The sequence below is a fragment of the Nelumbo nucifera genome, chromosome 8, assembly GCF_055504915.1.
Source record: "Nelumbo nucifera cultivar China Antique chromosome 8, China Antique-T2T, whole genome shotgun sequence".
Lineage (NCBI taxonomy): Eukaryota > Viridiplantae > Streptophyta > Magnoliopsida > Proteales > Nelumbonaceae > Nelumbo > Nelumbo nucifera.
Genome location: NC_142656.1, coordinates 53,426,164 through 53,564,551, shown reverse-complemented (window position 1 = coordinate 53,564,551; position 138,388 = coordinate 53,426,164). Strand labels below are relative to the sequence as shown.

General features: G+C 39.6%; 3 protein-coding genes and 1 long non-coding RNA gene across 18 annotated transcripts; 2 read left to right on the top strand and 2 right to left on the bottom strand.

Moving 5' to 3' along the window:
* Positions 1-19,963: 19,963 nt before the first annotated feature.
* Positions 19,964-64,319, bottom strand: LOC104601685 (glutamate receptor 2.7-like). 14 transcript variants are annotated; one of them, XM_088892697.1, is made up of 10 exons: positions 63,982-64,319; positions 63,639-63,871; positions 63,400-63,555; positions 63,028-63,294; positions 62,869-62,929; positions 62,237-62,326; positions 59,820-61,135; positions 40,521-40,833; positions 20,492-20,883; positions 19,964-20,407 (listed from the first exon to the last, which is right to left on the bottom strand). In XM_088892697.1, the coding sequence occupies exons 5-10, from the start codon at positions 62,897-62,899 to the stop codon at positions 20,051-20,053; spliced, it is 2,499 nt and encodes an 832-aa protein (XP_088748823.1). In that variant the 5' UTR covers positions 62,900-62,929; positions 63,028-63,294; positions 63,400-63,555; positions 63,639-63,871; positions 63,982-64,319; the 3' UTR covers positions 19,964-20,050. The 14 variants fall into 14 exon arrangements, with proteins under 14 accessions (XP_088748823.1, XP_088748831.1, XP_088748820.1 ...); XM_088892705.1 differs by having other exon boundaries at positions 59,820-60,786; positions 60,945-61,135; positions 63,639-64,222; XM_088892694.1 differs by having other exon boundaries at positions 62,869-63,294.
* A 326-nt stretch (positions 64,320-64,645) lies between these two features.
* LOC104601603 (uncharacterized) lies at positions 64,646-70,040 on the top strand. The gene is made up of 2 exons (XR_016079297.1): positions 64,646-68,753; positions 69,241-70,040. It is a non-coding gene; the product is annotated as an uncharacterized LOC104601603 (long non-coding RNA).
* A 4,183-nt stretch (positions 70,041-74,223) lies between these two features.
* Positions 74,224-89,219, bottom strand: LOC104601601 (kelch repeat-containing protein At3g27220-like). The gene is made up of 7 exons (XM_010264997.3): positions 88,780-89,219; positions 88,381-88,569; positions 84,762-84,991; positions 84,365-84,535; positions 78,336-78,441; positions 76,028-76,234; positions 74,224-74,507 (listed from the first exon to the last, which is right to left on the bottom strand). The coding sequence occupies exons 1-7, from the start codon at positions 88,972-88,974 to the stop codon at positions 74,340-74,342; spliced, it is 1,266 nt and encodes a 421-aa protein (XP_010263299.1). The 5' UTR covers positions 88,975-89,219; the 3' UTR covers positions 74,224-74,339.
* A 16,494-nt stretch (positions 89,220-105,713) lies between these two features.
* Positions 105,714-128,759, top strand: LOC104601600 (translocase of chloroplast 120, chloroplastic-like). Of its 2 annotated transcripts, XM_088892857.1 has the most exons (4): positions 105,714-105,937; positions 106,302-110,655; positions 126,915-127,020; positions 128,503-128,759. In XM_088892857.1, the coding sequence occupies exon 2, from the start codon at positions 106,330-106,332 to the stop codon at positions 110,575-110,577; it is 4,248 nt and encodes a 1,415-aa protein (XP_088748983.1). In that variant the 5' UTR covers positions 105,714-105,937; positions 106,302-106,329; the 3' UTR covers positions 110,578-110,655; positions 126,915-127,020; positions 128,503-128,759. The 2 variants fall into 2 exon arrangements, with proteins under 2 accessions (XP_088748983.1, XP_088748982.1); XM_088892856.1 differs by lacking the exon at positions 126,915-127,020.
* Positions 128,760-138,388: the final 9,629 nt, after the last annotated feature.

Sequence of the window (138,388 nt, the reverse complement as noted above, 5' to 3'; positions counted from 1 at the left end):
TTCCTAACCCAAGGCCTCCATCATCCCTACTCCTAGAAACCACCTCCCACTTCACTAAGTGATCATTCTTAGTATCCCCTGGTTCCCATAAGAAATCCCTCATTATCTTCTCTAACTGGTTAGCTACTTTCATTGGTACTATAAAGGCAGACAGGAAATAAACTGGCAGGTTGGCTAAGGTTGACTTGATTAAGGTTATCCTACCCCCTAAAGAGATGTAATTCCTCTTCCAATTTGCTAACCTCTTTGAGAATCTTTCAATTATAGGGTACCAAAAACTCTCAACCATTGGGTTCCCTCCCAGTGGTAGCCCCAAATATTGTAAAGGCCAGTCCCCCACTTCACACCCCAAAATCCTAGCTAGGGAATCCACCTCCTCTCCCCCTAGATTGAGCCTTGCCACACAACTTTTTCCCCAATTCACTTTAAAATTGGACTTCCTTTCAAATTGAAGCACTAGACTCTTTAAGTTCCGTAATTCCCCTTCCTCCCCGTCACAAAACAAGATGATGTCATCTGCAAATTGTAAGTGTGTGACCACCACCTTCTCCCTACCAATCCTCCAACCTCTTATCAAATTGTTAGCATCGGCCCTCAAAATCATGGCACTCAACACATTAGCTACTAGGGTAAAGAGGAATGGGGACAATGGATCTCCTTGCCTAATACCCCTCTTTACAGGAAAGAAACCCCTAGCTACACCATTCACCAATATTGAGAAATGACATGAAGAAATGCATCCCTTTACCCAACTGCACCATCTCTCCCCAAACCCTCTCCGCTTGAGAACCTCTAGTAAAAATATTCCACACCCCTTGGATGATTGACCCGCATTAACTTTCATTCCTCAGCCCATATTTTTCAGCAATTAGATGCCTCCACCAACAACTAAACCTCCATTGCCATATTCCAAGGCTCTGTTAATAGTTATTATTTTGTTAAGACCAAATCACCCATCATTATTGGTTTGCAAATCTTCTCCCAGTCCACCAAATGGCACCTTTTTTACTCTGTCCAGCCTCTCCATTGGAAGGTTCCTTTGCATTTTCTCAAGGTTTTCACAATCTTACATGGTACTGGGAAAAATAATTGAGCAAAGATTATGGCATCAAAAGCAGAAGAATCTCTTTTTTGAGCATTTACACCAAATGATTTTTGACTTCCCCAACATGAAAAGCACAAAAAGCTTGTTGAAGCACTCCTGAACATGGCATGAGATAGATGAGTGGAGAAACTACAATGGATGGGATCAGAAATGGAGGTGTTTGGCAAGTCTTTATATGTGCTCTTTCTGGCTTTTCAAAGCTTGGAAGACCAAAATGTGGTCTTTCTCTGTTTGGCATGAAAGACAGGAAGCCTGAAAGACCTATTAAGCTCATGGAATCTCAAAACGGCCAAAAATATGGAAGCTTCATTTGAAGCTCCCCGTCTTTTTGCACCTAAAATATATCTTTCATTAACAGCTTACATCATGGTAGACTAGGATACTTACCAAACAGTCTGGATCTTTAAAGACAAGACAGCAATAGCTCATTACATCTTTTGGTCATCTAGGCTGTTGGAAGATCTTCCTAAAAAGACTTACCAAACAGCACTGATGTTGTTCGAAGGAACCCCCAGGGGTAGTTCCAATATGTGATAAAGTGAAAGGAAGTAGACTAAGGTAGTTCGCCACATGCATAGAAGTCATCAAAAACACCTGTTAGAAAGAAGTGATTTGTTGCAAGGGGCTAGAAGAGCTAGGGGTAGACCTAAAAGGACATAGGTAAAAGTAATAAGAAATGGTTTAAGTGCCAATAAATTAGCAATGGGTATGACTTTATTCATGTAACCAACCCCATATAGTTGGGATAAGGCTTGGATGATGATAATAATGACATGGTATTGGGAAAATGGATAAGTAAAATAGGTTGGCAAATTGGCTAGAGTGATTTTGATCAATGTTTTTTTTTCCTCTTTTTGAGAGACACCTGGGTTTCTCTACAAAGAGTATTTTCTGGAATTTTTCCACCACTGACATCCCAGTTGAATTAGAGAAGCATCTAGCTCCCAATGGTAGGCAGTAGAGAACAATCTATATTCACCCATAGTTTTCAAGGCGCCAAGGCTAGGCTAGGCGATGGATTTTTTTTTTTCTGTAGAAAACATAGATTGGGTAGTTCCCTAGGTACCATAGCCATATTTCCTTAATAATTATTCATAATTTTCATAAGAAAAGTATAGAGTTCATGTTAAAGTATAGAAGGTCAACATATTCACGAGAAGAAAAAGAAGGAAAGGAAAATTCAAAAAATATAGGGGCTGAACCCTTATTTTTGTTATAGGAAAAGATAAAAAGAAAAAGAAGTAGTAGTACTAGTAGTAGTAGTAGAAAATGTGTTGATTAGACAAAATTTTAAGTTCTTCCTTACTTATTGGTTCAGGTTTTAGAGTCTTTGGGTGTTCAATACAGCATTTAGCAATGTTTATATTGATTAAACCCTAACAAATAAGAAAAATAATAAAAATAAATTAGTATATAAATACACAAAATGAATATTTTAGTTTAATAGTGTATATTTTATAATTATAATGTCAAAAAATAAAGAATAAAAAAGTATTTTATAATACATAGTACAAAACTGCTTGGTGATTAGGCGAGCGAGTCTCAAAGGGTGCCTTGTCGCCTAGGCGTCACCTTGACAACTTTGCATTCACCATAACTAAATGGTAGAACCTATTAGATCTGTCACTTGTTCAATGGCAGATGAGAGGGGCTCTCAGAGCAGAATCAGACATGTAGGGTATTAAAGTATTTAAGCAAGCTTGGATCAGTTTCCTATAACCAAGGGTTTCTCAGACACGATTGTCTCCATTAAGAAACTTATTAACCATGACTTTAATATATAATTAACATTGTCTTATCAGCTAACCTAATCTATTTCATGTCATGTAGCAGTAAACAGAATAATATAATTGCCAACTTTAAGCATCTGGCCGGACCAAGCACCAAGCCCTAGATCTGGATTCAACCAATATCTGGTTCTTGAATTTGATATTTTTCTTTAAGTGGTATTAATTATATGGATGGTCCATATCTGACATGTTTTACAACATATTCAAAATGAAATATATATTATGCTGGAAAGATTCTTTCGAATGTGTAACTGATCTTGAGTCTACGTAGAAAAAGATTTTGATATGAGACTTTGAGAGGTTTCTCTCCTTTGCCTAATTTATTGATGTATCCAATATATTGTTTTAATCGTTTAGGATTTTTTTTTTTTATGTTTTAAATAGTACATTTATTTCCATAAGTTGTTTTACGTAAAACAAAGGGATATCATAAAAAAATTAAGTGAAACTAAATGTCTAAACCCACTGAATTCCAAAATCTTAGACTCATGGAATCTAACACCATGTAATTTTTCAGATTCTTAAAACTACATCAATTTAGAAGGATACGGATTGGTTTGATAACCATCTGACTTGATCAATTTGCTTTTGACATAGTAGTGATTCTATGGCTGTGAATAAATGTCATTGTTAGCATTGAGATCCCTTCCATGGTGAAGGGCATTCATTTTGGTGTTTACTCACTATCAAGCCGCTGTCTCATGTTGCAGATTGGATATGTTTTATGTTCAAAGTGCAAAGTTTTTAAATGCGTTACCTTTCCAAACTACAGTGATGGTGAGCTCTGATTCTTTGTAACAATTGGCTGTTTACAGTTTCAGTTTTGTATTTTTTTCCCGGTTCTAGTTTGAGTGGAGCCAAGGGCAAGTGTGCACTACTAGTAACTAAGTGGTTATGTGATGCCTTATTCTATTATTTGTGGATGTAATCTGAATTATTAACTTAATACCAAATGAATATTCAAATGTTCATCCTATACAATTAAAGGAAAAGCAGAAGAGCAAAAACAAAAAAAAAAGGAAAAAAAGAGAAAGGAAAGAAGAGAAAAAAGGCTTTTCTGAATAAAGATAATCATGGGTTTTTATTTTGTGAACATGGTATGGTTGATTTTCTTTAACTTAAGGCCTTATTCATTTTTCGAGAAGTAGGGGCAGGTAACTTGGTAGGTCCCATGGAAAAGAAATAAACCCACATTCATTATTTGCTATGAATTGGTCATGGAAAAAGAATTATTTTCAAGCGGCTTATTTGCTTTAGGCAAATTACTTATGCGTGTTGAAAATGGTGGTTAGTACATGATGGGATAATATTGTCTCTTCAATAATGTCATTTATTTGCATAAATTGATTATTATACACTATCTGGAAAGTAAAAGAACACCAGTAAATACATTTATGGGACAAGTATTTTCAGGAAACACTTGCCTGGATAAGTGCATTCACCTAGATAAATGATTAACCAAAAAACGAATGAGACCTAAACATCCTATAAGGTATCCTAACTGCTCCTAGGTTTCTCTGCTACAACTTTTGACTATTATAAAACAATTTGGGTACACCATCTTATGTTCTCTATTTTGGATTTTGTTTGTGGGGAAATAAAATGGCACTCCTGACAAGCCACACACTAAGAACATCTCCATCCTATGAATGGCAAGGGAGATGTTTCCTATTGCAGCTGTGAAGGGTTGTAGGGAGAAAGTCTAGACTCTTCAGCGAAGATCTTGTTAGGGGGTTGTGGCTTAATGTATCTCTTTCCTTTTTTGTTTTCCTTTCATAACCAATTACCCAATTAATATGGGTCAGGTTTTCTTAGAACTTGCTTTTTCGTTTAAAGCCATTTGATCTGGGCAGTTGAACCATTAACCTATTTGACTTGGTCGCTGGGTTGTGGGTTATACATTCAGTATATGTGCAAACTTTCGGAGGTCTTACCTTTGTGCTAGATGTTGATTGGGGTGTTTTTTATTTGAGGTAACAATTTGAGATCTCTGTGTCTCTGGCCCAAAAATCATGGAAGTTAGATGTACATGAGTAAAGAGAAGTGAAAACTCATTGGCAGATGGCTTAGCTAGGCAAGGGGTGAAGAGAAACTTTGTTTTTTGGGCTGTTTTATAGTTGGTTTCAGTTGGGTGTACTTTAATGTACTTTGATGTATTGGGGAGTTAAGTTTTTTTAGCTTCTTATTTATGTGTAGTCTCAATTTTTAATAAAATGCACTGTTATTGATAAAAGAACACTTGAACCCAAAAAAAAAAGGGGAAGCCTGTTTTTGAATTGAATGATTTGTGTCCCTCTACAAATGCCTACAAAGCAGAACGTCAATGGTCAGATTCAAATCCCACTGCCGCCGGGGGTGGGAAGAGGTTATGGTAAATCCTGAGTGAGGTAAATCCTGGCATGCCTTGGCTCGATTTGATTAGAATACTCTTATATATTCAAATTCGAATTTATTCGATCCAACTAAATATTTGATAAATTTGAATTCAACAAAAATTAATATTAATTGAGCTAAACTTACAAGAAGCCAAACGTTTTATTATTTGAATTTGAATTTCAAATTCAAATCCACCCCAATTATTCCATCTAAGCTCAATTCGATTGCACTGTTAGGCATGGTTATGAGGATGAGCTACCCAAATTCAATTCACTATTTACCTGGGCCAAAGTAATTGAGTGTATGGAGGAATTTTACTTCTTTTGGGATTCAGCGATGGAGATAATACTTTTTGAGTGTTATACAAATGTACAGCTTCACCAATTTTTTGTCTTTTTTTATTGCTTCAAATGTCCCTATTTCTAATGGCCCAGCATTTGAAATAGAACCGTAGACAATTTGATCTCGTTGGAAAGTTGGACCCAAGCCCCCAATCACCCAGAAACTTTTTTAGGGATAAATAATTAAAAGTACCGTAATTGGATAAAAACCTACCCTACTTCTGAAAAAATTATTTAAGGATTCTCAAGTTTTCTCACAATGGACAAAATCCTTCCCTACCATTTATGCGTGATAATAATTTGTTCTATATGATGTATTTTCTTTCTTTCTTTTTTTTTTAAAGGAACCATTAGAAACATTAAGAATACATGATTAGTCCCTTGTTGCATGAAGCAAAAAGCCAGTGAAGAGATAAAGGGGGTAAAATGCTGAAACAAAAGACCTACGCAATCTAGCTAGTCTAGCCCTGTTATGGGCTTTAATAACTCCAGCCCGTCCAACATATATAAGTTTTATACTAACAAAATATGAGAGAAGTTGTTTATTAGTGAGGCCAAAGGATATCATCCTCCTCAGTTCTCTTGCAATCGCCCAGAATTCTGCTACTGTTGAGGAAGAGGCCATGCATGATTGCCCTTCAGCAAAAGAGTGATTAAGACTTAAGAGTATGAGATACAAGGAATAGGCCTTTTGAACCATAATTTGTGGACTATCACTATCGTGTCTCGCATAATATCCAGTGCAGTGATATCCATGGGAATTTACTTGCCGACTTTCAGAGTTCAATCCCAGCAACAGCAATTTGTAGTATGATGTTATGTGATTTATATAATTTTTTACGTCGATTTTGTCTTTCATTATTTTATAAATTTTCAAAATATAACTCAACGATTTGAAAAGACTTGTATATACAGAAACACTTAGAGAGTCTGGGTAGTTTCATCAAATGACACGTTTATGTGCTGTAACAATCCGTTTGCATGTGATGTTACATGACTGATAATTTTTCTACAATCGATTTTGCCCTTCATTATTTTTAAAAATTTTAAAATAAAACTCAACAGTACAACGAGACTTGTGTAGGTGTGCCAATTTTTGGCAAAACCGACCACTGAACATTGGTCAGTAGTCAAAAGAATACTCTGGTATCTCAAGGCTATCATTACTCATGGACTTCTCATGCAACGATCTAAGGATCTTACACTTGAAGCCTTTTTCTGGTGCAGATTGGGCTGGATGCCCTGAAGATAGACGTTCACATGGAGGTTTTTGCATATTCTTAGGCCCTAACCTTGTCTCATGGAGCTCTAAGAAATAGTCTACAATCTCCCACTCTAGCACTGAGAGTGAATATCAAAGTATTGCCTCTTCTGTAGCTGACCTCTCATGGATTCACATGCTTCTCATCGAATTGGGTTTCCCTCCTAGCTCCCCCTACCCTATGGTGTGACAACTTAGGGGCAACCTACCTATCTTCTAACCCCATTGCTCATGCAAGAACCAAACACATGCTTCTCATCGACTGTTACACGTCAAGTTCCTTCCTACTTCTCAACAGATTGCAGACTTCTTCACTAAACCACTTCCTGGGCCCAGGTTCACTTCCTTGAGAAACAAGCTCACTGTGTATCCCCCGCGTTTCACTTGAGGGGGGCTGATAGAGACTCCACTAATGTTAAGTCAAGAAAAACGCCAAATCTGGAATTCACGTAACAATTGCTAAATTGATGGCAGATCTCGTGCTCGAGAATATTGGTCTTGCACAGTTGTTCAAAATATTTAAAATTCAAAATCTTTGTATATTTATTACAGTCACCTTTTGTATCTATGTATGTACAGAACCATCCATTTGAAAGTATCAAGGAAAAGAATTTTGCTTTCTTTCACTCTATTCTTTCATTGACTATACCTGGGAGCTTAAGTAAATTTTCTAGTGGTTCTGGTAGTTGATTCGCACTTCTGGCAGATACTTTCTGTGAGACAATAGCCTGAAGTGTAGGAAAAAGTATAATGATGGCATCGGCTTTGGTCGGTGATGATTTAGTGAGGTAAGTGAGAGGTCTATTTCGTATAAATGAATCATACCAACTACTCCACCCATCTGCATGAGACGGGAGTGGACATTTTTCTGATTCATCCCATCACTTGTTTCATTAATTTCACTGTGTTTTCACTTGTTCCTGCTCCCATCCGAGCTAGGTCGAGTTGATTTAGTCATGTCATTGCTTCTCCCAGTTTTCTTTGCCTACGAGCTTCCTTCTCTTTCTTGGTTACCACGTTGAATTGAATCTACTTCTTTATTCTAGTCTAGCCTCTGACTTTTCTCATCAAATAATGAGTCATTATCAGATTTTTTATTCTAGGGGAAACCTCATTGGCCGATTAACCATTCTCCACCCTCAACTAGTCTCCTAGGTAGTCAATCTCTCCTTCATCTTCAAAAGCCAAATTCCAACATACTGCCATTGCCTTCTATTGGGGTTCCCTCCTTATGAGGTGGGAGCCACTAATAAAGGTAGAGAAAAGAAAGAAGAAAATGGCAATTCCTTGGCTAACCAATGAATTGGAGAGAACTTCTCTCTACTCTCTCAACTCTAACAACTCTCTAGAAAATATCAGAGAACAGAAAAGGGGTTTAGAGAAGGTCTTTGAGAGAAAAAGAAGATTTACAAGGACTGAAATGAAGAAGACAAATCCGTTTTCAACATCTCTTGCTTCCATTGTTGTGCTTCTACCTTTGATGAGAGATTTCTTGTTTGCTATCCAAGAGCTTTTTTTATGTTCATCATCTAGTTGTAACTAGATAGAAAAACATTATACCCTATTACTATTGCTGATAGTGGATGGTTTGGACTTTGGTCTCATGGTTTTTACCCTCACATTGAGGGGTTTTTCATGTAAATCTTGGTGTCTATTATTGTTACTTGCTCTGTGTTTGGTTATTTGTTTTATTACTGCTGCATGCTCGATATTTGTGGTTAAGATTTCTGTGATTTTTTACAAGGAAATATATAGGGATTATTCCAACACCTTCCACATGTCGAACACTTCTTTCTTTGAATTCCAATATCTCTCCAGCTTCCTAATTTGGAGGTTTGCATTTTACTAGAGAAATAGTAAAAATCAAGTATTGTATCAATTAATTCTCCACCTCTTTTTGAACTTTTTATCAGTTGAGTTTTATTTTGAAAATTTGAGAAATAATAGAGAGCAAATTCAACATTTACTTTTTTTTGTCAATATCTAATAGCAATGTCCATTGTAGATCTAAATAATTTGGTAAAATATAAAAGCCTCCCTTGAGGTTTCTAACAATCATAAAACCTCCCCTGAAGTTTCATTTTAACAAAAACCTCTCGTGTAGTTGCCTCCCTTCCATCATTATCCCAGAACGTTGACCTAATACATTATTTTTTTAAATATCCATTTTACCCTTATGTCTATCAATTTAGATAGAGATTTACTAAAATACTCCAAAATACACTTTTAATTTTTTAACTAAAAAATTCTCTAAGTCAGATTAAAGTATAAAAAATGGATAAATTATAAAGACCCCCCTGTACTATGGGGTTTGTGACAAAGACCCCCCTATACTTTGTTTTGCAACAAAGACCCCTTGTACTATTACCATGAGACAAAGATCCCCTTCCATTAGCCTTCCATCCAGTTATAATATTTTTTAATTCCGAAATTACCCTTGTAATAACTATTCAAACAATTAAGAAGAAAAACACTGTTCATCTTTCCCGACCTGAGGCAACAATGGTGGTTGATGAAGGGTAATTTGGCCCGACCTCATAACAGGGAGACACATGGGCGTGATTCGACGTAAGTGACAACTCAGCATGATCAGTTTGACACGTGGACGTGACTCAACATAAGTGACAGCTCAGCATGATCAGTTCTCTACAAAGCGACCTCGGGTACCCTATTACCACGAACTAAAATTACTTCGAGCCAAGGTCATCCCGAACTGAGATCACCTCGGTACCAGATCGCGACCAGGATAGCGACATCAGGTCCGCTACAGATCGAGCCCGAACAGCTGGACCACCTCGGAAAGAGTTCACCTCAGGACAAGCCTACCTCGGTGCAAGATCACCACGGTACTAAGGCACTTTAGCATTCACAACAGGTCAGGTCAGAAGAACACGAGCTCAGGTGATGTTCACCAACTGCCGCATGGTAATTCCAAGGATCTCACCATCGTACCCCGCATCTTACGGGATCCTACCTTGTAACGGCTATATTAGCTCACCCACTCCCCGATTCAGACAGAAATGGGCAACCTTACCGGTTGGTGGCAGTATCCCCAGCTAACACGGAAATGGATCCCATTACAGCGGGGATCCAGGAACTACTCCACCAAACCCGCGAGGACTCCAGTATATAAAGACCTCACCCCCAGGGGTGAAGGTATGCGTAATCTTTGCTCTCTAGCTCTCTCATAATCTGATATCATCTTCAAGCTCACAACTAAGTGCTAACTTAACCATCGGAGTGACCTCGCCGGGTTAACCACCCCGGGTTCTTTGATCCATTTCTTGCAGGTTCCTCAGTTCCTGTCGTTGTTGGTAGCCAGATCATCTCCACCAAGGAGCAGCCGGATTACGTTACATCATTTGGTTCCGTATGTGGGAAATCGCTACTAAAAGCCTCTGTCTCCATTTCAAAAATCTCAAACTCAGAATCAAATCCATGGCTTATACCAGCAACGCTGTACAAAGCAACGAAGTGAACGTCTCCGGGGGGCAACCTCAGTTCCCGTCTGTCTGCATAGGTCAGTTCACCGTACCACTCTCTGTGGGTGGGATCCCAGCACTGACTGTGCCTCAAGAAACTGTGCCCGTGAACGCCCCACTTCCCACTGTAGTGGGTGCGACTCTTGCTGAACCAGCTGTGGTTCCCCCTGGAGTCGGACAGAACCAACTGGATGACCTGGTACTCTGTGTGCGGGCTATTCAAGCCCAAATGCAACAGGTCCAACAGTTTCAACATTACTAACAGCAAGTTTTGCACCACATCTACCAGCAGCAGCAGAATCAGCACCCAACCCCGCCTCAGTGCCCGATCACACCGAGCAAGCCTCGCCGTCAGAACAGTTGTCCTCCTCGCCGGGGAGAGACTTCCTAGGTCTCATTCCACAACAGGAGGGAAAGGAAAGTTGCTCCTCCCATCTCGCAGCAAGTGAACAGGTCGGGAGATACTCGACCCACCAGAACTAGTCCACCCCGGCCCTCGTTCGACCTAAGTGATCATGTAGACTCTTTTTAGTCCCAGATGCACCTCACTGGGGCTGATGAAGCTTGCATGTGCGTTGCCTTCTCCACGACCTTCAAAGGGGTAGTACGCACATGGTACAAAAACCTCGCACCTGGGACAGTTAAGAGTTGGGCACAACTCATACAAATGTTCACCACGCAATTCATCACCAGCAAGAAGTGTTCGAGGTCGCAAGAAAGCCTCCTCAGCATAGTCCAGAGGGAGGGAGAGTCGATCCGAAGCTACATCAAGCGCATCAACGACACCTGTTTGCTGATCCCAGACTTAGATCCCGCTGTAAGACTTGCGGCAGCAAAGAAGGGTCACCCACAGGGAATTCAAATGGCACGTGGTGGCAAACAAACCTAAAGACATCATCAAATTCCTCAAGCTCGCCGATCAGTTCATCGGGACCGAAGAGGAGATGAATCAAAAGACTAAAGCCCCAGCGGAGAAAAGAAAGAGGGAAGACAACAACTCGAGCAATGGAGGCAGTAAAAGGAGGAAAAGCAAGTCCCCAACTAGGGGAGGGAACATGTCAGATCTACGCTCTCGAACTCCCCCGGTTGAACGAACGAACTTCACACCCTCAACGCGAAGCGGGGAGAAATTCTTATGGCAATCAAGGACGCCTCTTATGTGAAAGTGGCCACCCCGGTTGAGGGGAGATCCCGCCACTAGAAACAAAAATGTATTTTTTCACTTCCATAGAGATCACGGTCAGAGTACCGAAAATTGTAAAAACCGTCGCGACGAGATTGAAGAACTCATCCGTCATGGATACTTGAAAAATTTTGTACAAAAAAGTAATAAAAACCAGATAGATCGGCAGGGGGAGCAGAGGAGAGATGCTCCCGAGTCCAGCAACAGACAGAATGAATAGAGATAGCCGCCCGAAGAAAGACCAGTTCGCGGAGTAATCAACACGATTACTGGCGGGTCCATTGTCGCAGGCTGCACCTCGGCAACGGGGAAGACCTCGATCCGCGAACTAGAATGAGAAGAACAAAACCCTCTAAAGCAACCAAGGCCCAAAGATCCTATATTCTTCACAGAAGACAACGCGCGTGGGATTCAATACCCTCATGATGACGCGCTAGTCATAAAGATGAGGATCAACGATTTCGAAGTTAAGCGCATCCTAGTGGATTCAGGGAGCTTGACTAATATCTTATTCAAGGACACGCTCGACAAGCTCCAGCTTCGGGAAGGCGATCTTAAGCCAACAAGTACTCCTCTAGTAGGCTTCAACGGAGAAGAAGTCAGGCCCCTAGGACAAATTTCAGTACTTGTGGAGGTTGGAACCTAGCCCAATATCGCAAGGTTTGAGCACACCTTCTTGGTGGCCACGACTCCCTCCCCGTACAATGCCATTATAGGTCAGCCCATCACCCACGCATTTCGTGCGGTGGTGTCCACCTACTACCTGGCTATGAAGTTCCCCACGGACTTCGGAGTAGAGGTAGCGCGAGGTGACCAACTCGAGTCTCGCAAGTGCTATGTCGCTGCCCACAAATGAAAAGCCAAGCTGGTGGACGACGTCGAGCTAGAGCGACCCGTGGGGTATTCCGAGGAGCAAGCTACACCAACCGAAGAGATGGTCCATATCCCGACCTCAAAAGAAGATCCAGGCAGGACCCACTAGATCGGGGCGTCGGTCGAGGAGCCTCTCCGTTCTCAACTGGTAAGCTTTTTACTTAAAAATTTAGATATATTCGCATGGTCCACGGCAGAAATGCCCGTTATAGTTGCAAAGATAAAAACTCATAAGCTAAATACTGATCCTGTAGTCAGGCCAGTTAGACAGAAGAAACACAACCTCACCCCGGAGCGTTGGAGGATAGTCGATGAGGAGGTCGGGAAACTCCTCGCAACTGATTTCATCAGGGAGGTCCATTACTCGAGCTGGGTAGCTAACCCCATTCTGGTAAAAAAGGCCAACGATAAATGGCGCATGTGCGTCGATTATACCGACCTGAATCGAGCTTGCTCGAAGGATTGTTTCCCACTCCCTAAAATCGACCGTCTAGTGGATGCAACCTCAGGGCATGAGTTGCTGATTTTTCTGGATGCGTACTCAGGTTATAACCAGATCAAAATGGACCCTGTCGACCAGGAAAAAACAACATTCATAACCAAACTAGGACTATACTGTTACAAGGTCATGCCCTTTGGGCTAAAAAATGTCGGGGTGACCTTCCAAAGATTTGTAAACAGACTGTTTGAGCCGTTGATCGGCAATAAGGTTGAATGCTATGTAGATGACATGGTCGTCAAAACCCAATTTTCAAATTGTTTGATAAATAATTTACATTGTCTTTTTGAAATTCTACGTAAATATAATATGAAGTTGAACCCTAACAAGTGTGCCTTCGGTGTCACCTCGGGTAAATTCCTGGGTTACATAGTTAACCGATGTGGCATCGAAGCAAACCCCGATAAAATAAAGGCTATCCTGGATATGAAGCCACCTCACAAGTTGAAAGAGGTTCAGAGGTTGAATGGCTGTATAGCCGCTCTGAGCCGCTTCATGTCCAAGTCGGCAGATCGTTGCCTGCCTTTTTTCAAGGCAATAAAGAAAAGTAAGGGCTTTGAATGGACTGAAGAATGCCAGCTCGCCTTCAACGAGCTGAAGAATACCTAGTTATTATCCCAGTTCTGACCCAACCCGAGGAGGGTGATGTTTTGAAGTTGTACCTCTCCGCGAGCGATGAGGTGGTCAGCTCGGTACTGATAAAGGAAGTAGATCGGGTCCAACGACTTATCTACTATGTTAGTAAAGTTTTGCAGGATGCAAAAACAAGGTACCCAGAGATTGAGAAGTTAGCGTACACACTGGTCATAGCAGCTCGGAAGCTTTGTCCGTACTTTCAAGCCCACACAGTCGTCGTTCTCACCAACAAACCTCCGAGGCAAGTCTTACTCATGCCCGAGGTATCTGGCAAACTGACAAAGTGGGTCATCGAACTCAGTGAGTACGACATCTGGTACAAGCCTCGGATGGCGATAAAGGCCCAAGCCTTGGCCGACTTCGTTGCAGAATGCACCCTCGGCACCGTAGTCCCCGAATTGATTGAGCTCGAACACAGAGAAGAGGCTTCGACCAATGCGGCACCGGTCCCAGTTAGAGCAAGGCCAACTTGGGACGAGGAGCCCTAGATCCTCCATGTAGACGGCTCATCCAATCAACATGGAAGCGGGGTGAAGCTGGAGTACGCACTTCGGTTCGAGTTCAGCATTTAATAACGAAGCAGAGTACGAAGCACTGATAGCCGGGCTTACGCTAGCGAACGAGGTACAAGCGAAACACGTCGTCATTTAAAGCGACTCCCAGCTCGTGGTCAACCAGGTCATCAGCGATTACGAAGCTCACGACCCCACCATGGCTGCCTATTTAGCCAAAGCCAGGGAAGTTCTACGCAGCTTCCAGTTGTACTTCATCAAGCAGATTCCGAGGTCCGAGAACGCTAAGGCCGATGCCCTATCCCGATTAGCCAGCACAAGCACCAATACCATGAGGACCGTGTATACAGAGAACCTGCCTCGGCCCAACTTTCTCGGGGGGGGGGGGGCAGAAGAGGTCGCTCCTGTTGCACAAGCAGAGCCGAGCTGGATTGACCCACTCGCGAGCTACCTGCTTCACGGCACCCTCCCTGTAGATCGCAACGCGGCCAGAAGGGTAGAGTGCCAGGCAACCAAGTACGTCCAAATAGACGAACGACTGTATAGGAGATCCTACACGCTCCCCTACTTGCGCTGCTCGCGACCCTTAGAGGCCGAGCTCGTTCTCCGTGACACTCATGAAGTTCTGTGTGGCGGACACTTGGGGGGTAGGGCACTCACCCAGAAAGCGCTACGGCAGGGGTACTATTGGCCCACATGAAGGAAGACGCACTCGAGCTTGTCAAAAAGTGTGATAAATGCCAAAGGCACGCCAATATCCACCACCAACCTGCTGTCGACCTGAAGTACCTCACTAGCCCATGGCCCTTCGCACAGTGGGGAATCGACATTCTTGGACCGTTCCTGCCAGCGACAAGACAGAGGAGATTCTTGGTGGTAGCAGTGGATTACTTCACGAAGTGGGTGGAGGCGGAACCCCTAGCAACGATCAAAACACAAAATGTACAAAACTTCTTTTGGAGGAGTATAGTATGCCGCTTCGGACTACCTCAGGTACTTATCTCTGACAACGGTAAGCAGTTCGAAGATATCAAGTTTCAAAATTGGTGTGCCGAGATGGGGATACAACAGAATTTCACTTTGGTGGCACACCCTCAAGCAAACGGGCAAGCAAAAGTCACAAACAGAGCTATACTCCGTGGACTAAAAGCTTGCTTAGCCCGAGCTAAGGGACTATGGGTAGACGAGTTGCCCAATGTACTATGGGCTTACCGAACCACCGTCAAGACCGTCACACATGAAACCCCCTTCAACCTCACCTATGGCACGGAAGCAGTAATCCCAGCCGAGATCAAGGTGCCTACATTACGTCTAGAGGAATATGACGAAGAGGCAAACGATGACGAGCTCCGTACCAACCTCGACCTGGTGGAAGAAGTACGGGACCTCACATATATCCGGACCGCAGCCTACCAGCAAAGAGTGGCCCGGTACTATAACGCCCGGGTCAAGAAGCGGCACTTCCGTGTCGGGGACCTGGTCCTTCGGAAAGTTATGGTGCCCGAGCCCGGTGTAGGTAAGATCGGACCGAACTGGGAAGGTCCCTACCGAGTAAAGCGGGTACTTGGGGAAGGTACGTACGAGCTCGAAACCTTAGAAGGAAAGGAAGTACCTCGGGCATGGAACGTCGTCAACCTAAGGCGATACTACCTATGATTGCCGAACTAGAGAGAGGACTACGAGTCACTCCCAGAAGTCCAAGGACTAAAATGCCGAGCTGATAACAGACCTCGATACTATAACAAAGTCCCAGTCACCTCTTCGGCATGGGCAAAATCCAAAGGAGAGTGGACTGTTTGTCGCTCCCAGAGCCTAAGGGCTAAAGTGCCGAGCTAACAAAAGACCTTGGAACCACATAAGACCCAACCGCCTCTTCGGCATGGGCGAACTACTTCCAGTCGCCTCCTCGGCATGGACGTATAAGACCTAGTCGCCTCTTTGGCATAGGCAAAGTACTTTTAATGCCTAAGGCGTAAGACAGCTCGGGTATGAACCCTACAATGTCTAATCCACCTCGGCATAAAACAATAGGTCGGGCCCGTTAGGGAACCAACATTTAAAATAAGTAGTCCGTGCGCGAACAGATCGGGTATATACCCTACGATGTCGCTCACCAAAGTCGCCCCTACTAAGCCCTAGCAGACAGCTCGGGGTGACAACCACTTGGAAAAATCTCCAATTCGGTTACCCTTACTCGTTATCTAGCTCGATAGCTTGACAGTTCGGGGTAACCCATACATCCGTTGTTTCAGTTAGAAAAGATAATTGCACAGAAAAGTTAATTGCACAATATTTAGCAAAAAGTATATTTTATTAAGAAAGAGTTCATTAAAAAAGGGGGAGACAAAGAAGAGAAAGATATTGAGCATGCAGGCTCAGAATACAATTTGAAAGAAAGAACTACTCCGGGTGCCCATCGCCCTTGCTTGAAGCCTCGGCGGAAGAACCAACATTGTCATTAGCCTCGGCCTCCTCGATATCGGGTAGCTCTTCGTCGCTCTCCACTTTGGAGTCCAGGTCTCCACCTGCTTCAAGGGCCATCTCTTTTGTAATCCGCGAGGTGGTGATGGCACTCAAATCGAGCTGCAGGAACTCGCGCCTGGTCATCCACCTACTGAGCTTGAAGCCTTTGCGATAGCCCTCCGACCTGGCCTCAATTAGCTCTCCTTCGAACTCCTCCGAGCTCTTATACTCTTCAACGGCCTTGACTTTGGCTTCCTCCATGGCCTTAAGGAGAATCTCAGTTCACTCCTTGACAAAGGCCTCGAGGTCCTCCACTTTGTGCTTCAGCTCCGCCTTCTCCGACATCAGCACCGAAATAAGCTCTTTCTGAGCCCGTGCGTCGTTCTCCAACTGATTGATCTTGTTACGAGCTAAATTTAGCTCGATATGGGCCTCGTGGGACGAGCACTCAGCTGCTAGAGCCCACTTCAAGTGCAGCTCGGACTGCTACGTCAGGGCATGCACGGCGGAGTTCACCTGCCAAAAGAACATAAGTTAGTGCCAGCAAAGTTAGAAGTACAAAACTTAAGAAATAAAACAAGACTTACCACCATGCAGTGGGTAGCCGCCTGAGATCCAAGCTGAGCGATAGATAGATCAGCCCAACTTGTAACCTCCTCCGCGTACACTGCACCTTTTCTCTTGAGGAGGCTATATTTCAAAGTCAGGATACTCCGAACCGCCTCCTCACTGCCCGAAGAACCAGCTGTTGCAGGAGCGGGCTCCGAAGATGCCTCAAGCGCGCGAGGCGGGGTCTTCCCCGATTCCTCCTCGATCAAGTCAATTACTGGAGGCATAGCAGAAGGCTGTTCGAGCTCAGGGATGGCGGGCTGCGGAGACTTAGTGCGAGCTCTTTTTGAAGCTCGCTTCTTCTTCCCCTTCATCCACCTAAGAAGTTTGTCTGCACTAAGCTGCATGGGAGCTGCAACAAAAACGTGGCGTTAGTGACATTATCAAGAGTAAAATGCCAAGACTATCAAAAATGAAGTGCTAACTCTAAACCAAGACGACCTACCAGAACTCAAGCCGGCCTGCACGAGCTTATCTTTGGCGATGTAGTCCGCGAAGTTGAGGCCGAGCTCCGCCCAAGACTAGAGCGTCTCCCTTGTCTTCAGGTCCAGGCTAACACTGGAATCCTGAATGGCCGCCCTCCAATGGGTTGGAAAAGGCCACCCCTCAGGACTGCGGACCACGAAGTAACCCCGCTTCCAGGCCGGGATCCTATTGGGTAGTTCGTGTAAAAGCTTGTAGCCCGGACGAGGAGACAGATAGTAGGTCCGCCTATGCTCGAGAAGGACACAAGAAGCGTTCTTCTTGATGGACAGGATTGAAGAAAAGGTATCGAGGTCAAGGGGCAGACAGTAATCATGGAAAAGTGAAATGGTCCCTACTACGTTACGTATGGAGTTCGGGTGTAGCTGGTCTATGGTAATATTGAAAAACTTCAAGACCTCTATTATTAAAGGGTGCAAAGGTAAACGAAGACCAGCTGTGAGTTGCTCTTCAAAAATCACGATCTCTTTGTGATCGTGCTCCCAAGGGAAGTTGCCTACAGGGAGGCTATAGGAAAGCTCGCTCGGGAGGTTGTATTGATACACTAAAGCCCGGAGCCTGTCCAAGGTCATCGTTGAAGGGCCAAAGTTGTCCGGCACCCGACCTTGATGGGAAGTGGATGCTGGGTTACCCGAGGCCTCATGCGCCTCCCGGGGTGACTGCACCTCAGGAGGGCCATGGACTACCTCTGGACCCGAAGTAGCCTCATTTCGGCTATCGACCTGGGCCAAGGTACCTTCCTCGGCCTCATCTAAAAGACTATCAAAACAAAAGGAAGACATGATAACGAACTGAACCAAATTGAAAAGAAAAGCTAAGGAAGACTCACCAAGAAGAAAGACCGAAGTGGAAGGAAGCGACGAACTAGAAAACCCGAGCTAAAGAAGCTAAGCACGACCTCAGATCGAAGGCTAGTAAGCTTTTGGCGAAGAAAATAAGTCTCGGGTCCCCCCTAGTTATAGCCACTATACCAAAGAAGCAACGATCAAGATCAAGGCAATCTAACGACTCCTAAGAAAACCGGTTGCACGACCTTCGAGGTCGAAATCAGTTTAGCGCATTTTTTGGCGTCTGCGGAATTTATAGACCGCGTGACGTCCGCGCGTAAACCACATACAACCTGGGTTATCTTTGATTGAACCGAGCAGCCGAACTGGTCTGACCGACGATCTATCCGACAGTGTTGCAGTTCCGAAGAGTAGGTGGGACCTCGGAGAAATCCCCTATTATGAAGAACCTACATTTAGTGTTAACAAATGTTCAAATCTGTGAAGCAAGCTCCATATCAACTTCTGAGAAGGATTTGGAACAGAAAGATCCTCCCCTTCCTCCAACTTTAAAGGCAAAGGGAGAAAGTGGACATGAAGAAGTCATCATAAGATGCAAACCCCAAGATGGAAAGGACTCTAGAGATCTTTCTATACACCAAACTTCCAATGGCACAGGAGATAAGGATGCAGTAGAAAGTGATGACAAAGAAAATGATTTATCTTCTGATAATAACAGGTTCAGCCGCTGCAACAAGCTGTGGTGGCTATGGCCGAGTGGAACAGAAAACAGAGGAAAGTGGGAAAGAAAGAGGAAGAGAGAAAGGGGAAGGGGAAGAAGAGAAATCGGGGAAGAGAGAGAAATGTGAAAGAATCCGAGGTAAAGGGGATTACTGCTATTGCTGCGGGGAAGATGAATAGTATTTTTCTTCTTAATTGTCTGAATAATTATTACAAAGGTAATATCGGAATTAAAAAATATTATAGCGGCCTTTTTGGACTGAAGGTTAACCGAAGGGGGTAGTACAGGGGGGTCTTTGTTGCAAAACAAAGTAGAAGGGGGGGTCTTTGTCACAGACCCCAATAGTAAGGGGGAGGGTCTTTGTAATTTACCCTAATTTAATTTTGTAAATTCAATATGATTGAATGATGTCTAAAAGGGCAAATATGACATTTTGATTATATTAAAAGATTTTCTAACAAGTAGTAAGAGCAATTTTGTAACTTCAAAGTCTCTATTATGGAGACAATAATGATTTTTGATAATGAACTGAGACAACGATGGAACTTGAAGGGAGATTTTTATATTTTACCCAACAGTTGATAAATTTTTGTTCATTTGCTAAACCATAGGGATACTAAGTATTTAACCCTATTATTGTTTTTTTTTCGCAAGACAAGAAAACACTGATATTGTTGTGACAAGGGAATTGAAATCTTTTGTACCCATGTGTATGAAAATCTGTTGTAAACGATCAAGATCTAGGGTTTTAGTGCTGCTGGCATTTTCCTTGTACATTCCTGACATACAGCCTCTAGAGATGAAGAAAGAAAAGGATTACCACACTGATCAAACCATGAACTTTTTGAGTAAATGAATAATCCCTCCATTCTTTCATGGAACGTTAACAACTCTGACTCTGATATGATATTTGTAGCCCCTAAGATGTTTATTGGACCCCGTTGTTTGAAGAGGTTCTTTTCTGGTCAAAGTATTTAAACATGTCAACCAGTCTTTGCCATGTAGGAACCTTAGAGCCAGCATTTGTGAACATATGGTAATATTCATGGAGGAAAGAACCTAAGAATATGATGAGAGAAGACGTTGATACAACTCCTGCAAGGAGGAAGAGGCCCCGGAATCTGTCAAGTGTTAGACTATATTGGGTGCTGGGTTCGTCCAGGTATTGGCACGAAATATTTTGCTTGAACCATTTGTTCTTCATATCTGTTATTTGGGAAGCTTCTCTTAGTCGTATAATTGCCGTTGATACATCTTTCACAAGAGGAGAACCTTTCTGGAACACCTGCAAAAGTAAGTTTGTAACAAATAAGAAACCGGAATGAAGCTAATGCCCACGAGAGAGAGAGAGAGAGAGAGAGAGACGAACAAAGCTGAATCCTTCACCATCTGCAGTGGGTCCAACAATGGCAAATTTACTACAGTACTTTGCAAGGAGGATTTTAATGTAAGGCAGCTCATCGAAAATGAAATCAACACCTCCATGTTTACTTCCCCTTGATAAGGCCTCTGCATATTCTTTGCTAGTCTTGTAAGACCTCAAATTTGATTTATTCAGACCGAAGTTGTTCTGCAAAGACTGTCCCAGCGAGGAGCCTTCCTGGTATCCAATCTGTCTTCCATTCAAGTTAGGGACAGGTTGAAGTCGTTGAACGGTCAATGTTGACGACAAACTTGCAGAGTAGCTTTGTGTTAGTATGAGCACCACAAATAACCATGTGATGGTCACAATCTTTGACAAATTGTTCACTAATTTCTCTCCTGTAACCAGCATGAGAATTATGAAAGTTCATGGTTAAGTACATTATTGAACCTGTGACACTTACACGGTAGCAATTAAAGCATAAAACAGTTATGAATAAAATGGACAAGATAAAATCACATGCCAGTTTTCGGCGCTTCAATGTACATAGAAAATTCAGGAGCATACTCTGTAAAGTCCTTATAAGTTGATCACATTTTACAATCATCTAAGTGAATATGTAATTGGATTCAGATGGATCTTAACCAACAATCTATGTTATAACACTTGATGCAGAATTTTCTACTTAAATTTCAGAACTCTAATTCCTCTCCATATAATTTATGGGGTTTATTCATGCATCATAAGCATTAAATGAAACTAACCAGCTATATTGTCTTGGTTGTTATCTCTAGTAAATATTGCTATTCCAACAATCAGGTAGACAAATGTGATGTTGAATTAGTATCATGCAAGCAAAAGAGATGATCCAAGTGAATGATGATCATCTAAGTTTAAAGTAATTAGCTTATCACTTCACTTAAATAACATTAATGCTTGTCAAAGCTATTATTCATTTGTATATGTTAGACAGTTTTGTATGCCCTTAGCTTCAATCAGAATAATGTACTTTATGAGTTTATTGTAAATGAATAAAAGTGCATATTTGATTCATGTTCCCTTGGTATGTTTCTGTGTAATACCCTTAAACTGGACACTTAATGAGACTCGTGTTAGTTTAGAATGTTCACAGCCAGTGGGTCGGTCTGGGGAGACCTATCCTGACAAGGCTGACACTGTGGTGCCACCAAGTCGGTTGGGGTGGCATGTCTCAGCTGCCAGGGTGAGACCCTAGGCACATACAATGTAGGATTAATTGAATCTATGAACTGGACCAGATTTCCAGTATTGCCCTGAACCTTGGAGATTGATGGGCAAAACTGGAAAGTTACACCCGACCCCTAGACTCGATTATGATACTGCATTAGGTGTCGGATTGGGCTGTCTTTGATGTACCAATCAGTGAGATCCTTAGCGGGGGTCAAAACCTGGGTATGTTGGAACAATCCGAGAATTCATCTGAGTGGGTAATCATAGTGACAGGATCAGCCCCTTTGTCGGACAAAGGTAATGATCGGGGATGCACTCTCACTGATGGAAACCAAGATTGCCAGCAACCGATTTCAACCGTTGAGATTTGTTTTGCAAAGTATATTTTATATGAGATATAAAAGTATATATATTATGGTTTCTCAAATGTTTGCAAGAAGGTTTTAATTCCCGGGATCCATATAAGTAGAGAGTGCAACACTGTTCTTTGCAGCCGAGGAAGAGGTCCTCTCTTGTCGGGCAGTGTATGATCATTATGGGCTGAGAGGTTAAGTGTAAGACCATTGAGGATAATACCTGATGGGTTAATCTTGCATCTGCCCACAGTCCCTGGGTGTTACAAGGTGGTTTGGCCCAGGGACCACTTAAGGTAAGTGTTGGGCCCATAGAGCCCATTTGATGGGTTTTCAAGGGGTGCACTGTCCTTAACAGTGTATTCGGCCAGGCCTTGTAATAAAGGCTGGGCCGAACCCATGTGGCTGATGTGTAGATCAATGCTTGGGTCCCACGCCATACAAGGAAGCCCAACTGGGCAGCAGTTAGGAAGGTTAAGTGAGCACATAAGCTTAATGGGCCTAAAGCCCATTTCGAACTGGGCTATTTATTTAGTTAATAATGGGGCAAATTCTGAGATGGATTAGCAGATAGGATAGGGTCAAGACCCTATCCACTCAGAGAGTCCATATCTGAATGTGATTCAGATCTAGAAACCTCCTAATGAGATTAGGAGAAAGCTAATCTAATCTGCAGATAAGATAAGGGTTTATCCTTATCACCTGAAGAGAAGGCTGATCCAAATATGATTTGGATAAGCAGCTCCTAAAGAGATTAGGAACTGATCTTTTTAGGTTAACAAAAGGAGGGGGCGGCAACCTTTAGAATACACACATCAGATTTTCTTCACTGCTGAAATCAAGAAGAAAGAATTCTGCACCCTGCGAATACTCTCTTGCCGCCTCCCTGTTCTTGCCGCCCTGTTTGCCAGTTCAATCTCCAATTGTGGGAGAAGTCAAGATTCGATCTTGGCATCAGTTCTTTGAGAAATGATTGATAGGAAGCTGTGCTCACGTGCCATCCTACTGATTCTTGCGAAGGACAGAGTTCTTGGAGAAGAACACTACTGATTCTACTCCATCCTGCACTGCGCCATCTTCAGTGGGAGCAGTCTTTGGATCCTTCCTTGGGCGTGAACACCTTTGTTGGAAGATACTATTTCTCCGTATCAGGTATAATCCTCTCCTACTCCTTTTGGTTCAGATCTGGTTCAGTTTATGGTTCAAGAATGATCCTTGAAAATATGATTTTCTAAAATAGGGAATGCGATTCCTAGTTGAAGGGAGAGAAAAATTTTTGAAATTCGCCCCCTTATTCCGCAATCTTTGGGCGTCCATACGATGGATCTCTCATCCCTTCAGTGGTATCAGAGCCAGGTTCAAATCTTGAACCAGTTTGTTTCAGATCTGAACCTACGCAAATGGGCAGAAGGTGTTCTACCCGATTTGCGCAGATATGGGTTTTGGGAAATTTGTTCCCAAAATTAATGGGCGAATAATCTGAAATTAATTTTACATAAATCAGATTATTATTTAGAATTGTTCTTTATGATTTTCTTGATTTATGGGATGTTCGTACAAGAGGAGATCGAATTCTTGGTTTGCGTAGGGAACCTGCGATTTTGCAGTTCTTGAATTATTTTTGGTCTATAAATAATTTTTTTTATTTTCTAGACTCAATGTATAGGTATTCGATTTGATGTAATTATTAATAGAAATAGGATTTCTATTTATTTTATTTTGGATCGAAGATGGCGGTGCAGAAAAGGAGATTTCGCAGAGAAGGAGATTTCGCAGATGGGAGAATCGCTATCTGCGATTTGCAGTTTGTGAAACTGCATTCTGTGATCTAACCTCTGTTTTGCAGTATGGATTGTGCGAACAGCCCTGATTGACTGATTCTTGTTTTTCTTTTATCAGTATTTAATTTCAGATTATTTTCTTGAATTAAAGATTTAATTAAAGATCAAACCCTAAACCCATTCGAACCAAGATTGGTTCAAATAGTTTGAACTGAATCTAGGGTTTAATCAAGGCTGAAAGTCAGCCCTAATTTTCCCACTAATGGGCCTAAGGATTGGTGTTTAATTAAATGGTTAATTCGGCCCAACCTGTAAAGGCCCAGTTTTAAAAGGTTAAAACTGCTAAAAGCCCACTTAACATTTAAAGCTATATGGGTTGAACCATTCGGCCCATATACCTAGATAATATTAATGGTTAATATTATGGATTTAAAATGGGCTTCAAATGGGCTTTACAGATGGTTAATTGATTGGATCAATTCATCCCTACATGTGATGTATGCATGTGTGTTGTGCTACGTACATGGGCCATAAGTACTTGGCCCATGCTCAATCGACAATGGCTCTTGCACACACCATGGCTGAATGCACATCATTGCCATGGTGTCCCTTTTGGTCATTGGATGACCTCCCTCAGTGGTAGGCCCCATGCCTCATCAAGAGGTTACGTGCGGAACCCTAGCCGTTTTAGGCCCATCGAAATCTGGCTTTATGAAAGTCAGTGAGAGCCATTTTGGTTTGACCTAAAATAAGAACTAGGGCGTAATTAACTGTTCCCTCCAGCTAATATGAGTGCATGTGATAGGGAGATTCATATGATGAACTCTCTAAAGGCCTTCCATCATTAGCATGAGGATGGGTCCTTCAGTAATGAGGAAACACACCAGAAAATGGGCTATCTATTTGCTGTTGGGCTTGTCTGAGTGTTTCATAAGATGATAGGGGCGTCATAGACCGATGTGGGAGAGGCTTCACCAGAAAATGGGAACTCTCTCACGGTACCTTGGCGTTCACGAATATGGCGGGTAAGCACTCACTGGACAGAAAGGTTTACCTGAAAACGGCTCTGAACCTTGTCTGACAGAGGCCAAAGGGAAAACTCATATGATGAGTGGATATGATCCTTTACAGAAAGGTGGTGAGGTTATGCAGCTGAAACAGTTGGCTCCATGCACCCTATGTGATGGGGGCTGTTCTCAGCCCTATAATTTCCTTCATGGGTCGAGGGATTGATGGTTAATTGCAAGACGCAATTCAGCCCATATCTATAAAACCCAATTTTAATCTGTTAAAACTGCTTTAGCCCAGTTCAGCATAAATGCTATATGGGCCAAACTACTCTTTGTAGTTCAGCCCATATACCTAGATAATATTAATTGATAAAGTAGAAATCACTATTTGCTAATTCAGTCAAGCTTCTTGTGAAAGAAAGAGGGGGAAGGTGAAGATTTCAGTAGTAGAGAAGGAAGGAGAAGAAGAAAAGAGTAGGAGGTCAACTAGGATTGCGAGAAAAGTTAACCTTAGTCGCCTACCTCTCATTATATTTATATTTAACTTAAAGATGAGATATTACAAGGATGCCCTTAGTAGGGCGGCTACTAAAACTGAATAGTCACAACTTTAAAAAATATAAACTAATGGGGCTAGGTCCAACAACTTCCTAACTAAATAAAAAAAAACTAAAACAAAACTGGGCCACTCAACACTCCCCCTCAAGTTGGGAGTAAATGTCACACATTCCCAACTTGCGTAGATCATGCTCCAGCTTGTTCTTTGCAACACCTTTTGTGAGAACATCGGCGAGCTGCAGATCAAAAGCAATGTATGGAAGACAAACTTCTCCAGAAGTTACCATTTCTCTAATAAAATGTCTATCCACTTCAATGTGCTTAGTACGGTCATGTTGGACTGGGTTATGGGCAATATTAATTGTTGCCTGGTTATCACAGTATAGCATCATGGGTTCTTCTGCCCGTACACCAATTTCTTCTAACAGAGAACGGATCTAGAGAAGTTCTGAAACTCCATGTGCCATGGCCTTGTATTCGGCTTCAGCACTTGATCTTGCCACCACTGTTTGTTTTACTCTTCCATGAGACTAGGTTACCCCCAACTATGGTGCACACTCCTGAAGTTGATCTCCTGTCATCAAGGCATCCTTCCCAATCTGCATTTGTATAAGCCTCTAGTTTCAACTGTCCATGATCAGTGAACAATATGCCTCTGCCCGGGTGTCCCTTCAGATAAGCAAGAATCCTGTCAACTGCCTCCCAATGCTAGACTCGTGGAGCATGCATGTATTGACTTACTACACTCACTGCATAGGAGATGTCTGGTGTTGTCATACACAAGTATAGCAGACGACCCACAAGTATCTGATATCTCCCAATGTTCTTTATTGGTTCACCTTCTGATGCATTGATTTTATGGTTCTAATCAATAAGGGTGCTAATTGCCTTTGTTCCAAGCTTCCCTGTCTCTTGAAGAAGGTCCAAGACATACTTCCTTTGAGAGATAAAAATTTCATGTTTCGATCTTGCAACTTCAATGCCTAAGAAGTATCTCAGTTCTCCAAGATCCTTAATTTCAAATTCCTTATGTAGGTTCCTTTTCAGACTATCAATCTCACTCAGGTCATTCCCAGTGACAACAATATCATCCACATAAACAATTAGGACTGACACCAAAGATCCCCTGCACTTCACAAACAAAGTGTGATCAGATTGAGTCTAAGTGTATCCAAAAGCAATCAAGGCCTTTCTGAATCTGTCAAACCATGCTCTGGGAGATTGCTTCAAGCCATAGAGTGACTTCTTAAGCTTGCATACCTTTCCCTTTTCAGTATCATTGTAAAAACCAGCAGGAAGATCCATATACACTTCTTCTTGCAGATCCCCATTTAGGAAAGCATTCTTCACATCCAGTTGAAACAAAGGCCAAGAGTATGAGGCAGCAAGAGAAAGAAGTATCCGAACGGAGGTCATCTTTGCAACTGGCGCAAAGGTCTCTAAGTAATCAATTCCATAGGTCTGTGTGTACCCTTTTGCAACAAGTCTTGCCTTGTACCTTTCTATACTTCCATCTGCCTTATATTTTCTGTGTAAACCTATCTGCATCCAACTGTCTCTTTGCCTTCTGGTAGGTCCATAATGTCCCATGTCTGATTTTTAATCAAAGCTTCCATCTCTTCCTGCATAGTTGTCTTCCACTCAGGTTTGGAGAGAGCCTCACTAACACCCTTGGGTATAGACACTGAATCAAGAGAGGAGAAAAAAACACGGTAGGAAGGAGAAAGTCCACTGTAGGATAAGTACTGTGAAATACAATGAGCAGTGCACTTTCTCTTCCCTTTTTTGAGAGAAATAGGAAGATTAAGATTATCTGTAACAGAGTTAGTAGGATCAATGGAAACTGAAATAGTAGCGGGACCAAGAGGAATACCTGAATCCAGTTCAGCCGAATCTGGAGTCTCCAAGGGATCGACAGGAAGTGGTGTGAGTTCTGTTGTAGTGGAATCAACCGCCTTGTGAAGTCTCTGTCGTGAGTAATGCTGAGAAACAAAATGCAAAGGAGGTGGCAAGGTAGGTGCCATAGGGTGGTGGTCAAGCACAGGAGTAGACACAGGGACTGGAACTGGGAGAGGAATAGATTGCTAACTTACTTCCCTAAAACACTCCCCATGAGAAGGATTCTTTGAGAAGAAGTACGTGGATTCAAAAAAGGTGACATCCATGGTAACATATCGGCTCCCAGAGACTGGATATAGCAGTAGTACCCTTTCTGATTCTCTGCATACCAAGGAAGACACACTTCTTTGCCTTGGGATCAAGCTTCGAGCGGTGAGGACCAAGGATATGTGCAAAGCAGACACACCCAAACACCCTGGGAGGAATATGAAACATATCCCCCTGAGGAAAAAGAAGACTGAATGGAGTGCTGCTGTGAGAAACTGCATCACCCCAAAACCGAACCGGAACTATAGATGTGATCATCATGCTTCTTGCGGTCTCAACAATGTGTCTATTCTTCCTTTCTACAACACCATTCTGCTATGGACTATAGGGGCAACTGCTCTGATGGACAACACCATATTCTAACAGATATGAGGCAAGAGGTCTTTCAAAATATTCTCTGGCATTGTCAGATCTGAACACCTTTATTCTTGTTCCAAACTGTGTTAGTACCATCTGATGAAATTGCCTCACCAAGGATGGTACCTCATCGCGGGATTTCATCAGGTAAATCCAAGAGTATCGAGAGAAATCATCCACAAATAAGAGAAAATAGCGATAGTCTCCCATAGAAGGAACATGGTAAGGGCCCCACACATCCGAATGAATAACATCAAAAGAAGAAGAACATCTTTTATTACTAGGTTTAAATGAATGTATACAATGCTTTCCAAGTTGACAACCTTCACACTCCAGACTTTACAGACTAACAGACTCAAAAAGTTTTGGGAACAAAGAACTCAACGAAGAAAAAGGTAAATGACCCAAACGGTTATGCCAAAGCATAATTTGACTCACTATCCCTGCTGACATGATGACTCTGATGAGGAGGAAGTACATCCAGGAGGTAGATTCCATTCACTTCACGACCACTCCCAATCGTCCTCTTTGAATCTAGATCCTACAAAATACAACGTCCAAGAGAAAAAAAATACTGAGCAGTTCAGGTTCTTAGTCAAACTACTAACAAATAACAAATTAGTACTCAATCTAGGAACATGAAGGACAGGGGGTAGACAAATAGAATCACTAATCTTGACAGATCCCTTCCCAGCAATAGGAACATGGGATCCATCAGCTGTGGAGACCCTGTCTCTGCCAGAACAGAGCTGGTAAGAAGAAAAAATAGTGGAGCTATGGGTCATGTGCTCTGAGGCTCCAGAATCTATAATCCAAGGAGGTCCCTCCTTACCTGAAGTGGAAACATAATTTGCAGTGGCGTGTGAACTACCTGTGTGAGCAAAGGAGGTAGAGTGGACTCCACCAGTGCCACCTGTACCTTGCTGTCCGCTTGCGGCTGAACTGGAACTGGCTGTATCCCGCTGGTTCAGAAGTAGCCCATACCTCTCAAGTTCGGTCCTTACTGCAACAGTTGCAACAGACTCCAAAGCAGTTGTAGTAGGAGGGGCCAGAGTGTCACCAATAACTACCATGTGTGCATTGCCCTTCTTATTTTTCAATCTACTCGGCACAAGATGTGGGTGAAGCTTCCAGCAAGTATCTCTTGTATGTTTAGGCTTCTTATAGTAGTCACAGATCATATCTTTTTTGTCTTCTTTCTTGATTTCACTGCCACTTTGTTTAGGTTTCACAACACTTACCATAGCAGACTGATCAGAAATGAGATTTTTCATCATCACATCCCTCCTGCACTCCTCCCCTGACACAAAGGCATATGCTTGGGAGAGAGTGACACTGTCCCTGGAAAGAAGATGCTGTCGTGCAATATCATACTCAGGATTAAGGCCAACAAGGAATTCAAACACCCTATACTTCTCTAGATGTTTCTGATAGGTAGCTGCATCCTTAGTGGTTTCCCAAGCAAATGTCTCTAAATGGTCAATCTCCAGCCACAGGGTTTTAAGGACAGAAAAATAGGCTGCAACAGATCTATCTCCCTGTCTTGTAGCAATAATTTGATTTCTCAGTTGATAAGCCCTAGCAACATTCTCCCTCTATGAATAGGTTTCTACAACCCCATCTCATATCTCCTTAGCTGTATTTGCCCATAAAAAATTTTTACTTATATGTGGCAACATGGAATTACACAACCAAGTCATCACCATATAATTCTCCTGCACCCACCGGGAGTTGCTAGTTTCGGGTTTCACCTCTTCACCAGTGATATACCCTAATTTCCCACGAGCTCCAATGGCCATCTTTGCAGATTGTGACCATTCCAAGTAATTTGCACCATCCAACCTAACTGTAGTAATGGTCCCAGCCCCAAAGGGGTCTCCAACACCTCCTCCCATTGGTCTCATTTCACTCCCGGGCTTATTTTCAACTCTGTGGCCCTCCATTCTTCTCAAAAAAGGTAAAGAAAATAACTAAAATTTGCAGCAAGATCAAACAAAACACCTTTTGGAACCAACAACACTTTCTTGGTGTCCTGGACTTTCTTCCCACAAAAGATTCCTTTTCTGTGGGATGAGAGAAGAGAGAGAAGAGGCAGCCGCCCTCCCTAGAAGCCTCCAAACTAGGCAGGACTTGAACCGCCCCTTACAAAAAACTCCAAGGAACCCTAAAAAATTAGGGCGCCACTTCCTAGGTAAAAAATGAAGAGTTCAACAAAAATAAGACTCTTCCCCTTTCTCCAGTTTTTCCTGATTCTGATGAGAAACCCTAGACCAACTACAGGGCACACAGATCCATCAAGAAAATCCAAAAACTGGGCTTACCTGAGAGCTTCGATCAGCCTCTTAAATCACCATGCAGTCGTCCGATCTAGGGCTGCATGAGAGAACAACTTCAAGAACCTTCAGCCTGCTCTGATACCAAGTAGAAATCACTATTTGCTGATTCAGTCAAAGCTTCTTGTGAAAGAAAGAGGGGGAAGGTGGAGATTTCAGCAGTAGAGAAGGAAGGAGAAGAAAAGAGTAGGAGGTCAACTAGGATTGTGAGAAAAGTTAACCCTAGCCGCCTACCTCTCATTATATTTATATAACTTAAAGATGAGATATTACAAGGATGCCCTTAGTAGGGCGACTACTAAAACTGAATAGTCACAACTTTAAAAAATATAAACTAATGGGCCTAGGCCCAACAACTTCCTAACTAAATAAAAACAAACTAAAACAAAACCAGGCCACTCAACAAAAAATATTATGGAATTAAAAGGACTCTATTTATGGGTTTTACAGATAATTAATTGATTGGATCAATTATGGATTTCATGCATGTGATGTATGGATATGTGATGTGTTACGAACATGGGCCATAAGCACTTGGACCATGCTGATACGATAGTGGCTCTTTCGCACACCATGGTTGAATGCACATCATTGCCACGGTGTCCTTAAGATCATTGGATGATCTCCCTACGTGGTGGGCCCCACACCAGTTTCTTCTCCAAAAGGAACCGTGTGAAATCCTAGCCGTTTAGGGCCAATCTAAATTTGGCTTTATGAAAGTCAATGGGAGCCACTTTGGTTTGACCTAAATAAATCTAGGGCGTAATTATTCGTTCCCTCTTGAAAATATAAGTGCATGTGATAGGGAGATTCATATGATGAACTCTCTAAAGGCGTTCCATCATTAGTATGAAGGTTGGTTGTATTGGTGGGTGGAGATGCACCATAAAATTAGGCTATCCATCTGCTAATGCAATCAGTTGGATTGCTTCATAAGATGATAGGGGCGTCATAGACCGATGTGGGAGGGGCCTATCCTAAAATGGAAGACTCTCTCACGGTACCTTGGCGTTTACAAATATGGTGGGTAAGCACTTACTGGACAGAAAGGTTTAACCTAAAATGGTAATGAACCTTGTCTGACAGAGGACAAAGGGAAAGCTCATTAGATGAGTGGATATGATCCTTCACAGAAGGTAGTGGGGTTATGCAGCTGAAACAGTTGGTTCCATGCACTGTATGTGATTTCCCACATTTCCAGAGACATATTTCTCAGTCTCCGTCACTGAGATAGGAAGGAAATCTCAGAGATGCCCAAAATAGAAATGGAACATAGATTAAAAGCCATATCTATGAGGTACTCATGAATCAATTTAGGTCGCGGACTAATAATCTGCCTTGCCTTTTATCAGAAATGGCAAACGGACAATTCGCCAAGCTGTTGGACAATAACAAACTTAAGGGCCCAAATTATGCTAACTGGTACCGTAACCTCATGCTGGTATTAACGTCCGAGAAATTGGACAAGGTTGCTAAGAACCCTGCTCCGGATCATCCGAGTGATAGGGCTTCTGAGGAACGTAGGAAAGAGTATCAAGAATGGGAAGATAAGAATTCTCTTGCTCGGTGCTACATTATAGCCTCCCTCGACAATCCGATACAGAGACAATTTGTTCAAATCGAAGTGTCCAAGGATATCTTGGATAGTCTGAGGACAATGTATGAGGAGCAGAATTATTCTACTCGGCAGAAGGTCATGAAGTTGTTCATGACCGCAAAAATGACCAAGAGCCAGATGATTCATGACCATTGTCTCAAGATGATGGGTTACATTAATGAACTGGAGGCACTTGGGTCAGGGGTAGATCATGTCACCAAAGTTGATGCCATCCTAAATTCCTTTCCTCCCTCCTTCAATTTTATCATGAACTACAACATGAATAAGTTAAATGTTAGCCTTCAGGAACTCAACAATATGTTGCAGAGGGCTGAAGAACTAATCAAGAAGGATAAACCGATAGCCGTGCTTGTTGAAGGTGGCAACTCGGGTAAGAAGAAGAGGAGGGCAAAGAAAAAGCCTCAGAAAAATACTAGCAAACCGAAAAAGCAAAAGGACAAAGCATCGGATGCCTATCACTTATGCAAACAGACCGGCCACTAGAAGAGGAACTGTCCTCAATATCTGGAGACTAAGAAACAAGGTAATTTTGAATCTTTTATCATAGAGACCAATTTGTTGGTCACTTCTGCTTCCTGGTGTATTGACTCCGGGGCTTCGACTCATGTATGTAACTCACTGCAGGGGTTCAAGATAAGCAGAAGACTGAGTGACGAAGAAGTGACACTCTACTTGGGGACTTCTGCAACAGTTGCAACTACAACCATAGGAATTGTAGAACTAGTTTTCATAGAAGGAACAATTGTACTTAAAGATTGCCTTTTCGTACTTAATTTAAGAAGAAATTTGATTTCTATCTCAAAATTGTGCATGGGTGGTTATTCTATCTTATTTAGTAATGTGATTACTATTAAACGGAATAACAAATTCCTCACATACGAAGAACTTGAGAACGGTCTCTATGTTCTCCATCCTTCTGCGGAAATAAACATTACCGAAACTATGTCGGATATAATCCCCAAGAAGAGGACTCGTAATACAGTTAATCCCACGCGCCTGTGGCATTACCGACTTGGCCACATTAACATAGATCGTATCACAAGGTTGGTAAATGATGGTCCTTTGGATTTTCTAACCGTAGAAGATCTTCCAACCTGTGAACCTTGCCTTCAGGGTAAGATGACAAAGCGGCCATTTACCGGTAAGCCTGAAAGATCTATAGGCACACTTGACCTTATACATACTGATGTATGTGGTCCCCTAAATGTTAGGACATGTAACCAACACATTTATTTTATAACATTTACCGATGATTACTCACGGTATGGTTACGTGTACCTAATGAGACATAAGTCTGAATCTTTTGAAAAGTTCAAAGATTTCAGACAAGAAGTCGAGAAACAGTTAGGGAGAGAAATTAAGACCCTTCAATCAGATCGAGGTGGCGAGTATCTCTCTGACGAATTCAGGGACTACTTAAAGGACAATGGGATAGTATCACAACTAGCTCCTCCTACACCACAATTAAACGGTGTGTCAGAAAGGAGAAACCGAACTCTATTAGATATGGTCCGATCACTTCTCGTCCACTCAAAGTTACCCACATCCTTTTGGGGTTTCGCATTAGAGACTGCGATTTACGTGCTGAACCGGGTTCCAACCAAATCCGTTCCTAAGACTCCATATGAGCTATGGACCGGTAAAAAACCAAGTGTGAGACACTTGAAGATTTGGGGTTGTTTAGAACATGCTAAAAGAACTAGTGCTGACAAATTGGAATCCAAGACCAATCATTGCCTATTTGTAGATTACCCAAAAGGCTCTGTAGGTTACTTGTTCTATGATCCAAAAGAGCAAAAGGTGTTTTGCAGTCAAAATGCCCACTTCCTAGAGGAAGATTACATCCTAGATAATCTTCATCAAGAAGTTGTTCTTGATGAGGAGAGCCCAGGGGTAGTGGGAGATGTCCCACCAGCTCCAAAAAATAACCAACCTAGAAGATCTACCCGGGTTTCTAGGCCTCCAGTTCGTTACGGCTATGACCAAGAAAGTTACTTGGTAGAAGCCACGACCAGTGAGGAGGATCCCGTGACTTATTCAGAAGCTATGTTGGACATAGATCCCTTGAAGTGGGTAGATGCCATGAGAGCTGAGATGGACTCAATGGAGACCAATGGAGTCTAGACTCTAGTAGATTCGCCCTTAGGGTAAAGGCAATTGATTGCAAATGGATCTATAAGAGGAAGAAGAGCCCCGATGGTAAAGTTTAGGCCTACAAGGCTCGTCATGTGGCAAAAGGGTACACTCAAAAAGAGGGAATCGATTATGAGGAAACCTTTTCGCCTGTGGCCATGCTTAAATCCATTAGGATCCTGCTAGCTGTAGCAACGTACCATGACTACGAGATTTGGCAAATGGATGTCAAAACCGCGAAGCTGAATGGAGATCTTACTGAAGATATCTATATGCAGCAACCGCAAGGTTTCATAGCTGCATGTCAGGAACACATGGTATGTAAACTCAACCGATCCATATATGGACTTAAGCAAGCTTCTAGGAGTTGGAACATCCGGTTTGACTCCACTGTCAAAAAGTTTGACTTTGAGTAAAATCCGAATGAGCCCTGTTTTTACAGGAAGACAGTGGGAGATAAGGTTACATTCTTGGTTCTGTATGTAGATGACATTCTACTCATTGGGAATGATGTAGGAATGTTAACTACGGTGAAAGTGTGGCTTTTACAGCAATTCTCCATGAAAGATCTTGAAGAAGCCTCCTACATATTGGGCCTTCGACTCTATAGAGATAGATCAAAGAGGATAATAGTATTATCCCAGTCTACTTACATTGACAAGATTGTCAAAAGATACAGTATGGAGAACTCCAAGAAAGGAAATGTTTCTTTTAGGCACGGAGTCACTCTCTCCAAAGGTACGTCTCCCAAGACTCCCGAGGAGATTGAGGGCGTGAAAGAGATTCTCTATGCCTCAGCTGTAGGGAGCATCATGTATGCCATGCTGTGCACTCATCCTGACATTTCTCAGGCAATGAGTGTGGTAGCAGATACCAATCCAACCTAGGGTAGGAGCATTGGACCGTTATGAAAAACATACTAAAATACCTTCGAAGAACAAAAGAGTTTTGTCTGGTATTCGATGGTAGTTCACTACAAATCCAGGAGTATATTGATGCCGATTTTCAGTCGGATCCAGATGATAGAAAGTCTACATCTGGTTATATCTTCACGATAGAATCGTGCTGTTAGCTGGAAAAGCAGCAAACAGGGGTCTACGGCAGATTCCACAACCGAGGCCAAGTACATTACCGCAAGTGAAGCTGCCAAGGAAGCCGTATGGATGAAGAAGTTCATTCAGGAATTAGGAGTAGTTTCATCCAACACATCACCCATTCCATTGTTGTGTGACAACATTGGAGCCATTGCTCAGGTTAAGGAGCCACGAGCCCACTCGAATTCAAAGCACATCGAGAGGAAGTACCATGTACTACGGGAGATAGTTGGAAGAGGGGACGTCCTGATTCAGAAGGTAGCATCAGCGGAAAATGTAGCAGACCCATTAACTAAGCCACTGACACAGAAAGTGTTTGAGAAACACGTGGAAAGTATGGGACTCTGGCTTATACCCGATTAGACCTAACTGCAAGTGGGAGCTGTTAAACAGTGTATGCCCTTAGCTCCAATCAGATTGATGTACTTGCTGACATTTATTGTAAATGAATAAAAGTACATAATTGATTCATGTGTTTTGGTGTGTTTTTGTGTAATACCCTTAAACTGGACACTTATGAGACTCATGTTAGTTTAGAATCTTCACAGCCGTTGGATAGATCTGGGGAGATTTATCCTGCCAAGGCTGACACTGATGTGCCGCCAAGTTGGTTGGGGTGGCTTGTCTTAGCTGCCAGGGTGAGACTTGAGGTACATGTAGTGCGGGTTTTCTTGAAACCCTGAACCAGACCAAATTCCAGTATTGCCCTAGCTGGACCTTGGAGATAGAAGGGCAAAACTGGAATGTTACACCTGACCCCTACACTTGATTATGGTACTGCACTAGGTATCGGATTGGGCCGTCTTTGATAAACCAATCAGTGATCCTTAGAGGGGGTCAAAACTTGGGTATGTTGGGACAGTCCAAGAATTCATCTGAGTGGGTGATCATAGTGACAGGATCAACCCCTTTGTCGGACAAAGTAAATGATCGGGGAATGCACTCTCTCTGATGGAAACCTAAACTGCATGCAGTTGATTTCAAACGTTGAGATTTGTTTTGCAAAATATATTTATTAGAGATATACATATATATATATATATATATATATATGTTTGCAAAAAGTTTTAATCCCCGAGATCCATGTGAGTAGAGAGTGCAACACTGTTCCTTGCAGCCGAGGGAGAGGTCCTCTCTTGTCGGGAAGTGTTTGTCTCATTATGGGCTGAGAGGTTAAGTGTAAGACCATTAAGGGTAATACCTGGTGGGCTAATCTTGCATCTGCCCACAGTCCTTGGGTTTTCATAAGGTGGTTGGACCCAATGACCATTTAGTGTAAATGTTGGGCCCATTAAGAGCCCATGGTGATGGACTCAGGGGTTCATTGTCTCCTATAGTGAATTCAGCCAGAACTTGTAACAAAGGCTGGGCTAAACCCATGTGGCTGATGTGTAGATCAATGTTTGGGTCCCACGCCATACAAAGAGAGCCAACTGGGCAGCAGGTTAAGAGGTTAAATGAGCACATAAACTTAATGGGCCTAAAGCCCAATTCGAACTGGGCTTAAGTCAGTTAATTAAAAGGAGCCAAGATAGGATTTATAATCTGATTAGGATTAGCTGAAGGATAAGATAAGTCTTATCCATTCAAGAGTCCAGATCCCAATATCAAATTTGCATCAAGGAACTCTCTCCTAATTAGATTAGGAGGCTGATCCTGAGAAGGCTATAAATAAAGGGGGTGAATTCCTCAGTTATATACATCACATCAATCTGCAGAGTTCTTCCCTGTTCTTGCCACCCCTACCTAGTTCGATCTCCACTTGTGGGAGTGATCAAGATTTGTTCTTTATATTGCTTCTTGGTAGAAGAAGCAATCTGAAGTCGTGCTCACGGCCCTCTACTCCATTCTTGCTGAAGAATTCGGTTCTTGCTGAAGAGCCGTCTTACTGATCCTACTTCTCTACACACTGTGTCATCTTCAGTGGAAACGGGTTCTGATTTTCTCCTTGGGCGTGAACACCTTCATTGGGAGTTACTGTTACTTCGTATCAGGTATATCCCTCTCCTCCCTTTTAGTTTCAGATCTGGTCCAATTTGGTTCAAGATTGATCCTTGAAAATGCAGTTTTCTAAAATAGGGAATGAGATTCCCAGATGGGAGAGAGAAATTTTTGAAATTTTTCCCTACCTTCCTACAGGGTTTGGCCATCCATGTGATGGATCTCTCGTCCCTTCAATCAAAACATAGCCTTTGTGAAGATGTTAGCAATTTGCATGTTGGAGGCTACATGAGGAAGAGAAATAGACCCCGCAAGAAACATGTCTCTAATAAAGTGAGAGGCCACCTCAATATGCTTAGTCCTCTCATGAAACACAGGATTTGATGCAATCTTGATAGCACTAGTATTATCCTCATAGAGATGAATAGGTGTAGGAATGGGGGCACCAAGATCCATAAATAGAGATTGTAGCCAAACTACCTCACTAAACACAAAAGACATTGCCCTATACCCTGTTTTAGTGGAGAACTTAGAGACAGTCTGTTGCATCTTGCATTTCCAAGAGAGGAGAAAATCATCCAGAAGCACACACCACCCAGTTGTAGAGAGAGGAGTATTTAGGCAACCAGCCTAATCAGCATTAGCATATGCTCTCAACTTAATGGGTGAAGAGGAGGAGAAGAAGAGACCTTGAGTAATTGTGCCACAAATATAACGGATGATCCAATGCACCATGGTCAAGTGAGGCTGACAAGGAGCATAGGCAAACTGACTTACAACTTGAGCAATATGAGAGCTATTAAGTTGGGTCATAGTGAGATAAATAAGAGACCCCACAAGTTGTTGATATAGAGGGGCATCAGGAAAATGAGCCTTTTGATTTGGACAACTTAACAACTCTAAAGGAGTGTTAACATGTTTATCATTTGTAATGCTAGTTAGTTTGACAATATCAATGGCACATTTTTGCTAGCACATAAAATATCTCCGAGCATTATGACGAACTTCCAAACCCAAGAAACAAGAGGACCTAAATTCTTCATGTGAAAGGAGTAGTTTAGAAGAGACTTTAGCTCACAAATTTCCTCACCATCATTCCCAATCAACAACATATCATCAACATATAATAAGAGGACAGTAATGCCTTAAGGTCGGAGAAAGAGAGAGTAGTTAGAGGAGCTCTGATTGTATCCCGCCACAACAACAACAACCTAGAACCTTTCAAACCATGCTCAGGGAGCTTGCTTCAACCCAAATAAAGACTTTTTTAGCCTGCAAACAAGAGAAGCATCACTACAATATCTAGGAGGATGCTTCATATAAACAATCTCCTTCAATTGACCCTGAAGAAAGGCATTCTTCACATCTAACTGGTGAACTGACCAAGACTGAACAACAAACAGGGCTAAGAGGACACCGATTGTGGTAATTTTAGAAATTAGAGCAAATGTCTCCTGATAATCAACTCCATGTTCCTACTTGTATCCTTGAGCAACCAATCGAGCCTTATACCGGCACAAGATCCTAGGTGTCATTCTCATGTAAAGCATCAATCTCTGCATCCATGGCCTCTTTCTAGTATGGACTACTAACAGCTTGCTGGTATGAATGCGGAATATCTGTGGAAAATAAGATAGTGGAAAAAAAGCTATGGTTTGAAGGAAAACCATAGCGGTCAGGTGGTCGAGAAATATGAGTGGAACGACAAAGAGAAATGGAAGAACTAGTATCTGAGGAGGGAATATCATTTCTATTCGTGTGATTATGTCACTTGCTGCCCATTTCTCTTGGCCTTTAAATTAGATGGATGTGAAGAATGCCTTTCTTAATGGGGATCTACAAGAAGTGTATATGGATTTACCTCCTAGGGTAAGCTTCCCTAACAATGAAGGGAAAATTTTCCGTTTGAAGAAATCTTTGTATGGCCTCAAGCAATCCCCTAGAACCTGGTTCGACAAATTTAGAAATGTTGTTTTGTAGATTGGATTCTCTCAATCTCAGGCTGATCACACCTTGTTCATAAGGTTGATGGTCAATTGACTATGTTGATAGTATATGTTGATGACATTGTTGTGACTGGGGATGACATCTTAGCTATCTCTCAGTTAAAGTCTTTTCTTGCTTTAGAATTTGAGATTAAGGATCTCGATGATTTCAAGTACTTTCTTGGAATTGAAGTTACAAGATCCAAGAAGGGAATCTTCCTCTCTAAAAGAAAGTATGTTCTTGATTTGCTCCATGAAGTTGGGAAATTGGGATGCAAGCCTGTAGAAACTCCAATTGATCCTTATCACAAGTTGAGTACTACTGAAAGATATGCTCTTCTAGACAAAGGGGTCTTTAGAGAGTGGTTGGGCCACCTACTTTATCTATATTTGACTAAACCTGATATATCATATATAGTTGGGGTGGTTAGCTAAAATATGCATGAGCCCAGAACCTTCCACATGAAGGTTGTTAATAGAATCCTAGTCTATTTGAAGGGATGTTTTGGTAAAGGGGCAATCATGGGCATTTAAAGGTTGAGGCCTACACAAATACAGACTGAGTATGGTTTATTAATGATAGAATATCTACATCCGGTTACTATGCTTTATTGCTCAATCTAGTGTTGAGGCAAAATATAGGGAAAAATGGCCCATGGAGTGTCAAAATTACTCTGGTTGAAGATCTTATTGACTGAGATAGGCATCCAAGCTAATACTCCAATGAGACTTTATTGCAACAATCAAGCAACCATAAACATTGCCCACAATCTGGTGCAACATGACCATACAAAACCTATCGAAGTGGATAGACATTTTATTAGAGAGAGGATAGCAAGTGAAGAGATTTGCCAACTGGCTTATTGTCTCACCAAAGGCCTTCGTCATCCAAAGTTTTCCAAGAACTTAGACAAGCCGGCATAATTGACATATATGCTCAACTTGAGGGGGAGTGTTGAGATTGTTTGGGTGCAAGGGTATTCTTGTCCTTTTTGTTCTTTTGTATTTGGGCGCCAATATGAGGGCTTGTAATTTTTCTCAATAGTATAAAATCCCAAGTTTGAGAGAGTCAATAATAACTCTCTTCTTCATTCGAACCTTTTTCTCTTCTTCTCTTCTCTTCCCTTCTCTTCTCCTCTTCTTCTTCTTGTTCTCTTCCTCAATAAAACCTGGATATTGTAAATTTTTCATTATTCAATGGACATCTGACCTTTATTTATTTCTATACAATATCTATCTAAAGAAATGTTAGTGACACTTTTTTTTCTTCTAGGATGTAAAAGTGCATCTTACACCAAATATTTGAACACTTTGTGGGGATCCATATAAATTGAGACATTGGTTCAAATGTGTGAAATATGTTTAATGCACTTATAATTATTACAGAAACAAGACAATAAAAACAAAAGCCTTGTACTGCTTGCCTTTCATCTATCCTATTCTAAATTCTATTACTTACTGGAAATTGATAACTTAAAAAAGTGAAAGAGCACTTACTATGAGCAAACACAATGGTTGAGAAAGAGAACCATAAAATTGTAGAAAATTGTTGGGAAAGTGTACCCCTAAAATCGTCATTTATTCTATGCTCAAGAACCCAGACCACAAAGCCCGTGAAGACAAAAAAGGCTCCGATAGTCAACCAGAGATCTGCTTTTAATGGTTTCAAGAAGATCCACATTGTCTTTCTTTCATTTTCTCCAATTGGTGCGACCATTGCGACACCGGAATCCATATATGGCAATGTAAAGTCCACATACAAAGATCGATTTGCAGTTATTGTTGTATCCCCTATCATAGCATCATATTCCTATTTTTCGCACATCAAATTGTAAAGGAAATATCATGAACTTGTACAAGGTAAAAGACAGAAAATAAGAAACCTAGGAAAATAAAACAAAAATGCATTTTATGTGCTGAAATGATGTAAACCATTACATTGGAATTCACTTAAAACTTAGATCTGGAATAATTAATGTGGTAGCTATTGTTACCCAAACAGGATATTATGGTCTCAGTACTTCTATCGAGAGAGGAAGTAGAAGAGGATGTTGTAAGTTGTAACTTGTGATGCCTATAATTAACTCCCCCTTTACCTCCATGCGCCAATAAACATATGCTTCCTTAGCAGCCATGCACATTCTGAATGGTTTTAGTTGCAAATTCCCTATGATTGTATCTTGTGGAAAGATCAAGTTAAACTATTCTAGAGTTCATTGGCATGTATGAACATATTTCTTGAATAACTCTCCCTTCAAGAGCTTGTTTCCCCAAGTTTAAACTAAAGAATAATCTTAGTCCCATATCTCACCTCAGTATGTTGTTGTTTCCCTTCAAACAGGCCTTAATCTTCAAATTTTTAATATAAAGAAGACAAGAAAATGTTTGTATCTTCCAAATAGAAAATGCCTACTGAAATGAAATGTCCATCCAAGAAATGGCTGATTTTGGGTATTCAGAATCTTATTTCTCATACACACTCAAGTTTATGTTCTTCCTAATTTCTTTTCTTCTCTTTACTACTTTCTTTTCCTGATTCTGATCTTCTTGCCTTTTATTTCTTTGATGCTTTTGTTATTTGTTGAGGATTTTGCGCAGATTTGTTAGTTGTTTTTTTTCATTAGCCGATTTGTTAGTTGTTTTTGTTTGTTTAGATAGAAGCCAGCACCATAACACACTTGTTGGGATCCTTTGGAGTGATGTTTTATGGTTTTTATGTAGTTTTATGTGTTAGCCGTCCTATAAGGGCATATTAATCATTGTACTCTCTTTTTTAATTAAAATATAAAAACTAATGGAAAGGGTGGCCAGATCTGATTTGTTCTCTCTTTCTTTCTCAACTTCTCTTCTCTTTCTCTTCTTCCACAACAAACACTTATTTTCTTTACAGATTTTTGATTTAGCAGATTTCTACTTGGTATTAGAGCAAGACTAGGGTTTCTTGGAGTTCTTTCATGCAGCCCTAGATCAGCCGATTGCATGAGGAGATAAAGGGCTGATTGATCTACTTTAGACTGCCTAATTCTTGGATTTTTTGGTGGGTTTCAATCATCAAGAAGGTGATCTATGTTTTGACATCAAAATCAGGAAGAACTAGAGTGCGGGGAAGAGCCCTAGTCAAGTTGGACTCTTCATTTTTTACCTGGTATTGGGCACTCACACTTTTCTGGACTTCTTTAGTTTTCTACAAAGAGCAGTTTAGTTTCTAGCAGGTTTTGAGCCTTTTGGAAAGATCGATTCACCTTTCTCTCCTATGAGAGAAGGTGGGAGAAGAGAGATTTCTCTCTTTGTAGGTTTTACTTCCTCTTGAAAGGTCTTCTACCCTTGTGGGTGAGATCAATATGATCTTGGAGGCTTTCTACCTGGTTATTTTTTGTTTTTGAACTGATTGAAATTGAAATGGAGGATTGGAGTATTGAACAGAAGTGGACCGATAACCTTAGTCTGGGTGTAGGAAGTACAATGATCCCTTTGGATTTGGGATTATTACCATAGTAAAATTGATTGGAACAAATTATTTAGAATGGACACAATTAGCCAAGATGACTATTGGTGCTCATAGGAAATTGGGTACATGACAAGGGAAGAAAAGAAACCTAATATAAATTCCTCCTAGTGAGTACAAGAGAATTACATGGTGATATCTTGGTTGTGTAATTCTATGTTACCTCACATTGGTAAAACTTTTTTGTGGGCTAATACTACAAAGGAGATTTGGGATGGAGTGACTGAGACCTATTCCCAGAAGCAGATTGTAGTTAGAGCCTATCAGTTGAGGAATCAAGTGATTAATACAAAACAAGGAGATAGACCCCTTGTTATGTATTTCTCCATGCTAAAAGCACCTTGGCAAGAGATAGATCACTTAGAGACTGTGGATGGGGAGAGTATGAAGGATGAAGAAACCTATCAGAAGTTGGTAAAGAAGTATAGGGTCTTTGAGTTCTTGGCTAGACTAAACCTTGAATTTGATATTGCCAAGAAACACAACCTTTCTAGAGAAAGTGTAACTCTCTCAAATTTATGCCTTTATGTGTGGAGAGGAGAGTAGGAGGAATGTCATGTTGAGACAACCTGAGGTTGACCAATCAGCTATGGTTAGTACAGTCAAACCTAAACCAAATGCAGACAGTGGAAGTAGTGAGATCGAGAGGGAGGATAAGGACTTAGTGTGTGACTACTGCAAGAAGCCTAAGCATATCGGAGACACTTGTTGGAAGCTTCATCCACATCCTATACCAGCTCGGGTCAAGAACAAGAAGGTAAATGCAAATGTGGAAATTACAAGAGACTCTTCGGGACCTCTTACCTATGCCGACTTGGAGTCCATTGCAATGGCAGTAATCAGAACTAAATTTGAGAAGTATGGACAGCTTAAGAGTAGGAAGGACTTGGCTAGTTCTAGTTCTTCAGGTGGGCAGCAGAGTGTAAGAAATCTAGGAGCTAGTCACACTACTTCCTTTGCTCATATAGGTAGTTCATATGTGGTTTTAAATTATGCATCCACCTCAGGTAAGAAGGGACCTTACTGGATTATAGACTTAGGAGCATCTCAACATATGACTGATGTCTACCCTTTTCAGTTCTTATTAGTTGTGCTTTGGAAGAGATAGTCTCCACAACAGATGGTTCCCATATTCTCATTGCTGGGAAAGGAACAATTATGACTGATGGCATTACTTTGTCTTTTGTTTACATGTTCCTAGACTTTATACTAATCTTCTTTCTATGAATAGTCTGACAAAAATTTTGAACTATTTAGTGACTTTCCTTCCTGGTGATTGTGTTTTGCTAGATCTGGAGTCAAAGAGGTCGATTGGGAGTAGTCGTGAGGTGAATGGGGTCTGCCTTGTAGATGAGATTCTGAGACATTAGAGCAACCATGTTCCATGTTAATAGCAGTAGTAGTGGATCAGAGATAGTGAGTAAAATTATGCTCTGGCATAATCGTTTGGGTCATCTTTCTTTGAGTTCATTGAGATGTTTGTTTCCAAAGTTGTTTAAGTTTGTTCAATTATCTAGTCTAGAGTATGAAAATTGCCAGTTGGGAAAGCGTTATAAACATTCTTTTCAACTAACTAATAAAAGTTCTTCTGCTTTTGATATTGTTCACACCGATGTATGGGGATCTTATCATTTTTCTTCCATGAGTGGTTATCGTTATTTTCTTTTGTTTGTGGATGATTACACTCAACATTCTTGGATATATTTGATGAGATCGCATGATGAGGTACCTATTTTGGTGCGACAGTTCTACTAGATGGTTATCATACAATTTGGAGTGAGGAATAAGGTTTTCAAATTAGACAATGCTAGAGAATATTTTGAGAAGGATTTGGCCACATATTTTTTTGGAGCATGGGGTGATTCATCACAGTAGTTGTGTTTGTACACCGCAATAGAATGGGTAGCAGAGAGGAGAAATAGACACGTTGTGGAGGTGGCAAAAAGTCTTACGGTGTGTGCTTCAGTTTATATTCGTTATTGGGGGGGATGCAGTTCTCACGGTTGTGTACTTGATTAACTTTGTACCTTCATGCATCATATGGTTTAAGGTGCCATTCAGTCTTCTTTTTTCAGATAGGGAGATATTTCATATACCTTTGAGAGTTTTTGAGTACGTTTTTTTTGTTCACATTCTTCGTCCTCATCGTAGGAAGTTAGGTCCTAAGGCCAAGAAATGTGGTTTTTTCTTGGGTATGCTCAATACTAGAAGAAGTATTATTGTTATGATCCGAGGAGAAAGTTTGTCATTATGGATGTAGCCTTCTTTGAGTCTACATTATTTTTCCTTAGTGGTTCTTAGGGGGAGTGTTTTGGGGAAGAGAGCTCACAATTTGTTACTCTTTTTGTTCCTTCATCTAGTCCATCAGCTCCACCTGTTGGTCCACCATCAGCTCCAACCTCAGTCCCCGACTCACTATAACCTGCTTCACAATTCTTTTAGCACCAACACAAGAGGGTTGACTCCATGCATGCTCTAGTAGAAGAACTTGCACCACTCTCCATTGGTCCATCCGAGATTCCAAGTTTAGCTGATACAGTTCCAAGTATTTCCCTTGAGCCTATTATTGCCTCTGATCCCATTGGTGATGTTTTTGTACCCAATACTAATGTTGCAGATGGTCTTGATCTTCGGTCTTCCCATTGCAATTCACAAGGAAAAGAGAAAGTGTACAGCCCATTGCATTTCACACCATCTCTCCTACAGTGCTCTATCACCTTCCTATAGTTCATTCCTTTCTTCTCTAGATTTTGTGTCTATACCCAGGAATGTCAATGAGGCTCTCTTCAAAGCTAAGTGGAGAACGGATATGAAAGCAGAAATGGAGGCTCATATTAAGAACTAGACGTGGGAGGTAGTTGCTCTTCCTACAAACAATGAGATAGTTGGATGTTCATTGTGAAGTACAAGGCTGACGGCAACATAGAGAGGTACAAGGCAAGGTTGGCTGCAAAAGGGTATACACAAACCTATGGTATAGATTATGTAGAGACCTTTGCACCAATAACTAATATGGGCTCGGTTTAGATTCTCTTGTCTCTATCAACTACTTATTCATGGTTGGTCTTTTAGCTTGATGTTAAAAATGCATTCCTTAATAGTGATTTGCAAGAGGTATATATGGACTTTCCAATCGGTTTCTATGAGAATGTTGGTGAGGGAAAAGCTTGCAGGCTGAAAAATTCATTATAGTGTTTGAAACAGTCACTTAGGGCATGGTTTGACAGGTTTAGGGGGCATTGATCCATTTTGGATACACAGACCCAGTCAGGTCACACTCTCTTTATGAAGAGGAGAGAAGCACTTGTGTCAGTACTGATTGTGTATGTGGATGATATAGTTGTTACAGAGAATAATCTAAGGGAGATTGATGCACTCAAGAAGTCACTGCAATAAGAATTTGAGATAGGTGAAATAAAATATTTTCTGGTGATTGAGGTTATAAGATCCAAGAATAGGATATTCATCTCTCAAAGAAAGTATGTATTGGAACTGATGTGTGGGGGCCATACCATTTACCTTGCATGAGTAGTTATAAATATTTTATTCTGTTTATCGATGATTTTCCTTGTTAAGCCTAGCTTTATCTTATGCATTCTCATGCTGAAGTACCCAAAATTGTAAAACAATTTCATGAATTTATGCTTAGCCAAATTGATATCCACATCAAGATATTCTAATCAGATATTGCTAAAGAATGTTTTGAGAATGATAGTGTTTCATACTTTGAAATGTTTGGGGTTATACATCAAAGTTCTTGTCCTCATACTCCAGAACAGAATGGGGTAGCAAAGAGAGAACCGACATGTTGTTGAAGTAGCCAAGAGCATCTTTTTTGCCTCCTATGTTCCAATGAAATTTTGGTGTGATGCAACGATAACAACTACCTACTTTATTAACCACATGCCTTCTCGATTCTTGGGGTTCAAATCTCCCTTTGTTGTCCTGTTTCCTGAGAATGAATTATTTCCTATTCCCTTGTGTGTCTTTGGGTGCACGTGTTATGTTCATGTCCCAAGCTCTTAGAGACAAAAGTTTGAACCGAAGACCTGGAAGTACATTTTCTTAGGGTATGCCTCTACACAAAAGGGCTATTGCCATTTTGATTCCACTAGTGGAAATTGTTTAGTATCCATGGATGTTACCTTTGTAGAGTCACTTCCATTTTATGGTCATTCTTCTAAAGGGGAGCACTCCAGTGAAGTGTTTTCTTCACCACTTCCTCTGCCTTCTCCTTTTGATCCTGAGGTTGAGTCTCCTGTGGTTCCTTCTGTTCCAATGGCAGAGCTTTTGTCTCCTAGTTCTACCACTCCTATTGCTCCTCCTACTAGTCCTCCAGTTTTTAATACTCATTCTTTTGTTCAAACTTCAAAGGTGGTATTAGAGACAAAGACTACAACATGATTAGATTCTTCCCTCATCTATAATTGAGCCTCAAACACTCTCATTCCCTGAAGAGAGGACAAATCCTTCACCCTGCTCCAGAACCTCCCTTCCTAGACTTGGAGCTACCTATTGCCGTGAAAAAAGGTAAGAGGAAATGTACAACACATTGTATTTTCAAACACCTCCCATACAACCTGTTATCCCTATATTATTATTCTTTATTAGCCTCCATTTCTTCTCAGCCTATACCCAAGTCAATTACAAAGGCCTTGTCTAAGCCAAAATGGAGGTAGGTTATGAGAAATAAAATAGAAGCACTTCATAAAAAACATACTTGGGATATTGTGGATTTGTCTCATGGAAAGGAACCAGTGGGATGTAAGTGGGTGTTCACTATCAATCAAGTATCATATTGATGGCACCATTGAGAGGTATAAGGCTTGGCTAGTAGCCAAGGGTTAAACTCAAATATATAGAGTTGATTATATGGAGACTTTCTCACCAGTTGCAAAAATGACCACAGTGAGAGTTTTGTTATCCTTAGCAATAAGTTATGATTGGCCCTTATATCAATTTGATGTAAAGAATACTTCCTTAAATGGAGACTTGACTAAAGAGGTTTATATGTCACTTCCACCGGGTATGATAAGGAAATAAAGGGCAAGGTATGCAAGTTGAAGAAATCTCTTTATGGCCTCAAGCAATCCCCATGAGCTTGGTTTGATAGATTCAGAGCTGCACTTGTTGAGTTTGGCTATACATGGACATAGTCCAACCATACCTTGCTTGTGAAGAGGAAAGACACTCAAGTTACCTTCCTCATTGTTTATGTTGATGACATTGTCATTACAAGGAGTGATACAGAGGAAGTTCAGGCACTTAAGACATTCCTTAACTCAGAATTTGAAATTAAGGATTTAGGGGAATTGAGATATTTTCTGGGAATCAAAGTTGCTTGGTGTAAAGAAGGCATCTTTATCACCCAACGGAAGTATGTGTTAAATCTTCTCACGGAGATTGAAAAACTTGGTGCCAAACCTATTTCTACACCTATTGATGCTAACCATAAACTCTCAAATGATGATGGTGAGCTTTTGGCAGACAGGGGAGTGTTCCAAAGACTATTAGGGAAGTCACTATACCTTTGCATGACATGACTAGATATCTCATATGTTGTTAGTGTGATTAGCCAATTTATGAATGCCCATAGAGACATACATATGGCTGCTTCTGTGTTACTTGAAGGGAACTCCAAGAAAGGGTATCCTATTCTCTAGGCATTGAAACATGAAGCTAGATGCTTACATAGATGCCGATTGGGAGGAGATCTACATCTAGTTACTATGCCTTGGTTGCAGGGAACATCGTCTCCTGGAAAAGTAAGAAATAGTCAGTAGTAGACAGATCTTCAGCTAAAACAAAGTACAACACAATGGCACACGGAGTTTCAAAGTTGTTAGGCTCAAGTCACTTCTAGAGGAGATGGGTATTACACATGATAAGCCCTTAATGCTTTATTGTGATAATTGTAGAGAACACTGATGTGGGCCCCACGGCTATGGTCCCCACTGTGTTCGTATGACAGCACATCTAATCTTTGTTAGTTCTGTCGGTGTTAGTTGGTAGTTATTTTAGACAGCTTGTTATTTCAGTTTATTATTGTTTTATTTGCCATGTAAGCATTAAGGGCAATTCTGCCCTTTCCTACAATTAGTGAACATAACATATAAATATTGAGAGAGTGGCGGCGGCAGATTCATTCCATCTGTCCCTCCTTTTCAAAACCCTTGTGTACTTTTGTTTTCTTCTTCTTCTTCTCTCTCTTTCCTTCTACTTTTCTCAATCTAAAATCCTTTGGAATCCAAGACCGACTGTAGTCTTGATCGACTACTTGGTATCAGAGCCTATCTAGGGTTTCTCATGTGTGTCTAGTCCAGTCGACCACATGAGAACTGTCTAGGGCTGGAAGCTTACAAAGGATTGTTCGTTGGCTGATTCTTGGAGGTTACCAGAAAGGTTTCGCAGCTGTCCGAAGGCTTGTAGAGGCTTGGAGAGTGTTTTGGTAATCAGGAAGAATCAGAGAAGGTTAGGGTTCGGGCCACGACTGAAGGTAGCGATCAGATTTTTCTGGGTAAGTTTTTATTTTTCCCTTGAGATTGTTGTCAGTCAAGATAAGTTGGACCTATCTGGGAGGAGCGGCCAAACTCTCCTTTATTTTCCTAGAGGCGATCAGTTTTTTTAGGGTTTGTCATTAACCCTACGGCCAGACTTGACTTGACTATTTATGTTCTCACAAAGGTTTCCCTAATCCTACGATTAAAACCCTAATTCTACTTCAGCATTACAGGTTGTTTTCTAAGTGGTTGCTAGACCTGTTTCGGCTTCCGAGCCTGTTTTGGGGGTGAGTACTGTTATCAGACTGATTATATTCTGACTGCCGATTGGTTTCAGATCAGATCTGAACGATTTCATACAGATTTATGACTGTGATCAGTTATTTAACTGTTGTTTTCTATTACAGTAGCCCTAATAGTTCTTAACTACTGATTCTTAACCAAGAATGGAGTTCAAAAATCAGGGGGAAGGTGTCTTTGGGAACAGCAGTTCTGGTAATATGTCTAAGACTGCATTTCAGATTACAACTGTGAGATTTGATGGATCCAATTACTTGGAATGGGCCCAATCAGCCATAATGGCTATTGGGGGAAGGGGAAAACTTAGCTACCTATTGGGAGATGTGAAAGAAACCTTCCAAGGAGGACCCAATGTATACCAAGTGGGTTCAGGAGAACTACTTGGTTATGACATGGCTATGCAACTCTATGCAGCCACATATCAGCCAAAATTACTTGTGGGCAAAGACAGCCAAGGAGATATGGGATGTCATGAAAGAGACCTACTCCCAACCCCTTAATGTTGCTAGAGCCTATGAACTGAAGTGTGAAGTAAATAACCTCAAACAAGGAGAGAAATCAGTCTCTGTTTATTTCTCTACCTTGAAATCTCTATGGCATGAAATTGACCATTTGGAGACTCTTGAGTGGAAAAGTCCAAAAGATGCAAAGACCCATAGAAAGCAAGTCGAGACCAATAGGGTGTTTGAATTTCTGGTTGGTGGCCCAAATTCTGATTATGACATTGTGAGACAACAGATACTGACAAGAGATAGTGTGACCTTATCTCAAGCCTACTCCCTAGTGCATAGTGAAGAGACTAGAAGAAAGGTTATGATGCAGCATCAGCCCTTCCCCCCAGCCCTAGCAGCAGTTAAACCTACGTCTAGGGGTGATATAGAAAGGGACATGAAGAAGGAAGATAAGCAAGATCTAGTATGTGAACATTGTAAGAAACCCAAGCATAAGAAAGATACATGTTGGAAGCTGCACCCTCATTTAGTCCCAGCAAAACTAAGGAATAAAAGGGATAATGCTCATATGGCTATGAATACCGATTCTACATCCTCATCGAGCACAAAAGGCACGCCCCTAGATACCTTAGTTGTTGTTCGGGCTGACCTAATACAGTTGGAAAAGAAGGTTGGGAATTCAGCTCAGTCACCATCAGCCCCTACCACATCAGCATTTGCTCATTCAGGTACTTGGGCCTCAGCTTACCATGCTTCAGCTCCAGGTAACACTGAACATTATTGGGTAATAGACTCAGGTGCATCTTACCATATGACTAGCTTGCCATCACTGTTCACTACTTATCACTTATCTTCTGGTAGAGATAAAGTATCCATTGTTGATGGCTCCCTTGTTCCCATTTCTGGCAAGGGTGACATCAAGTTATCTAATACTATCTCCTTATCCTCAGTCTTGCATGTTCCTAAACTTGATACTAATTTGCTTTCAGTCAGTAGTATTACAAAACATCAGAACTGTTCAGTAACCTTTTTCCCTGACCGATGTGTTTTTTAGGACTTGGAGACGAGGAAGGTGATTGGGATTGGCCGTGAGACGAACGGGATCTATCTTCTTGGGGAGAGTTCTCATTGGAAAGAGCCTGTGGATAAGAAGTCTTTTGTCTCTCAGTCTGTGAGTCCGGTTATGCTCTGGCATAATCGATTAGGTCATTTATCTTTTCAGTCTTTGAAGAGTTTGTTTCCTACTTTATTTGAGTCTGTTGAGATGTCAAATTTGAGATGTGAGAGTTGTGAGCTTGCCAAACATTGTAGAACATCTTATTCCTTGAATAATAAAAGTAGTAATTCTTTTGATATTGTGCACACCGATGTTTGGGGCCCGTATCACATCCCTTCTATGGGGGGGGTATAGATATTTTCTATTGTTTGTTGATGACTATACCCGTTTTTCTTGGGTCTACCTAATGCGTTCTCGAGATGAGGTTCCCGCTCTGACCCAAAACTTTCATCAGATGATTTTAACCCAGTTTGGGGTCAAAATCAAAATCCTCAGATCTGATAATGCAAAAAAATACTTTGCCAAGCCACTGGCCTCTTATCTACTCGATCATGGGGTTATTCACCAGAGCACTTGTCCTCATACACCACAGCAGAATGGGGTTGCCGAGAGGAAGAATAGGCACATTTTGGAGGTGGCTAGAAGCATTATGTTTACCTCCAATGTGCCTATCCGTTTCTGGGGTGATGCTATTCTCACGGCAGTGTATCTCATTAATCGGGTTCCCTCACGGGTTCTTGACATGAAGCCTCTGTTTACCCTTCTCTATCCAGACAAGGAGTTGTTTACTGTTCCTCTTAAAACCTTTGGTTGCACCTGCTTTGTTCAGATTCTTGGACCTCATCATTCCAAATTTAACCCTAAGGCCTCCAAATGCATTTTTCTCAGTTATGCACAATCTCAAAAGAGTTATTGCTGCTATGATCCTGTTTCGGGGAGGAGATTTGTTTCGATGGATGTCACCTTCTTTGAGGAGGTACCCTATTATCCTAGGGCTTCTCCTTAGGGGGAGAGTAGTGAGAATTTAGGTCTTTTTCCTCAGGGGGAGCGCAGTGAGAGTGGGGTTAACTCATCGGAGGTTCCTTTACCCATTCCATTGAGTGATGAGGGCTGTAATGGTGAGGGTTGTCAGAGGGATCAGGAGTTGAAAGTCTATCACAAGCGATGGAGGCAGGTTGATTTCGATCATCAGCAATCCAGGCCAGCCCCAGTTCCTTCTGCGGATCCAGATCCAGGTACTACAGTCCCCTTATCAGGTCCAGGACCCACTGAGATACCTTCCACTGTTGCTACTTCCCTTCCTTCGGATGACCTTAACCTCCCTATTGCGGTCCGTAAAGGGAAACGGCGTTGCACCACATCCACAGCTCACTGCATTTCCCAGTTTCTATCCTATGATCGTCTGTCTCCTTCTTACAGGTCCTTTCTTACTTCCATTGTTGATATTCCTATCCCCAGAACAGTGCAAGAAGCTTTGTCAGTTCCTGAGTGGAAAGATGCAATAAAGTTGAAATGGATGCCCTTTTGAAAAATAATACTTGGAAGCTAGTTGACTTACCCAAAGGAAAGAAACCGGTTGGATGTAGATGGGTATTTACTGTAAAACATAATGTTGATGGCTCCATTGAAAGGTACAAAGCCTGGTTGGTTGCAAAAGGATTTATTCAGAATTATGGTATAGACTACTTGGAGACTTTTGCCCCAGTAGCCAAGATGACCACTATTCGAGTTCTATTAGCCCTTGTAGCAAGTTACTCTTGGCCCTTGTTCCAGATGGACGTTAAAAATGCCTTTCTGAATGGAGACTTACAGGAAGAAGTCTACATGCAGTTGCCCCCTGGATTTTATGATGCAGAGACAGGTAAGAAGGTTTGCCGACTGAATGCATTGTATGGACTAAAGCAGTCCCCTAGAGCTTGGTTTGATAGATTCAGACTAGCCCTTGGAAAATTCGGCTATGTACAGGCCCAGTCAGATCATACATTGTTCGTTAAAAGAGTGAACTCTTCCTTGACCTTGCTTGCTGTACATGTGGATGATATTGTAGTGGCAGGGAATAATAATAGTGAGATTGAGTCCCTCAAACAGCTCCTTCATCAAGAGTTTGAGGTGAAAGATCTTGGTGTACTGCGATATTTTTTGGGTATTGAGGTTGCTAGATCTAAATAGGGAATCTTTATTTCTCAAAGGAAGTATATTCTAGATCTGTTGGCGGAAACTGGAAAGTTAGGTGTCAAGCCTGCAGATACACCCATTGAACAGAACACAAGATCAGTGCAGAGGGTGGAGAGCCTCTTGAAGACAAAGCTATGTTCCAACGGTTGGTTGGAAAGCTCCTATATCTCTGTCTCACACGGCCAGACATCAGTTATGCAGTCAATGTTGTCAGCCAGTACATGCATTCCCCTAGAACTACTCATCTTCTTGCAGTTGAGAGAATATTAGCATACTTGAAGAGATGTCCAGGTAGAGGTATATTGTTCAAGAATAATAATCACATGAAGGTGGAGGTCTATACAGATGTTGATTGGGCTGGGAGTGTTGATGACAGGAGGTCTACCTCTGGATATTGTGCCATTGTAGGAGGTAATCTTGGAGGAGTAAGAAACAAAGTGTTGTTTCTCGCTCTAGTGCCGAAGCTGAATACAGATCAATGGCTAATGGAGTGGCTGAAATCACTACTTGAAGAGTGGGTATTGATTATGAGAAGCCCTTGATGTTGTATTGCGATAATCAGGCGGCTATTAATATAGCTCACAATCCGGTGCAGCATGACAGAAATAAACATATTGAAGTTGATCAACATTTTGTCAAAGAAAAGGTCTCATCACAAGAAGTGTGTCTCCCGTATATCACCTCCAACATGCATCTCGCAGATCTTCTCACCAAGGCTGTTCCAAGGAAGAAGTTAGAGGCAGACCTATGCAAGTTGGGAATGACAAATATCTATTCCCAACTTGAGGAGGAGTGTAGAAAACACTGATGTGAGCCCCATGGCTGTGGTCCCCACTTTGTTCGTATGACAGCACATGTAATCTTTGTTAGTTCTGTCAGTGTTAGTTGGTAGTTATTTTAGACAACTTGTTATTTCAGTTTATTATTGTTTTATTTGCCATGTAATCATTAAGGGCAATTCTGCCCTTTCCTACAATTAGTGAACATAACATATAAATATTGAGAGAGTGGCGGCGACAGATTCATTCGATCTGTCCCTTCTTTTCAAAACCCTTGTGTACTTCTGCTTTCTTCTTCTTCTCTCTCTTTCCTTCTACTTTTCTCAATCTGAAATCCTTTGGAATCCAAGACTAACTGTAGTCTTGATCGACTATTATAATCAAGCTACGATCAACATAGCTCACAACCCAGTTCAGCATGACAGGACAACATATTGAAATTGACTGGCATTTTATAAGAAAAAGGGTAGCTTCCAGAGAAGTTTTCCTTCCTTTAATTGCCTCATAGCAACAGTTAGCATATGCTTTCACCAAGGGTGTCCCCAAGGAAAAGTTACAACATTGTGCAAGCAAGCTGGGCACGATTGATGTCTATGCTCAGCTTGAGGGGGAGTGTAGAGATAATGGATTGAATGGGCCTTAATTTCTTTGTTTTTCTTTAAGTTATGTTCATGACTTGTGTTAGTAGGTAGTAGGCTTAGCTATGGGCCAATTTTCTCTTTTTTTATTGTTGTCTTTAGTGATGGATGCCCTACTAAGGGCATTCTTGTAATTGTCCTTATTTTTTACAACAAAAGAATAAAAGAGATCATTAGGGGCTGAAGAGAGGTTTTGAACTACTCTCTTCTTCTTCCTTTTCTTCCATCTTCTTCCTCCATCACTTCTCTCTCTTCAATCTCTTTTCTTCCATTACTTTTCTTTTAAATCAGATTATTGTAGGTGTGATTTACAACTTGACCAAAACCTTTCTCTTGGATTTGTTCTTCATGTACCTCAATTACATAAAAATTTGTTGTCTGTTAGTTCTTTTACAAAGTCCTATAATTTCTCTTGGATCTACCCATTGTGTTTTCTAGGACCTGAGCACGAGGAAGATGATTGAAAGTGGGCATGAAGTTGATACCTCTTTGGTGGACCTTCAGAGCATGGATATCGAGCCAAATTGAGTTTTGTTCTGATGAGAAAATGAGTCTTTTGAAATTATGGTACTGTCATCTTGGACATATGTCTTTTGGTTCTATAAAAATTTTGTTTCCAGACTTGTTTAATCCGGTGTCAAAAATGAACCCTAAATGTAAAGTTTGCCATTTGTCCAAACAATGTAAAACCACATATTTTGCGATTAGTAAAAGAAGTAATATTGCTTTCCATTTGGTTCATATTGATGTTTAGGGCCCATATGCTATCCCTTGCATGGGTGGGTATAAATACTTTATTCTCTTCATTGATGACTATAGTCGGTATACATGGCTCTACTTAATGAAAAGTCAGGATAAGGTTCATATGATTGTCTAAAATTTCATGAATATGGTAAAGATGCAGCTTGAGAAAAGAATTAACAAGATTTGACAATGCCAAGGAATACTTTGAAAACCATTTGCATGGGTTCCTTAAAGATGGGGAAATTATTCACCAAAGTTCATGCAGTCATACTCCACAAAAAAATGGAGTTATTGGAAGGAAGAACAGGTATGTGGTTGACGTAGCTTGAGGTTTACTATTTCAAATTCATGTTCCCACCTGATTTTAGGGTGATGCTGTTGAGATAGTTGTGTATCTCAATAATAGGCTTCCATCAAGGGTCCTTAACCTTCGGTCTCCTCATCAGCTTCTCTTCCCTGATGAACCCCTCTTTAATCTACCCTTTGGGATCTTCGGTTGTATTTGTTTTGATCATGATACGAATCCTACCCAACATAAGTTTGATCCTAAATCAATTAAATGTGTTTTCCTTGGTTACTCTTCAGTCTAGAAAGGCTATAGATGTTTTAATCCTCTCTCGGACAAGAGATATATTTCTAAGGATGTTACCTTTCTGGAGTCCTCTTTTCTCCAGTCATCTCATCCTTCTCTTCAGGGGGAAAATGCAAGTGAAGATCAAACTCCCTTTTGTCTTCCGATTCCTGTCCTTGTTCCTCCTTTTCCTCCCTCTCTTCCTTATAATGATGGTATTCCTTCCCCTCCTCCTCCTCCTCCTCCTCCTCTTCCTCCTATGTATCAACCTCGGTCCTAGCAGCAGTTTTTCGTCAAGCACAATAAGAGGGTGGCTCTTAAATGATGGTATTCCTTCCCCTCCTCCTCCTCCTCCTCCTCCTCTTCCTCCTATGTATCAACCTCGGTCCTAGCAGCAGTTTTTCGTCAAGCACAATAAGAGGGTGGCTCTTAAAAATGAATGCCCATCACAATCAAATCTCTCAAATTCAGGTACTCTTGAACCTCCTAATAATTCTGTTGTTAATCCTGACCTTGATCATTCTATTGCCAACCAAAAAAGAAAGAGGACATACAGCACATATCCTATTACTAACTATGTATCTTATGATGGTCTTTCACCCTTTTGTTGTGCTTGTATTTCTGCTATTTCTTCTTCTTCCATCCTCCGTAGTGTTACAGAGACAATGCAGCCCCCTCATTGAAAAAAAAAAAAAAACTATGAACCAAGAGATGGAGGCCCTAATAAAGAACCAAACTTGGGAGATTGTTCCTTGTTCCACTGATAAGATTCTTGTCGGGTGTAAGTGGGTTTACACTATTAAGCACAAGGCAAATGGCTCAATCGAGAGCTTATGGCCAAAGGATACACTTAGACTTAGGCATTGATTATTTGGAAACCTTTGCTCTAGTTGCTAAAATGAACTCTATTCGTGTGATCATGTCTCTTGCTGCCTACTACTCACTCTTGGCCTTTATATCAAATGAGTGAAAAGAATGCCTTCCTTTAATGGGGACTTGCAAGAAGAAGTTTATATGGACTTACCACTTAGAGTAAGATTTCCTAATAGTGAAAGAATTGCTTAAAGAAGTCCCTGTATGGGCTCAAGCAATCCCTTAAAGTCTGGTTTGACAAATTTAGAAATGCTATCTTAAAGATTGGATTCTCTTGATCTCAAGAAGATCACAACTTGTTCATAAGAAGAGTTGATGGCAGAGTAACAATGTTGATAGTATATGTTGACAACATTATTGTGGTTGGTGATGACATCTTAGGTATCTCTTAGTTAAAATTCTTCGTTGCTTCAAAATTTAAGATTAAGGATTTTGGTGATTTCAAATACTTTTGGCATTGAAGTTGCAAGATCCAAGAAGGGGATTTTTTTTGTCACAAAGGTAGTATGTTCTTGACTTGCTCCATGAAGTTGGTAAAGTTAGGGTGTAAGCATGTACAAACTCCAATTGATCCCAACCACAAGTTTAGTGCTACTATAGTTGGAGTGGGTCATCTCTTGTGTAGTTGGAGCGATTAGCCAATATATGCATGAACCCAAAACATCCTATATGCAAACAGTCAATAGAATTTTATCTTATCTAAAAGGATGCCCTGATAAAGGGATGTTGTATTCCAATCATGGCCATCTAAACATTGAAGCTTACACAGATGCTAATTGGGCAAGGTTCATTGATGATAGAAGATCTACATTTGGTTATTGTGCCTTGGTTGGAGGCAATATGGTTTCTTGGAGAAGTAAGAAATAATTTGTTGTTGCTTGTTCTAGTGTTGAAGCAAAGTACAGGGTGATGGCTCATGAAGTGTCTAAACTACGCTGGTTGAAGACCTTATTAACTGAGATGGACATCCAAGCAAATACACCAATGAGATTTTATTGTGACAACCAAGTAACCATAAATATTGCTTACAATCCTGTTCAACATGAATGTACAAAGCATATTGAGGTGGACAAACACTTTATTAGAGAAAGAATTTCTAGTAGAGATATTTGCCTTCCATTTGTAAGGTCGAAAGACCAACTAGCTGATTGCCTCACTAAGGGTGTTCACCATCCAAAGTTTGTCAAAAGCCTTGTCAAACTACACATGATTGACATATATGCTCATCTTGAGGGGGAGTGTTGAAAATGCTTGGACAATGGTGTTTTAGTCTTGCCATCATCTTTTGTATTCGGGCACCCAAGTATGGGCTTTCTTGTAATTTTTTCTTCAAAATATAAGTAGCTTTTTGAGGGTGTGAATAGTAACACACACTCCTCTCTTCAATACATCCTTCTTCCTCTCTTTCTCCTTCTTCTTCTTCTCTCTTCTCTACTTCTACAAACCCTAGAACAACTAGTTTTTATGCCAACTAGAGAACAGTGTGGGAAGTCCAATTGGACCTTTATAATCCTCACTATCTGGTATAGGACTTACTACAATTGTGTCCTTACAGTTACTTGAGAAATTGCAAATCTTGCTTCCACATCTGCAATCAATGCATTCCTTGGATGGACCAAATGGCTAGTATCCCTTTTTTATTTCATTCCTATCAATAGTGTTTGGGCAAGAAGAAAGTATCCATTGCTGATAGAGTGATTGATAGGTCTTTGGCTCCTATCTCATGGGAAGGGAAATATTATACTTGATATCCTAACTATTTTCAAGTTCCAAAGCTGTATACCAATTTCTGTATGTTCGTATCCTAACAAAAAGTTCGAATTGCCTAGTAGCCTTTTAACTTGATTGATCTATTTTTTAGGATTTGATATCAAATAGGTTAAGAAATACGCTATTAAGGGTATATGTTACACATATCAGGGGTAAATTTGTTATTGTACAAACCTCTTCGTAATGAACAATAGAAGAGATTAGGCATCTGTGTGCCTCTCAATTTTTCTTTCCCACTCTTTGTTCTTCTCTATTTCTCTTCTTCTTAAAAGCAAATAATAATCTAAATCCAACCAAACAACCATAGTTGTCAAGGCGACGCCTAGATGACGAGGCGCCCTTTGAGGCTCGCCTCGCCTAATCACCAAGCAGTTTTCTACTTCCTACTATAAAATACTTTTTTATTCATTCTTTTTTGAGATTATAATTATAAAATAGACATTTTTAAACAAAAATAATAATTTTGTGTGTTTATATACTAATTTCTTTTTATTATTTTCTTATTTATTAGGGTTTAATCAACACAAACATTGCTAAATTCTTCTACTACTACCAATACTTTTTATTTTCTTATTTTCCTATAACAAAAATAAGGGTTCAGCCCCTATATTTTTTTAATTTTATTTTCCTTCTTCCTTTTCTTTCATGAATATGTTGATTTTTCTATGCTTTAATATGAAATTTATACTTTTCTTATGAAAATCATGAATAATTATTAAAGAAATATGGTTCTGGTACCTACGGAACTACCCTAGGATTTATGTTTTTAACATAAAAAAAATCCATCGCCTAGGCGACAAGGCGCCCCCCAGTCGCCTAGCCTCGCCTTGGCGCCTTAAAAACTATGCAAACAACTTCAACAAATAACTACAACTCTGTTTTTTTTCTGCTTTTTGGGAAGTCAGATCTCTAGGACCCTTTCCTAGGATATAAATAGTTTCTCGAAACATCTCCAATAATCCCTAAAAACCAGGAAAAATCTCTGATCTAAATACAGGTTGCTGACTTTAACCATGAATGTGCTTCAAACTCATGAAAAGTGAGGAAAATGTAGTAGCTTTACTGCTTTGATACTAACTTGTGATTTATATTGATGATAAGAAGAACAAAAACAAAGAAAAATATATAAGATCAGTGTAGAATAGAAGAGAAAAAGAAAAAGGAGAAAAGAGATTATATGGAGGAGTCAATTGATTGGGATTTTAGTTCTATCTACAAGTCTGCAGTAAGTAAAAATATATCATCCAACAGATACATAAATATTCAAGAACATAATTGTCTAAAATAGTAGGATCCTAATAATTATGGTGCCTTGTTAGTGAAACACAAAATGTACTTTTTCCCTTTTTTTTTTCTTTGGGGGGGGAGCTAGCTGTGTTAGATCCACTTAGATATTGGGAACACCTTTCCAAGAATCAAGAGTTCAATGTACCTGAAGATAGACTTGGTAAATAAGATCATCGTAACTCCCAGAAAATGGGACAAACTCAAACGGCAAAGCATATGGTAATTCCTTCACTACTGCTTCGAACAAGTCTATGCAAAAGCCAGAGAATTTTGTAGAATTGTTGTAAACATTCTTTTCCATATTCACAAATTCTTTGAATCCCCAAACTGGAACACCAATCCTCAGCTTCTTCCCACTAGTTGGCATTTCCCAGCCTCTAGGCACCTCTGTTGATTTGCCTGGCCAGACAACAGGAGATTTTAGACTTGCCAGGAAAAAAGCATATGTTTTTGTGCTATTCAGGTTTGGTCCTCCGGAAAGATCATTTGATGGGGACCAACATGCAATTTCCTTTTCCTCTCTTCCATTCACATTGATTATCTGTAAACGAGATGGTTGTAATTGTCCATTTATGAAGTGGAATTCACCACCTAGACCTTTGAACTCAGCTTTTAAGATCTCATTAAGAAGCTTTGGACCGACAGGAGATATTCCCAGAGTCAATAGGTTGGTCAAGCCTTTGTCAATAGATGGCCTTTGGAAGTAAGAATTAACCCTTTCTGTCCTCTCTACAGCCACTGCAAGTGCCCAAGCTGCATCATATGCCCACAATCCAAAGATATTTATCTTACCACTTCCCATGGTTTGTCTATTTTCTACATCATTTGTTTTCCATCTGAATATGAAATCATCAAGTTTCCTTGATCTGGGAATGTAAGATCTTACCCCAAGCACTCCTTGCATTGAATCAAGAACTGAGGAGTCCACTGAATCTATTAAATTTGCAAGCCTACTTGTGATAATCCATGCATACCCTCTGGTGATCATTCCCACCTCTTTTGCCTTGAGAAAAAGGCGTGAGCCAAGTGTAGAGTACATGTGCACAATAAATACTCTTGTCTGCATAGTCATCAACTTATAGAGTTCTTTCAGGATTTGATCATCTGTAGCACTAATAGAAATAACACTCTTATATGAGATGCTAATATCTATTTCTTGGAAGGCATCCGTCAGATAAGGTATAATACCACTTCCATAATCAGTATCCTCATATATTAGAGTGGCTGCCCTCCATCCAAATGCTTGAATCATGGTGGAAATTACTTTTACCTGGGAGACTTCATTCTGCACTGCTTGGATGAAATAAGGACTTGGGATTAAGGATGAAAAGAGGCTATTCACAGAGAAAGATATAATTGGCACATGAGTTCTATCTCCAAGATCAACAATGAAATTAGTCAAGGCTGCTGTTTCTGGTCCTATGATTGCCCGCACTTCCAAATTCTGTAGCAGATCGATAGCTGCATTCCATGCACAAGTTAACAGACTGAAACAAAAAGCATGAGAATAGACAAGCTTGAACCAATGTGTTGTACAAGGAAAAGAGATTTTGATGTAATCCAGTAGCATAAGATGACTAGAGAACTGATAATTTGCCATGGATGATTCTAGGACTAGCAAAGACCATGATGAAACAGGGAATTGGGATCATCATGCAATCAAGACCAAGCACAGACCAGCTTCATGATAACATATGCAGTGCAACTGGGCTTGTGGGCTTAGAGGATTTTTCTTTTTTTCTTTTTTTTTTATTGGAGCCTAAGGGGAAAATTCCACCTTATAAATAAAGGAACTTGTACATTTTAACTATACGTTTTCTATGGGAGAAAAGTTTAGATACAGGAATTTTCCAAAGTTGCCATTGCCACAAATGTGGTCTAATTTCCTGACAAGCAAGGTTAAAGTTGTGTATGTTATATAACCTTACGATTGTTTTCCCAAAGTAATATTGGTAGTTTTGTTGTACCAAAGGGAGGTTTTGCTTCTAGTTTTCACTGGAGCTTTGGAAAATGAATTATAGTAGAATCAAATTCCCATACAACTGTACAGGCTGTTAATGGTAATTTCTATGTTTTTACATTACTGTTTAATTCCCCTTGTTGAGAGCATTTTGTACTTGAATAGATGTTAGATTGTAGAATTTGTATGCCTAGGTAGAAAATATGATAAGGCAACCAACAGTGTTGCAGCTAAAGCTAAAGTTTATAACATAGAATCTTACCTAGTTTTATAGGGCCCCTCCAAAGATGATTTAACTTCCTAAATTTAATTGTTTAATATTATTCGATAATTTGCCTAGTAAAAGAAGGTTACATTTTATATTTATTTTAAAAATTCTGAGAATCAAACAGTTGGTTGGTATTACTCATCTAGAAACATTAAATTAGCATATTTAAAAATCATTCTACTCATATGTGGGACCAATGTATTGGGATGAGTCAACCCTGCCAATTACATCTCTTTGGTAGTTAGAAAGTTGGCCAAAGAAACTTTAAAGTTCTAAATTGCTTGGATTAATTCTTATTTTAAGCATTTAGAAAAGATAAGATAATAGTAGGTACCAGCCGACACTGCTCTAATGGAATCTCCCTTTGAGTCCCGTAGATGGAGTACAAGCCTGGTGCTGTAGTTATGGTGAGCTTCATAGAAATCTGAGAGCGCCATGTAAATGCAGTCATGAACAACCTTTCCAACTGTTGAATTCAAATCAAGAATGACGCCGATATGTACTTTGCTGCTAGTTTGGGCTGTCGCCCAATTGGAGCAGAAGTTTACAGAAAGAGAGAAGAGAACAGAGAGGTGTACTAGATTCTTCATCCGTGAGCAAAGAAATTGTATATTTGTATGGTCGACCTCTAAGCTATCTCAGACTATTTAAAAGGAATACTGGGAAAGAATTCAAGGGTTCTAACCTTGAACCAGAGAGTTCCAGCAAGATACAGGGAATTCATGGTCAACATATTGACTTGAAATTTGAAAGTTTTACACCCCCCCCCCCCCCTCAAAAAAAAAAAAAAAGCAGACAAACAAACAACCAAACTTGAACTGGTGAAGCAGAGAGCTCCACCAATTAATATCAGAGAAGGGACAAAGGGAGTTAATTCAGTCAACGTTTTCACATTCACTATTCCATATTTGCAGTCAACTTCTTCCATTATAAATTCATCAAAAAAACTAATTCCATTATTCCAACCTTTAAAAAAAGGGGAAAATTTTCCACTCATTCCAGGAATCCGACCACACTACCGTCCTTCCTGCAATGAGCAAAGATAAATTCGCATCAGGTTGAACACCAGACTGAGAGAAAAATAAATAAATATATAAATAAGCCTTAGAACGTGTCCATCGGTACAGAGACTCGGAATTTTGAACGAAAGACGCTTGCGTCAAGATCGAAGACGTCAATGTGGGGTTCGGCTTCTATCAGGGCAGAGTCCATTCTCGCACCGTTCGCGCAGCATGAGGACACGCCATGCGTCTTTTGATTCGTGTATTTGCTTAGTGCGTGCGCCGTCAGCTTCTCCTTCGTTCCATTCTACTTTCCGCCCGAGACTCGCCGAACTCTGCCCTCGCCAGTCACTCTCACTCTCTCCCTCTTCAACTGGCGGTTTCTGGGTGTCTGGTAAATGAAAAGGAATCAGGAGAACATTTAGTCAAGAAGTAAAACGAGGAGCGTTGCAAGACATAATTGAAACCGGATCGTACGATCAAAAGAAAGACATACACAGAAGGAGATTCCTCCTCTTCCTCCTTGGGACATGGATTCCTTTTCTTAATCTCTGTCATCACTTTCCTCGACTCATCGAGCACTTGGCACGATCTTTGGCAGTAGGAGTCTTCAATCACGTAAACGAATCTGGTGTTGGGTGAAGAAGATCCTCTAAACACATGACCTAGCACACTCGAATTAAAGCTCAGAAGATTCATGAAAAAAATTAAGAATTCAGAGAGAGACAGAGAGACCTTGCGACGCATGGTGAGGAGGGGGTTGCCTGAGCCGTCCATGAGGAGGATCTCTTCCCTATGACCGTCCATATAATTGTCGACCCTAAAAACCAACTTCCCGTCAGAATCGATCACCGTAAACCCATTACAACTGAGCTAGAGTGAGTTTCTCCACACAGTCAGCGATCTACACACATCCTCCCGTTCATACTTTCCTTGTTTTACTTCTTGACCAAATGTTCTCCTGATTCCTTTTCGTTTACCAGACACCCAGAAAAAAATCAAAAGAATGAATTAGGGGATCATTAGAGAAGTAAATAGACAACATAGGGATTTCTTGGCAGCTCATGCAGGTGACAACCTTGCACTCGAGCGCAAACGTTTTCTTTGGCCCCTTCCAACTCCATTGATGCAGATATCTTGTATACTTTGATGGCACTTTTAAAAATGGGCGTGCAGTGGTGCAGGTATGGCATGTATAGCAATCACTCTACAGGTCCAGTAGTGGGTGATGAACCACTGTTGGCTGAATTGTGGGGGTTGTGGCATGCAGTACAATTAGCTATCAAGCTTCATGTGGCTTCTGCTTCTTTCATCGATGATTGTCTCATTATAATCCAAGGTTTTTGAAACCGAAGCGGAAAACGAAGCGGTCAGGGTATGGTTCCTACGTCGAATGGTTCGATCGTTTGTATCGAATGAACGGCTTGTCATAACAAAAAAAATTAAAAAATAGTCAAACCATTGGATGGCTAGACTGTCCGGATCAACGGTTTGTTGATCAAATCAAGGTTTTTGGTGAAATAACAGTTTTGGGGTAAAACGGAATCGGTCACCTAATCGGTTCCCGATTTTTTGATCCGACCATTCAATCCATTACAGTTTTAAAAACCATGTTATGATCCAATCTATTGTGGATGAGAATGCGGAAGTGCATCGGAAGATTAGGTCCTTACTGGTTGATAACTTGCGCTCTATTGTGCCAACTAATAACCTGTTCTCCTTTTCCTAGTCCTTGTACTCATAATGTTTTAGCTCATTCGCTATGTTCTTACTCGTTGTGTTGGTCGAGTCTAAGTTGTGGTTTGAATCTCCTCCTGATGTAATCTCTCTTTATTTTCTATAGAGAAAATTCTCGATTAGTGTTAGATGCTGCGCGATCCGGGCATTCTTATTTGGCGGAAATCTGGTTCCTAGCTGGTGATGGATGGTACCTGAGACGAAGAGGAAGGTGAAGAATTCCCGGGGAGCTCGATCGGCAGGAACACTCCGATGCTTAAGTTAGAACTCTGAGAGAACTAAAGAATACAAAGAGAGAGAGAGAGAGCTAAGAGTGCAGATGGCGTAGCATCATTTGGCGTCGTCTGTGGGAACCGCTTCAAAAAGCCTTCCTCCAATCTCTGCAACTCTCAGAACTCAGCATCCATGGCTTCCTCCAACAATGCCGGACGAGGTACAAACCAAAACACCTCTGAGGAACAACCCCAGCTTCCCATTGTCTGCATTGGACAGTTCACCATTCCCCTCTCTGCGGACGGAGTTCCCAGTCTGAATGTGCCTCGGACAGTGGCACCCATGAACGTTTCACTTCCCTCTACGATCAGAACAACCTTCGCTGAACCCTCCATCATTCCTCTGATGGCCAGCCAAAGCCAGTTTGAGGACCTGATGCAATGCATGCGAGCTATGCAAGCTCAAATGCAGCAGTTCCAGCAGCTTCAACTTTATCAGCAGCAAGTGTTGCACCAAGTTTCCCAGTATCAGTATCAACAACAGTTTCCCCCACTGCCTCAGGCCCAGCAGCCACTCCCTCCTCAGCATCCGACCACGCGGCAAACCAAACCCTGCCAGAACGAACTTCCTTCTCGCCGGGGAGAGACCTCGACATCGTCTCGCGGTGGGAAAGAGAGACCAGCTACCCCTGCCTCGCAGCCTGCAGTCAGGTCGGGGGCCTCCTAGCCAGTTAGGCCTACGTCACCTCAGCATTCGCAGTTCGAGCTCCCACTTGCTGAAAACCAGTTCGAGGTGCTGGCTGCAGACTTGAGGCAAGGCCCCTCAGTTCGCAGCTACCAACAGCAGTCTGAGCCCCTCCTTGGGCCCATCGAGCTCGGTAATACCAAAGCCAGCAGCACCAACGCCGAGCCAGCAAGGAAGCAGCAGAGGCGCCGCCGAGCTCGCCGAGCTCCCACTCACGATCTGCCCAAGCTCCGGGGTAAGGAAGAGGTAAGCTCGGGCGAGGTAAAAGTTACTCCACTTCTTTCAGTTCCTTCTCCTCTGTCGCTGGAACTTCTTGTTGTTCCTATGCCGAAGGACTTCAAGCTTCCCCCACTGGATAAGTATGACGGATCCTTCGACCCGAACGACCATGTGGATGCCTTCCAGTCCCAGATGCACCTAGCAAGGGCCAGTGAATCCTGTATGTGCGTGGCTTTCTCCACCACCTTCAAAGGGGTAGCCCGCACATGGTACCGAAACCTTGCGCCCGGATCGATAAGAAGCTGGGCACAGTTCATACAAGTCTTTGTTTCCCATTTTGTCACCAGCAAGAGATGCCCAAGAACTCAAGAGAGCCTCATTGGCGTAGTCCAGAAGGAAGGGGAGTCCATCTGAAGCTATACCAAGCGGTTCAATGACGCTTGTTTGCAAATACCCGACCTGGACCCCGCAGTTCGGCTCACTACGGCCAAGCGAGTTATCACCCATAAAGAATTCAAGTGGCACGTAGTTGTTAATCAACCCAAGACTGTGACCGAGTTCCTCAAGCTCGCGGGTCAGTTTATAGGGACGGAGGAGGAGATCAACCAGAAAGGTGAACAGGCCCTTGAGAAAAAAAAAGGGAGACAGAGCCCTCAACTCAGAGCGATAGTAAGAAGAAGGACCAAGTTCGAGGGGCAAGGCCAGGACAGCCTTTCCGAGCTCCAGCAGCAGAAAGGACGGACTACACGCCCCTGAACGCGAAGCGGGCCGAGATCCTTATGGCCATCAAGGGCGCCCCGAATGTGAAGTGGCCACCTCGGTTGAAGGCAGACCCTAAGGTAAGGAATAAAAATTTGTATTATAATTTCCATAAAGACCACGGTCATAGTACCGAAAACTGTAAGAACCTCCGCGATGAGATAGAGGAGCTCATCCGTCACGGATACTTGAGGAATTTTGTACAGAATAATAATAATAATAAAGCAGGTCGGCAGGGGGAGCAGAGTAGAAATGCTCCCGAACCCAGCAGGCAGGCATAGCAACCGCAGAGGCAGCCCCCGGAAGAGAGACCAGTTCGGGGGACTATACATGTGATTGTCGGAGGTTCGATTGTCGCGGGCTGCACTTCGGCCGTAGCTCGGACGTCGGCTCGCGAGGCCGCTAGAGAAGAGCAAAATCCTTCGAAGCGGCCAAGGACGGAAGGCCCGATCTTCTTCACAGAGGACGACGCGCGCAGGGTCCACTACCCCCATGATGACGCGCTCGTCATAAAGATAAAGATTAATGACTTTGAAGTGAGGCGGGTCCTCGTCGACTCGGGCAGCTCTTCCATGGGTCCTGCAATAGAGCTCGGCATTAGTAAACTCGAAAGTACTAGCTATTTAAGCAAGGTACTAAGTAAGACAACCTACCCGGTCTCAAGCCGGCTTGTATGAGCTTGCTCTTGGCGATATAATCCTTGTAATTAAACCCGAGCTCAGCCCATGACTGGAGCGTCTCCCTTGTCTTCTTGTCCAGTATGACGCCGGGGTCCTGAATAGCCGCCCTCCAATGAGTGGGGAAGGGCCACCCCGCAGTATTCTGGACTACAAAGTAGTCCTGCTTTCAAGTAAGCTTGTGTAGTAATTTAAAGCCCGGGTGAGGGGATAGGTAGTAGGCCCGCCTGTGCTCGGGGAGAATGCTTGAAGCGCTCTTCTTTATTGACAAGATTGAGCAAAAAATATCTAAGTCTAGGGAGAGGACGTAGTCAAAGCAGAGGGAGATGGTTCCGACCACGTTACGAATGGAGTTCGGGTGGAGCTGGTCTAGGGCGATGTTGAAATGTTTTAAGACCTCTACGATGAGAGGATGAAGAGGAAGGCGGAGCCCGGCTATGAGCTGCTCTCTAAAGATCACGATCTCGTCAGGACCGTGCTCCCAAGGGAAGTTACCCGCGGGCAAGCTATAAGTGTACTCCTTGGGGAGAATGTACTGCCAGATAAGGTACCGGAGTCTCTCCAGGGTCATGATGGAAGGACCGAACTTATCCGACATTCGACCTCGGTGAGAGGTGGACACCAGGTTACCCGAGGCCTTCTGTGCCTCATGAGAAGACTGGACTTCAGTTGGACCACCCTGAGCCGAGGTACCCACCTCGGGCTCATCCAGTTGACTATCGACACTAGACATGGTAATAGAAAAAAACGAACTAGAAGAAATAAGGAAACTGAAAGAAAAGCTAAGGAGACTCACCATGGAAAAGCAACTAAGCACTAACTTAACCATCGGAGTGACCTCGCCGAGTTAGCCACCCCGGGTTCTCTGATCCATCTCTTATAGGTTCCTCAGTTCCCGACATTGCTAGTAGCGAGATCATCTCCACTAGGGAGCAGCCGGATTGCATCACATCAGTGATAATCCCCACTACCTCATATTCCTTCACATTTCTCTCTCTCTCTCTCCCCTTATCTCTCTTCTTCCCCTTCCCCTTTCACTCCTCTTTATTCTTCCTGCTTTCCTATGTTTTCCGTTCCTCTCGGCCACATCGGCCACAGCTCGTTGCAGCCTCTAATTCCGTTCCTTCTTCTCCACCGAGATTTAGTTCTCGACTTCTCTCCAAAATCCAAATATTACCCAAAAAGTCCCCCCTCCCCTCCAACGGCTAGTTAGAAAATTGGGTATTTAAACCAGTGCGAGTGAGTGAATGAAAGAACGAACACATCTCTTCTTTAACTCAGATCTCATTACCCCTTTCTGACACTCTCCACCTGCGCAACTTCCGAGCGAAGGTCCGAGAAGATGGAGCAACAACCCCTATCAGTGGTCCGCCACAACAACGAAGACGATGACGAATTCTATGAGAACATCGAAGCCCCCAAGTTTGTGGATTTCATTGCACCTGATCTATCACGCCTGGACAATCGTTTCTGGTTTTGTTTGCGCGTTGATGAGTTATAGGTCTATCTCTTTTCGTTTTACTACGAATTCCGCTTGGTTTTTGCTCCAGTTCTGCGGATTTCAATGGTTAGGCAGTTAATTTTGTGTAACCTGACATTTTTATCTCCCCTGTTTGTTACCTAGATCGATTTTGTTTTCTTTTTCACTGTCTAGGTTGTTTATTTGTTTCTATTTCCAGATCTGTCATTTGGTTTGCATGCAACTTAAAATGTCTACAAGTTCCATCATTCACCTTCTCCTCTGACTAAAATCTGCTCCTATGTTGCTTTCACTTTGTCTAATCTAAATTAATTTCAACCTCCTTGTTTTTAACCCAAGCTTCTATTGTTCTTCTTATGCTGGTCTTAAATGTTAAACTAAACCTCAATTACTTCTTCTTTTAGTCTCTTATATTGACAACAAAGTTAAGGCTCGAAATTCTGTTCTCTCTTCCTACAGACTCCGTTTGTACTTCTTTTAGTTTCTTACATTGACAACAGTGTTGCAGTTCCGAAGAGTAGGTGGGACCTCGGAGAAATCCCCTATTATGAAGAACCTACATTTAGTGTTAACAAATGTTCAAATCTGTGAAGCAAGCTCCATATCAACTTCTGAGAAGGATTTGGAACAGAAAGATCCTCCCCTTCCTCCAACTTTAAAGGCAAAGGGAGAAAGTGGACATGAAGAAGTCATCATAAGATGCAAACCCCAAGATGGAAAGGACTCTAGAGATCTTTCTATACACCAAACTTCCAATGGCGCAGGAGATAAGGATGCAGTAGAAAGTGATGACAAAGAAAATGATTTATCTTCTGATAATAACAGGTTCAGCCGCTGCAACAAGCTGTGGTGGCTATGGCCGAGTGGAACAGAAAACAGAGGAAAGTGGGAAAGAAAGAGGAAGAGAGAAAGGGGAAGGGGAAGAAGAGAAATCGGGGGAGAGAGAGAAATGTGAAAGAATCCGAGGTAAAGGGGATTACTGCTATTGCTGCGGGGAAGATGAATAGTATTTTTCTTCTTAATTGTCTGAATAATTATTACAAAGGTAATATCGGAATTAAAAAATATTATAGCGGCCTTTTTGGACCGAAGGTTAACCGAAGGGGGTAGTACAGGGGGGTTTTTGTTGCAAAACAAAGTAGAAGGGGGGTCTTTGTCACAGACCCCAATAGTAAGGGGGGGAGGGTCTTTGTAATTTACCCTAATTTAATTTTGTAAATTCAATATGATTGAATGATGTCTAAAAGGGCAAATATGACATTTTGATTATATTAAAAGATTTTCTAACAAGTAGTAAGAGCAATTTTGTAACTTCAAAGTCTCTATTATGGAGACAATAATGATTTTTGATAATTAACTGAGACAACGATGGAACTTGAAGGGAGATTTTTATATTTTACCCAACAGTTGATAAATTTTTGTTCATTTGCTAAACCATAGGGATACTAAGTATTTAACCCTATTATTGTTTTTTTTTTCGCAAGAAAAGAAAACACTGATATTGTTGTGACAAGGGAATTGAAATCTTTTGTACCCATGTGTATGAAAATCTGTTGTAAACGATCAAGATCTAGGGTTTTAGTGCTGCTGGCATTTTCCTTGTACATTCCTGACATACAGCCTCTAGAGATGAAGAAAGAAAAGGATTACCGCACTGATCAAACCATGAACTTTTTGAGTAAATGAATAATCCCTCCATTCTTTCATGGAACGTTAACAACTCTGACTCTGATATGATATTTGTAGCCCCTAAGATGTTTATTGGACCCCGTTGTTTGAAGAGGTTCTTTTCTGGTCAAAGTATTTAAACATGTCAACCAGTCTTTGCCATGTAGGAACCTTAGAGCCAGCATTTGTGAACATATGGTAATATTCATGGAGGAAAGAACCTAAGAATATGATGAGAGAAGACGTTGATACAACTCCTGCAAGGAGGAAGAGGCCCCGGAATCTGTCAAGTGTTAGACTATATTGGGTGCTGGGTTCGTCCAGGTATTGGCACGAAATATTTTGCTTGAACCATTTGTTCTTCATATCTGTTATTTGGGAAGCTTCTCTTAGTCGTATAATTGCCGTTGATACATCTTTCACAAGAGGAGAACCTTTCTGGAACACCTGCAAAAGTAAGTTTGTAACAAATAAGAAACCGGAACACAAGGGTCTGGCCACTCTGTCATGTACACACAAGTATTAATGTTTAATAAGTGATAAGTAGTAAAATTTTGGTTTATATTATATTAAAACTTTAATGAAATTCTTATAATACAGGATCAAGGTTTTGGAAAAAATATTCAAACTATTACAGATGGAAGTGATCCACGAAGCACCATTCCTTATCTTGTTCATGTAAGTTATCTTTTCCTCAGGTGTGATTTTACAGTAATTCCTAATATGTAAGTAATTTCTTCTGACATAATGGGTTGGCAACAAGTTCACACCATGCCATCACCTATGCAAGTAGTTGTTTCAAATTAACTTAGTCTTAAACAAAGATCAATTTTAGTAGACAACATCTAACATGTTCATTACATATTTTCTGTCATAAGCACCACATTGGCTCATATATAACCATTCTAGATCTTTTGTAAACAATTTCCCATACAAGTTGTGTGTATGGATTTGTTTTTTGAATACTCTATAAAATCATATTGCTTCATAATTTGAAGTTGTCTATGTAGACAGAGGTACCCAGAAGTGTGTCTGGCCAAACCATCTCTAGTGGATCAGAAATGAGCCAGATGAAATTTTATATGTGCAAGTGTTTATTTCCTAAGTTGTGTTTTTTTTTTTTTGCATAATTAAAAAAATAAAAACTATCATGTGTAAATGCAAGAATCATCATGGATTGGATCATGTCAAAACAAACAACTGAAAAAGGGGGGAATATCTTAAGCTAGCTTTGTTTTGTAGGGATGTGGTGTTCATGTGTATTTGTTTGGCCATGCTTAGTTGGAACATCTGATGAATGGAGTTGGATGCTCAGTCCACTAGTTGCTTTTGGCTTATGTAAAACAAGACATTTATTTATTTTACAATCAAAACAACCAAGGACAGCATATCCTGGCTTGACCAGGATGCCCCGAGTGTTTGTACATGAACCTAAAGTGACAAATGTTAAGACTTTTAAACATCTGAAACAACTTGTTTGGATTAACATTCTCGTAGAGTTGCAGATATGCAGTTCAAAAGGTGGCTAAAGGAGGCCTGCCGCTAATAAAAATAACCTATAGCGGCAGTAAATTAAAATTGCCGCTAAAGATAGCACTAACTGCCACTAATCGAGGCACAAAAATCGAATGAGGCTTTTTTCCTCCTCGCATAAACCCTTCCCCAATTCCACTTCTTCCCACTTCTCTCTCTCTCTCTCTCTCTCTCTCTCCTATTTCTTTCACTCCTCGCGGAAGCCATGGAGCGTCTTTCAAATATGCACAAGAATGACACTCTCCAAAATTGTTCGAAGAGTCTTCTACAAAGTTTAAAAACCCTAAACCGCAAATCTGAAAAAACAAAATGTCTTGGATTCTCTAGTCTATTTTTATCTGACTTCAAACAAACCTATTGACACATTCGTGGTCGGAGGCTGGATTGATTAGAGAGGTCTATGGAAGTAAAAGGCCCGAGCACTGCAAATTCAGATGAGAGATCGTTTTTGCATTGTTGTTGACTAGCATAGATACGAGTCGAGGCTGCAGATGGTTATTTCTTGTCATCAGTTCAACGGTGGCTTCTATGACTTCGTAATCTTTGTAGAGATTCGATGTCGGCTCCATCTCCATTCTATCGGAAGTGGGGTAAGTTTTTCAGAACATCAGAACAGAGTTACATTCTCCCAATGTTGGAGTATTATGATCTATGCCTCGGGAAATTATGAAGGCACTTCTTGACAAGGAAGAAGTACAGTGAGAAAAGCTCGCTAATTCTCAACTTGGAGGCTTGTGGAGCATGGAAGGATTTCTTAATACATGGTCTTGGAGCCAGAGCATTGGATATCAATACACATGATACATTTGGTAATCAAAATAGAAAAGCTTGCTAATTCCAATGCTCTGACTTCATGTATCCCTTTCTATTTTGATTACCAATGGTGCTCTGTAATAGAATTTTACTAGAATTGAAGCTTGCACAACTTGCTGCAGTTTGTGGTAGTTTAGTTTCAAAAGGAATCAAAGTTCATCCTTGGAAAAATAACTTCTTTGCCCTTCGAGGATTGAGCTTTGGATGTTTTGCAGGCTTTTGCATGCAAGGGTGTCTTCGCTGGAGATTGCCCAGAGGTCACGACCGAGGCGAGAGGTGGATGGGGAGGGAGGGTGTAACTGCAGCAACACGACCGAGGCGAGAACTGTGTCACGGACCAAAGCACGGCTGCCCAAAGGTCAGTCTGTTGGGAAGGAGACATGTTGCCTAGTAGTGTGATGAGGCTAGGAAGGAGGGCGGGGTAACAGACGCTGCGGTCGGGTTAACTCTGCATCTCTAACAGACGCTACGATCGGGAAACTTCATCTCCAAGATCATTTTGTTTTTTATTAAAAAAAATTAAAAATTCATTTTTAGCATAAGCTTTTGATGGCTCAATGGATTCTATAGATTATTCATAAATCCATCTTATAGCTCTTTCTTACAATTAAAGCCAATGTTCAAAGCATCGGCCGGGCTGATTTGTATCGTTCTGGGAGCTCCCAGACACGCTCCTACAGAGGGTGTATCGGGGTTTTGATCGGTTCAGGGGTGGAGAAGCCTTAAATCGGCATTGGTTTTGAAAAAAAATATAAAAAAAAAGTAAAAAAAGAGTATTGATATCGTCCAATATGCCCTTACCGGTGTATCGGGCATATCGATATTTTGCATAGTTTTTAAAAACGAACCGATGACTGAACCGGTCAGGAGTCCGGTTACCGGTTCAAACGGTCCAAATGTTTTGACAAAAAAAATAAAAAAAAATTTTAAAAATTGAAAAACGGTCAAAACCATTCGAATGGTTAACCAGCCGATTCAGCAGTTTGCTGACCAAAATCAACGGTTTTGGGGGAAAAAGCAGTTTTGAAGGAAAATGGAACTGGTCAGGTGACCAATTCCCGGTTTTTCTGGTCCGACCATCCGGTCTGGTCCGGTTTTGAAAACAGTGATATTTTGAACCCATTTAAAATGAATTTCTATGCATTTTTAGTTTTCTCAATTTTGATGAGAAAAAAAAAATACATGGACCAACTAATACAAGCAAAAACATCAAAAAGCCAACAACAAATCAATATATCCTTATACTTAGACACCGAAATATATAAATCTATTGAACATTGAATGATTAAATAAAAAATGGGAACTCTGTATGGGCTGAAGAAAGAAAGCTTAGAAGTGAGAAAATTTGCCAAAATAGTGGAACTGGTAACCATAAATCATTCCACCAGCACATGATCTTATATCAACTGATACGAGTTGGATACCGCATCATGCCATGAGTCGGCCACTGTGGAAATGGATAGGATTTTATAACATGTTTTGCAAGAATCAATGTTTCTTTTAAAGACAATAATTTTCTACAGCTGTGTATGTTACAATAGCTCAATTGACAATTAAAAAGGGATAGACCATTTGTTAGGTTTACAAAAGAATTTATTGCAAGCTCAGCTTGGTTCTCCACACTTCTCCAATGACTTTTCTTGGTGATGGATCATCAGGTCCTTTATCTCGCTGTCCAGATGTGAAGTACAACCAGCCATCCCAGAAGCCCACCAGAGTGGTTTTCACACGAAAAGGCATCTTTCCAACTACTGACCATTCCTGTGATCAAGGTCGTGATAAAGTTATAACTTAGAAGACAGAAATTTCAATCAGAAGATAAAAATTGTCTTAGTGTAGAGAAACGGTCTACTTCTAAAAGTTTGGATTTCTTATTAGTAGATGATCAGGCATGCACCCGAAGTTAAAAACTAGCTTTTTGGAGCTATGCTGGAGAAAAAAGTAAGGCAACGTAGCATATCGTGGTTGACTGAAAACACACACACACACACATCCCTTGGTAAAAATCCCAGTTGAATTTACGACCATCCAATTTATCAACTTATTTTGAATAGCCATTAATGGATGGTGGACAACTCTAAAGGTATTAGAAGATTGGTCACTAGTGAACAACTCTAATAAGATCTCATAAAATGGCAGATGCAGGAATTCATCAATTTATTGTCCCTCATAATAGATGTATTTTATTTTTGAGCAAAGGTAAAGTATAATAGATGTACAATAGATGTATAATTTTCTGTAGTATCATAGAGAATTTCAATTTGGAATAAGGAAAAATTATTACATTCTTCTACGTCAAATTCAATGAGTCCTGTGTATCTTGTTTCTTGTATTCATATTATTCTATTTTTTCAAATTAAACAAATTGAACGCCAAACAAAATGAAGCTTCAGTATATCCATCAAATGCACTAAACCATTTATCACATTATCCAAGACTGAAAAAAAATCAATATCACTACTTAATCTGACTAAAAGTCTATAATATCTACATAGGAAAGAGCAAATGGTGAAGAGAACATCCAGAAAAAGGTTTCAGTTGAAAACATGCAAATGAAGAGGAGGACAAGTGACTGGGTATCATTCATACTCAAGAAGTTTATGCAACACATGTTTACAATTCCAAGTTATGATTCACTTCCAACATGTATACTTCCAATGTTTCCTTGGAGTTCAAGTTTGGTCACGTTGAACATATGATTACAATTCTAGAATTACAAACCTGAGGTTGATTACCAGGAAGGTCAAAAAACCTTGAATACACAGATTGATATGAGGCCCTCGATACTGAATCAGCAAAACCCTCCATAAACCCTTTTAGTTTTACATGCACTCTGAGTAATCTTGAGATAGAATAGGAAGTTGCTATAGAAGCTACAAATATAACCTGCAATCTGGGAACTAGGCAGCCTTGTAGCAAATAAAAGTCCGTGAATTCTCTGGGTAGCAGCCAAGCGTAGGCAAATGAAGGTGGTGTAACCAAAGGCTTTTTGGCATGGACAGAGCAAAATAAGTTTTTTTCTTTTTCCTTTTTATTCTCCTTTTCTTTGTGGGGAGAGGGGCTCACTAAAAGGTTTAACTATGAATTTGTCTCCACATAACACCACCAGCAGGGAACAAGTGAGGTCGGTGATGATGCATTGTACATTAATAAAAGCAGCAAACAAATATCCTAGTCACAAATCACTGTTTACCCTATAAATAAATAAATAGATAACAATTGTTAAACCAAATGAGCATTTGACTTGAGTGAAGATTATAAATAATGAAAAAGGACCATACCAGCGTATCTAACTTAAACCAGAACACCTCTCCAACCAGAATCATCTTCTTGGTCACAGGGTGCTTCTCTGTTGTGCCTCCAGCAATAACAATGGAGTTATTAACTATAACCCAGGCAAACTCTATATGAGAATCGGGTTTTGGCATTGGAGGCAACGTTTTCCACCTCATCTCATCATCAAGCATATAGACATCACTATATACAACCTGTAATGATAAATTAAAAGTTACAAATGGTAACATAAGCAGAAAGAAAGAAAATTAAAAATGGGAACAGGACAAGGGGGAGAAGCAAGTTGAGACCTGTCTTTATGTCTCTGTTATTGTAATAGAACCCCTCATTTAACTTGAGGAATCCATTCAAGACCTATTTTTTTCTACATCAAAGAAGAGGGATAAAGTACTATGGAGACTTGCAAGTTGCCATGGCTCCCATTCTATACAATGTGGGAGGAAAGTAACAAAGAGAATATTAAAGACAAAAGTCAAACTAAAGAAGCAATGTTCAGAGAACCAGACTGGGCATAGAACAGGAAAAGGGAGAGGTTCACAGGTCAGCATAGTTGTCAAGGCGACGTCTAGGCAGGTGCCCTTGGAGGTTGGCCTTGCCTAATCACCAAGAAGTTTTGTACTTTCTATTATAAAATGCTTCTTTATTCTTTATTTTTTTATATTATAATTATAAAATAAACATGATTAAACTAAAATATTCATTTTGTGTGTTTATATACTAATTTATTTTTATTATTTTCTTATTTTGTTAGGGTTTAATTAACACAAACATTGCTAAATGCTGTCTTGAACCCTCAAAGACTTCAAAACCTGAACCAATAAGGTAGAGCTTAAAATTTGTCTAGTCAACACATCTTCTTCTCATTTTCTTCTTTTCTTTTCTTCTATTTCTTTCTTCCATATCTTCTACTTTTTCTTTCCTTCTTTTCCTACAACAAAAATAAGGGCTCAGCCCCTATATTTTTTTCAATTTTCTTTTCTTCCTTCATTTTCTTCTCATGAATATGTTGATTTTCTATACTTTAACATGAACTTTATACTTTTCTTATGAAAATCATGAATAATCATTAAGGAAATATGGTTATGGTGGATAGAGGTGAAACCGTGATGATGTAACATATATACATATATACTACAGGTCACATAAATACTATATATAAATATATTTTACAAATATTATTACACTTGAATGTGGTGGATAGATGGCTAGTTCCTAAACTTTTAAAACAAATAACTAAGTTCAAGCCTCTCAACTCACATTTTCTTTAAAATACATGTGTATTAACGCAATATATAGATTAAAGAGGCATAAATGGACACAAATAAAGAGGTGGATTAATGGTAATAAGACAATACACATAAATAAGAGGCCTGGGGTTCAAGTCTTGCCATTACCATTTTGAAATTTCTATTCATGTGGTAACCCAAGCTGTTTTATAAAACTGGGACCTGTTCACCGGTTTTCCAGTTAAAGTGGTTTAACCAGTCCAACCGGTTGGTCCAGACCGGTTTTCTAAACAATGTATAGAAGCATTAATGGAAAACAATCTTGGCAAGGGTGGTACGTTGGGTGAAGACTTTGCCCACCTTTGATCGCTATTCTTTTGATGATATTACTAGGAACTGGCAAGCCATTGCTGATTCTTCACAGCTAGAACAAAATATCAAGATGAACTTCACTGCTGCAGTCTAGGAAACCTGAGTAGCTTGGGCATTGGAGGAGTTCTAAGAAGACATGATAGGAGTATTATGGCTTTCTTCTCAAGGGCCACTGGATATGGAGATCCCACTTGGAAAGAACTGTTAGAAGTCCTACATGGGTTAAGGTTGGGAAGGAACCTTAACTAGAGAAAACATTCATGGTGGAGGGGGATTCCCAAAGTAGTGGTGCATTGGTTAAGAAATAATGCTCCAGGAAAATGAAAATTTAGGTATCTTTTGAGGAAAGTCAGATTATTGACAGAAGAGTTGCTACTCAATTTCCACTGGGCTCCTAGAAATGCAAATAGCATGGACAAAATGCACTAGCAAGACAAGTGGTACCTAGATCACATCTCTTTTGGGGGCTGGTTCCAGGGAGAACATAATGTAAAACATGTCAGGTTAGGCAGTGAGTGCTAGCCTACAGTTGAGCTGCTTGCATTGCAAATTTATAAATCATTCTTCTTTACAAAGTAATAAATCTTTGACTGTTACCAATACAAAAAGGGGAAACAAGTTGAGACCTAGAATGTTGCATTTGTTTGATAATCAGTTAAAATGATTTTCATATCCTCCAGGAATCATATGACAATACCTCATGCCTTCGGGAACACTTGAAAATAGGTGATCCAGGTTTGGCCATAAAATCACCTTCCTGACCACCAATAACAAGAAGCCGATCATCCACCACGATGCAGGCTCTGCAATAAATGAAAATCAAAATTAGAAACAATAAAGTTAGTTGTTTCAATCTATCTAAAAGACCATTATTACTACTAGTCATTCATCAACTACTATTTTCCCTTGATCAGCAAGATCAAAAAATGAATTTTTATTAATACAAAAAGAGAAAAAGTCCTATTTTTATAAAAAAAGTCTCATGCCCAAGAGTGACATTCAATTACCACTTTCATATTGATAAATATCAATGGTCTTGTTAGGAAGAGGATTTTCAGTAAATGGTTTAGTGGTCATGTATGGTAGGCCACTTAGATTGTCACATTTTATTTGGGAGGTCCAGTCCTTGGTTGCATCCTTATACTGTTCCAAGAAACTCAGGTACCCAATGATGTTAATGAAAATCTATCTAGCAGAAATAGTGCAGGCACAAGGAATGAATCCATGGAGAATGGAATCGGTTTTCTCCCAATTCCTCATCCAATGGTGATTTCATAATTTTTCAGTGTTTTGGATTTTAATATTTTTCATTCTTCTCAATTTCAAAAGGGAAATGCGGGAAAATGAAATGATTCCCTAAATACCTTTCCTTTGGATCATTCTTGGTGTGATAAAAGAATTTGGTCCCTTTGTAAACCACATATCTTCGCTCGTGCAGTTATGCTTCCATTTTCGTGCGCTCTCCCTCCAATTCTAACACCCTTCCTTCTTTTTCAGTTAGGGCTGTGTGGAGTGAGCCAGTCCCACTCCCACCTAAGATTAGAGCTTTTTACAATGACATTTTTCAAGTGAAAATTAATACTTGTAAGCATCTCCAGAAAAGAGGGCTTAATTAGTGTCCTCCCCATATGTGTGTTCTTTTCAAATGCAAGTGGTGAAACTAATCTTCATGTACTCCTATCAGATTGCCTGTTATCCTTGGTACTCCTATCCATGTCATCTTTCTATTCCATCACCTATAGAAGGGTAAAAATTTATGGAGATGCAATAAGTCAGCAGTACTTTGGTCAGTTTGAGAAGAATGAAATGCAAGAATATCCAAGGATAAGAGACAATCTAAGGAAGCAATAATTGAGAGACTATTATGGTGAGAGTGGCATAGTGGGTAAATTCCCTGCATGTTTTGATCACTTCACAACAATGACATCATAAGATGCTAGCATCTCAACTTCTAGGGGCCCAATACTGATATCATGGCAACCACCTTAAACAAAATATAATCAAGATGAAGTTTAATAATTGTCACTTAGGTAATCCTGGATCTTCAGGAACTGGAGGAGTCTTCAGAAGCTGCAATGGAAATACAATGCAACTTTTTTCAGGACCTATTGGGCATGGAGATTTGACAAAGGCAGAACTACAGATGTCTTGCACGGCTTAAGGTTGGGCACATATCTCCGGTATAAGAATATAGTGGTGAAGGGGAAAAAAGGTAGTGATGAACTGGCTTAAGAACTACACCTTGGGGGCTTTGAAATATAGATATTTGTTTGAGGGCAGATAGGAAACTAGCTACTGAATTAAATGCTACATTCTCTTCAGTTTAAAGATCTACCAACTATATGGAAAATGCCTTGGCAAGATAAGGGGTGAATAGAGAGCAATAGCGAGGAGTGATTTATGAAGGGAATTCATTGGAACAACTAAAGGTACTTGATGTGGAGTAGGGTGATCGTCTCACCCATAGTTTTCAAGGCACCAAGGCGAGGCTAGGCGACCATGGGGCGCCCAGGCGCCTAGCCCTCGCCTAGGCGATGGAATTTAAAACTAATGTTGCCAATGGATTCCTACCCTTCTGAACTAGTTTTTTTTTTTTTTGGATTTATGTATTCTGCACTTACTTTTGTGCTTGGAACTTGAAAGAACTGAAGATTTTAGATCAATAATACATAGGGAACAAATACTAAAATAAAAGAAGAAAATGAAAAAGAAAAGTAGGGGGCGGAGCCCCTGTTCTAGACCCAGAAAATCTGGTGAAAAATATTAAAATAAAAGAAGAAATATGAAGAAGAAAAGAAGGGATGGAGCCCCTGTTTCAGAAACCAATGATGAGAACAAAAAAAAAAGCTGAAAAAGGGAAGAAATTAAGAACAAAAGAAGGGGGCAGAGCCCCTGTTTTAGTCCAATAAAATGATTCAAAAACTTGGAGAAAGATACAAAAAGGAAGAGGAGAAAATGGGGCGTAACCACTGTTTTAAACCAGGAAATAGAGAACAAAACTAAAAAGAAGAAGAAGAAGAAAGAGAAGGATTAACTCACCTTGACTTTAGAGAACTGTGTGGGAACGATGGAGGCTGTTGTTCTCTCATCTTCCTCAGGTTGATACTTCGATTCTATTGTCAATGTGAAATCCTCAAAGATTAACTTTGTTTTTACTTTCCTCAATACAAAAGCATGATAACATGCAATAGGTTCTATTATAATAACTAAAACAACCAATAAAATATTATATATTTTATATTTTTTTTTATTTAATAAATATTTCTATAAGCATGCACCTAACATAGTTGGCGTTTGGGCGAGGCATTCTTTGAAAAGCGCCTAGTCGCCTTGACAACTATGGTCTCATCACAGCTCAAGCAGAGGCTACAGACATGGGGTGAAAAGGCAGCAATTTGGTCTTCTTTTCTGAAGAACAACCAAAGTATTGATTTTTTAGAGCACCATCTCCCAGCAAAAAGCCCTAATTTTCAGAGGTACAGGGTTGCACAAAACTTCCTTTGTTGGAAAGGTTCCTATCAAATTAAAAGACTAAAACAAGACTTGAAAGAAAGAAGAACAAGTGAAAAAACCAGAGCCAGAGGAGGAGACCGATCAAATTCTAGTACCCAAGCAAGGCTAATCCAATAACATTATACTTAGAAGAGAAATGAATTCATCTACCAGCCCCATTTCAAACTCCCTTAAACCTCTCCTCAGCCCCAAATCCAAAGAGTTTCCATTGCCACAAACAAAAGAAATTACTTTTCCCTTATTTAAAGAAAGGGAACAAAGAGACGGGAATCTATCCTTGAAAGAGGTGTCCCCAAACTAGACATCTTCCCAAAAGCACACTTTTATACCTGCACAAGCATCATACCTGAAAAAAGGAAGAAGGGAAGGCAGAATACTGTGGATAGTTTTCCAAGGAGAAAACCTAGAAGCCATAGGGTCAAGGCCAACATCCCATCCATTGTCTACCAATTCATGAATGCTTACAACCACTTTGTGCCACAAGCTATCCTGCTCCAAGGGGAATGAGAAAGTGGAAAGAAATTGCTACCTCGGCTCAGTGCAAAAGGACCTCTAGATCTGCTTGGTCCCCCCCCCCTCTCCTTCAGGATTCATGAAACTGAATTCTGATGGTTGTAGTTTAAGGAATCCTGGACCTTCTGGGATTGGGAGAGTTTTCAGAAATGAGGCTGGGATTATTAATGCTATGTTCTCTGGCCCTATTGGAGAGGGTGACTCTCTTAGGGCAGAGATTTTAGCAGCTCTGGGAGGAATCAAAAGAGCAAGGGAATTAAACATTCAGTGCTTGATCATTGAAGGGGACTCGGAGGTGGTAATTAGGTGGTTGAAGGAAGACAGCAATGGTTTGTGGAGCTACAGAAATGAAAAGAAAATATTTAAATGGCTGAGTAGGGATATTGAGGTGAGGTACAGCTGGGTGAAGAGAAGTGCTAATTCCATGGCTGATGGGTTAGCCAAGCAAGGGGTGGTTAAGGATTCTTTGTTTTGGGCCATTTTTTAGCTTTCTTTCTTGTTCTCTATTGTGGGGGAGTTAAGATATTTTACCTCCCCTTTCTTGTACTTAAAGTTTCACAATTTTTATAATCTAATAAAGCATTCTGTTATTGATCCAAAAAAAAAATCTGCTAGATTCCTTACCCTAATATTTCCTATACCTAACCCCCCCCCCATTTTGACCTAGCCGGTTGAACTGTTCGAACCGTCACCCAACCATGATTCTGGGTCTTGGTTCTAGTAAAACCTGGAGTTCTGTCAAAAAACCATTGACCAGGTTACCATGAAAATGCTCCTCCAATCTCGTATTAGCCACACATTCTCACGACAACCAACATTTGTGGAATCGCCATAACCTACAGCCCCCAAAATACCAGTGATCGAGCCAACCTTTCGAAGAGAAGATTGCACAGTTCTGGAAATTGCCCAATGTCTACTCGTCTTTCTTCCCCCATCGAACTCCAATAACCAAACAAGTATGAACTATGGATTCTTTTTAATTTTTGGTTCATTATAGCTCCATGCTTTATGTAAAAGAAATTTAAATGCCAATTATCACAAGGAAAAGGACACTATTCATAAGCCATCATATCAGCATATAAGCAAAGACCTGTGAGCTAGAAGATGAGGCATGATTATATTTGCCACATCAGTGGAAATTCTAAATTAATGAAGTAAAGAGTTTGCATGATATTTATCCTAGAAAGAAAAGAGGTGTATTCTTGATTAATTCTTGGCTTCTTGATATATATGAAATGAAAGGAATCTCTTTGACTGACTTGCAGAGTTACCTGTTACCTAGTGGAGATTCTGAAGAAAACCTCTTCAGGCCACTGACCTCCTAGTAGGGTCACTCTTCAGTCAGTAGAAGGTTAGATCAGACTTCAATTTAAAGGTGGCACTGAAAGAACCCTTTACAAGTCTGATGGGACTATTATTTGGGCCTACCGTGGTCCAATGGGCAATGGTGATTCCACCAAAGCATAGGTTCCCTCACTCCATACTGGGTTCCAAATTGCTAGAGATTTCACCTCTCAAGATTAGCCATAGATCATGATTCCACCAACATCATTCAAGGAATAAAGGTTGTGGATTGGGCCTTGGGAGAATGCTCATTAAATGAAAAAGATAAAAGACATATACCCAAACTGAATGGATTGCTAGGCATCTCAATTTGATCACTGATAATCTAACAAAAGCATTTTTTTTGGTATAGCAATAGCTCTATGCCTTGATAATTTTTACTGTTGGAAGATAGCAATAGCTCTATGCCTCCAATTTTACTGTCCTTTTTTTGGATTGGTAACCAATCAAACTTTTTTAGTGTAAATTCCATGTCAGATACCTTGAATGAGCCCTGTCCTTGTGATTTCCATGTAATATAGTTCTAACTAACCCATCCTTTTGGAATAGTAAACAAATGCTAAAGAAATTAAAGAAAAAAAGGAACATAAGAACAAGGTTATAATTTTCATATGAATATTAGAATAAGAAAAGGAACATAAGAACAATGTTATAATTTTGATATGAATATTAGAATAAGAAATATTCCTATAAGACTAAATACATCCATCTAAAAGCAAGGCATTGTAAAATTCTTAATGGCATTAAAAATTATCAATTTAAATTTCTGCAAGAAGGGGGTTTTCTACAACATGCATGTTTTGTTTTCATTTGCTTTTGAAGTTGCCACATCAGCCAAAAAAACGAAATACATTCTTGAATTATATTTTTGTTTTGAGAAGAAAAAACATATTGGTTTTGTTTCAGAAAACAATCCATGCTTTGAAACCATCAAAATAACGGATTCTAAAATAAAAACACATTTTGGAGTACAGATATCATATAATCTATGAAAAATGATATCAATCACTAGATGAAAACATGTCCTTTAAACCAGAAAATCAAGAATACTTTTTTATTTTAGTTTTGAAAACAAAAAACATAAATGCAACCAAGAACCTATTTTCCCTATGTTGTGTTAAGAACCAATTTGTTTTCAAACCAGATGGTTTTGATTTTTTTTTTTTTATTTGGAACTCATAGAAAGTAAAACAATTCACATTGGAGAGAACCCCCTAAAAATATCCATATGAAGGCTAGGTGTTGTTAAAATCATCTAAAAATTATATCCACACCAAGGAAATTGGGGAGAAAAAAAAATATAGTCATCCAAAACCATAATAGAATATATTAGATAGAAAAAGATGGAACACAAACCTGTGGGGGCCCCCACGGGGAATGGGTACTTCAGTCTGCCACTCTTTTTCTAATGCTTTCCCATTCTTTACAGCAATACTCCAATGCTCTAATGCAGGCTCATGGCGGTCCTCCTTGCTGCCACCCATTACATGCAATCTACCTCTCCAAAGTTGAGTTGCTGCAGCATACCTACAAATAAACATAAAAATTCCAATGAAAAACCTATCTCTAAACATGAAATTCTTCAAGAACCATGTAATGATTTATAACCAACATGGATCTAACAGCTCACACCAAAGGTGCATCAAACATTATGAATTATTACAAAAATCTCAAAACTAATAATAAGATGTGGACCCCCAAAAGGCTTTAATAGCTACCATATGCTTAAGTATATCTCGACTATGAAGTATACCTAGGTACTGGTAAAGGAGGCAATTCCCCCCACTGTTTGGTCTCTGTGTCCAGAACAAATGAACGAGCTGTAGGCCCTCTGCATTGTGGACCATATTGTCCACTGATTATGTAGATGTATCGCCCATCTGACACCACTCCTAGATGTGAGTGTGCCATTTCTTTTGGCATATCAAACCTTCCACCCCATGTATTATCCGTAAAATTATAGACATCAACATGAGAATGCACCTGTGAGGTAAAAACACAGATAATGAACAGAAAACAGTAAGGCCAACTGGTTATGTAAGAATAAATATCTGTAAAAAAACAAATTTCTTGTTAATTAAGGTAAGGTTTTTTTTTTGAGATAAGGTAAGGTATTTTTCCAATTTTTTATTTGGATGTCTCCAAAGAGACGAAAAGGTAAGGTATTTTATTAATTCCTTTACTGTAATAGGACATGAATACATGTATAGAGCAAGTATATCATGTACAGCCAGAAACTATCAGCTAGGAGAGCCACAAAAACCTATGCTCTCCAGATCAACAAAACAAAAACTACATACTTTGAAAAGTTCTGTGAATCAACTAAATAGAGTATTATGATCAAAAAACTTGTGGTGTGGGATTCTCCTATACAGGTCCTTGGCTGACAGCCAAGAATGTATAGTAGCCACATCCTGGAGTACCACATCATCCTCACACCTCCTCTTGTTCTCAAACACTCTCTGCTTCCTTTCCTTCCATATGACCCAACTGACCACTAACAGACTCCATAGGGTTTTTCCTTTCTGGTTCAAACCTACCAGCTTCCAAGACTTCAGCAACTCAAATAAGCTTCTTGGCTGACATCAACTGACATTGAAAAGCTTGCAAAAGTGATTATACAAGAGACCGGAAAACCTACAGTCATATAGTGCACAAAAACTGGTTCACCAGCTCCTCATTCCATCCACATCACACACTCCAATGTGCCCAGCAGCATTCCCATCCTTGATAACATGTCCTTGATGAGGCGTTCACATATCTCCTTCTAGGGAAAGTCAAACACCATAGGATCTATGATATTTTTGTAAAAAGACAACTGAAGATTTGCCATCCTTGGACCATTTCCAGGATCTTTCATCTACTTGATTTGAAATCAGTTTATGCTCTTGTAGTTGCTGCAGCAGTCTGGCAAGCTCCAGAATTTCTCAATGATTTAAATGCCTACTGAAAGAAGCACACCATGACCCTTCTCTCTCATTCAAATCATATTGATCTGCCACCACCAAATTTCTGTTTTCTGCTATGAGGTATAGGTATGGATATTCATCCATCAAAGCTGAGTTGTTTGACCAAATGTCTTGCCAAAAACAAAACCTTTGTCCATCACCAATTTTCAGTTTCACCCCCTGCATGAATCTAGGAAAAGATTTCTCTATTCCTTTCCGCATGGAGCAGCCAAAATAAGAGTTGAACCTGCCCAGAACCATTTTCCCAACAGGGCAGTATTCACCTGCCTCACTTTCCTCATGCCAAGTCCACCTACATCCATGGGCTTGCACACTGTCTCCTATTGAACCTGGTAAATTTTCTGCTCCCTGTCCTTGCCATTCCAAAAATGAATCCTTTCCAAATTTTTCCAACCTGTCTGCCACACTTTCCAGGATTAGAAATAAGGATAAAAGTAGGTAGCCCTTTGATAAATACTTTCCAGCCTGCTAGCCTCTTTCTAACCTTTCTATCACACAATCCCAAATGGACTTGGATATACATTTCGCACCAATAGGTAAACCTAGGCACTTCACAGGGAGATGAGCTATTTAGCACCCCAGTTCAGCTGCCAGCTCCTGCATGTTTGACATGCCTCCAACCAGGAAAATTTCATTCTTCTGAAAATTCACCCACAGTCCAGACACCATTTCAAACCTGGCTATCACCATTCAGAGATGATCCATTAGATCTCTATCTGCTTGAAGGGAAAAAAGGGTATCATCTGCATATTGAGGCAGTGGCACTTCAGTTCTCCCACTATTTACCTTAAAACCTTTGATAATACCCCCTCCATTTCTCTCTTAGTCATTCTGGACAGTGCCTCTGGAACACATATGAACAGCAAAGGAAAAAGTGGGTCCCCCTGATGGAAACCCTTGCACATTTGGAGAAACCTGAAGGTAACCCATTTATGAGGATAGAGAATTTTGCCTTGGATATATACATTTTGACCCAATTTCTCCATATATGACCAAAATCCATCTTCTTCAAAACCTTATCAAAGAAAACTCCAGTTTATATTTTTTCGATCAATAAAACTCCAGTTTATGTGATCATATGTCTTTTCCAAGTCGACCTTGCATACTACCCCATTTCTTCCACTCCAGATTCTAGAGTCCATTAATTCATTAGCTGTCAACAGACCTTCCAACATCAACCTCCCAGGAATATAAGCACCCTGTGACTCTGAAATCACTTCACCAAGAACCTGCTTCATCTGCCAGCAAGTGTCTTAGCTAGTATTTTATAAAAACTACCCACCAGACTTATAGGTTTGCATTCTGTGATGCGGATAGGACCACTAACTTTTGGGATTAGTGTTATGACTTATGAATGTGGAATTCAAACTCCACTTAGAAGCTGCTGCTCTCTCATGGAATTCATTCATGGACTTCATAACATCAGCCTTCAAGAAGTCCTAATACTTGTTGTAGAACAAAATGGTAAAACTGTCAGAACCAGGAGTTCGCTCACCTTCTAGCCCCACTTACCTCCTAAACCTCTTCTTCCAAAAATGGCTTCTTGAGATCAACTTTCCGTGCCTCTGAGATAGTGTAAAAATGAATTCAGTCCACCCCTAGCCTCACCTACCCCTCCTCCTACAGCTTTTTGTAGAAATTAACAAAAAGGAGCATAATCAAGTGCATAAATAAAGATATCCGGCAAAGGAGTTGATACTTTTAACATTTTAATTGAAACGGGGAATAGTTTAGACCAGGAGCTTCTGTCCATATAAATTAAAATTAACTTTATCAAAAAGGCCTATTTGATCAGTGGTAGAGAAAGTGTAGTGGTTTAACCCAAAATGGGGGCAAATTTGTGCATATGTATGCTCTGCTCACTAGAAAAAATTTAGTTTATCAAATGCATCATTTTAGCCATGATTTGCATAGACATCACAAGTGGCTCGTGTAAACCAATTAAAACAAACAAGTTTTTCTTATATTAACTAGAACCCTCTTTTGTTAGGTTCCCAACAAGCTGAAAGCCCAAATATGTTCATAGAAGAAATTGAAAAATATAGCACTTCAAATTTTTCAGAAGAAATTGCACATGCATGTGAAGAGCGCGTGCGAGGTCATACAGCTCATTTTGGGTTTTACTTTGGAAAATTAGTTTGAAACAAAAAAAAAAAAGAATGAGCATTAGATGATGATATTTTTTTCCCAAGCTGGAAACACACCAAATCACATTGCATTACCCAAAACCAAAGGTTATAAATTGAAGTGACTTATGACTAATAGTTGTTAGCAGGGAGGAGGAGCAACAGATTCTAAGGAAAAAGTGCTTTAAGTTAATGGATCACCAAACACCATAAACAAAAATAACCAACCGGCTGCAGAAAATGTAAATAATCCTCAAGGGAGCTGAAGGATTCTCACATAGTCGATGGTACCGTATCCAGCAAAAACATAGAGAAGATTCTTAATCTGTATCGCCGACCCATCGAGACGAGGAACAGGTGCCGTCGCCATCTGCTCCCATTTGAGTTCCGGTGCAGGTAAATCAGCGTAGGTCGCTGACAAGACTCTACCGGCACTCTGATCCTTCTTACCTTGAATAGCTCTTTCCTAATGCAAGTGGAAAACCATTAACCATGAGTAGATCGACCGTTTTCAACGAACAATAATTGTCAAAGATACAAAATTCAGAACTCTCTAGCTGATCAAAAAAAAAATATTCAGAACTCTCTAATCGAAAAATTCTCAAGAATAAAGAAAACCCATATTGAATTCATGTCTTGTAGCTTAAGAATCACAATGCGATTCGATCCCGCTCACCTTTTCGACCTTAGGTATGACCACACTCCCAGATTTCTCAAAAGCCCAATTCGAAGCAAGGGACGAGTAAGCAGAAGTCAGAGAAGAAGACGAAGCCCAGAGAAAATCCGCAATGAGAGCAACCCCGAGAAGTCCTACGCATGACAAGAGCAGGAAGAGCTTTGACGAAATGTGCTTCCCGTTCGGCCTCGCCATTTCATTGAATCCCTCGAGAGAGAGATGGAGAAGACTCAGAGAGAGTAGAAGGTGGAAACAGGAAGGTTGAAAAAAATGGAGGAGAAAGCGTCGGTGCTTGGTTGTGCTTTCACCGCCGTGTTTTTTCGACAACAATCAGCCAGCATCAGCAGAGCTCGGATGCGCTCCCCACAGAGCGCGCCCCACTGAACATTCCCCCGTGCATTGGGACGTCTGTTTTTAGTAAAATCAGTAATCACCGCTGTTGTCTTCTTCCTGCGGTTTCTCTCTCTGCAATCTACTACCTAGGGCACTCCTGATCCTCTATGTTTGGACCCGCAGGGATAATCCCTACAAGTCCAACGAAGTCATGCGACGTCTAGCACAACGCACGTGACCTCCTCGTCAAACTCCCATAGGTAATAGGCTTTGCATGGAGCTTATGATCTTTTCGTGTGTAGACCTGTTCATGGGTCGGGTGGCCCGATGGGCCGGCCCGATCTATAATTAAACCTAAAAACCCTAGTCGAATATCCCTCTTCTTTTCACCTCTTTGCCTCTTTCCCTTCTTTTTCCAACCGAACCCTTCTTCTCCACATCCTCTTTCCCTTCTTTATATTCTATTTTTAATGTAAATAAATTCTGATTTATATTGATTATTGAATTCAGAATTTATATTGAATTTATATTCTTTTTTAATGTAAATAAATTCTGATTTATATTGACTATTGAATTCAGAATTTATATTGAATTTATATTCTTTTTTTAATATAAATAAATTCTGATTTATATTGATTATTGAATAGGAAAAATTCTAATTTTTTATTAGATCAGGCTTCGGGCTCGGGCTCGGGCCTAACATATTTCCATTAATGAAGAGTAAAAGCCCGGCCCGGCCCATGAACCTATTCGTGTGGCCTGTGCCATAGGACAGGGTGGTATCAATCCCAAATCAGGACACAATCATACACTTAAAATCATCGCAGTTAGCCCCACTGTTTTCAATCCGTAGTTTACCCAGCTAGTTGAACCTTCACCCGGCCAAGATTCCAGGTCTGATTCAGTCAAGACCCATGGTCAAAAACTGTTGATTCAGTCAAGAACCATTCAACCTAGCCAATTCAACCGTTGACCCATTTGACTCGGTCATTGAGTCACGGGTTGTACACTTAATATATGCAAACTTTCAGAGTCCATAACTTTGTACTCTAATGTCCAATTGGGGTGATTTTTTTTTATTTTGGGTAACTTTTCGAGATCTATGTGTCCCAATGGTCGTAGGCGCCTTGATCCACTCTTTTTGCAAAAAAAAAAAAAAACTTTTTTGACCTCAAATTGCAATTTTAATATTTTTTATAAATAAAAAATTAAAAACTGAGTTAAAATATAAATTAAATATAAAAATGCATATAACATATTTATACATTATTTATTGATAAATTATATATTTATACGCATATATACATATGTATATGTATATGTGTGTGTGTATATATATATATATATATGAAGTGGAACGGCTTGAACCATTTGACTTGGCCGGTCGAACTAGTAGCCCAAAACCCAAAGGCAAAAACGGTTCGGCCTCCGGGTCGGTTTTTAAAATATTGGTTAGACCTTAGATGCACCTAAGTTGGACTTGAATATGAGTTTAGGCCTGCGAGCTTAGGTTTAGGCCCAAAACGCCAAGTCTGACATTATTTCGGCCCAAGCTTGGGTTTCTTAAAAAAACTTAGCCTGAACCCGAATAACATATTGGAAAATTTTCAAATTAGTACCCTATACTTTGGGTCTAGTGCCATTTTAGTCTTCAAACTTTAAAACGCAACAATTTAGTTCCCGAACTTTTAAAATGTGCCAATCTAGTACCTACCAATACCCTTTGAGTGTCATCTAATTCTCTTTATCAGCCATCCAAACATTGACAAAAAATGAACAGTCTCAAATCCTTGCCTCTTTTGTTCAAGAAAGTTGGGTCACCATTAGACCTGTTCATGGGCCGGGCTGGGCCGGGCTTTTTCTCTTTATTAACATAAACTTTTCAGGCCCGAGCCCAAGTCCGGCCCGACCAACGGGCCTAAAACTTGGGCCCGAGCCCGGCCCTCATAAAAAGCCCGAAGCCCAGGCCCGAGCCCGAAGCCCGACTTGGGAGTCTGAGCGTCGGTGCCCTCTGAGGATTGAGAGAATGGTGTTGTTGAGTTCGCCGATTCCTGGGAGTCTGAGAGTGAGAATAGAAAGTGAGAAAATAGAAGATGAAAACAATGCCGGCTAGAGAGAGAGAGAGAGAAAGAGAGCTCACCGCGAGAGAGACGATCTAGATCTGGTGGTGCTAGCCGCCGGTGCCTGAGTTTGTAGAATGAAAATGGTGCGCCTGGGTTCTGGTGGCACCGGTTAGAGAGAGAACTGAGAATGAGAAGAAAGAAGATGAAAACGGTGCCAACTAGAGAGAGAGAGAGAGAGATCACCGCCGCCAAATAGAGAGATGACTAGTTCTAGTGGAGTCGGCCGTCAGTGACTGAGTTCGCAAGTGCAGTTGGGTTCACCAGTTCTGAGAGTTGAGAGGGAGAAATGAGAGCCGCCGCTTCTGAGAGTGAGAGTGAGAAAGGAGAATGAAAAGAAAAATTTTAAATATTTAGGGTTAGGGTTAGGTAGTTTAGGAAAAGTCGGGCCAGGCCGGGCTTTTTTAACAAATCCCGAGCCCAGCCCGTAAAATAGTCGGGCTCGGGCTTTTAGGCCCGCGGGCTAAAATACATGCCCAAGCCCGTTCGGGGCCGGGTCGGGCCGGCCAGCCCGTCGGGCCACCCAGCCCATGAACAGGTCTAGTCACCATAATGCCCACTAAGACGTAACCCCAACTTTATTGAATAGAAGAGGTAAGGATTTGAGACTATTCATTTTTTGTCAATGTTTGGACGGTTGATAAAGAAAATTAGATGACACTCAAAGGGCATCTACGTCTTTTCAAATGTCACTTAACGGCTGATTAACAGATTCGTTAACGATAGGTACTAGATTGACACATTTTTGCAAGTTCGGGTACTGAAGGGATTAAAGTGGCACTAAGCACAAAGTATAGGGTATTAATCGGGATTTTTCCCTAACATATTATATAACAAAAGAAATACATTTTATATAATAAACTAGTGGGGACCCGTGCATTTGAGATTTATCAAGAAAAGTGAAATAACCAAAACTTGTAATTAAGGAAAGAATGTAATGATGTTTTTAAATAATTAAATATTTATTTTAATAATTTGATTAAATCTTTTACTAATTTAGTAATTTGAATTTATTATATTAATATTTTTAATAAAATTTATAAATTATTACTAATTATTTAATAAAATAATTATTTTTCTATATTATTTGTTAGTGTTATATTTTATTTATTATTTTTCCATATTACTTTATTAATGATTAAATGTTTCAATTTTTTTGTAAATATCACTTAAATATTTAAAATACTTAAAGATTAGTAAATATATAAAGTTAGGCTATAGTCATAATTAAATTAATCTATAGTTAACTTTTTTTAGTCATAATTAAATTAATATAAGCCCAAACTTAAGGTTTAAGACTTTGGATTAGGCTTAGATTGATCCTCATCCTGACCTAACCTACCCAAGTTGCATGTATCGTAATATTCGTATTTGGGTTGAACCAAATTGAATGCAATCCATGCATGCATTATTTTTTTGGTTTTTAAACTATTTTTAGATTGAAGCCAAAAAGGAGTTATAAAGGATGGGCTACCCTAGCCCAATGAAAATTTTGATAGTATATTAGTAGCTTTTGAGGTTGATTGGCCTAACTTAGCCCACACCTTAAGTGTAATAATATTTGTCTCGGCCTACAGGATTGCCCGTGTTAATTATAAAACTATGATTTTTTTAAAAAATTAAAGTTTTTATTTAATTCTAGTCTAGTATAAATATAAATATAAATAAATATATATATATATATATACTTTGTTATCTAAATATTATACAGTAATATTTACCATATATGCATATAACATCCCTATCTGCTAGGACCATCATTAGACTTCGAAAGTTCGATACCCAATTAGACTTTGAATCCGATTGTCTTAGATTTGGATGTCAGAACTTGCATCTAGTTAATAATTCAATTGGATGTGAATTTAACCCCATCCAATTTGATTAAAATCCACACCTAATAAAAAGCATTATTTTGTATGTATATAGTATAATTATTGTATACACGGAGATATTATGTATAATTATACATATATGCATTTATACCTTAAAATTCAAAATCCAACATAATAATAATCAAATGTAAATTCAAATCTAGAAATTTCATAATCGGGTATTGATGTGGATGTAGTTGTATTTGATTTAAATCTAATCCGTTTACAACCCTACTACCCACAATATGTGTGGGCTTGGTGTATATTTGATATAGACCTAACTCAAAGAAAATAATTGCTTGAGCATGGAAATTTATAGATCTATTCAGGTTAGGCTAAGTTATAAACGATTTGTTACTAGTTTTACTATTAATTTTAATTATCCCATTAATACTAATTTTTATTAATTTCTTAATTTATAATATTTGCCAGACAAAAGCTGCCAAATTTTAATATTTTTATTAACTTCAGTAATTTTAATTAATTTTACAACCCTAATATTCACATTATGTATGGGCTTGGTGTTGATTTGAGCTAGACCTAACTTAGAAAAAATATTTGCTTGTTATAAATGTGCATCCCTAAGTAGAAGTCTTATCGCATTATTTTAATAATTTTTTGTAATTTTTTATACATAATGCAAATGGTTTATTTTATTATTTTCATAATTTTTTACTTTTAATTATTAATGTTTAATTCTTAACTTTTAATAGTTGCTAGATAAAATTTTGCTAGTTATTAGGTTTCAAATTATATATAGATTTTATTGTTGTTGTTGTTGTACGTTATGTATCACATGTTATGGGTTTCTAGACGAATTAGAACCGTTTTCGAAAATGGGTTAACACAGACCTGTTTATCTTGTCTTATTCGTCTGAGTGATAAAATGGGTTTTACATTTTAAATTTCCAATAATTTTTTATTGTTATATCATTTTCAATGGGTCCTCTATTTTATATAAGTCTCTTGTGTAGTATGGGCACTATGCACAATAAATGTATGAACTCATAAAAATTATTAATTTTAACAATATTATTAATTAAAACACATTAATGCAAAGTTATCTAACAAAAATAAAAATAATAAACAAAACAAAATACAACATTAGAACATGAGTTTTATTTGCAATATATCAAACCCATGTTTAAATCATAATACTATTAAAACTATCAATAAATATTTTTTGTATTTAAATTTCTTATTTTCCTTAGTGTTTATTAAGTTTGATTTTTAAGTTGAACTAAAATGTTTTAATTTTTACTGAATTTTGTTAATATATATTAACTTTAAGTGGGACTTTAGTGGATTTTTAAATTAATAATTTTTAAAATAATATTTTATTTTGGTTGCTTTATGTTTGATTATTTAACCACAACTTATTTATATTATTTTACTTATTAATATTTTACCTTATTATGTTGTATTACTATTCCCTCTCTCTCTATATCTCTCTTTCTATAGTAGTGTACAACTTTATTGATCTAATCAAAATAGATAATGATTAATTTTTGTATTTTTAAAACAAAAGGAAATAGAAAAAAGTGCAAAAAATGGAGAAAATAGATAAATAGCTTCTCTCATAGGAGAGACATGTTGACATGAACCATCTTATTTAATTATATATAATTAACCCTTCCCGATGCGAACCCAGACAAGCAACCACCGTTCTTAGTCTCAGAGGCAATAGGCGAGCTTAGGCATCGGTCATCTCTCTATCCGACGGTGAGTCTTCTCTCTCTCCACCAGTCTTCTCTCTCGTCTCTCTCGCAGTTCTCATTCTCACGCATTATCGCATATTCTCAGGAACCAGCGAACTCAAGCACCGGCGCTAGCCGCACCACCAGTGAACTCAATCACCCCTCTCTCCGGTGGTGAGTCCTGCATTTCTCAACATTGTACAAATCATGCATTTCAACCTTTGTTAGGTTAGGCTTTGGGCTTTTTATGAGGGTGCTCGGGCCTGAAAAAATCTTGTTAATGAAGAGCAAAAGCCCGGCCCGACCCATGAACAGGTCTAGTCACAAGGCTATGACAGAGATCACAACAGTTGTAGTGTGCTCTTTAAGATCAAAGTGCAATGCGGGACTCAAATAGCCCCTTGCTACTAGACCTATTCATGGGTTGAGCTGGGCTTTGGCTCTGTATTAATAGAATATACCTAGGCTTGAGCCCGAACTCGACCCGACCAACAGGCCTAGGTCTTGAGCCTGAGCTCGGCACTTATATAAAGCCCAAAGCTAGAGCCCGAGCCCGAGCCCGGCCAGAATATTGGAAAAAGATTTTTTGTTCAATAAAAAATTGTTTTATTTATATTAAAAGACCTCAAAATCTAAAAAATAATGAAAGACCTCACTATTACTTGAAAAAATATAAGAATATTAAAGAAAAAAATATTATATATATTTATTATATAAAATATATTTTATTATATAAATACGTTATCAAAGTCAGGCTCGGGCTCATGATAGGCTTTTTTAAGAAAGCCCGAGTCCAACCCGATGTTTTAGGCCCGAGCTCAAGCCCACGGGCCTGATATCTTATCCAAGCCCAACTTAGATCGGGTCGGGCTGCCCGACCCGTAGGGCTACCTGACCCATGAATAGGTCTACCTGTGGCATGGGCTTAAAGTACAATGAGATGTCACATTATCCTTGTTACGACGTAGTACATGCCAAAGGAATGCAATTAGAGGGGATTAGTCATGCAATGTTTGTGCTTAAAACCCAAATAGAGGGCCTAATGGAAAATTGTTGAACACTAGAAGGGAAGGTCATGGATTATGGTGTGTAGCATGCTACCATGAGACCTTACTACCATGAAATATTGGGGGATATCCAACATGTAAGGGAAGCAATTGTTCTAGGATTCTGTGTTACTCCCTTGATAACTTGCCACATTGCTATTGCTTATGTGTAGGTTACATGTGTAATCTTATGGTGGGCAACACATTGTAGATAGTGTGATGTCCAATATCATGTGCTTACAAGTTGATCTCTTAATGGGTCGAGTATCCCAATGGTATACCATTCTATATCGATCTTGGACAAATTCTTAAGCCTGTGGGCTTGGGCTCGTGGTCGGGCTCCAAATATCAAGCCCAACTATTTTTTGAGATAGGCTCGGGCTCTCTTGAATAAGCCCGATTCAAGCTGGAGCACAACCCAATAATATTATATATAATAACAAATATAATATATTAATATCATATAATATTATTAGTAGCAAAAAATGTAGTATATGTATTATAATATATAGAATAGTATATAATGTATATAATGTATATTATTAATAATATATAATATATTATAGAATTTTTGTTCACATCAGGCTTTGGGCTTGTGCCCAGGTTGCAGGCTTTATATAAGGCTAGGCTTGGGGCATGTTCGTTTGCTTTGAAGTCTGACATCTGAAAGTGCAATAATTACATTAAGAGGTATATTGGTATTGGTGAACTTTTCTTTCCTCTCAACTCTAAATGCAGAGAATGTTGTTCTGAATTCTGAAAATGATCAAATATCCATTTTGACCCATATATGAGATTTTTATTTGTCTTTTTGGGGGTATCATTGGAAAACAAAAAGTTGTATGATTGCACTTTAAGAGATAAGAGATAAGAGGAAACAAACAACCATTTTTCTCTTAAAGTTAAAAGATTCCTCTTAAGAGATAAGAGTTAAGAGGAAACGGACAAGCCCTTGGACTCAAAACCTAGGCCTGATGGTCGGGGTGGATTTGAGCTTGAGCTCGGTCATTTTTTGGTTTATGAATGAAAAGCAAAACCCGACCCAAACATGGCCTAACACAACCCGTGAATATGTCGCTTACAAGCTAAATTATAAATTTACTTTGAATCATTTAAATAGTGGCACAAGGGTATTTATGAGGCAGGTGTTTAATGAGTGCTTGCTCAATGTGTGTATAGGGGTGGACATTTCCTATCTGGCCTAATCCAATTTGGGATTTTTTTGGCTCAAACCTAGTTCTTGATGTTCATGCCTAGTAGGGCTGCAAAATTAATCAAATTTTGACCCAATTTGATTCATTTAAGGTGGTTTTGAATGTATAATAATGTTAATTAAATCGATTTGAATAGGTCTTCATTTAATATAGTAGAATCCAATTAGATTCAATTATAAAATACATGATATAATACATATTATATATTTACATATATACCCATCTTTATATGTATAGACTTTAGAAGAATTCTTTGAAAAACTAAAAGTATTTTTATTTGTGATAAGGCAAAAGAAACCCTAACAACTCCTGATGTTGTGCGATCTGGCGGCTCTCACATGGCAGATGACTTGGATGCCGAATCGGATGTTCACAGTCAGTGACCGAGTTAAGATGGGCCAAGCTAAGGCTGGTCGAGCTGTATGATTCTGCAAAAGGCAAGAGCTAGAGTGCCCGGGCTGTTTTTACCCGGGGTGGGCACTCCGATGCTTAAGTCAACAAAAATTTCTTATAAGGCTTTAAGAGATTAGAGAGTGCAAGATCTTAATTGCGCGTACCTCCTCATGTAGAAATGAGACCTTTATATAGGTGTGAATACTCAAAGACCTTCTTGTAACGGGTTTCAGGTTCTTGTAGAGCCGTTTCCGTTAAGTCAGGAGAGCAATGACGTTAGTTACATAATCTGCACAGAGGGCTAAGGTCCATCCGATTGGCTCTGATGCATGTGATGCGGGTAGGTCGGCCTAACGGTTGACTCATTAATATTCCAGAGAACTCGGTCTAGAAACGGATCTATGCGACAAGTTAGCGAGCATGCCTTGTAGGTCACCAATGGTATTTTCTTACCTCGGCCAGTCCCTAAGGTAGGTCACTCCTTGACTGGAGGTCCTTCAAGTCGACCAAGCCGAGGTACTTTTAGATCGGCCTTGCAATGAGCTACCAGCCGACCTGTCAAGGTGATATGCTTACTCAATGTTAAGGTGTCACTTGAAAGCCATTTGTCATTATGTCATTCAGAGGACCAAATTACCCCTCATCAACTCCCAAGTCTGTAATCCTTTATATTCCCTTAAGACAACACAGTAAACTAACTTATCATAAAAAAGAGAAACCAGAGAGTTAGAGACTATTAATCTGAGTTCAGATTAACTCCCCACAACACATCTCAATGTAGATTAGGAACACCTTCAATACTTGTTATGGGGAGATGTTCCTAATGTATGGTTGGGATGTGTGGGCCGTGTGTGGGGCATGCTCTATGGGGAGGCAATGTGAATTTTAGTATAATCTATAAAATTTTGAGTTGGCCTTGAAAAATAAATAAAAGTTTTGGGTTACAATGCATTGTTCATTTCCCTAACCTCTTGCATGAAACATAGCACATCCTCTACATCCACGGTATAGAAAATGTCTAGCAACCATGCCACGTTTCTTTGCCATTAATAATCACAACTCAACAGAGTCTAGACTATTAATGTGAATCTTGACTAAAAAATTATATTTTCTCAACCACATTTCTCCTTATTTATCATTTATTGCTTCCCTCCACTCTCTCTCCCCCTCCTTTGTTATCCTTCAACCAAATAGTCACCGCCTGAACCATTGCAATTATTAACAATTATTTCTCCACCCACATCTCTCTATCTATCCTTCTTTCTTATTCCCCAACCCATTGGTTGTTTCTCACACTCACAATTGGTGGTGAGCGATGTTACAATCATGTACAACATCTAATTAGATCTAGCCATCTAATTTTCTCTAGATTTTGCGATGCAATTAATTTCCTTGACAATACTATTTTATGAGTGTATTAAATTATTGTCAACCAATAAAACTAATGGATTTAGTTAGAGATGAACTCTTAGATAGGGAGAATCTACCGGTAGTTCTTAAATCATGATCCTATATTGTAAGGAAAATATATGATTAAAAGCTAAAGCTAAAAGTCTTCCATTTTGCTTTTTGTAGGATCCTTTTGGTTTGGATGTTGGCAATAATCAGGGACAAGAAGAGTTAGTTACATGTAAAAGAGAGGATATGGACCCACCATTTAATCTCTTTTCCTCTCACTCTCCTAGCCTCAAATGCATTTCATACACCAAATTTCACTTTATTAATGATGATCCTTAAATATTATTTACCTAAAATTAATGTTTCTTCTTGTTTCATACATACAAACAAACAAACATTAAACACATGTTTTTTTTTTTTTTGCAATTTATGCAACTAGTAAAAATTTGAGAAAAATGTATAAAAGAAACTTGAATAGAAAATACATTTATTCATATAATGTTCAATTTTATGTTTCATACTTTTTTCTTGGGCTCTGGGTTTTTTCTTCCTTTTTTTTTGGGGTTCTAGTCAGCACCCCATTCCATGTATAGAGCATAAGACATCCTATTGTTTTTCCCTACAAATTAATTATCAAATGAAATTTCTAATTGCAATGATCCAGAATTTAGGCATAAACATTATGGAATGAAGGGAAAGCTTCAAATCTAGTGGATAATGCATCGATGAGGGACATATTTCTTCCATGATTCTAGGATGGTGAAAGCACAATCCTACTCGATTTCCTTCCAAACAATACAGTTACTTTAATAGCTTTAGATCTATGAAAAATCTAGGTGTGAATTAACTATTACATCATCAAATAGAACATATATCCCATCATTGCAGATGGCTCGACTAGTGGGAGAGGCGCGTTCACCTGGTGTAGGGGATAGGCGGGTTTTGACATTGCTAGTACGCCTAGCAGGGTCGAGGGCATTGTGAACTGCCCAATGGTCATGGAGGGGACTTCAGGATGTGCTCTGGGCTAGTCTTGCCCCCTGTGATCTGGTTGTTGTTGCTTAAGGAAGCCATTGAAGTTGTGGTAATACAAAAGTAGAGCAAGAATACGACTTCTTGTTGTGTGTTCCTATAGACAACGCCAATTAATGATGCACGACCTGATGCTCCCAACAAGACCGTCAAAGTGTTTGGGGTGCTTTACCCAACGTGGACACTTCGATGCTTAAGTTAGCGATGTGGAGATTTAAAGAAAGTTGAGAGCTAGTAGAGAGCTTAGAGAGCTTAATCACACGTACCTTGTATGAAGGGAAGTCATCATATAGATGTCCGAACCATGTAGGATGGATGGGCAAAATTTCAAAAATTTATTTTCTTCCTTCTAGGAATCGTATTCACAGTTTTAGAAAAACTACATTTTTTAAGATTCGTTCTTGATCAAATCGGACCAGATCTGAAATAAAAAAAAAGTGAGAGCAATACCTGATATGGAATCTACACGTATAGCTCCCAAAGTAAGTGTTCACGCTCAAAGAGGGTACCAAGACTTGCTTCCACTAAAGATAGCATAGCTTGAGATGAAACAGGTTCAGCAATGCAGTCCTTTACCGGGAACTGCAATCCAACGGCTTGGATCAAGCAAGGGAAGCGAGCGCGAATTTAGATCTGATTTTTCTAGTAAAAATCATAATCAATAACTAATCTTTATCAGTTCAAGGTGGCAAGAGAAGAAGGAGAGGGAGAACTGAGAGTAGTGTGTAAACCTAGAGCAATTCGCCCTCTTCTATTTATATAGCTTAAAGAGTTGCACTCCTAATCTAATTAGGAACTTTTTGATCCAAATCTTTATTTGGATTTAGACTCTTTAAGTGGATAAGATTTGTCTTTTTATCCTTATCTGTTGATCCAAGCCCATATCCTTGTCCAAATTTGCCCATATTAATTAATCAAATTAATTTAATTCATTATGGGCCTTAGGCCCATTAAGCAAACAGGCTCACGTCCCCTTTTGATTGCTGACTAACTTGGCTCTCGTTGTATGGCGTGAGACCCTAACATTGATCTTCACAAAAGCCATATGGATTCAACCTATCTTTTGTGACAAAGCCTTCTGAATTCACTATTAAACATAGTGAACCCCTGAGTCCATCAATATGGACTCTTAATCGGCCCAATATTTACACTAAATGGTGATTGAGTCCAGCCACCTAATGAAGGCCCAAGGACTATGGCCTTAAGTAAGATTACCCCATCAGGTATAATAGCCCTAAATGGTATTACACTTAACTTCTCAGCCCTTAATGATCAAACACTACCCAGGAATTAAAACATTTTGCAAACTTTTTTCATAAAACATAATATATATTCATATAAATATATTTTGCAAAACAAATTTCAAACACGGTTGAAATTGACTGTCGATAATTTTGGTTTTCATTAGAGAGAGTGCAATCCCCGATCATTCACTTTGTCCGACAAAGGGGCTGATTTTATCACTATGATCACCCACTCGTGTGAATTCTCAGACTGCCCCAACATACCCAAGTTTTGACCCCCGCTAAGGATCTCGCTGATTGGTATATCAAAGACAGCCCAATCCAACACCTAGTGCAGTACCATAATTGAGTCTAGGGATTAGATGTAACTTTCCAGTTTTGCCCACCAGTCTCCAAGGTCCAGGGCATAATTGGAAAATGGTCCGGGTTCAGTGTTTCAAACAAACACACACTACATGTGCTTCGGGTCTACCCTGGAAGTTGAGACAAGCTACCCCAACCGACTTGGCATCACATTAGTGTCAGCCTTGGCACGATAAACCTCCCCAAGTCTATGCTAGCTATGTAAATCTCATTTTCCAAATTTCAAATTTGAAATCAACAATGAGAGGTTTTGTTTTGATGCCATAGGGAATCATTGATATAATCATTGGAGGGATTGAACTATTGATAAAGTTTTTCAAAATAGAATCGTTCATCCTAGATAGAAAGAGAGATAGAGGCAAGTAGTGGTTGATAGTTGCAACAACAGTACTTTCTCTCCGGTGAAGCAACAACAAAAGTTGAAGAACAAGAAACTTGGGAGATAGGGTAGAGAAAAATGATTCAAGAGGCGGGTTCAGAAAATTCAATTTTTTTTGTATGCAATCTGTTAAGTTGTAATTATTAATGGGAGAGTAATGTGACCTTTTGTTATTTGTGGTTGTAGAAACTTTTCTACACCATGGGTGCGAAGGATGTGCATTTATAGTAGCGGCCCCCTCCCTTTCCTCTCTTTCTCTTTCTCATTCTTCTTCTTTTACATTTTATCCTCGTATTTCCTTCTCCATCCTTCCATTTTCTGTAAGACTGATGCAACCTATATATCAATTCACTCCCTCCCTTATTTGGCTGCATTTGAATATATCTTAAAGAGTGTTGTGGAGAACAAATTTTCAACAACACCTCCATTTAGAGGTGTAAAACGGGTTGTGCAGTGTCAACCTGCGGGCTGTGCCACCCTTCCCTAAGATAACTTGGGGAGTCGGCCCAACACGGCTCACGACCCAAGCTCGTGTGGGCTCATGCCGTGTCGCGGGCCTGGGCTGGGTGGGCTATAAGCCGTGCTAGGCTGGGCCATGGGTCGAGTCTTAGGTGTGGGCCGAACTAGGCCATATTGGTTTTTTACCTTTTTTTGTTTTTTTTTTGACATTTTTGATGTTTTTATTTCGTTGCTAAGTTAAAGTGTAAAACTACAATATTTAACTTTCCTTTGGGCTTTGGGAACCATTTGAAAAAATAAGAAATGAAAAATCTAACAAATAAATGAAAAAAAATACTTAGCCAAATAATAATAGAATAACAAATTGGAAGAAAAATATGAATTTTATTTCATTTAAATTTGAATGATACAAATTACAAAGCATACAATGGTTGGATACTTGGATGAATGAAATGTGAAAATTGGAGAATGGAATAAATTAATAAAATATAAAAAATACAGTATAGTTATAAATTGAAAATACAAAATTACATTGTTAAAAAAATAGCAAATAAATTAAATAACATTACAACAAAATTTACAATAATTTGAAAAAATGCTATACAACTATTGTGTGAGTATACAAAAAATATTGACTTCATCATTTTCTAATTTTCTCCTATTGTTCATGACTTTCATCATCTACTTCAAGTGAAATATCGGGTGTAGTGTCACGCCCTCCTTTATCTTGTAATTTGTCTTCAATATCCAACCAATCTTTAAAGCAGATGCACATTCATACAACTTCTCTTGTCGTCCAACACCTTAGTACTTGCACTAAAACAAGACTCCGATGGAACAGTAGACACCATAGGGTTAACAGATCATGTGCCATGGCGGTGAAAAGTAGATAATTTTTTGAATGTTCACTCCATCAGGCTAAAATATCAAAATTATTTATTCCCTCACCTAAAGTAGAAAAATGTGCTTGTAAATAAAAATTATGTTCAATAAATAAACTTGTTGTTGAGTTAGTAGATTTCTGCCTTCTACTTATTAAATATAGAAGCTTCTATTCTACTATTGGCTCAAGTTCAGAAGTGGAAGATGCATCTGTACAATTTGTAGAATTGTTTCCTATTACTTCAAATTCATATAAACTATACATTTCAAATAATAAACTATTAATTTCTTTTTTAATTTCCAATTTCAATATTCATATTTTCACAATATGTTTCAAGTAAAATATCTAAACCATCTTTCCTAATCCTATGATCTAATAATGTAGTTAAGTAATAAATAGGAGAAATGTTCTCCCAATATTTTTTAAATTTATTTTCCATTATTTCAACCATGGTTCAAAGTATCGATACGCCTCTACGTATCGATAGAGGCATATCGGTACTTTGAACCATGCAGAAATATGTTTTTTTTTTTTATTTTTTTTAAATTTGATTTTTGGGTAGTTTAATACCCATATTTATTATTAAAAAATAATGGGGTCCCAAAACACCTGTAAACAAGCGTATCAAGACCCAAAAGGTATTGGGCATATCGTATCGATTTTTTGAACCTTGATTTCAACAATACTTTTAAATTGTGGATTATTCCTATATTTTGCAAAAAAATCACTAATCACCATTAATTGATAAGGTAAATTACAACTATTTGAATAGTAAATACCTGATAATTCATTAGTTGCATCATAAAAATGTTTCAAAAAATATCTTATACAAATTGCCATTTTCTAATATTCCTCAAATATAATATCATTAGGCATTTTTGTATTATAAAAATCACTAAGAATTTGTTTGTGAGAAATATAACTTTCTAACATATAGCATAGGTAGAATTCCATCTATGTTTAATGTTTAATATAAAATGTTTTTATTTTAAACCATAATTTTGACATAAATATTTAAGTTCTTGTTTTCTTGCTCCAAAACTTTTAATATATATAATACAACTTTTAATTTTAGAAATATGAGTAGAAATAATATTTAAAGCATCTTGAATACATAAGTTTAAGATGTGACATGCACATCTAACATGAAATAATTTACCATTTAATCATGGTTTTAATTGAGATTCTAAAGTATTTATTGTTGAATCATTATTATTAGCATTACCAAAATTAATGGAAAATCATTTATTCTCAATTCTACAAGCATGCAAAGTATTTAAAATGCTTGTAGCAATAGTTGGGCCGATATGTAGCCATTCAAGTCTAATTAAACTTAAAATTCTTTTACTTAAAAGCCAATTTTCATCAATAAAATGACTAGTAACACAAATATAACTTATGTTAAATTTAGAAGTCCAAACATCAGAAGTAATTGCAACTTTAGAATTAAGATTTGATAACATAAATTAAATTTTGTTTATATGAATAAATTTTTTTTAAAGCATATGATCTAATAGTATTCCTATAAACTTTTAAATTGTGGATTTACATAATTACGTGACCATTTTTCAAGTTTAGTATATTCAGTTAACAAAAATGGTTGTTTAGCATGTACAATGTATATTCTTGCCTCATTTTTTCTTGAGAATATTTAAATGTACTAACCCCCCCCCCACAATTTGTGTTTGTGTTGTTTCTCTCCCTTCTTCAATGTCCTTGCTATAATAGCTAAAGTCTTCCCTACATTTTTGGCAAACAACTCTTTTTCTCTTCCCTTCAACCTCTTCTACTTTAAATATTTTCCAAACCGGGCTAATAAACTTAAATGCCCTCTTTTTCTTTCCCCTAGTATCAGTACTAGGGGTGGAAGTTTCATCAATATCAATAGAATCCATATTGGTGCTAACACTATTATGATGCAACTGAATGTCATCCACATTGAACATGTTGGGGAATTGGTTTTGGGGGGCATTTGTGTCATTTTTCTCTCCATAACCAAAATACATAAACACCCCCTATATAGTTGTTTATAGCTATTCGGGGGCATTTTTGTAAAAAAAACCCAAAAAACTAAAACTAGTCGTTGGGGGGAGGGGGTCCCCAATGGCTAGTTCTTGAGCGCCGCAGGTTGGGCTGTGCCAGTCCATGGACTTCGAACCCCAAGCCTAACACGACCTGAACCATCGTGCCGGGCCTAGTTCTCAATATATGCACTATGATTCAGTTTTTCTAGTGATTGGCAGAGAATGCATTTGTCTTGATAATGATAACAAACAGATTCCAAGGCATGAATTAAAATAAAATACATTCTAGCATTTGCACTCGGGGCTTATTAATTAAAACTTAAAAGCTGAGGAGATGTTAATGGCAATTAAAGTCGGTCCCACCGACCGGATGAATGGTCTAACCACGTGTAGGGTTGGAATTAGGTAAGACCACAGGAGGAAAAGGTTAAACCACAACAAAATAGCAGAGATATGTAGTGATCGATACTTTCAAACCACACTATGTCAGTGTCTCGTTCTAAACCCGGAACATCGTGGACCGTCGATCGTCTCTTATCCGGACTTCTTCCCATCTATCAAAACCTTGCTATGCAGTACATTAACTGGATTGAAAGAGTCGCAGAGATGAATTGAAATAAAGCGGTGAGAAGATCCTCGTCCGACTCCCAACAAGATAGATAGATAGAGAGAGAGAGAGCCTTAAGTCCTCTCTTTAACCAGGTAAGCTTTCTCTTGTATCTATTATATATTTTACAATTTCCTTCTTTCTCTTGCTTTTTGATTCCCGTGGGAACTTTTGATTTATATTGCAAAACCCTAGAAATAAAGGCTAACCAACGAAAGAAAAAAATGAAAAATGAATAGATTGTTTAAGGAGTTCCGTAGTTTCAGTTTTATATTCCTCGTGTGTTTTTTTATCCCTCTCTAATCTGAACTAGCGGAGCTTATCGATTTTATGTATAATTTCTTTTTCTCTCAACCCAACTCGTGTTTATTTTTGGAATTATTAACCGTTTACTGGTGATTGCTTGAGGATTGGGTCTGTAGGTCCTGAGATTGTTTTTTCTGGTTCTGGTGATTTTAGGGTTTGAAGCGATAACCGAAGAATAATAATGGAAACTGGGGTTGCAATCGCCAATAGATCTCAGCTTGCAGAAACAAAGGCAGTGGAAGATGGGGTTTCTCAGCCGAGAGTAGGAGAGAGGGCTGGTCGCGGGTACCATCAACCCAAGGATTCTGAAGGGGATGATTTTTTTGTGGAAGCGATGGATGAGCATCTTGATGACGCCCATGCCGTATATGAGACACCAAAGGCTGGTTTGGAGCAAGTTGTTGTTAATGGGGATCGGAGTGTAGTGAGGCTTCGAATTTTTGATCGTTTTGAAGCTAATGAAATCTCTAATGGAGGCCATGAGGCTGACAAGTTTGAAGAGGCGATCGACCTTCCTAGTGAAGCTCGGACTCGGACCCCCAAAGAGGAAGAACTGGTTGTTACTGAAACGATAGAAGATTTGGTTGCCCCGGAGCTTCTTGATGATGCTAAGCTTTCTGCTGATGTGGTAGATAACCGGATGGAATTTATATCAGAAGAATCTGTTAGGTTGGAGGATGCTGGCATGGCTAATAATGCAGAAGCAGATGTGGATAAGGTGTCTGTAGCTGATGCTGACGGTAATGACAGAGAAAGTAAATTACTGAGGAACCAAGAAGAGGTGGATGGGAGGACCTTAGCACCTCTCGTGAAGCCCCATACTGAAAATTTGGTTGAGTTGAGTTTGGAGGAAACTCCAGTTGTTCAGGAAAATGGTGATGTTGTCCATGTGGAGTCAGGTGCGGTTGAGTCTTCTCAACTAAATGATTCTAATGAGAGCAAGCAACCAGAGGACTCTTCGACTAACCACATAACTTTTCTGAAAGATAAGGTGGACTGTCCAGAACCGGTAATTCCAGCTCCTGTAGAACCTAGAAAGGATGAGGGGGATGGTCCAGAACCAGCAATTCCAGCTCCTGTAGAAGCTTGCAAGGATGAGGGTGATGGTCTAGAACCAGCAATTCCAGCTCCTGTAGAAGCTTGCAAGGATGAGGGGGGTGGTCCAGAACCAGCAATTCCAGCTCCTGTAGCTTGCAAGGATGAGGTGGATGGTCCAAAATTAGCAATTTCAGCTCCTGTAAAAGCTTGCAAGGATGGGGGGGATGGTCCAGAACCAGCAATTCCAGCTCCTGTAGCTTGCAAGGATGAGATGGGTGGTCCAAAACTAGCAATTCCAGCTCCTGTAGAAGCTTGCAAGGATGAGGGGGATGGTCCAGAACCAGCAATTCCAGCTCCTGTAGAAGCTTGCAAGGATGAGGTGGATGGTCCAAAACCAGCAATTCCATCTCCTGTAGAAGCTTGCACGGATGAGGTGGACGGTCCAAAACCAGCAATTCCAGCTCCTGTAGAAGCTTGCAAGGATGAGGTGGACGGTCCAAAGCTAGCAATTCCAGCTCCTGTTGAAGCTTGCAAGGATGAGGTGGATGGTCCAAAACTAGCAATTCCAGCTCCTGTAGAAGCTTGCAAGGATGAGGGGGATGGTCCAGAACCAACAATTTCAGCTCCTGTAGAAGCTTGCAAGGATGAGGTGGACGGTCAAGAGATAGCAATTCCATCTCCCGTAGAAGCTTGCAAGGATGAGGGGAATGGTTCAGAACCAGCAATTCCAGCTCCTGTAGAAGTTTGCAAGGATGAGGTGGACAGTGCGGAACCAGTAACCCCAGCTCCTGTAGAATCTTGCAAGAATGAGGCCGATAGTCCAGAATTTGTAACTTCACAAATACCAGAAGCTTCTATTTCTGAAATTAACGAGAAGATTAATGCTTATACTGCTGAATCAGATGAGACAGCTTCTCAAGATTCTGGGCCTCAGTCTGTTGATAGAAGTATGGAAAACTATGATAATCCTGATGTTGAAGAGCCTGAGGATCAGAAATCAAAAGATCTGGGAGAGGAACAGAAGTTGGGAGGGAACAGAGAACCAGAAATCCAGTCCGCAGTTGGTGTTAGTTCTAGGAATTTGTCCTCATCTCCTACTCTGCCTGCTTCTCCTGCTCGTCCAGCAGGCCTTGGAGGTGCTGCCCCATTGTTGGAACCTGCTCCACGCACACTGCAACAGCCTCGGGTGAATGGATCTGTACCTCAGCATCAAGCTCAACTTGTTGAAGACCCCATGAATGGTGAAACTGAGGAGAATGATGAGACTCGCGAAAAGCTACAGATGATCCGGGTGAAATTTTTACGACTTGCTTACAGGCTTGGGCAGACTCCCCATAATGTTGTTGTAGCTCAGGTTCTATACAGGCTAGGACTAGCTGAACAGCTTCGAGGGAGAAACACTAGTCGGGCAGGTGCTTTTAGTTTTGACCGAGCAAGTGCTATGGCAGAGCAGCTTGAGGCGGCTGGGCAGGAACCTCTTGACTTCTCATGCACCATTATGGTTCTTGGAAAGACTGGAGTTGGTAAAAGTGCAACTATCAATTCTATATTTGATGAGGTAAAGTTCAAAACTGATGCGTTCCAAATGAGCACAAAGAAGGTCCAGGACGTGGTGGGAACAGTTCAAGGGATCAAGGTTAGGGTGATTGATACACCGGGTCTCTTACCTTCCTGGTCAGATCAACAGCACAATGAGAAGATCCTGCATTCTGTCAAGCGTTTCATCAAGAAGACCCCTCCAGATATTGTTTTGTATCTTGACAGGTTAGATATGCAAAGCAGGGACTTTGGTGATATGCCATTATTGCGTACAATCACGGAGATATTTGGACCATCTATTTGGTTTAATGCAATTGTGGTTCTGACCCATGCAGCCTCTGCTCCGCCTGATGGTCCAAATGGTACTGCATCAAGTTATGAGATGTTTGTGACCCAGCGTTCGCACGTGGTTCAGCAAGCAATTCGCCAGGCAGCAGGGGACATGCGTCTTATGAATCCTGTTTCATTAGTGGAGAATCATTCTGCCTGCAGAACAAACAGGGCAGGGCAGAGAGTCTTGCCAAATGGGCAGGTTTGGAAACCTCATCTATTACTGCTTTCCTTTGCTTCAAAGATTTTAGCTGAGGCAAACACACTCTTAAAGCTACAAGATAGTCCACCTGGAAAGCCTTTTGCAACACGTTCACGGGTACTCCCTTTGCCACACCTTTTATCATCTCTTCTTCAATCAAGGCCCCAGCTGAAATTGCCAGAAGAACAGTTCGGTGATGATGATGATACATTGGATGAGGACTTGGATGAGACAACAGACTCAGATGAAGAGTCAGATTATGATGAATTGCCACCATTTAAGCGCCTGACCAAGGCTCAACTTGAAAAGTTGAGTAAAGCCCAAAAAAAGGCATATTTTGATGAACTAGAATACAGAGAAAAGCTTTTTATAAAAAAACAATTGAAGGAGGAGAGGAAGCGGCGGAAACTATTGAAGAAAATGGCTGCGTCTGCTAAGGATTTGCCAAATGACTATAATGAGAACACAGAAGAAGAAAGTGGTGGCGCTGCATCTGTGCCGGTTCCCATGCCAGATCTGGCTTTGCCAACTTCATTTGATTCAGACAATCCCACGCACCGCTACCGCTACCTGGATTCCTCTAACCAGTGGCTTGTGAGGCCCGTTTTAGAAACTCATGGTTGGGATCATGATGTTGGTTATGAGGGTATAAATGTGGAAAGATTATTTGCGGTTAAAGATAAGATACCTTTGTCCTTTTCTGGTCAGGTTACAAAGGATAAAAAGGAGTCTAATCTCCAAATGGAACTGGCCAGTTCCATCAAGCATGGTGAAGGTAAGGCAACTTCCTTAGGCTTTGACACACAGACTGTTGGAAAGGACATGTTTTATACTTTGCGCAGTGAAACGAGATTTAGTAACTTTAGACACAATAAAATGGTGGCTGGACTTTCGGTTGCTCTTTTGGGTGAGGCCTTTACAGCTGGACTGAAGCTTGAAGACAAATTGGTTGTTAACAAAAGATTCCGGTTGGTTATCTCTGGGGGTGCTATGACTGGTCGTGGTGATGTGGCATATGGTGGCAATCTGGAAGCCACCTTGAGAGATAAGGATTATCCTCTTGGTCGCACTCTATCAACTCTTGGTCTCTCTATCATGGATTGGCGTGGAGATCTTGCAATCGGGTGTAATGTACAATCTCAGTTCCCTATAGGACGGTATACAAACATGGTTGCTCGGGCCAATTTGAACAACAAGGGGGCTGGCCAAGTCAGTATTCGCTTGAATAGCTCAGAACAGCTCCAAATTGCTTTGATTGGCCTTGTGCCCTTATTCAAAAAGCTTCTTGGTTATTCTGAACAAATACAGCTTGGACAATGAGGAGCAACATATATCAGCTGCTATGCAGTATTAGGAAATAACTTCTGCAGTGGCATTTCTTTCTGCTCAGCATCAAATGTGAGTAAGCATAAGCTGCTGATTTGTCTTTCTTAACACCCCAAAGATGTTTTTTGTCCTTTGTAATTAGTTGTTTCTTTACATAGAATTTCCATGGCAATTTATCTCTAGTAGAGGTTAATTTGATAATGCATTTTTTATTATTTTATTATTTTTTTGTGTCAATTGGTATCTCTTAGGCATTTGGATGGGTGCAATAATTGTTTTTTCCAATGTTAGGTTGCCCATCTCCCGAAGAAAGGGGAAAGGAACATTTTGGCAATACATTGTTGATTATTCTATGACCTACCTTTTCATTCAATATACAATTATAGTTACCTAATACTTTTAAAAGAATTAATGTGACATTTTCATATATTCTAACCTGTATTGTTTGTTTTTTTGAAAAAAAGGTAACTTTCATTTAAAAGGAAAAGGGAAATGAGGAGATGAACAAACAGGGCTTCCAAACTAAAAATGTAATTCCCACTCAAGATATAGGATAAGAATTCGCACTATACAATGTAATTTCCTTCTCACCCTATTTAGCTAAACCATCTGCAGAAAATTTAAACTCCCGGGGATCCTTCAGAAGCTGCATTGCATAAAATCTGAGATGTCATAAATTTATCACAAGAAATGAGCTAGCCTCCAAGGACCTGTACTTTTCTTTTTAGCCCATCCAATGTGAATGGTGGTTCTAGAATTACCCTCAACTAACACAGAATCAACCTGCAGGGATTTAGCTGACTGAAGACCCACCAACAGAGCTTCAACCTCTGCCTCCGAACTCTGAAGCATCTTGAGCAGAAACAGGGCCATTAAAAACCCAAGAAATGTTCCCATAAGAATTGTAATCCAACCAGTTTGGCACCTCAATTTAGGAAGATTGTGCTCTAGTAATTAACTAACTATTATGAATTGTTGCAACTCAATTCAGTTTAAAGATTATGATTTAACTCACCAATAAAAGAAATCATATCAGTTTAAACAGAAGAGTATTGCAATATCACAGTAAGGGAACATTTTGCAAACATGCAATACATATACTGTATTATTTATATTTAACTGCTATAGTTATATCATGTTAATGAGTTGACATATACTGTATTATTTATATTTAACTGTTATAGTTATATCATGTTAATGAGTTGATGGTTGGACCAGTTATAATGATAATATAACCGAATATTCTGGGGGGATTGTATTGTGTTATATACTAGTATAACATCAGATATTATTAGAGTTATAGCCATCATCTAATAGTGTTATTTTAATGTCATAACAGAACTGATATTGATTAGTCTAGTCATCATCATCCTCCTCTAAGCCTTGTCCCAACTATATAGGGTTGGCTGCATGAATCCTGTTTTGCCATTCCATTCTGTTCGGTGCCATAACTATCATTCAAGTTATGGGCACTTAAATCTTTTTTTGTCTTCCACCAAAGTCCTTTTTGGTCTGCCTGTAGCTCTTCTTGAATCCCTTCAACTTGTAATGGATACTTTATCTAATAGGTGTTGTTGTTGTAGATGGTCTTCTATGTATGTGACTAAACCATCTTAATCTACTTTCTCATTTTGTCACCTATTGGAGCTACTCCTAGGTTCCTTTGTATGATTTCATTTCTAACCCTGCACTTTAAAGTTCTTTTTTTTTTTATTAGGAAACGATAACTTTCATTAGAGAATTGACAAGATTATAGACTTGCCACCCACAAAATGGATGGAAAAAAACAAAAACTTACAAACAAGCCCAAAACAAAGCCTCCCTAGTAACTCCTTGCTTAGCTAAAGTGTCAGCCATTCCATGCTGACCTTCTTACCCATTTAAAATGCACCCCAATCTCCCTTGCTAAGCTAATAATCTCTCTTAGAGGCTGTCTAAGAGACCAAACTCCCAAGTTTCCAGATTGCATCCACCCTATTTTTTTTGATAGGAAACGGTAACTTTCATTAGAGAATTGAAAAGAGTACAGGCTTACCACCCACAAAATGGATGGAAAAAGAAAATAAAAAACTTACAAACAGGCCCAAAACAAAGCCTCCCTAGTAACTCCTTGCTTAGCTAAAGTGTCAGCCATTCCATTTTTTGACCTTCTTACCCATTTAAAATGCACCCCGATCTCCCTTGCTAAGCTAATAATCTCTCTTAGAGGCTGTCTAAGAGACCACACTCCCAGGTTTCCAGATTGCATCCACCCTATTACCAGCTTGGAGTCTCCTTCCACTTCTAATTGCTGCATTTCCCATTGTTTCGCCAGTCTCAAACCTTGAAGTAAGGTAATTACTTCTGCCCTTAATGAATCTCCCACCTCAATTGGGCCCAAGTAAAGGGCCAAGACTTTTCCTTCCTCATTTCTGAACACACCCCAACTCCCGACTAACCTAGATTACCCAAGGAGCTTCCATCAAAGTTTAGCTTCACCCTGAACTGAGGCGGTGCTACCCAACTTTCTTGTACCACAGGGGAGTAAGGAGAGGATACATCTATAGCACTCCAATTTCTAATTAAGTCAGCTGAGGAGAAGTCCTTGAGAGATGGTGTACTTTCAGCCAATGCATAACCTTGATGGTGACAACCTCAACAAGTGCTTCCTTGGATTTTTCTTGCCCTAGGAAGATCCTATTGTTTCTCTCTTCCCAAATTGACCATAGGATGGCTGCTCTTGTTATTCTCCACATTACCTTGCCTCTTTTCCTTGGTTGTCAGAAGAAACTAGAGTAAAAAAGGTTCAGCACACTCGGGGGGGGGGATTCCATTTGCAACCAAACAAATAAGAGAACCAATCCCACAAATAAGAAGCAAAAGGACAAGAAATCAAAAGATTAGTCACCATCTCACCATTTCTTAAGTAAAGGTAACAGACATGTAGGGAAGGCACCAGTCTGGCCTTTTTCTTTGAAGTACATCCATAGTATTGATCTTTTGAAGAGCCACTTCCCAACAAAAAGTCCTAACCTTTGGCGGCAAAGGAGAATGCTAAACTTCTTTAGCAGGAAAGGAGACAAACACAATAGAAGACTGAGCTAAGGTGTTGAAAAAAGATGAACAAGAGAAATTTCCAGAAGAAGACTTTCCAAATTCTATTGTTTGGGCAAGAAAGATCTAGGAAAACTGGACTTAGTGCAGTGAATAACTCATCTACAGAAGCCAATTCTGAATCCCTCAACCCTCTTCTCAAACCCAAATCCCAAGTCCCCTCAGATACATGAAGTGAGGAGATGGTTTTGAATTTATTTAGGGAAAGAGAATACATTACCGAGAATCTAACCTTTAGGGGGGTGTTCCCAAGCTAAAGGTCCTTCCAAAACAGAATTTTATTACCTGAGCACACATCAAATATGACGAAAGGCTGAAAGGAAGGCAAAGACTCCAACAATTACTTTCCAAGGGGAGGAATGAGAAGCCCTAGGGTCGACGCCAACATCCCATCCATTAGTTGCCATCCTATGAATACTTTTCACCTCCAAGTGCCACAAAGTGTCTTGCTCCAAAGGAAATCTCCACAACCACTTTCCTAACAAACCTACATTTCTTAATCTGATATTGCCAATGCCTAGAGGCCCTAGACCCCCTGCTTCCTTTTTTCTAGAAACTACTTCCCACTTCACTAAATGGTTCTTTTTTGAGTCACCCGGTTCCCATAGAAAGTTTCTCATGAGCTTTTTCTAACTTATTGGCAACCTTGGCAGGAAGCTTAAAGGTAGATAGAAAATACACCTGAAGGTTGGTCAGAGTGGATTTGATTAAAGTGATTCTACCCCCTAGCGAGATATAATTTCTCTTCCACCCTGCTAGCTTCTTAGTGAATCTTTCCAAAACTGGGTACCAAAAGCTTTCTGTTCTAGGATTCCCCCAGGTGCAGACCTAAATATACCAGAGGCCAACCACTTACCTCGCAACCTAAAGCCCTAGCCACCAAATGCACCTCATCTTCCTGTAAATTCACCCCCGCTACACAACTCTTGTTCCAATTGAAGGGATGAGAGATCCATCATATGGATGGCCGAACCCTGTAGGAAGGTTGGGCGAAATTTCAAAAATTTCTCTCTCTCCCATGTGGGAATCACATTCCTTATTTTAGAAAACTGCATTTTCAAGGATCAATCTTGAAACCAAACCAGACCAGATCTGAAACAAAAAAGGTAGGAGAGGGATATACCTGATACAGAGTAGCAGTAACTCCCAATGAAGGTGTTCATGCCCAAGGAGAATACCAAAGATTGCTCCTATTGAAGATGACACAGCGTAGGGTGGAGCAGAATTAGTAGGATGGTTTTTCAGCAAGATCTGAATTCTTTAGCAAGAATTCGATGGAGGGTAGGTGAGCACGACTTTAGATTACCTTTTCTCCCAAAAGGTAATATCAAGAACTATTCTTGATCGCTCCTACAGGTGGAGATCGAACTGGCAGAGGCGGCAAGAGCAGGAAAGGGTAGAAATCAGAAGTAGTCGAACAGCAAGATTTCCTTTCTTGTAATTTGCGAACCAGATGATCTGTCTTGTTTTCTATGTGTTGAGGTTTGCCCCTTGCTGTTCTATTTATAACCTTTAAAGAGAGGTTCTCCTAATCCCATTAGGAGTTTCCTAATCCAAATCTTGTATTTGGATCTGGACTCTCTTTAAGAGATAAGGATAATCCCTTATCTGCAGAAAGATCAACCCTCCTAATCTAATTAGGAGTTTCCTGATCCAAATCTTTATTTGGATCTGGTCTCTCTGAGTGGATAGGGATAATCCCTTATCCTATCTGCTAATCTAAATCCCAGAACCGCCTTCTTTTAATTAATCTCATTAAGCCAGTTCGAATTGGGATTTAGGCCCATTAAGTCCATATGCTCACTTACCCTATTTATTGCTGCCCAGTTGGATATCCTTGTATGGCGTGGGACCCAAACATTGATCTACACATCAACCACATGGGTTCAACCTAGCCTTTGTTACAAGGCCTGACCGAATTCACTGTAGGAGACAGTGAACCCCTGAGTCCATCACCATTGGCTCTTAATGGGCCCAACATTTACATTAAATGGTCCATGGGTCAAACCACCTTATAAAAACCCAAGGACTATGGGCAGATGCAAGATTAGCCCATCAGGTATTACCCTCAATGGTCTTACACTTGACCTCTCAGCCCATAATGATCAAACACTGCCCGACAAGAGAAGACCTCTCCCTCGGCTGCAAGGTATAGTGATGCACTCTCTACTCATATGGATCTCAGGAATTAAAACCTTTTGCAAACATTTTGAAACCATAATATATATATGTATATCTCTATATAAATATATTTTGCAAAACAAATTTCAATGGTTGAAATCGACTGCCGACATATTTGGTTTCCATCAGAGAGAGTGCATCCCCGATCATTCACTTTGTCCGACAAAGGGGCTGATCCTGTCATTATGATCACCCACTCAGATGAATTCTCGGACTGCCCCAACATACCCAGGTTTTGACCCCCTCTAAGGATCTCACTGATTGGCATATCAAGGATAGCCCAATCCAACATCTAGTGTAGTATCATAATCGAGTCTAGGGGTCAGGTGTAACATTCCAGTTTTGCTCATCTATCTCCAAGGTCCAGGGCAATACTAGAATTCTGGTCCGGTTCAGGGTTTCAAGAAAACCCACACTACATGTACCTCAGGTCTCACCCTGGTAGCTGAGACAAGCCACCCCAACCAACTTGGCGGCACATTAGTGTCAGCCTTGGCAGGATAAATCTCCCCAGATCTATCCAACGACTGTGAAGATCTAAACTAACACGAGTCTCATAAGTGTCCAGTTTAAGGGTATTACACAGAAATACACCATAATAACATGAATCAAATATGTACTTTATTCATTTACATTAAATGTCATAATGTACATCATTCTGATTGGAGCTAAGGGTATACACTGTCTAACACCAGTTGATTTTCAGATTGGAGACTCAAAATTCATCACTACCAATCTCAAATTATCCATCTCCTCAATTTCCCCTTCACAAAAGATAATGATATCATCCACAAATTGTAGGTGAGTGAGAATCACTTGTTGCCTCCAAACTCTCCAACCTTTTAGTTGATTTCTTGAATCATCCCTAGAAATCAAGACACTTAGGACATCCACTACTAAGGTGAAGAGGAAAACTGACAAAGGGTTTCCTTGTCTAAGGCCCCTCTTTGCAGGAAAGAAGTCCCTAGCTACTCCATTCACTAAGATTGATAAGTGACGAGGTAATACAACCCTTCATCCACTTACACCATCTCTCCCCAAAGCCTCTATTCCTCAACACTTCTAGCAAGAAATCCCAATCCACCAAATCATAAGCCTTTTCTAGGTCAAGTTTACAAATCCGACCCTTTTCTCCTTTTCTTTTTGTGTAATCCACACTTCTATTGGCTATTAAAATCTGATCGATAATTTGTCTCCCTTTCACAAATCCGACAATTTGATTCGATGAGATTAAGGGAGGACTTTCTTGAGTCTTAGTGCAAGAACTTTAGAAATGATCTTATACAAACTCCTCAGGTTGATAGGTCTAAAGTCCTTGGGCTGAACTGCAGGCACCTTCTTAGGGATCAAAACTATGAAAGTAGCATTCACACCCGTGTTTATTTTTCCTCTTTCAAAGAATTCCAAGAAAACCTCCACTAGGTCATCACCTAAGATATCCCAACAGTCTTGATAGAAAGCCATAGTGAATCCATCCGGGCCTAGGGCTTTTGATATTTCCATAGAGAAAACTGTCTCCTTTATTTCTTGAACCTCAAAACGGTCTTTCCAGGGGTTCCAACAATTCCATTTCTCCAACATGCCACTCAAAGTCGGTTAGAGTCTCTCTTACTCTACTGGGGCTGTCATAAATGGATTTAAAATGCTCCACAAAAGCTTTTGCAATCTCTTCCTCTCTTGTAAGCACTGCCCCATTTCAATTCCAAACTTTCAACTATGTTCTTCCTCTTTCTTCCACTTGCCAAACTATGGAAAAATCTTGTATGACCTTCTCCTTACCACTTGCATCTTGATTTTTGTCTTTAGCTTATCTCTTCTTTTCTGAGAATTTCCTCCAAATCCTGTTTTAACTTCCACCTCTCTTCCCTTTTTTCAAGCCTCAATTCTCTCTCTGCCTCAGCAGCATCAAGTTCTTGAATCCTTTTAATAATACCCTTCTTTCTATTTTCAATTCTACCAAACTCTTCTTTTTTCCATGCTTTGGTCCTGGCTTTTAGCTTTTGTAATTTCTTATAAAATCTATATCTCTTCCATCTAAACACCACTTGATCCTCTTCCCACCATTCTTTCACTTTCTTTTGAAAGTTAGGATGTAACAGCCACATGTTTTCAAATCTGAAAGGGCAAGGTCTTCCTCCTAGTCTTTCTTGAGATAATCTAACTGGACAATGATTTAACGTAGGTCTAGGTAGTGCCCTCGTCACCAAACCACCCATACTTCCTCCAAATTTGAAGAGAATAAAAATCTGTCTAATTTACAACCAAGTGGTTCTTCCTGAAAATTAGACCAGGTAAAATCAACTTGCACCAACGACAACTCCCTTAATTCAAAAGAATCCACAAAATAGTTGTCTCATACTTGAGGTGATCCTATGGTTGGGGTTATTTGTTTCAGTGACAAACCTAATGACATTAAAATCCCCTCCCAAGCACCACGGACCCTCCCACAATCCCCTTATAGCTGCTAATTCCTCCCAAAACTCAACCCTTTCTCTATACGAATTTGGCCCATAAACATTTGTTAAAGCCCATTCTAGTCCATCAACTCTTCTTCTGAATTTCACTGTAACCGTATAGTTACGAATTAATTCTTCTGTACAGTCCAATCCTCGTTTTTCTAAATTGTCAAAATACCCCCTGAGGCCCCCCAAGACTGTGCAAAAGCCCAACTCAGTCCTCTAGCCGACCAAATACTTCTCACCCATCTCCTATCCACCTCTGATAGTTTTGATTCCTAAATCAACACAACATCTGGCTTTTCTTTTCTGAGCATTTCCCTTATCACTCTTCTCTTCTTGGAACTCCCCAATACTTCTCACCTTTCTTTCTCTCTCACTTTTTCTTATTTTTTTTATCAGTTTTGTATCAGATTTGAAGGACAGACTCACATCTGACATTAATCCACGCCATAGTGTTTTAAGGCATGTCTCAGTTCAGTCCACACTATAGTGTGGATTAACTGGGCTACGGTGGATGCATTCAATTTTCTATACTTCTATAGTAAGATACTTAATTCAAAGTTTTGTTTGACAAAGTAAACACACTGTCCACGGTTCCATGCCACAATATTAGAATGCTTTGAGAGGTTGTGGTGTGTTTCAACCATGCCATGGTGGTGTCCAATAGACTAAAATGATCCACGTTTTATTGAGCCAAAGTACCGAATGTAGTGTCACATGCTGTCCCATTCACCAAAATAGAGAACAAAGGGGTGGTAATGCAAACCTTCATCTAGTTTCTTCATTTAGAGCCAAAATTTGTCCATCTAATAACATAATTTAAAAAGTTCCAGTTTACCTTATCGTGGGCCTTTTCTATATCCACCTTACACATCTAACCAACTGCCCTTCCACTCAGTCTAGAGTCAATCAGCTCATTTGCTACCAAAATCCCATCCACCATTAGTCTTCCTTTTATAAAAGTACCTCGACATTTAGAAATGATGCCACCTAAGACATTTTTCAACCTTCTTGCCAACACCTTGACAATAACTTTATGTATGCTTCCAATGAGACTAATTGGCCTGCAGTCCTTTAATTCTACCACCCTTTTTTCTTAGAGATGAGTGATGTACGATGAATTTAAACTTTTCTCCAAAGCTGCTGAAGAGTGAAACCAGCTGCTTGGTAAGGTCTCCTGTTGGTCATAGCAAAGACTTGGGATCGAATCCCGCCTGCACTTGGGCTGGGGGGTTATGGGTTGGGGGATAGGCTACCCGCCTCGTTGTGTATCCCTTCAAAAGCAATAAAAAAAAATCAAAATTCTTCCCAATTTTCGTAATATTCCCATAGTGAAGTTGTCTGTGCCCGATGTATTATCTCCTTCCATTTTCATAATTGCCTCCCTTACCTCCTCTTCTCTTCCTTGAATGCCTTTTCTAGCTCTCTTGCATGTTCTTCTGAAATGCCATCCGTTGGAAAGTAGAAGATTGACTCTCTGATTGATTCTCCATAAGTTTAGGTCCATCAGTTTAGGAAACTTAATTTCCTAGAATCATGGGATATCCTAGAATCATGGGATATTAATTGGAGAATCCCACTGATATAGAAATTAGTTTTTTTTTGGAAAAGTTAGTTTCCTATTTTATCACCCTGTAAATTAGCTCTGTAATTCTATATAAAGTTGTGTATATGCTCCTTCCAATACAATACAATCAATTCATTTTTTCTCTCAAATTTTCACATGGTATCAGAGCTGGTCACGACTTAATCCACACATAGTATCTCTTTGGTCATCTCTGCTGCTGGTTCAAGAACTCTCTAACAGTATTTGGGAGGTTCTTGAGTGTCCTTGATTCTTCTTCGAGATCGGCTACAGATCTGAACTCTACATTTTTGCTTCTTCTGGACTGCTGCGCCATCGGATTCATCCTTTTTTCTTGGATCTCTTTGTAGAGACATCAGATCAGTCTGAAATCTTAGATCTGGTGTTGCCTAGAGCAGATTTACTGAATCCCTTTGGTTTGGTTTGGATCAGTTTTGATTTTGAGTGGTTTCGATCCACTCTTCAGTTTGGTGGAGCATTACAGTTACCTTTTTTTTACATTGGCTGAAAGATTCTTTAGGCCTTCATCGCCAACCCTTACTAAGTTTTTCAGACCTTCATTGTCTGTTTTTCTCTCTTTCTTGAAGCCCGCCCAATATGTCAGAAGCCACTGTATCAAATACCACTGCACAATCGGAAGAAGTTTCCTCACATCAAGCATCTGGCGACCTGCAAAACATTCAGGCAGCATATAGGTTGAACGGGAAAAATTATTTGAAGTGGTCTCAGTTTGTTCGAACATATTTAAAGGGAAAAGGAAAGCTTAGCCATCTCTTAGGGACGGGACCGAAGGAAGGAGATCCAAGATTTGATGCATGGGACGAAGCTGACTCCATGATCTTGTCATGGTTATGGAATTCAATGAACCCTGAAATCAGCGACACGTGTATGTTTTTATCCACGGCTAAAGAGATCTGGGATGCCGTCCGACAAACATATTCAAAAGCACGTGATGCAGCACAAGTGTACGAAATCAAAGTCAAGACTGGAGCAACTAAACAAGGCAGCAAGACAGTTACTGAGTATGCAAATTTACTGCAGAACCTGTGGCAAGAACTTGATCATTATTGGTGCATTGAGATTAAATGTGTAGCGGATGCAGCAATCCTGAAGAGTTTTATCGAAAAAGATCGCGTTTATGACTTTCTTGCAGGACTCAACGCAGAATTTGATCAAGTTAGGGTCCAGATTCTCGGCAAAGAAGAGGTACCATCTCTAAATGAGACTATTTCTTTGATTCGTGTTGAAGAAAGCCGTAGGGGGGTTATGCTTGAACCCCAAGTACTAGAAGGTTCAGCCATGACTACAAGGATGGAACAACCGAAAATACTGGAAGGAATGAAGACAGATTTGTCCTCTGCACGGGACAACAAGGAGTCTCTTTGGTGTACCTATTGCAAGAAACCAAGGCACACCAAAGAGAAGTGTTGGAAGCTGAATGGTAAACCATCGAATAGGGAATGGGGCTACCGAGTAGGACAACAAAAGAGTCGAAATCAAGCTAACTTCACCACAAATCAGCTGAGCCAAGAAAAGCCTCCAGACAAGACCGAGTTCAATAAGGAGGAGATCGAAAAGTTAAGGGGGCTTCTGGGATCGTTGGAGAAACCTAGTGGTACAGGCTCTCTTGCAATCTCAGGTAAGTTTACTATTCCTCACGGACTAAATGTCTCAGATGAGCCTATTAGGGATTTATGGGTTATTGACTCAGGAGCCACAGATCACATGACTCACTCCTCACTACATTTTAGCACTTATACCCCCTGCCCAAGCAATCGAAAAATAGCCATTGCAGACGGTTCCCTTACTACCGTAGCTGGCCTTGGGGATATCCATATTAATCCATCACTTACACTAAAAAGTGTCATTCATGTTCCAAAATTGTCCACTAACCTGATATCCATCCAAAAACTCACCCATGACATGAACTGTAATGTGCTTTTCTATCCTTCTTACTGTATATTTCAGGACCAGGATACGGGGAAGAGGATTGGACTTGCTAAGGAGAAGAATGGACTTTACTATCTTGAAGAATCATGCAAATCAAATATTGTCCAGGATAAGTTATCTCTGTCATTCCTTTCATCATCCAACAAAGATACCATTTGGCTTCATCACTTTAGACTAGGACATCCATCTTTTGGAATTCTGAAAACTATGTTTCCCTCATTGTTTAAAGGATTGAGTGTTGAATATTTTCATTGTGATGTGTGTGAATTTGCAAAACACAAGCGTGTGCCCTTTCCAATCAGTAACAAGAGAAGTTCAGTTCCATTCTTTTTGATCCATAGTGATATATGGGGACCCTCCACAGTTCCAAATGTGTCTGGCTCACGATCAGTAACAAGAGAAGTTCAGTCCCATTCTTTTTGATCCATAGTGATATATGGGGACCCTCCACAGTTCCAAATGTGTCTGGCTCATGGTGGTTCGTCCCTTTTATTGATGATTGCACTAGGGTCTCTTGGATCTTTCTTCTTAAATCTAAATCAGATGTAAGTAGTGTACTCCCAAATTTTCACAACATGATCCAAAATCAGTTTGGGGTCGGAATCAAAAAATTTAGATCGGATAATGCACGGGATTATTTCAACCAAACTTTATCTTCATATTTTCAAAAAGAAGGGATTATCCATGAATCCTCCTGCATTAATACTCCACAACAAAACGGAGTAGCAGAAAGGAAGAATGGTCATCTACTAGCTGCAACCCGAGCCTTACTTTTCCACCAGCATGTTCCAAAAACCTATTGGGGGGAAGCTGTGCTTACAGCCGCATACATTATAAATCGATTACCTTCGAGGGTGTTGGGATTTAAAACACCAATGGAAACACTTTCTCAATTTTATCTCGATCTACGTACAACAAATAATCTCACCCCAAGAATCTTTGGATGCACTGCTTTTGTCCATGTTCATACCCATAATAGAGGGAAGTTAGATCCAAGAGCCACCAAGTGTATTTTTGTGGGTTATTCATCCACCCAAAAGGGTTATAAGTGTTACCACCCACCTACTAAAAAATTCTTTCTCTATTGATGTTACTTTTGAAGAAAAAACATCATATTTCACTCAACCTTATCTTCAGGGGGAGTCCTTGTCATTCATTGAAGATAAGGACAAAGATTTGTTCCCACTTGGTCTACCTACAGTTTCTCAACACCCAAACTCAGCATCTATACCAGTTCAATCCGTATTTGCACCTATCGAACCACCTCAAACCAAACCAACTTCTTCACCCATTCATACCAGACCCATGACAGAGAATGATGAACTTTGTGACTCTATGAGATTGCAGGTATATTCAAGAAGAAGAAACCAGGATCCTAATCTTGTGCAGGTTCAAGATTCAACTCCTAATCCTGAGAATGAGGTAAATACAGTTCCAGAAATTTCTTCTGAATTAGCATCTGACCAAGATCTTCCTATTGCCCTTAGGAAAGGCACAAGAGAATGCACTAAACATCCCTTATATCCCTTAGCAAATTTTGTGTCCTTTAAAAAATTCTCACCATCACATAGGAGTTTCCTAGTTAGTCTAAACACCATTCATATTCCTAATACTTTATCTGAGGCATTATCTGATGAGAAATGGAAAGATGCTATGAGAGAAGAGATGCAGGCTCTAGATAAGAATCAAACATGGGAAATTGTTGACCTACCACCAGGAAAGAAACCCGTGGGCTGCAAGTGGGTTTTCACAGTAAAGTACAAGTCAGACGGCTCTCTAGAAAGATACAAGGCAAGACTCGTGGCAAAAGGATGTAAAGAATGCTTTTCTTCACGATAAATTTAGAAAGATACAAGGCAAGTGAGTTTTCACTAGCAACTAACTTCGACTGGTACTTGGAGCAATTTGATGTAAAGAATGCTTTTCTTCACGGTAATTTAGAGGAGGAGATATACATGGATATTCCTCCGGGCTTCATAGGAAATCTAAAAGGAAATAAAGTTTGCAGGTTGAAGAAAACATTATATGGTCTTAAGCAATCACCTAGGGCGTGGTTTGGAAGATTTACTAAAGTTATGCTTGCCATCGGATACAAACAAAGTCAGGGAGATCATACACTCTTTATAAAGCATTCGGATGCAGGGGGAGTCACGGCTCTTCTGGTATATGTCGATGACATAATTGTGACAGGAAATGATGAAAAGGAGAAGGAAGCCTTGAGAAGATGTCTAGTTAGAGAATTCGAATTAAAAGAACTTGGGAGATTGAAGTATTTTCTAGGGATTGAAGTAGCTCATTCCAGAGAAGGCATCTTTATCTCACAACAAAAATATGTAACAAATCTTTTAAGAGAGACAGGAAAGTTAGCATGCAAACCATCCTCCACACCGATTGAGCCAAATCACAAATTGGGAGAAGCAAATGAAGATCCAGCCGTGAATAGGGAAATGTACCAAAGATTAGTAGGAAAACTTATATATCTTGCCCACACAAGGCCAAACATAGCATATGCCGTGAGCGTGGCTAGCCAGTTTATGCACAACCTGAAAGAGGTTCACCTACAGGCGGTTTATAGGATACTACATTACCTAAAGGCTAATCCTGGCAAAGGAATCTTGTTTAAAAGAAACACTAGATTAACCCTAGAGGCATACACCGATGCAGATTATGCAGGCTCTCCCATGGATAGGCGGTCCACTACAGGTTACTGTATGTTCCTTGGAGGAAATCTTGTGACATGGAGGAGTAAGAAGCAGAATGTGGTAGCTAGATCAAGTGCGGAGGCAGAATTTAGGGCAATGGCTCAGGGAGTATGTGAATTACTATGGCTCAAGATAATTTTGGAAGACCTAAAGATCAGATGGGAAGATCCAATGAGATTATTCTGTGACAACAAGTCAGCTATTAACATTGCTCACAATCCCGTCCAACATGACAGGACAAAGCACATTGAGATAGATAGGCATTTCATAAAGGAAAAGCTGGATAGCGGATTAATTTGCACTCCATATGTCTCAACGAATGGTGAACTGGCAGATGTGCTGACAAAAGGGCTTTGCAATGTGGCATTCCAAGGACTTATCTCCAAGCTGGGAATGAAAGATGCATATTCACCAGCTTGAGGGGGAGTGTTGGAAAGTAGAAGATTGACTCTCTGATTGATTCTCCATAATTTTAGGTCCATCAGTTTAGGAAACTTAATTTCCTAGAATCATGGGATATCCTAGAATCATGGGATATTAATTGGAGAATCCCACTGATATAGAAATTAGTTTTTTAGGAAAAGTTAGTTTCCTATTTTATCACCTCGTAAATTAGCTCTGTAATTCTATATAAAGTTGTGTATATGCTCCTTCCAATACAATACAATCAATTCATTTTTTCTCTCAAATTTTCACACATCAAACTCAAAACCGTCCATTTTGGGTCTCTATTTCCACTCTTCCATGTATAAGTTAGCATAATACTCCACTTTATGCCTTTTTATCCTATTTTCTTCCTCAACTTCTCACACTCAACCTCTTGATGGAATTTTCCTTTCTAGCACTTGCTGTCCTGCGGAAAAAACTTGGTGTTATTATCTCCTTCTTTAAGACGTAAGCATTTGGACCTTTTCTGCCACTTCAATTCCTCTTGATACGCAACCTTATCAGACTCCAATTTGGCTGCTAATCTTCTTCTCTTTTCCTTTTGTGATATCTGACCCTCCTCTTCTGCTCTATCTATTTCAGCAATAGTATCCAAACATTTCCTTTTTTTTTTTCTGTTCCAACCCTTGAAGAGTACACTCTTCCACTCTTTTATTTATTTCTATATTTCAAAGCCTTCAACTTTTTGCTGAAAATGTGATTGGCTGAACCTTCCACCTGAGTCTCATCCCACCAACTCCTCATTTCATCCATGAAACCTGATTCTTGCAGTCACAAGTTTTCAAATCTGAAAGGAGAATGCTTATATGGAATCCCATTGGGGTAAGGTCTCAAGAGAGATATTTGGGTACCTTTCCTCTGTTTTTGTAGAAACCACAAAGCGGTACAACTTCAGTACTTAAAAACTAGATTGATATTGAAAAGTGCCCTACTTTACCCTTCACTCCAACTGCATCAGCATCTCATATAATAACCATACTACCTGCCGTACCTTCAGCTGGCAATGATTCCCAATCAGTCATGATCCCCACGAATACTTCTATCTTCCATGCACAACCTTCATTCACCCCACAACCCATCAAAGCCCACCGCCAGATCCCAAGTTAGTAGGACCTCTACCCGTCCCACATGAATGAAAGAGTCTATTAGGGTTCTTTGTGATATTATTCCCCATACATCTTGCTTTATATAGCCCCATAAAAAAAATATCATGGCTGAAAGATAAAACAAACAGTCGATGGAAGTTTCTTGGGGACCATGTTCCCAAAAAGTTCTAGTCAGAACCTATTTCCAACTGTAAATATTCCTATTCAAAATTCCTTCTTGTGTCTTGAATCTCAAAATTCCTATTAAGGTTTTATCTAGTCAAGTCCTTGTAAATATTCCTCCAAATGCCTTGAATTTACTTGTGTTCAAACTTCAGATCCTTTTTTTTGTAAATTGTTTTATTAGATCAAGGAGAATTACAAGTACAAGCGTCCCATGGAGAGGCTTGAGCTCTGACCTCTCCAAACAAAACATAAAACAAAATCAAACTACAAATGTGCCCAATACAATTGTTCCCTACTTGCCCCTTGCTTCGCAAGATTATCAGCCATAGCATTTGCTGATCTCCCCACCCATTGTATTCTTACAAACAAACTTCTTGTCAGCTACTTTTGATCCCGATTGTACAAGGCTTAATACTAGGTCTGGCTGTTGTATCTTTCTTGGCTATTCATCATTTCAAAAAGGTTATAAAGTCCATTACCAGATATTTGGGAAAAATTTTTATATGGTTATGTGACATTTTAGGAGTCAATGCCTTTTTTCCCATCTCTAAGGGATGGTACATATGAAATGCAGCTGTGCTATTTTCCCCTCCATATGTCAGTCATTACCTCTGATCTTTTTCTTGTTGTTGTCCTTCCCCAGCCTGGGTCTAAATTGCAAGCAGGAATAGTTGAAGTGCAGAAAGATTTTCAAGTATGCACTAGAAGGAAAGGTTATGGTTGTTGCAGTAGGGACTTTTTTGATATAGGTAATATCCATACTCTTGAAGCTATTCCTATCTTCATTTGTCCATTACAGGCCTAAAAGAAATGTGCATTTGTACTATGCATCCTATTTCTTTACTTCTTACAATATTTTGCTTACTTCATATCATGTATTTGTTACTGCTTTGTCGGTGTTTCTATTCGTTTTAGTGTAGAAGTTGTAAATCTTCCAACATAGGAGGTCATGGTTGAAGAGAGGAATACTGATAAAAAGAAGGTTGAAGAGAGTAAAGCCTTTATCAAGTAATGGTATTTGGGTGGGTTATTTATCAAAAAAAAAAATGGTGCTTGGGGTGTGGTTGATCTCCCTGTAGAGAAGAAACTAGTGAGTTGCTGGTTGGTATTCATCATCAAATAAAAAGTAGACAGCTTGGTTGAAATGTACTAGGCCATGTTGGTTTTTAAGGGGTTCACCATCAAATGTATGGGCTGGATCAATTGCACCACTAAATATTCAGTTGACTAATGGGCCAAAATGACTGGTCATCACTTCACTAAATATTCAGTGATAACATTGCTTTGTTGGGTGTTAGATCTTGTATTCTCATTATTATTTGTTTAATGGTAATTAATGCTTATCCCTTCTACTTTCTTGGGATGTGCATTGATTTCCTGTTTCTTATCTGGCTTCATACCGGCCCTTCATGCTTCACTCATTAATCCATGTGGATAAGGATGCAACTGGTTGGCTTGGTACGGTTCGTCACATAGTACCAAGGTTCAAAGTATCGATAACCCCGATATGGCGGAAGGGTGTATCGGTACTTTGTACCATGTGCATATCGATTTTTTTTTTAGTTTTTTTTTTCAAAAAGTAGGGAGGGGGTAGGTTTAAGCATTATTTTACATTTAAAACAGTGCGTTTTGGGATTTGACTTCAGAAAGCCAATACAGTATGCCCGACACCAGGTGTATAGCCAACTAAGGTTATATTTACAAATGTTTCAAAGGCTCAGTTTGGAAGGAGTACAAATACACATATGTAGAGCGCAAAACTTTGTATTTTGTATGGGTTAGGTTTGGTGTGGATCTGCTTCAACTCAAGCTAGGACCTGTTTAAGGCTAGCTTGACAAGATTGGGTTAATGTGGGTTTACAACTTAGACCAGTCCATTGACTTCCCTAAATGTGGACACCTCCATTTTGATTTGGTGGGGTGTTTGTCTACATAGACAATTACAAAGTGAAAAACTTGTGAGCCCTCTGCTTTCTTGTGACAATTACAAAGTTCACATTTTCTTCATGGTCGATAAAAGGTTTCATCGTTCTCCTACATTATGTGCCTGTCCATGTCAAAGGCCAGAAGAAATTTATTAATGCTTACTGTTACCTTGTTACTTTTTTAGACATGTGATTCAATTCGGTTGAGATGTTGGTGCTGCCAAATGACCCCCATGTAGAATCATCTGTTTCGTTCTTGAAATATAATTTCTTGTATTGATATGATTCAGTTTATGATGTTAACAGGTTTATGGGATCATTGTTTGCTCCCTTGGTTCGAGTTTTGAGAGCGGCCACCTTGTGCAAAAGTGCCAAAAGAGTAGTTATGTATCCAGTACATCCTGCCCAACACCCTGGATGGCAAGGACAATGTTGGATCACAATGGCCCTTTTATTAATGTTCAGAAGAAATCATACTGAACTAAAAGATTTTGTATTTTGGTAAGCGTTTCTGTAGCTGCTATTCTTTCTATATGCTGTTTTCTGGCCTCAATTAACTTGCATGTAGCCCACTAGCACTGACTCGCACTTAGCATTTATGGTTAGTGTGGGGTGTTGCCATTAGTTCCATAGCTAGCTACACAGCCGTCACATTCAGCTAATCTAAATTACTTCAAGTGACTAATAATACCAGTCCATTATGTTTTAACAAACTGTATGAAAAGTCGGATTCAACTTTGATACTGGAAAGACGTGATATTGGAAAAAACTTACAGCGAACCAACTAGTACCAGGTGATATTAATCAAAATTAACGGGGTTGATTTGATTGGTCAAAGCTTTTCCGGTATGGTATCATAAATTTTCCCATGAAGTAGTCTTTTATGCTCGCTGAATTGAAAACTCTCTTGGGAAGTTGGAATTTCTTGTTTTGGGACCCTCTCCCTTTTAATTGCCATCCCATGTCCGTCAGCAAGCTTAATCTATTCTCTGGTGAGCAAGGTTCAAAGTATCGACACGTATCGGGCCCGGATATGCCCTCACAGAGGATGTATCTGAGTTCTGACAGGTTCAAGGGGTGGAGCCTTAAACCGCCCCTTGAACCGGTTTAAAAAAAAAGACCGATACTGCGCGATACTTTCTGGTGAGAAGCCACTGGTGGAAAGGTGGCAACGAAATCATCTATGAGATGAATTTCTCAACTTGTCTACGTGCTTCAATGAGGTCACGTCTACGTGCTTCAATGAGGTCACACTCCCTTGAAGTATGACTGGTGACAAGTATAACCTAAACATCGAATTTGCATGGATGGTGTATGTGTATCCATGATACTTCATTTCTCAACCACGTTCGCAGCAAGCTTCAATGAAGCGAATTCCCCACCCCATGTAAGTATATAACCCATTAATGGTATCTCTGCGCGCAGTTGTAATTTCTCTGGTTTATTGTATTAGAGTTTGGGGCTAGAGGGGTTATGGGGATAACTGGATACGTCATCTATATCTATATATGGTAAAACTTAATGTGCTAGCTAAGTTGGCACTTTCATGCTTTTTGGTTGTTTTTTGAAAGGAATTTTTCTTTTTTGAATTTTTTAATTTTAAAATTGAACAAAATAACTCAAATGGCAATCACGTTTAAGATTTTTATCTCCCTTTGTTAATTCACTATAAACTCTTTCTTTCTCATTAAGTCCTTTAACTATCTCTCTTCATTAATTATGTAATTAACTCTTTCCTTCAATAGCTCATGCCATTAATTCTTTCTCCTCTCCATTATTCCACTAAGTCATTAGCTTTAGATATGTTTACATTAAATTATAATTATTAATAAAATTTAATTATATTGAAGTGGAGATGATGATATTTATTAGGCTAAATAATTCATTTTCATTTAAATAATAGTTAATTAATCAATTAATTTATATTTCAAAATAAATGTTATTTCACTCAACAAATAAAACTAACGTTTTAAAAACAAATTTGGTGGATAAATAGTTTTTGCCTATAGGTCACTAGTCAATGATTGCATATGTATAATATTAAATAATATAATTATGTTTTAGTGTGTATATATTATTTTAGGTATAATTTGTACTTTTGTTTTAGTTTTTTTTTTATATAAATAAAAGAGCTGAAAATTGAATTTTGAGGTCCCTTTTTTTTTAGTGGGATTGCGAAGATTGCAATGAGTTACTTAAAACAAAAAGGGTAAATTGGTGAGATCTTCCCTGAAGTTTTTGATTGTTGTTAAAACCTTCCTTGAAGTTTGATAATTGCAATCACCTCCCTTGAAGTTTTTGACATAATTGCAATTAGATCCCCCTAGTTAAAATCTTTTAACAAGATGAAAATGTCTAAAATACTCATGTAGTTATTATCGAGGTTAGTTTTTATAGAAAAAATATAAATTTTATGAGCAACAAAAAAAGAAGGGTTTAAAGTTGTAGCCTTATTTTTGAGCGATTGATACAAGGGGAAAATTTGGAAATACATCAATTTTGGAAAAGAGATCGGAATGGTTTGGGGTGGAAATTGATATGAAGAGAATTAGGAAAATAAAAATTTTGGTCAAAAGTAACTATATGGGTATTTTGGACATTTTATGTCCCTTCAAACTTCAAGGAAGGTTTAAGTGGAGATGGCAATTTGACTTGTCCTCATGGGGCTTTGCCCTTCCTTACCTCAGTTTGGGTGATTTTTAGACTATTGGTCAGGGTTTAGGGTGGGTTTTGGGGAAGCTTGAAACTCTGGGGGATTGGGGACAAGGTAGGGATGGTATTTGCCCACCCTGCCCTGACCTTGGCCTCGAACTTTGGGGTTGCGGACGGGACATGCAAAACCTGGCCCTGACCTGCCTCATTGCTATTCCTAGGTTTAAGCAGCCATTAGAAACTTTAGGGGATGTTTTAGTAATTTACCAAAATAAAAAAAAGATCACCGTAATCAAACAACCAAGCACAAATTTAAGTCATTCTAGAAGTTTTCAATACATTGTATATTGTAACCTATGATCCAATGATTAGGTCAAAATCGAAAGGGTCAATGGTTCAACATCAACTAACAGAGGTAGAACTACTTTTAACCAAATCAATGGTTTTTGACAAAATATGGGTTTTAGGAAACCTGAAATTAGAAATAGGGCTAAGTGACAGTTTAAATGGTTCAACCATTCGAGTCATAGACAAGTTGAAAGCATTGAATAAAATATCATAAGAATAATAATCCATTTATGTTCCATTTAAGATAATTAAAATTAGGGAAAATTCCTGATCAATACCCTGTACTTTGGCTCGAGTGACAATTTGGTCCCCGAACTTTAAAATGCGACAATCTAGTACCCGAAGTTCTGAAATGCGACAATTTAGTACTTGTTGTTAACCAGCCGTTAAGTAGCATGTGAAAAGACACAAATGCCCTTCAAGTGTCATCTAATTTTCTTTATCAACCATCCACTAAAGTCAGAACCAAACGTCAAATTTTTCATCCTTGTGACAACACTTTTGTCTTTCTTCTCCTATGAATATTCCGTCATCTTTGGACCAAAACCAAAGCAAATTCTGAGAGAAAAAAATTCCTTTAACTACTGTAATTATCTTATTCGAAAAACAGAAAAAGAGAAAGTCTTCGGCCACCATCAATGATCTCTCTCTCTCTCTCAAGTATCAAAACAAAGCTTCCAGTTCTTCTCCTCTCTTTTACATGTAAGAATAAAATATTACTGTGTTAAGTTAAAAAAAGAAAAATAAGTTGTATAAAGCCTGGAGTTTCTGTTCTTGGCAAAGAATTGCAACAACTTTGAGAGAAAGGCAAAGTCATTGCAAGTGTTTGTGATAGAGAGCTTGGGCTCTGTTTCATCTTCTTGAGGAAGAAGATGATGAATAGTGTGTTTTACTTCCAAGGGTAGTTTTGACATTTTCAAAAGTCTTAAATCACACACGAGGTCATGTGATATACATAACTAACGGTCTATTAACGACATGTACTAGATTGTCGCGTTCCGAAAGTTTAGGTACTAGATTGTCGCATTTTAAAGTTCATGGACCAAATTGTCACTCGAGCCAATGTACAGGGTACTGATTGGGAATTCTCCCTTAAAATTAATTAACCATAGAAAAATGATTTAGTAAACTACTTAAATAAAATAAAAATAATAATGAATTTTTATTATTGATAAAATATTTTTATTTATATAATAAAAATAAATTAATTAATAAAAAGTACTAAATTTAAAACTTATATTCATTTAAACTAATATAAAACTAATACAAAACTATCTAACAATTATTAGTTTTATAATTAATTTTTACTAATTTAAAACCAACTTAAATTCCACTATAACTAAATACTTAATATAATTAATTAAATTTAATAAGGATTAATAAAAACAAAAAATAAGAAAAAATTGTTAATTTTAACTATAGTTTAGTTAATTTAAATAATTTTATTTCCATTTAAAAATAGGGAAAATTATGAAAACCTTCTTGAGTTTTCTAATGATCTTATGAGCCTCCCTTGTGTTTTGACCTTAACAAAAACCTCCCTATTGTTTAGAAAAAAAGGTGCGAATACCTTCCTTTGTTAATGTTCCAAATAGGAAATGCTGATGTAATGTATTATTGTTTTAAAATGCCAAACTTACCCTTAACCAACTTCATTCATATGCAATTTTAATAAAATACCTTGGAAAAAAAAGAATTTGCTTCCATTTACTTCATTTCAGCCTTTTAACCATACTTTGTCTAAGAAGACTAGAGAGATTTACACTTTGAAAGTTGTTAGGCAAAGTGTGCACGATAATACCTTAACAATGATAAGGATATTTTGGTAACTTAAATGCCTTTATTAGTGAAAAGCTAACAGAAAGAAGGTATTTTCACTTTTAAAACTATAAGGGAGGTTTTTGTTAGGGCCAAAATATAATGGTGGTTTATAGAATTGTTATAAGAGGATTTTTTTTTTTATAATTTTACCTATAAAAGAATATAACAAACTAATAAAATTTAAAAATTAATAAAAAAGTGGCATTGAAATACAAAAAATAATACAAATTTATCTAGAGCATAGGAAATTGGGCACTCTCACTAAAGCACAACTTGGATTGTGATCGGATAAACTAGACATAACCCAAAAATAATGCTTGAATTGGACTTATATGGCCACCACATAATTGGAAGTGTCGTAGAATTCATTCATCATTTTTGTTTGGTAAAGCTAGGGATGGCAATTTGCCCTGTCCTTGTCAGATAACCGGCTTTCTCAACCTAATGGGGTTAGGAATGAAAATTGCCTTGGCATAGACGGGGACTGTTAGTGATATCCGATTGGGGATGGGGATGGGGTGGGGAGTGAATTCCCAACCTTTCCCCAACCCCAATGCATTTTGGGGTTGGAGATGGGGAATATGATCCCCTCCCCGAAACTGCCATGTTGCCAGCCCGTACGTTGCAAGGGTCCCAATTAATACACATTGAATTTGCATTGATACAATAAAAAAAATCAGGATATGCATAGATGTATTAGAGAAGGAAAATTTATCAGACTCGAAAGACATGGTACGAAAGGTATTTGCATGAATCATACGTCATCATCGCTGGTGAACGCTGCCTCCCCCACCACCACCTCCTCCCCATGTTTGTGTAATGTGCTTGAAAGATGGTGAATCTTGTTCCCACTTGCTCATCAACTTCGAGGAAGCTCACAACCCTGAGCAATATTTTCTTGATATTCTTTATAACAATTAAATTCGACTAGGCTCCTCCCATTTCAGTTATTATTATTATTATTATTATTATTATTTAATGGGTGGAGTATAAATTAGGTGAGAGAGAAATTCAATGTGGAAAGGCGGTCATCCATGCTAGAATATTTAAAGGGTATTTGGGAAGAGTGCAATAAAAATTTTTTAAAGGAAAAATCAAATCTCTAGAATATCTAAAGGGAGAATTGACTTCCCAGTAAATTCATGAATGAAAGCATCAAAGCCTTTTAGAGGTATCTTGAGATTTAGATGAATCCAGATCTCCTGCTCACAAGAACTCTGCCCACGTCTACCCACAACACACTATCCCCGTGAATTGAGAACATCTCCCCCTGTATAATACTATATAGGAGGATGAGATGTTCTCCATGTGTGGCTGCAATGTTATGTGGGCAGGAGATCCAGACTCGAAAGAAACCTTTGATGGAAGTTGTATTAGTCTATTAAATCATAGAGGTCAGACAGGCATAGGAATTGGAATTTCTATGGAGATCTGGTTTGGGCATTTCAATGGGCTAATTGGAGAGGTAGAAGCTGTAGAAGTGGAGATTTAGGCCATATTGGTGGGACTAAAGATGTTGGTAAATTTGAATCTCTCTTCAATGGTGGACAACGTTTTGAAAATCATAATTATATCTTAAATTGTAAAGTGAGAGTTGAATTGAATGGGGAATTGTATTGTAATCATGTTTTATTTTTACAAATTTGTCAATATATATGTATATATGAATCAAATCATTTGGATTCAAACAAATCGCAGAAAATGACTCAAGCATAAGGTTTGAACCTAAACCCTTGGGATTCATGATTCAAATCGTAAATCATGTCATAAATTGTAAGATTTTGACAACATTAGTGGTAGAAGGGAACTCCAAAATTGTCATAAATTGGATGGGAAGTTTGAGGGACAGACCGTGGAGATTCACTTGCCAAATGAAATCAAGCAAATCTTGTAATAGGGGTGGGCAGGAAACCCATGTACATTTACCTATAAATGGTTGAAAGGGTTCCTTTTTGTTTTATGGTTGTTTTAGTTTAGATGTATTGCCCATAGAGAGAGAGAGAGAGAGAGAGAGACCTTTTCTTAGGTCAAAGCCAGTGCCACAAAACAGGGCACAGGAGTAGGCATGTTCATGGGTTGGGCTTAAAATTAGCTTTTGCTCAAATTTGAAAGGGCCCAACCTAAAGCCCAAGTCTGAAACAATGTAAAGCCTAGCCAGAAGCCCAACCCATGAACAAGCCTATATAGGAGTGATCTTGTGAGGCACAAAAAAAGGGATGTGAACAAATCATAGGGGGTACTAGGCTAGGGCTGTTAAGCTAACCATGAGTAACACGTTGTGTGAAACCTAGGGCAACTGATTCTTTTGTGTTATTTAGGACCAGAAATTGAATTTATTTTCCATAATATTTAGGTTAAAGAGCCACTGTGATGTAATATGGGATTCAGACCAACTGAGTAAATATTTAAAAAGTTGGTTTTTGAAAACCCATCTTAATATGCATAGGGAGGATGATGATGTAGCACATAAAGAAACTAATAAGTTCTATGCAAATTGGGACCACTACAAGACACATATGAAGCAAAGATGACGCCATCGACCCAACTTAGTAAATATTTACTGAGATAGCATCACCGCAGGATTTGTATCTTAGTTCGTGTTTTCCAAGTTAGTGTCAACGCAGAACTTCTATCTTAGTTCATAATTACCAAGTTAATGTTACATCGTGATTCCCAAATTTTTGTTCAATTAAGACTTTATTTTTGAGGAGTTCCAATATGATTCTATTAAGGAGTGTTCTCATAGATTAGGAAACTTTCTTGTATGAGCCATAAGGGTGTAAGTCTATATAGAGTAGCTAAGGCAAAGCCATGACAGTTTTTGGTTAATTTTCTCTCAAGTATTTAGTGAAGAGTTGTTCTTCCTGTTTATTTCAACTTTGGTTCTTTTCTTTGAACCTTCTCTGAACGTTATTTGTTTTCCGAACTACACCAAATTGTGAAGTCAAACTTGATTATATCATCTTAAGCTAAGTTTGAGAGTGCTTAAAATAAGTATTTATTTGAATAAACACTTATTTTGGGCCGGTACCACACCAATAAGCACTTATTTGTGTTTGAGAAATAAGCCCAAAATAGGTTCTTACTCTAAGAATAATCTTATAAGATACAATTCTGATTTTCAAAACATTATCCCACCACCATTAAAGAGAGATCCAAATTTACCACCATCTTTAAGCCCACCAATACGACTTAAATCTCCACTTCTACATCTTCTACCTCTCCGATTGGCCCATTGAATGCCCAAACCAGATCACCATCAGAAATTCTTATTCCTACGCTTGTTTGGCCTCTATCATTTGGTAGACTAATACAAATACCACCAAATGTTTCTTTCTAAGGTGGCGTTTGATAAATCTAAAAAGTTAAAAAGATATTAAAATGGTATGAAAAGAGACATAGTTGTTTTTTGACTTTTTAGAGGCTTTGAATAAAGAAGGTTGTTTGTGTTGGGTCAAATCTTCAACATTTGAAATTCACTAATTTTATTATTTTACCCCTAAATTAGACTATTCAGTTGCAACGGCGAAAGAAGAAGAAGAAGAAGGAGAGAGAGGGCCAGAACTCGTCGCCGCTAGTTCACCAGAGGAGTTGCAGTGGCGAGAGAAGAAGAAGAAGAAGAAGAAGAAGAAGAAGGGGGGGGGGAGAGAGGGCGGTCACCACTATTTCGCCGGAGGAGTTGCAACGACGAAAGAAAGAAGAAGAAAGGAGAGAGAGAGAGAGGGGGGGGGGCGGAACTCGCCGCCGCTAGTTCGCCGGAGGAGTTGCAATGACGAGAGAAAGAAGAAGAAGAAGAAGAAGAAGAAGAAGAAGAGAGAGAGGAGTTCAAGGGTATTTTGGACTTTCAGCTAGGTCTAAAATGCATCTGAATGTGTTCAACGCCTGGCCCATGCCTTATTACTTCAGATATGAAAATAATTTTCAGACCCAAATTCAGATACACTTCCAAACACCTCTAATGTCTGAAAATCAACATTTTCAGACTTTAGAGGTCTAAAAAGTGTTATCAAATACCACCTAAATCTCTTAAAGAGATACCTCTAAAAAGCTTTGATGCTCTCACCCACGAATTTACTAGGAAGTTGATTCTCCTTCCCAAATACACCACAACATAGCATGGATGATTGCCTTTCCATATAGAATTTCTCTTTCACCTAATTTACACTCCACCCGGCCCATTGTAAAAAATCATTGAATTGGGAGGAGCATCGTGGAAGCTAATTGTTATAAAGAACATCAAGAAAATAATGCTAAAGGTTTGTGATCTTCCTCAAAGTTGATGAGCAAGTGGCCACAATATTCACCATCTTTCAAGTACATTACACAAACATGGGGAGTAGAAAGCCAAATGTTCATGAAGCGGGGTCAACAAAGCTTTCCACCAACTTAATAAGAAAGGATTTGACAAAGAATTGGCAATTAGATTAAGGTCGGGTAAGGAAGACAGTTGAGAGAGAGGAAAGGAGAGAGGAAATGGCATAGGATTTTACATCAAATAAGGCTCTACGAGAAAGTTGAAATTATAAGAAAGACTATGCTCCCCTCTTGTAAATAACCAAGGAGATGATTACCTCCTTATTCAAAGAAGCCTAAAAAGGAGAGGATAAGAAGTGAACAAAGTATGCTGTTAGCTATCTTAGCCAGAGGTCAGTATGAAATTCAATTCGATCACCATTACTAAGGCTAATGTGTAAGCAGGGAGAGAAAAACTCAAAATAAGAGGTAATATCTTTTCCGAGGTTGAAAGAAGAAGCTTTAAGTAGAGACAAGTTTGCTACCCCACCCATTCCTATTTCTTTTGTACTTGCTCCAAATAATTAAGGCCCAAAAGTTGTTTCTCTCTAAGTCCAAGGAGAATCTCTACAATCACTTACCTAGTAAAGTGGTGTTCCTCTCCAAAAGTGACCTAATCACAATGCCCTCTTTGATTTGGGTTTATAGACTACCTTCCAATAATCCAAATGATCCCTTCTTTTGCCATTGCTATCCCATAGGAAATTTCTTTGCATCTTTTCAATCTGATTTATCATGTGGGTTGGGATCTTAAAAATTGATAAAGATAGCAAGTTGGAGAGTAAGGGTGTCAATGGACCGGTTTTGGGATTGGACCCCGTCCAGTCCAAAATCAATTTGGACGGATTGGATGGACCAATAAGACATTGGATTGGACCAATTCGGTCCAAAATATTTAATAGATTGGATTAGACCTGGTCTGTCCGTAATAAATTTATAATGGATTGATTTGGATTAAGCCAATATCTGGTCCATTGGTATAAGACAAGAATATAGGTGTCAATAGACTGGATTTGGGTTGAAACTAATCTAAATCAAAACGAATTTGAACAGATTGGATGGTCAAGGCATTAAATTG

Excerpts from the sequence above, each read along its gene's own strand:
- LOC104601601 (XM_010264997.3), bottom strand. The coding sequence starts at position 88,974 with ATGGCGAGGCCGAACGGGAAGCACATTTCGTCAAAGCTCTTCCTGCTC. Across the intron at positions 84,536-84,761 it reads CCTCCTTTACCAGTACCTAG|GTATGCTGCAGCAACTCAAC; the intron begins GTATACTTCATA and ends GTTTATTTGTAG. Across the intron at positions 78,442-84,364 it reads CCCCGTGGGGGCCCCCACAG|AGCCTGCATCGTGGTGGATG; the intron begins GTTTGTGTTCCA and ends CATTTATTGCAG.
- LOC104601685 (XM_088892692.1), bottom strand. The coding sequence starts at position 62,492 with ATGAAGAATCTAGTACACCTCTCTGTTCTCTTCTCTCTTTCTGTAAAC. Across the intron at positions 40,834-59,819 it reads TTTACCAAGTCTATCTTCAG|GAATATGATGCTATGATAGG; the intron begins GTACATTGAACT and ends TGCGAAAAATAG. Across the intron at positions 20,408-20,491 it reads ATGGTGAAGGATTCAGCTTT|GTGTTCCAGAAAGGTTCTCC; the intron begins GTTCGTCTCTCT and ends TTACTTTTGCAG.
- LOC104601600 (XM_088892856.1), top strand. The coding sequence starts at position 106,330 with ATGGAAACTGGGGTTGCAATCGCCAATAGATCTCAGCTTGCAGAAACA.